Below are 144179 nucleotides of genomic sequence, written 5' to 3'. Positions count from 1 at the left end.
AGAATTTCTCCAAAAATGATCATGGTCATTGAACAGGGATTTATAAAAAACTATATGACCTATCCAAACTTGGATTAATACACCGATACACAAGACTTGTGTCTACTGTTTAAAGTTTAAATGGAGTCTCTAGGTGAAATTATGCCAGAGAAGTAGACATTTTAAAATCTCCAAGTATTGTTCTTTTTCGGTCATTTTTTTTCAGCCGTCACTTCAATGCAAAATTTTGGGCAACTTACGTCGCGAAAAATTCAAATTCCGTAGAGGAAAGTAATAGCACACCGATCCCGATCAAACCGCACGTTTTGATATATAATTAAGGGACGAAATTGCGTCCAGAAGAGGAAGAAGAAAAAATCCACAGTATAACAATAGTGCTCAGTGCGATTGCCCCGTGGCCCTAAATATATAATATTTAATCAAGAAGACATAAGGGATCGATTGGTAGCAAACTTGTCATGATATCTTGTTAATAAGAGGGTGTAATAATGCTCAGACATAGGGAAAAAATAGCATGGTAATTTTCAAAGAGGCCCCTTGACCTCTGACTTTGAGATATCTGCATAAAAGAGGGTTTTATGTGTACCGCAAGTCTGCCCTTTACATACATGCCAATTTAAAGATAATCCCATGTAGCTTTAGGTAAATACCATTGAGTTTGTTTTTGCATGCAGAACAAATGTGTTATTGTATTTGAATATTTCTGCACACTGGGGTATCTTAACAGTCTTGGAATCGCATAAAGTGGCTCTCACCGGAAAGCTGAGACTCTTGTGGATTCAATGAGCCGTATTTATCTATGTGATGATGTCACTCCCCAAAGTAGCCATTTCATTGTATAGAGAGCATTTTTTAAAGTTGACTTCACTGTATGCAATGACCTGCTGTGACCTCTAGGATAATCACAGCCTCATTACCCACAAACTAGACCAAAAATGGCTCTCTGTGGGCCTGAGTTAAAGAAAGAGTGAAAGAGGATTCATAATTGCCCCACTCAACTGTAGCAAGTGGTCAGCATAAGAGATACAGCATAAGAGATGCCAGAGACACTGAAAGGCTGAAAACACTTTATGAGTATCTTGCTATGAGTGTTTTTTGTTTGCAAAGATTTAATGTTAACCCCTAAAACTCCCCAAAACTTGGTGCATAGTCCTGAAAATGAATGTTATTAAGAAATAACTGAGATTTGAAACTAAGTTTTGAGGAATTCAATAAAGAATCTAATACTGTTGTGTTTTGACTTTTTGCAAAAAGCATTTTATTTTGGCAAACAGACATTGGGGGAAGCTACATTACGGTTATAAGAATAAGAAATCGACTCTACAAAAGTTAAGTGTGACAAATGGGCTGGAAATGCTGGCATGACGGCACTGCTGTGGATGGCCTGTTCCACTCATGTGCATCATGATTCATCTCTGGTTCCATTGAATTCCACTCCCAGCCACACAAGTTTTTGAAGAACATGCAACAGGATCTTTCATTCTATCCTGCTTTCCAGTGGTGGGAGTTCTGACATTGTTTGCTGTTTTCCAGCAGTGTTTTTGTGCGCATGTTAGAAAAAAACCCATAATTGACTCACAGAAAACAGATGTGTTTGAATATCAGCCCAAACTAAAAAAAAAAAAAAGTCCACTGTTATTGCTGCAATCGTTACAGCCCAGCAGCTCGGGTTGCAGAGATATTTTTCCTTGCTGTCTTGGCACATAAATAAAGTGTAATCTGAGTCACTATTAATGCATTAATCACTCTGCTGGTATTCTGCGGCTGCACAAAAACAAGGGAGAAAAGAAATCTTCAATTTGGGGGAACAAGAGATCTGCTGTAGTTCAAACTAAGCATCAGATTGGGGAAGAAAGGTGAGACTTTGAAAGTGGTATGGCTGCTTTGTATTTCAGAAACTGCTGACCAATAGGGATTTTCATGCACAACCATCTCTAGGGTTTCCAAAGAATGGTGTATTGGCAGTTTCTAACCATATTCACTCATGATTATGTTGTACATATTAAGCCTAAACTGCCGAGGACATTGTGTTTTATGCGTCCCATGAAATTTAGCCTTTGGCTTCCCAGCCAATGTTGTCAGCAGCAAGGTCATGGAATTATGCCTTGATAAACTCTTGACTCCTAACAGACAGAAGCAGAAAGAGACTGTCTGGACAGACATAACACTGTGTGTTTAAGTACATTTGCCAATGGTGAAAATATCTGAACTTCTTCCATCTGAAATTCTTTCAGTATCTCTTTCCAGTCTGACACACTGGGGGATACACATTGCAAATTTGAACCATGTTCATTGGAATAAATCTCAGATCTCTCCAGACTGGTTTGCACTATTAACAAGGCAACAGTAGACTAAATCAAATAACCAACTTAGATATGCAGAAGTGCATCACTGAACGCACAGCAAGTGCAAGGGCTATAGCTGCAGAAGAAGAAAATCCTGTCAGATAAGAAAGTGAGGCTACAGTTGGTATGGGCTCTCTAACTGGACACAGAAGATTGGAAGAACGTTGCCTGGTCTGAGTCTTTATTTCTGCTGCAACATTCATATAATGGGGTCAGAATTTAGCGTAAAAATATAAAAGCATGGATCACCTGGCCCAATGGTTGTTCTTATTAACAGTGTGTAGCTATTCTTATGAAAAGGTAAAAGTGAAAGGGGAAAAAGTAGGTGCAGCAATCAAATTAACTTTTGTTCACTGACAAAGTGTTAAAAGGTCCCTTATTTGAGAGGGATGGGAGGCAGTTGGCCCAAACAAACCCAGGATTTCAACCTGGCATTTGTGTAACATTGTTAGAAGTAATCCGAAAGTGGGCATTTTTTTTGTCTAACCCTGTGCTTTTCCCCCCAATCTGAGCTGTGACAGCCTGACCAACTGAGCATTGTTTAAACATCACAGCCTACCTGGGTATTGTTGCTGACCATGTCCATCTCTTTACGACCACCAATACCCGTCTTCTAATGGCTACTGCTCCCAGCAGAATAATGTCACAACACTCATATAATCTGATTTCTTGAACATTACAATAAGTTTACTGTACTCAAATGGCCACAATCACCAGTCACCTTTGGGATGTGGTTGAACTGAAGATTGGCATCATGGATGTGCAGACAACAAATCTGCAGCAACTTGCATCTCACCAAAATCTCTGAGTAATGTTTTCACCACCTTGTTGAAAAAATGAAGGCTGTTCTGAAGGCAAATGGGGGTCTAACCCAGTACTAGCCAAGTGTACCTAATAAAGTGGCTGTCAGTAAATCGCCCATTCTGATATTCTGCTTGATTCTGATGTTCTTGTAAGAAAAAGAGCTGTGATGTGAAGTAAGTCGTGTTCCACCTGAGGGGGCGCTGTTGAGTTAGTTACCTGTGAATGACCTGTAATAATAAAGTGCAATAGTCGTTCAGTGAACAGTCAAGTTGAAACACAAGTGCGCTCAGTCTGAGTTCATATGCGCCCATCATTGTTCCACAACATGTCTCCCGTAGCGACCACGCGCTTGCACAAACGTGCACACTCTGTATGAACTATATGAATGTCCTATGTTGCTGCAGACTGCACGCATGTTTCTAAGATCTCTGCAGTTAAGTTGACAACACGCTCTTTCTGAAATGCATTGCAAAATTTAGAAGAAAAAAAAAATAAAAATGGACCCGATAACTTTAACAGCAGGGTAGGAAGAGAGAAAAAAAAACCCGTCTGGCAGCAGTCGATATTAAAAACATGCAGAGGGAGACAAGCTCGGGGCCTTCCAGAGTCAGGAAAAAGACTTCGGAGAGCTGCAGACAGGAGATGGGTATGGCATTTCTATTTTCCCCCAGCCCATTGATTTGTATATGAAAACATAGCGCTTTTATTCTCCCCCCTTCTGGGCTCTGCTTCTGAGTGATCAGCTGATGAAGAGACTAGCAGCTCGCCGCTATGCTGGCTTGCTAATTCTCTCCCCCACAGCTGCAGCCGATCCTGATAGCCAGCCTGCAGATTGCAGTCAGGTAAATATTCTCTCCATGTCTTTTCTTCTTAGGCTCAGGATTCAGCCAGGCTACATCGCATGAGAAAGAGAGGAAGAGATGGATACAAAAAAATGTGTGTGCGCGTTTGAATGTGTGTGTGCGCGTCAGGGTAGGAGAGCGCGCGAGTTTATTCCTGTCTGTCTGTGTGTCCGCGCGCGCGCGTGTATGTGTGTGTGTGTGTGTATGCGTGTGTGTGTGTGTGTGAGGCAGAGCAAGGGGGGAGAGAGGGGTGTGTGTGTGTGTGTAGGTGTGTGTTGTAACAGATGAGAGGGAATCTTTGCCAGATTAGTCAGGAAAGAGGCAGGCTTGTTAGGAGATAGCACAGGCATGGAGCATCACATGCACACACACACACTGACACCCTTCCACTCACACATGTACAGTCAATCAGGCAGCTCTCAGCTGTGTTATACATCTTTGAGGATTACCCTCTATCCCTCCAGTATTCCGCTGGAACGATTGCAGCCCCTTAGAGAGAGCAGCGGGGCTTTTAAAGCCTTCATTTGAGCCGAGCGATGATGAACAGGATTTCTATTGTTACCTCTGTAGTGTTGTTGTCTCCTCTAACTCTGCCATGTATTCTTGGTTCCGATGGACATGCATGCATTTTGTTTTTTTCCCAGCGTTTGTCACCATCTCTACTATTTTTGAGGCTTGGATAACAATCATTATTGTTTTCAGTAAAAATTCTTCCTGTTTTACTCACCAGTGTGTGCAAAAAATTGCAATATTTCAGCATGCTTTCATCTTTGTCCTTGAGAAATACATTTTGTGCATTGACTGCATGCTTTATATATGATTTCAATGTGTACTGCATGAGCCTATTTGATTGATGCATCAGTATTCTGTTCGGATTGGACAGCATGCCTTCTCTATTTCCTCCCTCTTCTCTCCAGCCGGGTTGCTGCTTCTGCTGCTGCTGCTGCGAGAGCTGCTCTTGCTGCATGCATACTCATGTTTCTGGCCTCTAATTGCCTTTGTGGAAAATACAGTGGTTGCAGCAGATATTCGAAAAGGAGCGATGAAAGGGTTGAACACAACTCAGGATAAAGCAGGCACCACCACGCACCTAAAATCGTGTATTTGTCAAATTTTTGTTTGCAAAACCAGAAGTATATGGGTTAAGATTTATCGCATATTACAGCCTCTGTGTTTTGGTATAACATGGCTTCTTCAAATTAATTCATTGTGCATAAAAAAAAAATTCTGCCTCCCCTCGATAATCATCTGACATCAAAGCCTCCAGATAAAATAATCTGTCCTAAATTTGCAGAGACAGCACAGCAGTTGGGTCGCTTCAGTCCATGCAAATTCATATGCTATCGTAATAAATAAATAAACGCTCTTTCATTTGAATACAAAACCATACTCTGTAATTCTGAATGCTTAAACTCCAGCCAGCAGTGCTAATTAGCTGTGAGTGTTTAATTTCAGGGTTTTAGACTCTATAGATGGCTGTCTGAAGTGCTTCAGGTTTCTGTCTTTGTGATAATTGAAAATATATAGTGTCGCAGTGTCTGAGCAACCCAACTGCCACATAAAAGTCAGAGGAAGAGTTTTAAATGTATATTGGTCACATTTCAAGTTGTTATTCTTTTTGTAATGCTGAGGTTTAATATGAACAACAAAGGAAGCAGGCTTTTGTGAAATATTATATACCACAATGTTTCATTGACTTTACTCTCGATGTAAGTTTGAGTTTGTCAGATGTTGCTTCCTCTTTCCGCAGCCTGAAGCAGCAGAAAACGGTTCCCTGGAGGAGATGGAGGAGGACATCAGTCTTAAGAAGCGTAAAAGTGATAATCATGGGGAGAAAGAGCTGCAGACCGGGCAGGAAACCGGCGAAAAGGTCAAGAGGAAGCGAGGACGCCCACCTGCGGAGAAGCTACCTCCAAACCCACCTGAGCTCACGAGAACACTGAGCACGCTGGTAGATATGGTTATCAACTACAAGGACGGGTGAGGGCTCTGAATTGTTTGTGGACTGTGTCATGATATTGTGATGCAACTACATGCATGAACTACGTGGGGGGGAAAAAAATTGGTCTTATCCTATCTCTGCACCTATCTGCTGGCGGGCAGGGTGTTTTTAAGAGGTTAAATATAATGTATTTGTACAGTTTTCAATTGAATATGTGTCACAAAGCACATTTTGGATAACATCACTAAAAAGACAAGTTTTTGGGAGGTTGGGGTTCTATTTAACTCAAAATGTCAGACATTTATCTAATTTAATCTAAAAGTCTTTATGGTGGAATATTGCAATAAGACTCTACAGTGGTGCTTTGAGCTAAATGCTAACCTAAATGCTAAGCATGTTAGCAACCAGCATGTCCTCCTGTCAAAAAGTCAATATACTGTAGTTCGTGTGTACAGGCAGCGAAAAACGAGCTACATTTACAAATGTCATGGTACGCTGTAATGTGGCCGCCACCATCTTGCTGACTTAATAGTGATTGACAGCTAAGTAAAGGACTCCCGCGGTTGGGTGGTGGTTGGGTCAAACAAGCAACAGACTTTCACCTGGAAGAATGGGGTGCGCGTCCTGTGTGAAAACAAAAGTAAACCTACCTTTAAAAAACTCCTGAAGACCCATCTCTTCAGAGAGCATCTTCTCTCCTAGACCACATGATAATTCTACTCCTCAAAGAATTGTCACTAGCACTTATTGATGCACTAATAGCTCTTATTGCACTATACCTTGATTGTTTGCTTTTACTCTTCCTGTAAGTCGCTTTGGATAAAAGTGTCTGCTAAATGACTAAATGTAAAAGTAAACCATTTTTAACTTAAGTTATGTGAATCACGTTTTGAACGTAACCTACGTTTTTTTCGTAAATTGCAGCAGTCACCTGACCCTTGTAACTACTTAATTTCTGGAATTTACATACATTTATTTACTGTTTAAACTGTCTTTTATAACGCCTTACCAGAAGTTTTTTACTCTAAACCTAAGGTCAGTGGTTTTACAACATAAACTGCAGTCATTTTTTTTACAACCGCGGAACATACATGTGTGCAATTTTTAGAACGCGCTGTTGTACTGCGAGCTGCCCCGCGATGCTGTAATATTTCCCCTGAAACGCGATACGTGCCTATGTGCTGTAATTTCTGGTACTGACATGAGACCTCTTCTGCCATTTATATTGGAGGATTTTTTGTAGCAACATTTGCTAAATAAATGTCAATCACATGTCGACCAAACAATTTCCTGATAAATAAGAAAAACGAGATAACATCAACTATCACATCATGCTTCCAGGTTGGGTCGACAGATCAGCAAAGGCTTTGTGCAGCTCCCCTCTAAAAAGGAGGTTCCTGAGTACTACGAGCTGATCCGAAAGCCTGTCGACTTCAGAAGGATCAGGGTAAGTGTCACTGAACACACTCACAACTCACGTACAGATATCACTGTCAGAGGGAGATAAAACTCCAATAGATACATAATACATCAAAAGATACACAAGTCTCCGTTTTAAATATGCAAACACTAAATACTGATTGAGAAAATTATATAAATAGCCAGACAGTGTGGTGCCAAATGGATGATATACTTCTAAATAGTAAACACTGAAACTTTCATGTATTTTTCATAAATATCGTATTATTTATTTGAATTACCCAGTTTTGTTTATCGCAATAAGTATCTTCTGAGTTTAATTATAAATATTACATTTTAAATATATATTATTTAGTTAATCCTGAGAGCATGTTAACCAGATGCTGCCAGATGGTTTGTTCTAAAGTAGAAACTTTTTGGAAAAGAGCAGACACTTTTAAAAAAAATACCTGGCAGGTGATTGGATCAACTATCTGCCTGTCACATAGACTGTATATAAATAATGGATGTGGTCACTGTGACATCTTTGTTTTGTGAAACAGGGAGAGACCATATTTGTACTGGGGAGGCTGGATGTAAAAATAAACGCTAAAATAAGATGTACGTAACTTACCTGAAAATGTGAACAGCCGACTCCTTGGAGTGTCTTTCGGTACAACTGAACACTGATCACAAAATGTTCAAATTAACTTCCATGAACTGAAAACACACAGTGAAAGGGTCAAAGTTCTGAGACGAAAACACAGACAACAACAAACAAATTCACGGCTGTTTAGATGTACACAGTGCCATGGATACACATTGTTTTTGCTGTGCTTCTGTCCTGCCTGATTGACAGCTTGCCATGTAATCTGTTTTCTTATAAATGGGACCATTATTTACATAGTTAACATCATATTGTCTTGGAGAAGACTTGACACCAGTAATTGAGACCATAATGTTTCCACAAGATTTTTTTCTGATGTAATAAATCAAGTGAGAAGTAGTCTCATTTTGTATTGAGATAGATAGGACCGGAGTTCTTTTGCAACCACTGTTGGCGACCTCTGTTGGACTTTTGAAAGAATGCAGGCTTATGGCACTTCTAGGTTTGCTTCACTGCTAAGACTCGAAGGTTGCCGTCTGGTCTGTCACAGTCCAGTGCTGAAGTCACATCACATCATAAGAGCAAAAGTTGTCGGTGCCATTCTTAGCTCTTCCTTCATGAAGAAATTATATCCAGTTCTAATAACTGATGCTACTGTTTCATCTATGTCAACCTATGCAGGAGCTACCGCCATTGTTATTTAAAATGAACAGTCACCTCTTTATGTCAAAATAGAGGTGTGATCTTGTAATGCCACAATTCTCGAGTGATCTTGTGAAATCACAAGAATTTAGCTGCTGTGAAAGGTAAAAAGGATGTGAAGGACTTTTTCAAATTGTCGAATGTCTGAATAATCATGGCCATTATCCAATAGTAGTTAAAACGCTCAATACAACAAATGTCAATCTCATTAAGGGGCTGGAGGAAAAGTCAGAAGATCGCTTGAGTCGTGAGGATTCGTCCTCTGGGAAGCATGAATGCGTGTAGCAAATTTAATGTAAATTCACCCAACAGTTGAGAAATTTCAGTCTGGACCAAAGTGGTAGATGTTGTCATCCATAAAGCCAGCTTGACCCCAGAAAAAGACTCAATTTCTTGACAGAATAGGTAGAAAAAAATAATTTAACAAGCTTGTTAGCTAGAGAAGATTTGCACTCCAAGGTTGAGATTCAGTCGCACATCAAAGGGTTTAAAGAATAGAAAAGATTAAATATTGATCAAATCATCTACTCACTCTCATGTAACCCCAAACCACTAAGATATTCATGTCTACACAACACTGAGGCAGTTTCTCCGTCAAAAAGTTCTTCATAAAATTTGTGTTTTTAATGTTTAAGTTGAGAAAATTAGAATCAGTCTAAAATGTACTTGCAGCAGAGTACAAGTGGTCTTAAATCTGTAGGGTTTTTTTTTAGCAAACATTACTGAAAAAGGAGTAAATAGGGTATTTGTTGGGAACTATTTTCAGTAGCAGATTTATACAATTTGGTGCTAAAGGGAGTATTAATAGCAGCGTGTGTGGGGCTGACTTTAAACTTTTGGTTATGGCCTTAAACAGGATTTCTTGACACTCAGAAAAATACAAAAGGCTTTGTCCATTTACACATTATTATTATTATTATTATTATTATTATTATTATTATTATTATTATTATTATTATATTTACCATGTACTCATCAGCCTAAAGTGACCTCTGCTGTCAAGTTTTGGGACTGAACGTCAGATTTCACATTAAACATAAAATTTGAAGTGGAATTGTTGATCAAATCACTAGATTTAAGATGACGATCTGAAAAAGTTGAGGCTTGACTCGATACTTATAGGTTATAGAATTAGTTGAACATTTTGGGAAACACGTCTACTTACTTTCAGTTCGATGATAAGATTGATACAACTCTCATGTCTGTGTCTTTTAGTTTGAGCGCTGAACGTGGCACTTTTAGGCGACCAAAATGTTACAATTAATTGTTACAATTATTTTTGATGAACGTAAAACACTGTCTTTTTTTCTAAGAACTTTGACCTTTCAAAGTGCTCCCTGGTTGAGACTTTATCGTCTAATCGACTCTAATTAGGACCACCATTTGCAAGTGAAGCATTTGATGTCATTAATTCATAAGGAAGATGTTTAGCTGACTTGGATAATAAATCAAGGGGAAATTATGGCCATTTTCTCATAGACTTCAAAAGCGCTTTAACAAGCCAAAGTTTAGTCAGCTTCAATCGGGTGTTGTAAAATCTTTGTTACGGTTCCCTTGGTCACATGTGAACGATCCAATTGGACTCTGGTGTGGACGTAAAATAACCAGTCCGAGACCACTTGCAAGACGGGGACCGTTTCCAAACAAAATGAAACAAAACGCAGCAAATTGTGGGCTACCTGCACAAGCATTTTGTGAGATGTACACAGAGCAACAGATGCAGCATGACTGGGAAAGGACTGATCAGCTTGACTGACATCTGGGCCGAAAGCCACATACAGGAGATGCTGAATAAAGTCAACAAAAACAATGGTGTTTATAAAATAATTTGAGATTAACCGGAGGAGAAAGGATTTGTGCGCACGGTAGATCATTGCAGAGTCCTCCACCAATAAGAACTTCGAATAAAAATACAAAACAAAGTATATTTCCAGCCCTCCTTCTTACATGCCCCTCCACAAAAAAATAATAATTGTGAAAGCAAACCAGACTACATACAAATTGAACCAAAACTATCCATTTCACTCTGATTCCGACTAATGAACGGATTTGGCTTGTGAAAGCGCCCACAGACAACTTTTGCAACCAGTGGAGTCGCCCCCTTGCTGGCTGGTTCAATGCAGTTCTGTATTGGCTTCACTTTTCAGATTCATAAGTTGGTAGCTGGCCAGCACATAACTCCCCTTCATACTTTTTTACAACTTTTGTACGGATTGAAGATGGGAGACACTGTTACTGTGAAACCTTTCGGGTTTTGGGAATGTGATTTCCCTATCAGAATATCCTCTCTTAGTCTAAGATTTATTGCAATGGTCATATTGATGTTTTCTTTCTGACCCTCTGCTTCACAGGAACGTGTGCGTAATCACAAGTACAGAAGTGTGGGGGATTTGGAGAAGGATATTTTCCTCTTGTGTCACAATGCTCAGACCTATAATCTGGAGGGATCTCAGGTGAAACACCAAGGAAATCTTTTATTTGAACGCAGCAAAAAAAAATTTGCAGCCTTCGCTTGTTGTTGTAGTCGTGAATGTGTCTGGAACCCATGCTGTTTATGTGTATGTGTGTGTCTGTTTATTGCTGCAGATCTATGAGGATTCAATTGTCATTAAGTCTGTTTTCGAGAGCGCGAGACAGCGAATTGTCACGGACGAGGAACAGAAAGAAAAGGTTAGCGCCAGTCACAGCGACAATGGCGGTGGAGCTGAAGACCAATTTGTTCCGTCAGAAGGTGAGGGTTCGAATTATATTTAGAAAAAATACATTTATCAACTTTTGAATTACTGATTCATTCTGTTCTCTGTTTCTGTAATCAGTGAAACCATTACCAGTCCAGCTAAAGAAGGGCAATAAGGAGAGAAGCAGAAACGCCATGACCAAGCGGCTCCACAGTGATTTAGACAGTGATGAGGATCTAGAGGATAACACCACAAAGGATGAGGGTTGAACTGAAGGGCCCTCCATTTTTTTATATTCTGGTTCATGTCTGTTCTCTATCACATCCCCTTTTCATTGGTTTCTTCATTTTCTAAGCAAAACAAAGGAAGCGGGGAGGACCACTCAAAGCAAAGAGAGCCACTTTGGAATAATGCTTTTCTTTTCGATGACTTGTGACACTCATTCAATATGTCTTGCTGCACATAGTGCTTTTCTTTTCATATAGCTGGTCTTTTTGTTATAATTTCCCTTTTATCTGCCTTATTAGTCTCTGTGATAGCTTCTGCAAAATATTATGTAAAACACCAGTTTCACTGACTGTTTTTAATCAATATATTTGATTGTATGAAATGCCTTCATATGTCTTGGAGCATGGTATGTACAGTATATCTCTCCTGAAGCTGGCTCCTCCAGAGTAGCACCCGCTGATGACAATGTTGACGTGTCCAGGGCTTGAGAAACTGAAGCACACAGGGAGGTGTTTTTAAAAGAACAAATGAACACTTTAAAATCTCTGAATGTGATTTTAGAGATGATACATCTTTGTTAAAAAACAAAACAAAAAAAAACTGTGGAAGTACGATGTACTGATGTACCTTTGTCTGTTTCTGATTCTAGATGGAATAAGTTTGGGTCGGATCAAGGGTACTCAAGTTGAACATTTTTATCCCTTGTGCTACAGTATATTATTCACATATTGTACAGTTTGTGTGAAAAGTAAGTAAAATATCTTTTCATCTACTCTCCTGGTTGTTGGAGGGGATGAAAGATATCATTGTTAAGACAATCCCTAGAAACATGTATCACTTAAACACTTGCAAAATAAATTTTACCAAAAGTCCCTCTGCTTGGTGATTATTATCAATATTAATAATATGTTCTTGCACTTATAGTAGTCGTAAAGTCATGTATAATCACTCCAGAACAGGTAGATATTTATTAAATGATTTTTTTTTAAACGTGATTGGGCTGGTTAAAGTTTAAATATAGCAATTGTTCAGTCAAATTCAGCAATTTAACCTCAACATTATGGCAGTAGGGCCACGTATGAGTGGACAACTCTGTGTGGTATGCATTTTTGACAGTGTGCCAATAGGTGGTGCAAGAGGACATTTTAAATATTTTTCTGGCTCCAAGAGTTTTTATCAGCACATATTTATGTAAAAGTATCAGATATCAATTATAGATAGACCAGTTCTTTGCACAATTTATTTACTTTATTCTCTCTATATTAAATGCAATAATTAAAATAAAGAAAATACATGCTTTGCACAGCAATTGCAGATGAAATGTCACACCAAACCCTTTACTGTGACACATTATTCACACAAATGATACACAAAAGACAAGAGAATGAATAAATACCGTATCTAATTTGAGACGGACATTAAAAGACATGAACATCCATAAATTAAACAAGCTGAGATTACCCTTGCTATTTGTGCTCAAGTGTTTAGTTTTTTAAATGACAATCATCTATTTCATAGCTCCTTTTCACGTCATAAGTCGCCCATCTGCTCCATCTCTGGAATGATGCCACCAATCTGTACCCACCCACCCCTCGAAGGCTTCCCATTTACGTCAGTTGGAGAGGCAACATAGAAACAATCTAGTTACATACATTTGACACAACACTGATCAGGGACCATATAAATCATACTGACCAGATGCATCTCTGTCTGGTTTGGTGACTGTTCTCCCTGTTTTAGCTTTTAAGTTCTTATTTTGTAGTAGTTTCTTTCATCACCCTGTAACGGGTGTACTGAGGACCCAAGTGCAGCACACAAAACAGCAGGAGTAGATGATGACTTTTATTCTTAGCAACAGCAACAGATGTGGTACTCACACACAAAAGTTCACAGAAGGGCTGCCATGCCATGAGAAGCAGGGCTGAAAGCAAAGCCACAGATGAAGCAGGTGAGTAGATAAGACCGCAACATGGGATCCAGGAGCGAGCACCACTAAACACACAGGTGGACTCACTCAGTGCCACACACAGCCACAGGAACAGGCAAACAGAAACCAGGAGGTGCAGAGGCAAACTTGTGGTCAGGGACAGAAGGATGAGGCATTTACCGGAGAATCAATAAAGCAGGAGAGTCAGAGACAGGCAGGGTTTGCAACAGGAAATGAGCCCAAAAAGAAACACTGGAAAGTCTTGCATTGTGCAAAGGACAATCCTGCAGTGAATGCAAGTGAGGCAGGAGTTCTATTTCATTCTTACTGACCACCAGAGGCGGTGCTTAAGCACTGGATATATCCATTTCGTCCATGGGCAGGTCGAGTAGTTATACCAACAAAGTCACCTGTGACCCCTGGATGACCCGGGAACATCTATAAGTTCCAGTGTCACCAAAGGATCGGTTCCTTCTATCTTCTCGTGATTGCGGATTGAATGATTTCAGGTCAAACAAATAATCAAATTTTCTATAATTGGCACGTCGCTAGGTGCTTTGTAAATCAAGGGTTGTATTCGTCCACCAGAGGCTGTGACTTGCTGTTTTGGAACAACAACGTCTGCACGGCATAGCTGGCGCTGTTTCCGGGCGTGCTGGCTCATGTGTCCAGTTACTGTCAGCACTCGGCTTGGTGTGGTGAGTACTGCATGTTTGGTGGTGTTTTCGCCTAGTTGTGTATGTGCGTGTGCAAGTAAGTACGTGCGATTGTAGCTTGCTTGCTAGGCTTTGGGTAGCACGGTTGCTAACGCTACTCTCCCCGCTGTGTGCTGCTCTCTCTCGGGCTTCAGTGCTCTCGCTTAAACCTTTTTGCGTGTTCAGTTACTGTCAACACTCGGCCAACGGTGTAAATTTCATGTCAAATTGAAAACCTGGCTGCAAGTCCACTTACGCAGAAATGTTTTGTATGTGTTTGGATGACAAATTAAAAGCAAGGAATCTCCAAATTTACTGCGTGATTTTCTACACAAGCGATATTGTATTTTTTTTTAGTAATTAATAAAGATTAGAATAGATGCAATAACTTCTAATAGCAACACTATGTCTTATTATTACTTAGAAATAATATGCAGTTTAGCCTAGTCTTTATCAGCTCACAATCTATGCTCACAATACATAGTGCTGGAATTATATACACAGTACATTCTGAACCTATTTATTTATTAATTTTTTGTTGCAACCTAAAGTCAACACCCCATAATGACAGAGTAAAACATATACACCTGGATTTCCTGATTTTCTCTGCATGTCGTCTAAAGCTCTGTCAGATTGGATAGAGGCCAGCTGAGGGTCTTTCAAGAGATGTTTGATTGTGTGCAAGCCTGGGCCATTTGACTGTGAGCATCAGATCAGAAGATGAACCTTCAGCCTGGTCTAAAGTCAGTTAAGTCAGTCAAAGTGGTGTAAGGCAGGCACGTATGCATGCTGGATATTTATTATGAAGCACGCACACACAGACCCAAACACCATAATCTTGTCTTTTATTACAGCCGCTTCTATGTTTGAGAGACATTACTGCTTGCTCGGCTTGTCAGTCTTGACAGTTTTTGTCTAGCTGCCGTACATCATATTGTCTCATCATATGATAATAGAGAGACTTCACAGAGGACAACACCAACATATCCAGTAATCATCCTTCATATCTGAAGTTTCAAAGAAAATAAGAAACTAGTATTTAATTGAATCATTTATTTATAGTTTATGTAGAAAATATATTTACAGAGAGAGAGCTACTGACTATTTTTATTTAAAAAAGTAAACTTTTAAGGGCACATATAGCAAATTATACAGTCTTTAGCTAAATGTTTCTAAGTCGCTTGTTATTTTTCATGAAAAAAGTCATCATTGACATTTATTTTTCTTGAAGTGATGAAAAGTACAGTGTAAGGATGTGGAAATCAAAGTCAGTGTCAACTTTATTTTCCATATGTACAAGACACAAGAAAAATAAAAAAAAATAAGGACAAGAGTAGGAGATATATAGAATATACAATAAAACCAACAGAAAAAAACAATAAAATATAAATTGTGCAATATTTAAAATAGAAAAAAATAAACAACACAGGTGGAAAATAGTAAGTATTGTGTATATACAAGTGTATTGCATTGCTAATGTATATTAGGTTAGAAAATACAATATTTGCCTGACTGAATGTGAATTTATCTGAATTCAGATACAAATATTCACGTCTCTGTAATGTGCCTCAGTGCAAGCGTACTGCCTCCACTGTCCATATTTATGGTCATGCAGTCATATATAGGAAGAGTCCTGGTTGTTCAACAATTCTTTGAAGCCTTCCTCAGAGTGCAGGCTGCAGAGAGGGAAAAATACATTTAAATGCTCAAATCTCATCTATTCACTGCCTGGTTGGTCAGCTAGCTTCACATCACATTCTTTTCCTTGCAAAACATTTTGTGAGAACGTTGGATTGCAGCTTTTTACAGTTTTTGAGATGATTCTCTGTGGGATTTGAGTTAATGTAAACATTTCACAGGGAGTTGCTTGAGTCGGTGTTAATATAAAAAAATATATACTGTCGTTTCACTAGAGACTGTTAAAAGATTTTTCTTTTTCTGAACATATAATACAGTCAAATATCAGTATGCAGAAACACGATGAAGAGCTCCTATAAGCAGGGTACAGTGTGGCTGGTGTTACATGGTGCTTTACAAGTCAATGTTGTGCCAGCTCCGGTACATTATTCATGTCATAGCTCTGATATGGCTACAGACTCAAAGAGACAGTGATATACAGCAGTCAGTTTGTGTTTAGTTTCTGTACCAAAAATTCATGAGATGTTTTAATGTTTTAGCCACCATCCTGTAGACTTGATTGACAAGGATAACATAACAGATATTTTACTGAAGTAGTTTTGACAGCAAAACTCCTTTTTGCAGTGCTTTCTGACGACTGAATCACAGTTTTGAAGGTCAGAAGATCCTTAAATGTACAACCTTCAGAGCTTACATCAGTAAAACTATTTGAGTAGATTTCTGTAGCATAGTCAAAGGAATATAACCTGACAGTTTCCTCAGAGACAGGTTTTCAAAATGACAGTTTTGGTCAGTTATGTTTTGGAGAATGTTTGGCAGTGAAGAATGTGTAGATTATAATCAATGGAAGAAACCAAAACAACCATATTATTTATCCAAATTCAGAAATATGTTATTTTAAATATGTTATTGTTCTAAAAATAGAACAATGCAGATGGGGGAAACCAGTGGAATGGAAAAAAAATCAAACAGTTGTGTAAGGAGCCATATCTCACTGGAATAGTACTAAGGATCTATTTTAAAATGTCCTTTGAAGCAAAGATATGTATTCTTTAATTGACTTTCCTTACAGCAAATTATGTTCTGAATATAAATGTAGATTTACTTCCAGTTTCACTAGGGGCCAGAAATGTTTTATTCAGTTAAACAATGAAAGAGTAAAACACAGAGACAATTGATCTGATTGAAATTTCACTCACACATTTTGAGTTATGGCCAAAGACCAGCAAAACCTAGCCTCAGCTGTACTTTGATTTTTAGTAATAATAATAATACATTTTATTTATAGAGCACTTTTCAAAACGCATGTTACAAAGTGCTTTACAAAGACAAATTTAAAACAGACATGAAACAACAGATAAAATAATGTTAGAGAATGACATAGTTCTGTGCAAAAGACAGATCAAGGGAAGTTCATGTAAAATCAGGAAAAGCTTTCCGGTATGTTTTAAGAAGAGTGGGACTGGTCTCCCCTCAAAAACAACAACATAGGTCACTTGTACAGGCAGCAAAATACGACTCACATTTACGTTTCAGACTGTCCTTTGCCACCATCTTACAGATGTAGGAGTAGTGATTTACGGCGATGCAAAGTTTAAAAGGTGGATATCACACTTGGATGGGTTGAACCAGAGCAGGACTGGCCAACTGGCATACCGGGCAAATGCCCGGTGGGAAAACAAAACAAAAACAAAAAAATTAAATTCTTAATTTTTTATTTATTTTTTGGTTGACTGACTGCCCAATGGCCAATAAAACAGGTAGAGGGAGGGCCGAAGGCCAAGGCCCCCATCTCCTTGGCCGCCTCTGCTGTCAATCATCCAGTGGCGTAACAGCCCGACAAGTCTTTTCCGCCAAACATTACATTACATTACATTACATGTCATTTAGCAGACGCTTTTGTCCAAAGCGACTTACAATAATTGCATTCAACCTGATGGTACTAGACATAGACCATAGGAATCGAGTAAGTACTCGATAACTTATAATAACTTTAAGAGCTAACTGTCATTGCTAAGGAGTGCTTTATGTTAAAGAAGAAAAGAAGAGAAAAGAACTTAAGAACTTAAGAACTTTTTTTTTTTTTTAATATATTTATCTGTTAGGTGACCATGACTTAACCGAGGTATTGTTGGAAGAGATAGGTCTTCAGCCTGCGGCGGAAGATGTACAGGCTGTCTGAGGTCCTGATGTCGGTGGGGAGCTCGTTCCACCATTTGGGAGCCAAGACAGAGAAAAGTCTGGAAGTGGTTTTTAGGCGAGTTGACCCACGCAAGGTGGGAGTCGCCAGCTGTTTGGCTGATGCAGAGCGGAGAGGACGGGCAGGAGTGTAGAGTTTGACAAGGTCCTGGATGTAAGTAGGACCTGAACCGTTAGCAGCAGAGTACGCCAGAGCTAGAGTCTTGAAGCGTATCCGCGCAGCCACTGGTAGCCAGTGGAGGGAGCGGAGGAGGGGTGTTGTGTGTGTTGTGTTTGGGAAGATTGAAGACCAATCGAGCAGCTGCATTCTGGATGAGTTGTAGAGGTCGGATGGCTTTGGCAGGCAGACCTGCCATGAGGGAGTTGCAGTAGTCCAGGCGTGAGATGACCAGTGCTTGGACCAGGATCTGGTAGTGGCGGTGATGTTTGTTGAGAGGGACAGTTGGTTGTCAAGAGTTACGCCAAGGTTTTTGGCGGTTTCTGTGGAGGCAACCACTGTGTCCTGGACAGTGATGTGGAAGTCAGTGGTGGGAGAGCCCTTCCCTGGGAGGTAAAGTAGCTCAGTCTTTCCCAGGTTGAGTTTGAGGTGGTGTGAGGACATCCACTGGGAGATGTCGGCCAGACATGCAGAGATACGTGCTGCTGCACGTGTTTCAGACTGGGGAAATGAGAAGATTAGCTGGGTGTCGTCGGCATAGCTATGATAGGAGAAGCCATGCGAGTGGATGAGGGAGCCAAGGGAGTTGGTGTATATCGAGAAGAGAAGCGGACCAAGGACCGAGCCTTGAGGGACCCCGGTGGTGAGTAGACAGGGTTCTGAAACAGAACCCCTCCAAGTTACACGGAAGGTGCGGTCCTTGGTTTTGGTAGACTCATTGGCCAATGGTCCATAAAAAAAAAAAAACAGGTAGAGGGAAGGCCTCCTCCTTGGAGGAGGTTAATTGTTAATTAATCAGTCAGTACAGCCAGAAAATAAAAATGTAAAAGAAACGCATAGAAGTTGCGGAGAAATTAAGAGAAAAACAAACGACAAGCACTTAAGGCAGATGCTGCAAAATCCGCCAAGCTAGCTGAAATGTTGAGTGCTGCAGCAGCCGGACGTTACTCTGCACGGCGAAGCCTGCAGGTGATGGATGTGGCTTTCAGGGAATTAGGAGAGAGAGATGGAAAGATGGCAGCACCCAGCAACATGCGGTAAGAAGCGATAAATGGTTCTCAATCTGGCTCAAATATCATGAAGTCAGTTGTTTACAAACAGTACTGGGTGCGCATGCCAAAAAAGGGGCAAAAGCATATTAAGAGAGGAAAGTTTCTGTTGCCTCCACTATGTGTCACTGATGACAGTTAGTTTGGCCCTTCCAGACTTTTAATGGAGTTTAACAGTTATGGACTTAAACTTAATTACTTAATTGGTTGAAGTTCATTGACTGGCACTGTAACATACTATGCTTGCTGTTGTTACCAGTTAAACATTCTGGTGCCTAGTCATAATTACATGTTGGTCAGTCCTGTTAGTGATGTGAAGCGGATTTTGCTGTTACCTGTGCCAGCATGATCAGTTGTTGATAGATTTGGTGGAGGTAAACAGACTAGCAGTTAGACGTGAAGGTGATGATATTAGTGTGACAGTGTTAAATTTGCTAATAGGACATTTCTGTCTCCGCAGGGTTATTTGCCCACCCAAAGGGATCTTTTTCAATATGTAAACATTTGATTCTTGAACATAAGTAGAGCACCATGTTACAGTGAGCAATGAAGTTTCCACTGTACTTTTACAGTACTGTGTGTTCTTACATATTTTCCTGTCGGCTTATGGGCTTGCTTTGCTGTGCTGCATGATATTGCATGTATATTATCCATTCTGGCTTCCTGTGTTTTGATTGACACTCTGGGATGAGGGCTGTCTTATGTAGCCTACATGTAGTGTAGTGTGGAGTGTGTTATCAGTTGTGGTGGGCCGGTAGGGGCAAAAAATTCCAGGGCTGATTTTTTGTCCTAGTCCAGCCCTGGGTTGAACAAACCATGGACTTTCACCCAGTAGAACGGGGTTCGTGTCCTGTGTGAAAACAAAAATAAATGCCTTTTTTACATAACTTCCATTCTTTACGTAAATTCCGTGGCGTAACACTCATAACTACTTTATTTCCTGAATTTATGTACATTCATTTACTGTTTAAACTGTCTTTTATAACGCCTAACCATGACATTTCTTGCCCTAAACCTAGGTCAGTGGTTTTGTAGCCTAAATTCACCAAAACTGCAGCCCTTTTTTACAACCGTCGACCGTACGTGTATGGATAAGGATTTTTAGAAAGCTACGCTCTGTACCGTGAGCCGTAAATCGCTAATATGTGTAATTTTGACAATTGCTCATATGTGTCGTTATAGTAACTATTCTGTCTTTTAGGTTGGAGATCTTGTTGATTTTAGTCCTAGTTAGTAAAATGTCACATGATAAAATGCTAAACTAAGATGGTGAACATATTGTCTTTGTGAAGATCAAAGCATGCAGACACTGTAGCACCAGATTGGTTAAGCCAAATGAGATGGTCGACTAAAAAATAAAACAATAAATGAGTCTTTGTTTTCCACAGTGATAATATTCTTTTCTGAATTGTTAATCACTTGTTCCCTGCATTTCTAGATTCAAATCCCACATCAATCACCAGAAAGCTCATGAGAATATTCCTCATCAACACACCTCGACGTTCAGCGTCTAATATAAAGTGCCTATCATCTTGCTTAGCCAAAGAACGTTTACTGCAGCACTCCCAAGGTGGAACAAGATAATGAAAACTAAATAAAATCAATTTACAGTATTGAGATATGCTCCTTAACATTTAATGAAGTGCACAGTGTCAGAAGTAAAAAGCTCCTCACAGATGTGAAGAGATTAACAACATGCTTAGCATGGGGCAGCTAAAAGGCGTGGGCTCTTACAGTAAATAGCTTGGGGAAACAAAGCGGCACGTTTATCTCTGTGATGAAAATCGCACATAGAACGACACGTAAACCCAATGGAGGAGCAGAGATGGAGATATTGCTGCAGGTAGACGCACTAATGGCTTTTGGAGATTAGTGGGTCCAGAAGGTGACTTTAATCTGTTGAAAAGACAATCCATTTTCTCCTTACCCACAGGACACAGATTTATTAGATAGTCTATCATGGCCTTCACTAATCATCTGTAATATCAGTTGATCACATTGTTAGCTTTTTTTATTCTCTGTCTTAGTAGGAAAATGTTTACACAAACATTTATCTTCGATTTTATGCTTTATTTGCCAGACAAGATGGATCACTTCGAATTCCTCATCATTTGTATGACTCTATTTTTTTCAAGCAGTCCCTCCCTGAGGATGATTAAAAGAAAACGACTCAGAGTGAGAGACAGAACATTAGAACACATCAGCTATCTTCTAAACTGCAGTGTCAACAAAATACTATTGGAAACAGCAGCTTAATGAATAATGATCGTAATGTAAAAGTCAATAATTCAATTATGATATTTCCTCTGCCAGTCTTGCTGCTTTCTGCTTCACTGGCTACACACAGTGCACTTTTAAATTTTGTGATCTTAATGCTCAATGCTATATGGGAAAAGGTTTTTAGGTCAAGTCAAGTTGATTTATATAGAACATTTCATCTGACAGGCATGGACTTGACATGCTTTAAAATAAAAAGCAGAACAAGAACAGTCACAGGATCAGTGAGGTTTGATGCTTTTTTATTTCACTCATAGTAGAGACAATGGCCCTCATTTATCAAAACGAGCGCAGATCAGAGCGTACATATCGTCTTATGACAGGGTTCACGTGTGATTTATCAAATGATCGTATCTCGCCAATAACAACGTAAGAATGATAGGCTGTTGATAATTGTGGCAGCTCGAAACAAGCATAATTTAAATACCACGCCCTAATATAAACCTGATTCAGATGGCTCGCCCCAAGAGTTTACGACACCGGAGTGCGCAATACGGCCAAAACGATGATCCGGTGTCCAGTAGGATAATGGTAAACAGCAGAAGACAACAACATTTAATAGCCTTGGCTAGTATTCTGTTTAAAGAATTTCACGGTCGCAGGGTGTATTTATTTTAAATTATGTTATAATGATAAATGATATAGCCTAAACATGCTTTGGTTTTTCACCATTAAACAACAAAACGCCACAGAGTTTTATCAGCTCCAGGCATCAATGCATATTGAGAAATTTTTTTTTGCATTAACCATTTCTGCAACACTGAGATGTTGACTTGCAACATTTTTGCCAGAAAAAATGCAGGCATTGTATGTTTTCTTTTTTAATATGATGTTTATGGCTGCCTGTGTTCACCCTCATCCATGCAAGTGTGCACACGCATGATTTAAACAGAAAGATTTTCTTGAAAATGCATGTGTTTGCGAAGTACTACAAATACAAACACTTGGATTACACCACACAAACTGTTGGAATTGCGAAGAGATGTTTTGATACAGCTTCCATTTATTTTAATTCATCATCTAAGTACACTAAGTACAAACTTTTTTTCAGATACCCCCAGTATGGGAAAAACTCTTTCTTCATGAAAACGAGGATGAAGAGGGGAAGTCATTTATATACAAATGGTTATTTTGCATTATTTTGCATTATTATTCTTCCGGTGAGCTTCTTCATAGTTAGATTGGATTGTTTTCCACCTGTTGCACCCTCTGCCTGATGTGCTCAATGAATTTCTCTCCAGTTGATGCAGATACGGTCGATCTCATTTTCCATTGTGTGGTTGCCGGAAACACATTTTGCTTAATGGATGTCCTTGTTACTGTTGCAAGTTTTTATCAATTTTCATTCATAATTTGTACTTGATGGTAGTGTTCATGTTTTCCATTAAGATATCAATGTCCTTTTCTTTTCAAGGTCTTAGTAGGTGATGTAAGTGTGTAGAGATGTTTACAAGGAGACAGAATGACAACAAGTGCATGAGGGGATCCTCTACTTCACAACCCTTCCAGCACAATGCATGGTCCATGCAAACTCTACATTTTCTTTTATTTATTTTTTTATACTTTCTTTTCTTTTCACAACACAAACATGAGGTCATATATAAACTTTCTGTTACATTGAATAATACACATAAGCGTTCACCACAGGGTTATAAACTTTTGTTCACAATCTACAATTTCATCCGTCACACTCTGCATCGGCTAGGTATGTAACCCATTTAGCCCAGTAATCTTTCCCCTTTTCCTTCTGTAATCTCAAAGTGAAAGTTATACGTTCCATACTGTATATGTCATTTATTATATTTTTCCCTAGGTTCAGGGTGGGAGGTTCTCTAAGAAGCCAGCATCTGTGTCAAGTGTATTTTCACTGCATGGCTTTCCACACTTGAAAGGAAGGACTTGATGACTCAGGATTTCACTCTTTCACTTGCTTTATTTTGCAGTTTGAGCAATGCATTTCAGTGCAGGTGAAAAACCTTTAAACACAAGAATAAACAATTGTAAATAAAAGCAATCACCAACAAAAGGTACAGGTAAGTAAAGGCAAGTATATTTCAAACAGGTAAGGTAAACGTATTTTAAACAGGTAAGTATATTTTAGGTAAGTATATTTTAAACAAGTATGTATATTTTAAACATGTATCATTTAAACAAGTATGTATATTTTAAACAAGTATGTATATTTTAAACAAGTATATTTTAAACAAGTATATTTTAAAGAGGTAACCAATAATCAACAAAGTATATAACTTAAATAAATGGGGTAAATTAACCATTGAAGAAACAAATGTAGTTCTAAATTTAACCCACTTAAACATACAGGTTTTCAACATGTTCAACATGTGTACTTTTCAGACAATTTTAACTTATTTTAAATTAAATCAAGCCTTATTTTTATAGCCGATTTCACTGTAGATTTTAACACTTAACAAAAATACTTATGTTTTATCCGTAATTAAATGTTTTACTTTGTATTTTAATAAACAAAATATGCTAGATTTTAACTAAATTAAAAGTTACAAATAACATGGCTTTAAGCAATACTTAAACATACAATTATTTAAGGTAAATAAAGTAATCAGAATATGCACATTTCTACATATTTTAACGAACTGAAACCCAAACAAACAAAATTAAATTTTGCCACAAACAACATGAGCTCACCAGTAGTCCGTTTGAGTCCTTTCCCATGAATCATCAGTCTATTGTTGAACGTTTCTGCTGCCTTCCTCAGCTCTGTTGTGCACCCAACTAAATGTTTGCCGTCGGTCTTTTATCACCTTGGCGCTGATTTGGGATTGTGCTCACCTGCTGGAGCAGCGTACCTGCTGAGGCGCGCCGCGGAGAAACACACGCCGGCGCGCGCATGCAGCAGCACGGCCGCTGTCACACACGCAGCTTCATTTCCAGGCAGATCGCCGCAACACCTCCCACTCGATCTTCCGGGCGTGACCTAGGAAGATCGCACCTCTCAGGCGAGCTGGTCCACCACAACTTGATCCTCCACTGGGAGGAGGACGACAAGACGTCGGACATCTCGGTGCAGTATGGTGCTCTGAAAATCGACAGGCCCGGCCTTGACCTGAGCACGCCCACCTGGGGAGACCTTGACATGGACATCCCGGACAATGCCTTTAGGGTCAGCGTTGACGCTGACAACTCTAGCCAGCCTGAACTGCCCCCTGAGCGCATTTTGGTCACAGAGCCAAACCATATCCCCAATGGCAACATTCCTCTCTGCAGTATGCCACTTGCTTCGGATGAACAGGTTTGGCCCTGCAAGTTGGCTCCAGGACCTCCAAAAGGAGTTGACTTGGGCCTGGATCTCTTGCAGCCTTTTGAAGGGGTAAGTTGTGTAGTCAAATGTCTTGAAATCTCCACATGCTGTGGCCCGACCAAGCAACAGAGTGTTTGGAGTTATGTATTGTATGCAGTCTTCATGGCTCTGGACTCTAGCGTCGATAGGCCTTTCGTTGGCAAGGTTTGCTGCTAGCTTGAGTACTGTTAGAAACTCACTGAATCCAAGGCCTTCTGCTCTACCAAGGCTTTGGAGAGCCTTTTTGGTTACCTTGACAGCAGCTTCGGCTGCGCCGTTTCGGTGAGGTGAATCAGCTGGAAGGATCCTCCACATCCAGTCGGTCCCATTTCTGGCAGCATACTCCTCAAGTGACTGTGTGTTTTGTCGTCTCAGGTAAGTGTACATTTCTTCAAGGACAGGTTTTGCTCCAATAAAGTTTGTACCTGGATCGGACCAGATCTCCTGGGGGTGGCCTCGGACAGACGTGAATCTCTGGTAAGCGAGTAGGAAGCTCTCAGTTGTCAACGTGTTTGCCAGTTCAACATGGATGGCTCGGCTTGCCATGCAGCAGAAGAGTACGCCCCAAACTTTCATGCTTACTCTCCTCTTGACATCATCCTTTACTTGGTACGGTCCGAACAGGTCGACAGATGTAAATTGGAATGGCGCAGCTGGACCCACTCTTTCTTCAGGCAGGTCTCCCATCACTTGCTGGCAGGTTTTTGCTCTTGCCTTCTTGCAATCAACACACTTGTCAACAACTTTTTGGGCTATGATTCTTCCTCTGATGACCCATGCCTTTCTTCGCATCCGCAGTAAAGTTCCTGCCACTCCTTCATGTCCCTGACAGTGTGCTTCCCGGGCTAGGAGGGTGGAAATCCAGGCCTGGAATGGTAGCAGGGGAACAGCTCTGCGGTCATCTTTGAAGGTCTGGATCCTGCCACCACACATCAGGAGTCCACTTGATTGATCTTTATAGACAACCAGTCTGTCAGTTGTTGTGTTTGGGAACTGTACGCCCTCTTGTGCTGCTAGGCATAGGTCTCTGAACACATCTTTTCTTTCATTGACCGTGATGACACCAGATGATGGTACTGCCTCCCACTTTGGACTGCCAATGTTTCGACTGTGTTCAGCAAATTTCTTCCCTGCCCTCCAAATCCATGCAAAGGTCCTGACCAGGCGAGCTAGACTACCGATCCGCTTGATGTCCATCAGGTTTTGGATGGTCGGGCCTGCAGGTGGTCTCCTTTGTTGCGTTTGGTCCTTCCTGTGACTCTGACTTGGGTACTGAGTGGAGTTTTTTGCCTTTTCCTGTGATCTTGTCAAGACCGCAACAAATGCTTTCTTTTGCAGCTTGTTGATGCTGTCCCTGGCTGCGGCTGCAAGATCTTTGGCTGAGTGCATTGGCCATTCATCTGTTGGCAGGCTAAGGAATTTTGGGCCTTCTTGCCACTCTGAGCACTCATCCAGGTCCTGAGCACTGGCTCCTCTGGTAATTGAATCCGCAATGTTTTCTGCGCCAGGAATCCACCACCAGTCTTGACTCTTTGTATTACTTTGAATCTCGCCGATTCTGTTGGCAAAGAATGTTTGATAGCCGTAGCTCTCGCGTTGTATAGCACCAAGAACTGTCTGGCTATCAACAAGATGGTACCATTGGTCAACTTGGATCCGGCTGTGCTGTACAAAGTATTTCTTGAGCCTTGATGCAAACACTGCCCCACACATCTCTGCTTTCACAGCCTCTCCTCTTTGATCTAATGGTGTCAATTTGGCTTTAGATTCTACCAATCTGATGATTGGGCCCTTGTCTGAGTTCCATCTCAAATACATCACAGCTCCATAGGTATGCTCACTTCCATCCGAAAATGTGATTGCAGAGGGTTTCCCTGTGACGCATGGTGGAGTCAGAGCTCTGGTGAACTTGATTTCGCCAAGCCGGACATACTCCTGAAACAGCTTTATTGCATCCTCTCGGAGGCCATCTGAGAGTGCTGAGTCCCATGTTTCTTTCACTGGACAGCCAGTCTTTGCCTCTTGGAATGCCCTCCTTACCAGGATGGCGCCTTTCTGCTTAACCGGGGTTACCAGGCCAAGTGGATCATACAACCCCGATACCTGGCTGAGCAGCTCTCGACGTGTTAGGGGGTTTGGTGTCTGAGCTCTGATCTGCTCCAGGAGGAGATCTTGACCAAGTCGCATCTTTTTCCTTCTCTTTGAGAAGTTGATGCCGACCATGACGTAAAGTTTGTCCTCTTATACCAGGTAGCCCAGCCCAAGTGCTTTGTTGTCATCATCACGCATTTGGTTTGGCAGGATTATGGTCCCTGTTGCCTTCTCCTCCATCCTGTTACTGAACTTCTTCCTCCCACTTTGCCCAGAAAAGACCCAAGGTTTGAGTTCAAACCCTCCAGCTTTCAGGATCTGCTCCACGTTTGCTGCAATGGTTCTCAGTCGGTCAAGGTTGTCATGTGACGTGAGGATGTCATCAACATAGCTGTCCTGGTGGAGTACCTGCTTTTCTTCTTGGAGGTGAGTGAAACGAGGGAGGTTAGCTGTTTCACGCATTGCTAGCTGCGCAATGCACCCTGCTGGCTTGTCTCCAATGTTCACTCTTGTGATGGCATACTCTCCAAGTTCTTCCTCTTCTGAGTCACGCCACAGGAATCTGTGCAGGTGCATCTCTGTGTCTTCTAACCAGACTGAATTATACATTTTTCTTATGTCCCCCAGCACAGCATATCTTCCACCCCTGAATCTGAGGAGGACAGCACGAATCGGGTTGAGGACATCTGGGCCTTTCATCAGCAGGTCATTTAGGCTCACACCTCTGCATTTTTGACTGCTGTTCCACACGAGCCTTACAGGGGTTGTGACAGAGTGGGGGTTAGGAGCGATGAGGTGGCTCACATACCATACCGGTCCAGTCCAGCTGGTGATCACATTGTTTGACAACTTGATGGCAGCTCTTCGATTGACCATGTCATGCACCTGAGCAGCATAGGCAGCCTTCCACTCCGGTTCCTTGGAAAGCTGTTTTTCTGTTCTGAGGAACGTGGCCTCAACTGTTCTTTTGTTGTTTGGTAAGGTGGCAGGATCTTCTAGCCAGGGATACCGAGCATGCCAGTGTGGCTCCCCACTATGCCGGTCCTCTGTGACATAAGTGAGACCTTCACGAACTACTTCGAGCTCCCTCTCCTCAGCCAGAGTTATTTCTTTGCCGCCTGGCTGGCAGTTTCCACAGCGGCATCCCCCACACTTTGGTTCACACGCTGCACCTATGCTGTCCCATCTCCACCACTCCAGGAAGTCCCTCTTAGTGGCTGAAGTCTTTGACTCTTTGACCTGGGTGGTGATTTGACTGCTTGGTGGAGGCTGCTCTGGGGCCCTGTTGATGAGTTCCTCATACTTTACAGCAGCTGCCCTCATTGACCTGGCGAAATGTCACATCCCACAGCACGAGGTCCCCAACAGCTTTGAATCTTTGAGGCACTAGTCTGCCTTCCCTGTGGCTGATGAGCAGGTTGATTTCTTTTGGTCTCACCACCTCTTCCAGTGGCACGTCCGGGAAGAACTTTTGAAGCTGTTTTGGGGTGACATGTCTGTGGATGTCTGCAATGCTGTCGAGCCCATAGCAAACCAGATTGTGTGGTCGCAGAGTGCCTTTGGGGGTCTTTACTCGAATCTTTAGGAGGTACCGCTTCGTCTCCACATGAGCCTTCATTCCTGCCACTCCATGGACGACCAATGTGATTTCTTCACTTCTGAGGTTTAGTCTGCTCGCAGCCCTGTGGGTTATATAATTGGTGTCCGATGCCAAATCAATTAGTGTGCCAATCTTCTGCCCGGCATTAGCTGTCACCTCAAGAAGCATCATTATTACTGGCAGCTCTTGCAGTCCATTTCCCTCAAGGAGACCAGTCTTGTCTTTTACAGATCGAAAGACTCTGGAAGCAGCATTGGAGAAGACATCTCGGCATTGCCTTGCAAGTTCAGGTGAGAGCTTACTGAAGAACTCCTCCTGTTCCTCTGTGTATTTCCTCCTGCCCCTCTCTTCCTCTGGATCAATCCTGCTCCTCTTCTGGATTGCGTTGCTTTTCTTCATCTCAAAGTTGGGACACAGGTAATAATGGTGCATGGGAGTGCTTCTATCCTTGCAGTCTTGGTTCTTGCACAGGAAGCCGGGTTTGCAGGATGAGCAGTCATCATGGACCTCGAGACACTCCTTGCATGCCCCCAACCTCCTTACAGCAGCGTTCTTCACTCCCAGCATCAGCCCCCGGAACTGCCTACAAAAGTAAAGCTTTTTCCTGTGCTTTGGGTCGCCACAGACGACACACCCTGCATGGTCACCACTTGTCTTGGTTGCCTTGGTTCTGCCATGTCTCTGCTCCATTCTTGGCTCTCTCCTGCTTGGCTCCTCCTCCCTTAGTTGCTCGAGCTGCTCATATATGCTTTCTTGCTCTTTAAGGAATGCCAAAAGACTGTCGAATCTGTTCTCTGGAGCCACAGCATTTCTTTTATCAGCAACATAGACAAGCCATTCCTTCTTGAGAGTTTCTGGGAGTTTACTTTCAATGGACTTTGTGACTAGAGGATTCTTGATAGCACCAGTGTCTCCAAGGTCCGTCAGGTCCTGCAGTGCTTTCTCCACAGCTTGAATCAGCTCCACTATTTTTTTCGGCTGGTGACTCCTGACAGCAGGCATTCTCTGTAATTCTTCCACAATTTCAATGGCAATGGAGGTCTGGTTGCCGTAGCGGTTGCTTAGGACACGGAAGATGTCATCAGCTGTGTTGTAAGTGGTGAGTCGCAGGTCCCTCGTGACTTTATCATCAAGACTGTCCAGCAGCTGAACCTTCTTCACCTCCCTTGAGCCGGTTGGCTCCCCCTGCCGTTGGAGTGCTTCCCAGTCTTTTCTCCATCTGTGAAAATCCCGTTTGTTGCCCGTAAACTTGGGGAGGGCTGTGGGTTTTAACCTTATGGCTGGGATGGATGGCTGGGAGTAGGATGGAGTAGGTGTCCATATTTGTCTTTCAGCATCCTCCTCTTTCCTTGCCTGTATGACATCTGCCGTTTTGGAAATCAGCCTGGGGATGTGAAGGTCAAGCTCTCTCAATCGACTTTGACATCCTTGCTTTGCATCCGGAGGCACCCATTGACTCCACCGGCTGTATGCTTCCTTTGCAGTTTTTGCCAGCTCCTTCAGGTGGTTGAGCTTGAACTCATATGCCTCCTGGCTGATGTTTGGTTGAACAGCATCGACACGTTCACACTCCCCTTCTGCCGCCTGTAGTGCTGTAGAAATCTCAACTTTTCCAAAGCTGGCCCACAAAGTCTCCTGGATTAGTCTTTTAGTCTCTCTTAGTTTCAGCTCGCACTCTTTTGCAGTCCTTTCCATTTCGGCTTCTTGCTCCACAGTTAACGCAGCGTCTTCACCTGCATCCAGCTCCGCCTCCAGATCTGCAATTATTGCGGCCTCCAAATCATCATTTGCATCGATAACTTTTTTGGCCTCAGCTGTGAGTTTGCTGTAACTCTCCTTGAGCTCTTCTTCAGACATGTCTGCATATGTTCTTCTTATGCTGTTGGCCAGGCGAGAGAATAGCCTTTTAGCTGTTGTTCTCTCCACTTTAAGTTGCTCCACAGATTTCCCACTTGCTTGGTCAGCCATGGCTACAGGACGTTCACAGAAGTTCCCTGGTGATGATGCCTTAATGCCTCAAGCTTATGGTCTGCGGTTTTTCACTGTCAAGTGTATTTTCACTGCATAGCTTTCCACACTTGAAAGGAAGGACTTGATGACTCAGGATTTCACTCTTTCACTTGCTTTATTTTGCAGTTTGAGCAATGCATTTCAGTGCAGGTGAAAAACCTTTAAACACAAGAATAAACAATTGTAAATAAAAGCAATCACCAACAAAAGGTACAGGTAAGTAAAGGCAAGTATATTTCAAACAGGTAAGGTAAACGTATTTTAAACAGGTAAGTATATTTTAGGTAAGTATATTTTAAACAAGTATGTATATTTTAAACATGTATCATTTAAACAAGTATGTATATTTTAAACAAGTATATATATTTTAAACATGTATATTTTAAACAAGTATGTATATTTTAAACAAGTATGTATATTTTAAACAAGTATATATATTTTAAACAAGTATATTTTAAACAAGTATATTTTAAACATGTATATTTTAAAGAGGTAACCAATAATCGACAAAGTATATAACTTAAATAAATGGGGTAAATAAATGAATAAATATCTGTCCCTGTTATGCAGATCCATTCCCCAAATAAAATGAGACACAAGTGAAGACAATATCAAATCCCAGAATCCTCCTTGTTGTAGCTTGTACTTGGGTCCAGAAAGGTTGCAAGGCAGGGCAGGTCCAAAAAATATGGGTATGGTCTGCCATTAGTTGACCACATTGTCTCCAACATTGGGTCTGATGGCCTGTTTGTTTTGATTTAATTTTGGGGGTTATGAAAAACCTCACCAAGTTCTTCCAACAAAAGCTCCTCCAAGACTATGAGTTTGTGGTCGACATCTGGGTGTGTATTATGGCAGTCCATTCCTCTGGGGAGATTGCAATTTCCAACTCTCTTTACCATTTTTGTTTGATATAATCTGTTGTGTGGGTCTTCATCAATGAAATATTTGAGTACAGATTCCCGATAATTCGTCGGGAGGACTTTGAATCATAAGCTCTCATAAACGTTTGTGTAACCCCAGATTGTTCTTCTGTACCCTGACCTTTCACCTCATTTTGATATTAGTGTTGTAGTGTTGTGTGTGTCTATACCAATCTTGTCTTTCTAGACCATATTTCCAGAGATAGACTGAAAGTCCATTAATTTTCCATCCTTTACTAATGAAGAGTATGATGAAATGACATACCTTATCCACTGTCTATATTTTAAATCTAGGGATGCTGGCTTAAAATCTGTGTCGTATGATGGCCACCTCAGTATTTTTATTTCTTTTTGGATCTGAAATTTCTTCACAAAGTCTAGCCACACATTGAGTGAAAAACAAACCCATTGATTCTGGAGATCAGGTAAGTCCTTAATAACAGAAGGGCAGCCCAATAAATATTGTACAGGCCTACTTGATATTGGTAATTCAACGTCTTTCCAGTTGGCTTCATACTCGGGGTTACACCAAAGAATCAAAGGTCTTAATTGTGCTGCAACATAAAAATCCCTCAAGCATGGTAGGGCCACCCCCCTGGGCAACTCCAATGTATCGTATCTTATTCGTGTTTTTTCCCCTCCCATATAAACCTATGTAGTGACTGAAATAAATATAGTAAACAAGGTAAAATATTCATTGTGTTGGTCATTATTTGGCTGCTGAAGTCAAGAGGGAGTGAGCCGCACCTGTTAAAATTGTCACCTATATTTTTGTTAGCCACTGTATAATTGTCATTGTAGAGGTGAGTTGTATCCTTTATCAGTTTCACTCCCAGATATTTTACTATTTATACTTGTAGAGTTCCATTTAAAATTGTACCTGTTTACAAGATCCTGCGGGGGGTTAAAATTAAAGACCAGAGCTTGGGTTTTCTCTATATTAAGGGTATAACCTGAAAGTGTGCCATACATTGTTAAGAGATCCATGAGTAATGGTACACCTGATGCTGGTGTTTTCAAAGCTACCAGGACATCGTCAGCGTACAGACATATTTTATGATCTGTACCTCCTATTGTGATGCCCTCAAGGGCTGTCTCCTGCCTTATTGGTTAGGCTAATGGTTCGATAAACAAGTTAAAGAGTCCTGGGCTAGCAGGACAGCCCTGGCAACATCCTCGTTGTAGGTGTATAGTCTTGGACAAATATATATATATGTATATATATATATATATTATATATATATATATACCTCTTATTATATATATATATATATATATATATATATATATATACCTCTTATTATATATATATATATATATATATATATAATAAGAGGTGGATTTGAAGAGGTGAGTCATGAGGGACAGGTAGGAGGGAGCCAGGTAATGGAGGGCTTTGTAAGTAATGGTGAAGTAAATGCGCTTATGAGTGAACGAACCTAATGTCACATAAACAGTATAGAATAATATAAAGCTGTAGTGTGAGTAAGTAGCAGAGCAGTCAGACTTTACACTTTAGGGTTTAAATGCTGTCATTAGAATCCATTTGCCAGCAGAAGTCATGCAATAATTACTCAGCCCTAAGTGGTCAGCCCTTTAAAGCTATTATATAGTAAGTATGTAATGATAGGGGTTGGGGGTTAGTGTGGTAGTTCATTTAGGCTTATGGTGCAATTGAAGTTGTGTAGGTTTAAGGCTGCACACCTTTTACAGCAGCAGGCACAGTCCCTTCATGGTGACTGCGGCAAATACTCTGGTAGAGGAAAGTTTCAAATGTTATTTAGTAAAACCTAACAAGCGGGGTTAAAAATGGCTAATTTAGATTCTTGGTCTTGGTGGCAGAGAAAACATTGAAGAGATGCCAGGCGAACCCAGAGTATATGTACAGCAGGAGCTTGATTATTGAATCAGTCTCGGGTGCGCAGGTTGATTAGCAGTAGAAGTGAATAGGGGGAATGTTCCGCCCACTCACACACACACCAACACAGAGAGCACATAAACAGAGGACCAATCATTAAAACTCACTGTTCAAGGACGTTACTCTTTTATTAATTTTCTTTGTTTAGATTAAAGTATCAATCAAAGCGAATCAAAGAAAAATGCCGTGACTGTGTTTATTAAATGTTTTTTGCATATAAAATATATTTCTTACATTGCATATGTGTGCATATAATTCACACTCCCCAATCCCCCACCCACAAACCAAGCAGTAAATTACTTCATAATTAATAGCAGTAAAATGTAATGAAGTCTATTGCAAAAACAGAATCCTTTGTACTCAAAGACAAAAAGAAAAATTAACTTTTCAGCCAAATAGCTCAACCAATTTTGCTAATTTCTTCAGATTTGTTAATCTCTGGATTCCAGAAAAGGGAAATTGGAAATTTAGTTTACTGGAACAGATAGGTGAAGGCTTAAATGCAACACAGTAAATATTTATTCTTGGTTAGGGAAAATAATATATCACAAATCACTGAATCGTTATAGTTGCAGTGGGTTAGTGATTGAGCATGTGTATTTTGTGTGTGTGTGTGTGTGTGTGGTCTGTCTTTTCCTTATCAACCTGAAATAGCCTTCCAAAATGAACAGAGAATTATCATAACTTTCACTCGTCCTCTGCAGCCTTACTACTTCCATGTAAGAATAATAATCACAAACAGATTGTTTCAACAGTCTGTCTTGGAACAGATCTTTTTATTTTTCATTAGTAAACTGTGAGGAAATCTCTTTCTATTTTGCAACAGGCAGCAAAGAACATTGGCAGTAATACATTTTTTTACTCATATTTTTTCAAATACATATGTCAAGGTTTGCAATGAAACAAAAAATGGTGGTTGAATTATACATTACATTTGAAAACATACATATATTCATGTGCATGAAGACAGAACTGTTTACACATGATTGTGTCATTTATCTTACAATACCTTGTGATTTTTCATATTTCCTTAGATCCTCTTGTGGTGATTGATAACTAAGCAAAATGAGCAAAGAACCGAAAATATACACAACCAATATAATGAAAATAATCAGAGGAAATAGATCCAACAAACGCTGAATACAGTGTGTACATTTAATGGCACTTTCAGTGAGGTACTCTTTCCCCTGTCTTTATCCCTGAGGCTGGTTATTTAACTGCTCTCAATAGTGTCATGAAGAGTACTTTCATAACCGACATACATGTAGAACTTGACAATATGATGTGCTGCTCTTTAAGCTTCTGGGAGAAAAAAGTGAAAAAACTAAAATCACAAGTAAATAAAGGGATCGTGCAAAAGTAGCGGGGCAGCATCCAAAAACAGAGGCTACTAGTATACCTGACATCCTCATTAACACTTCATTACATCTAGCAGCAGGTTGTTGGATAAATAAACGTATATAACTCCATATATAATTTGTTCCAACCCTCAAACACGTCCTACATGAGTGATTTTAAAAGTAATGCCCCTACCAGTGGCAGGAGATCAACACATAACTAAACGAAAGGTTGTGCGCCATTGACGTTGTGTAAGGGTTGCAGTCCTGTTGTGTTAGGCAACAAAACTATCTACTTCAGGTTAGAGTAAAATAAAAGTACATGTTTAGGCATTTAAAAAGATAGTTAAAAAAACAACAAAATAACTCAAAGTGATATAGGGAGTTACGTCACATTAGTGAGGTAGTTACATAACTAATGTAGCCCAACTGCCAAAAGTGAGGTAGTTACGTAGATGACATGAAGCATTAAGTAACATAACATTTTAAAATGACATCTTGTTTTACCTTTTGGTTTCACAATGAACACCATTCTCCTCGGTCAAAGTCCAGTGTTTTTATTTTATTTTACCTATTCTCATCCTTTCTGTCTTGCGGTGGACTTTGTCGTTCTTTATACTCTGTATCATCCCTTCCCTGTTTGCTTTTACACCATGGATGTATAAAGAGTGTTGCAGCATTAAATAATGAAGTTGTTCAGTGGTGCATGAAGCCAAAAGTATCATGTATAAAAGTATCGGATCTTCTGCATCTATGGTCTCATTGAACAAGAATACTCGAGACTTCCGCTGGCCAATTCAGTACACTAATTTTAATGGGATTATAATAATTTAATCATGCAATTCTTCTCGACAAATTCTGGTAGTGAAACAAGTCATTTTGCAGGGGTTGTTACGCTCAAAAAGATTCACCCGAGATCAAACATCAAAGGTTTATCTTTTTACAGACCTCCCTTTCCCAGTTTAAGTCTACATCCAATGTCAGCCATTACCATAATTGTTGTCAAAGCCTGGTGCATTTTCTGGTCGCTTGTTATTCTGTCATGAGAGCCAGTTCTGCCAAGGCGTTCTTTATAATTACACAGGCAACAGAGGGCTTCTTACTACAAAGGTATATAGGTTCCATTTAAACAGCGGCACTTTACATATGGGGTCATTTTGTGGGGGAGGACACTCTTACTTGTTTTTAATCATTTTTTCCCATGCCCTTCCTTGGTGCATTTACATCTCAAAGGCAGCAATGTGAAAGATACAAACAAAAGAAGGACCCACTAGTTGTCCACAGAATACCTTTAAGAGTTTGGCTAACCTTAAACCTGATTATAAACTTAAGTTTGACAAATATTGACCACAAAAATTAAATGACATGATTATTTTAGCAAAATAAAATAATGAAAAAAATATAATATACAAAAAATGAAAGGCTCCCATAATGATGATGAAGATAATGACTTAATACAAGGATTTAAATTCAATTTTTTACGATCATGAAGATTACATTTCAAATTTTTTGAGCTGTAGATTTTATTCTCCTTTGTTATCAGCATGAACAAAATGTAATTGCATGTGGGAAAGGGCTCAAACTGGAAATTAACTTCCATTTAACAATGTTTTACAGTCTTCGCAGACCTATTACCTTTTCAATAGTTGGCATAACTAATAACCCCATAATTATAGATTTCCCGTCGCTGTGGCTACTGTAGAGAATATACTGTCTGGTTGACATAGTGTGGAATGAGACAATCTGGCAGTGATTGAAAAGCCCTTTTAATCTTACCGTCTTATATAGTCCGCTTTCCAGGGGCTCTACTTTACCATTTTCCTTTTCAGAATCATAGTAATAAATGCAAATATCTTAGTTATTAGTTTGCTAAAAAAATATCTTCTCCTCTTTTGACCTGGCATTTATTTTAAGCGTAATATAGTGCCTTGTTTTGAAGCAGGAAACAGTAGGGCACATGGAGGGTTTTGAAATGAGCCTGCAACACTCTTCCCTTGCTACTGCTTGTCACAGCCGTTGGGCCAGCGCCTTGAGGCACAACAACATGCACTTTGACTGGAGGAGGCTGACGCAATTCTCATCACAGTGCCTTGCACATCACCCTGGAGAGGTATGCAATTCTAATCACAGAATCTTCAATTGCCAACCATCGTCATTTTTCTATTCTCATTCTTCGTAAAACATTAAAAACAATCGAAGGAGTACTGTTGAGTGCCCTTCAGAATAACAATCAGATCCAGCTGCACCACTGTGCCATTAATTGAATCTCATATTTGATTACCTGTAAACAGAAGTGTTAGTTACTGAGGTGAGCACTAACCATGGCTGTTCTTTGAAAATGGAACTTTGGTGCAGGCTGCAAACCTCCAACTCTCTAGGAAGGTAGCAACATTTACAGTGCCCTTCAAGCTAGCATGAAAACAAATTGCAGTTCCAATTTTCCAACAGAACACATACTCAACATGCATTATGTCTGTCTTCAAAAATGTCTTCAAATCAAGTGTGGACCATACAATATAAAATGAGTGTAAATAAGATGGTGTTTGTCATAAAAAAAATGACTTTCTGTTACCAATAGGTGGTGCTATGACTTATAGTCAACATTGAGACGTAGATTTCCTCAGGCCAAGACTTGTCTCAAAGGGTAAGAAAGTTGATGCAGACAGGACAATGGACAGTCAAGTTACAACAACTTCCTGTTTCATGATCTAAATGCACAAATTGGCCCCCATGCCATGTCAACATCATTCCATGAAACTGACAATTTTAGAGATTGTACTTGCCAAATTTAAGTTTAAAATGTAAGGTTTTTTTTTTTCTTTCTCTGTCTTTATACTTATTTATACTATGTTTGTATGTACTGATTATAGATGCTCAAGGGTCGCATGTATCAAATGCCAAAGGGCCATGACAAAGCATCACAATTGGGTGACCATCGAACAGTCTGGCAATACATGAGTCTCCAGACCCCTCAGATCCCTTGAAAGTGTCCATGCGCTGCACAGTTTCAGTCTGTCTAAATCTGGGACACCTTTTCAAGGTCCTCCATGATCAGGTCCTGTTCTTTGATATGGCCTTTAGCTGCCATGCTCCCTCCTGCCTGATAGCACTTCCCATTCCCTACTAAGACTGATCTGACCCCTGAGCCTGATCTACTGAGGACAGCAGGCTCGACGGGGAGAACAGCGTTCCCTCGGAGCCGATGGGCAAAGGTCTTCTGGCAACCAAACACATCTGAGCACAGCTGGAATTTAAAAGCAGCCTGAAAGCCTCTCCGAAAGTTCTGGTTGAAAAACCCGTAGATGATGGGGTTAACACTGCTGTTGAAGAAGGCCAACCAGTGAGCTAATGGGTACACATAGATGTTAATGACACGATACTGGTGCTCTGTCAGGCTGGCGTAGTCACTCAGCATCATCAGTGTCCACAGAGGGAGCCAGGATAAGATGAAGAGCAGAGCCACAACCAGCAGCATCATTATCACCCGATTCTTCTTTCTGGATGTTGTGTGACGACCCTCAATACTAGATTTGTTGTTCCCACCAGCCTCCTCTGACACACTTCCACTGCCCCTCATCTGAGGAATAGCGCTGTTAGAGAGGGTGAAGCCTATGCGGGCGTACATGACGACAATAAGGCTGAGAGGACCAAGGTAGATGTTAGCAAACAGGACAGTGGTGTAGATTTTCCGCATCTCCTGATTGGGCCAATTTTCCCGACACCAGTAGAACGGGATGGTTTCGTTGTTGCTGCCAAAGACTATTCGGACCCTCTGCTCCTTTGTAACCTGGAGCATGACCCCAGAAGGACACATGATGGACACAGCGAGGACCCATATGATGACAATAATAAGCTTTGAAGTGGAGATGGTCATCTTCTGCTTGAAAGGGTAGACAATGCAGCGGTACCTGACACAAAGGGGATTGGAGGAAATGCGTAAAGAAAAAGTCTTTCACAAGCATACAAGTAATAACCAGCAACACATTTATAACCCTTACCTGTCAACAGCTATTGCAACAAGTGTAAACACAGATGCTGACACAGATATCCCTTGAACCATTCCGCTTAATTTACATACTATGCTACCAAATGGCCATCCTGCAAAAAAAAGAGAAAAAGAGTGTAAAAACATCCAAATTAAGGCCAATAAAGGAATTAGGGGTATATATAAGAGGTCCTCCTTTAACAACACAGCTTTAGCTATTAGAGATAGCTCTATATTTTTGGCTTTTTGAGGGTTTTCTTCATTCTGTAGCTTCCCAGTAGTTACAATTGTTCCTGATGTGTTCAAGTCCAAATTTTCTAATTATATGTGCAAATGTTCCTCAAAATGCCATTTTTCAAAGCCTTTTTCACACACACACACACACACACACACACACACACACACACACACACACATACACACAGACACACAGTGGCCTGTAAAGCATCAGTGAAAAAGGAATTGCAAAACCAAAAACCCCCAGTCCGTAAGGGCATATTGTTCCATACAGAACGGACCGAACAGTTTGGTATTTTACTGTGTACCGTTGCATCCCTATTGGATATGGAGTATAAAGAACAACAAATTCTTTCAAGGGCAGGTGGTAAGGGGGTGTTCTAGGACAAACAAACACAAAACTTTGACCCAGGAGATCTTTGTTTGTGTCCCACATGAAACCAAGGCTGTGTATTTCTTTTTTAGTTTTTTTTTGCACATTACGTCACCTAACTATGTCACTAACTCACTCACTTTTTAAACTAGCTTTTGCTGCTTACCATATAGCTTACATTTTTACTCATCATAAGCAAGTACTTTTGTCACCTAAACCTAATGTAACAGTGACTGTTTCCCAATGTTAACAACTTGTTTAAACTACTAATGAGATTTCTGTCCATATGGTTTGGACAACTTGTTGCCCACGTCATCTGCTAACAGCTGATTCCATTTCAAAAACTTGGAAAAGAACACAGATAAAGTCTGTAAAATAAAACCTGACCTGTGATGATGTTGTCCACCAGTGTGGTTGGCATGCAAAAGATGCCAACCAGCAGGTCGCTGATGGCGAGGTTGAGAATAAACAGGTTGGTGACAGTTCGCATGTTCTTGCTGCGCAGCACGATGAAACACACCACCCCGTTGCCCACCATGCATACCAGGAAGATTAGCAGGTAGGAGACGGTGAACACTGCAGCCACAGATGGCTTGTGGAGGTAAAAGTCAACGTAGGTGATGTTCTGGTGGCTTAAAGGGTTTTCCTGCAATCTTGAGGAATTGGAAAGGTCCAAACCCTCCAAGGTGGTGTTGAGCACTGGATTCTGGGTCATAGTGCTTGTAAGAGCTAGAAAGAAAGAGACAATCAGGTTGGATTACTTATTATGTGCTTGGAATGTTGAGCTCTGAGTTAAATATCCTCTGTTTAAAAAAAAATCAACCAATTACAAAGCAGAACACCATTACATACATCCTCTCAGCGGGAGCTGAAGCCCCCAGACCAGAAGAAGGGATCAATTGATAATTACATATAACAGCAAAACCTCTCTAGAGATCAATAATCCAATTCCTGTGTTTTGATGATTGCAAGTGGGTTGATTCAGTCAAGCACATGTTCGCTCACACTCCTCTCAAACCAACATGCTGAGCAAAATAACCAATCTGTTTTGAGAACAGTGAGAGTGGGGTTGATGGCTCGCTGCTTACATGGTTAAATCAATCATCTGTATTAAGCTGTCTAGGATGGGATGATGTCATTATTGACTCCAGCTATTTTTGTGTGATTATAAAATTGTACACATTTTGAAGGCAAAAACATTGCTTTTTGTGCACTGGTCAATTTTGAAATGTCTTCTTTCAGACTAGTGAAAAAGGAAACATCCAAAATACACATTTAGGTGTTCATTTTACAACAACTTGTCTATTCGCGTCTGTAGATTTATCGTAAATTCACCAAAAGTTTGCATTGGATAATGCATAATTTGCATATTATAATAGAAAAGTCATAAACAAAATGTAATTGTCCTAATGTGGGGAATCAACTGGGAAAGTTTCATATGTGATATGCATTAGTTATTTTTGTTTTTTATCCTATTCACCTGTAGTGTGTTTTCCTACATATCTTTAAAGGTATTTTTTTATAGTATTATTCCACAAATGAGTTTGTTTTTGTCAGGGGGGTTTTGTTGTCATTGTTTGATTTACTTTCCAGTTTAATTTCTATCTATATTATGAAGGTTTTTATTTTTATTTTTGGAGTGATAAAAGAGATATTTAAAATTCCCTCAGTAAAAACCTTTCACTCTTATATGTCATCAGAATAAAACCAAAATTTTTAACCTAGCTTTATCCAATGTTTGCAATTCTTTACTGGAAATGTATGCAAATTAGCACATTTTAACAGATTTAGCATTTAAACACAATATTCCAGAAAGTTGAATGTAAGTAATAAACTGGGGAAGTTTAATGCTGAAAAGTATTATGAGTTGAATTAAATTGAATCTAAATTGTGTTTCTTTATTTGATGCAATCACTCTTTGCAGCTCAAGATCTACTGACTGACGGGCTGTCAAATCAAATTATTTTTGTGTCATAAATGAACTAAAGTAGTGCAGTAGTGCATGACACTAAACAACAAATCCTATAAAATTCATTAATAAAATCATCACCAAGAAAGCTATTCACAAGAATAGGAAATCAAAGAAACAAATCCATACTACACTCAGGAAAAAATCTATTGGATCCATATCGATGGAAAAAAATCTGGAGTCCATTCATCAACACCTTAAACAATGATATCACAGGTCCTTCCTTCCTGCAGACTACACTAATGTACTAATGTACATAAACTGTGCATTAAATATCAACACCTGCAATACATCAATCAGGTTCACTGCTCACTGTGCAATACAAATATTTTTATGTTAATTTGTTTATATTTCTTGATAATATTGCTTATTTCTATTTGCTGTTATTTTATTGATAATTCTATTTTTGCACTTGATAATGCACTTTTTGCTGCTCTTACAGTGAAAAATGTCCCCATTGTGGGACTAATGAAGGAATATCTAATCTAATTCCTGACTAATATTTAATAGCCCCTTTTTGCCGGTTTATCGCCCCAATATACACAATCATTTACACATTACCACATATCCATACCCACAATTGTTAAATAAATCAACTGATATGCATACACACTGTGAGATGACTGTCAGTATTCAGTTCTGTCTATCCATGCATATATATATATATGCATATATATATTTATATATATATATATATATATATATATATATATATATATATATATATACACACACACTCACTCAGATTTACTCTTACTAAAGGAGAATATTTGATAATAGATGCTAGTTATAGTTATTTGCTCAAACAGTCACATTCATTGCAACAATCATTATGCTGTGGCATACACCAAGAAAGAACTGAATATAATCATCTAGTGCACATCTGGAATTCAACCCCTCTGTGGATGAGATAAGTGTGATCAGTGCATTTAAATTATAGATTGCTTTCCTTCCCTCTTTCCTTTCTTTGTTCTGCTGTTCTACTAACAGTTACTTGAATGACTGAGAAGGTGTTGGACCTCAAGGACCAAAAATCAATCCCTAGAGGTCCACAGTATAACTGAGATTCAATATTCGACCGATAAAATATTCAATTGTATTTTTTTTTCTAAGTATCTCCAAGTAATTGCACTTGCTTTCAACAGACATGCTTGGTGGGTAATTTGTTCCTATCGGTCTTCAACAAGTATTTATTTTTCAAAGCAAAAGTCTCAAATCAGTCATATAGTCTTAATATTGTCAAAGTTAACAAACAAAAGTAGATCGTACTGTATATGTATGATTAATTAACCCAGGAGCTAAAAAGGAAAGTGACAATTTCTTCCAGAGATTTATTATCTCGTTTAAAAATAAAGTTACACGAATAAATACATTTATTTTCTTACCTTACAGGATCCAAGTTGTATTCTTCAGTCCAATGAGATGCTAATTATCCAGAAATTAAACTCATACAGAGCGCAGAGCTGCGTGCTCTCATCCCTATGTGAGACTCTGTGCGTCTACCAGGCTGAGACTGCTGTAGAGCTTATAGATGACAGGGAGGAAATGAGATTTACTCGGGAGAGATATGCTGGGCGGTGCAGATGCTGGGAGCAACACGTCTGGAGGCGTTGTGTGAACTGAATGTAATCAATATAGCTGTTGTTATGTGAGTATTTTAACGGACTCTTTGTCAATGAGGGGGCAGAGGTCTGAGATCTGAAGTCACCTGTTACCTTTGACGTCAGTCTGGCAAAAGGTGTCGAGGAATGTCATCGCTCATACGGTTCAGTCATCGGTGCTCAAGCCTGCACTGATCAGGTCTCACGTGTACACAATTCACCCTTCAGCCCTGTGAGGAAAATGTGAAATGAGCACAGAAGTCTCTGCAACCGAATCTTAATTACAGTACAATATTTATTACTTTATTGCTACAGTATTTTCATTAATGCAGGTTGCAGGACACCCCACAAATTAAAGGGTGATGACCAGAAAAAAAATCCACACGATAGTGAAAACATTATTTGTGGCTAATTGCCAGCATGACAGAAAATTGGTGGAGATATGATAGGTTTAAAGGGTGACAAGCAGAGGTGAGAATTAATGAAAGGTCAACATTTGTTGAATGCAGGAACTCATGGCTGATTGTGGAAGATGATACCTGAAAAATGTGGAACAGGTCAAGGATGAGGGTTGATGCCTGATAAGTGGATGGGTGATACTTCACTTGAGGAGAAATTATATAACGAAGGAAGCCTACTAGCGTTGTTGCCGCAAAAAAAAGTTCATTACTGTCAGTGCTCTCAGAAAATTAAAAAACCTCTCAGCTACTTGCTGCAGCGTGTTTAATTGACACATTAAAATACTTTGGCACAAATCCTGTCAACACTTCAAAGAAGTGATAGAGGAATCATACTGTTAGCTAAAGTTTGCCTGAAGTTTGGTACATGGGGGCACTTTAGAAATAGAGCTCTCAGGCTGTATTGAAGTTTATAATAGCTGCCTCGTTAAGTTATGAGACATTTGCTGAAAGCAATATACAAAAAGCAGTTGTCAAGTTGTGATGGCTTAGACTTCGGCATGTGTAACTGTGTAGGGTTTATTTGTCAAAGACATACAAAGGTAATAAGAACCCTGTCAGAAAAATTCTGGTCTGCTCAACTATTTGCATCTCTGCATCTTTCAGCTCTGTTTGTTCAATTAATCAGGCTTATATATTGTTGAGTACTAGTACTAATTAAAAATGTTCCTTCACAGATTCTCTCTCTCTCTCTCTCTCATACACACACACGCACACACACACACACATCCTTGTACTTCTATCCTTGTGAGGACCCTCATTTGAATAATGCACTCCCTAGCCCCTTACCCTAACCTTAGCCATCGCTACTAAATGCCTAACCTAAACATAATTGTAACCTTAACCTCTAAAACCAAGTCTTAACCCTCAAACAGGTCTTTGATGAGGTGATGACTGACAAAAATGTTGGTAAACAAATTGTTACAAAACACACACACACACACACACACACCAAAAATAGTTATTTATTTTAAGCAATTCAGGCAAGTAATTTCATAATTATATTTTATTTTATTTACTCGAATTAGAAATGTTTCTTTGTTCATGTTTGTCCTCCATGAAACAGGGAAAGAGTTACATTATCTAGTTAAAGCTGTGAGTTTAAGATATGGTTATAGATTAATTTTGAATTACTTACAGTGTAATTTGGAATTAAGACAGAATGATCTGAGTATATTTAAATGTAAGTAAAATGAAGTAAAAAACATCCATTGTCCCTTAAGGGATTCAACAATGCCATCCCCCCTCTTCTTCTCCAAGGCTATTGACCAATTATAATTTCTAACAGTGCTTTATTTCTTCCATGGCTGCCTGCATTCATCTCTCCAGGCTAAATTTGTGCTTTATGTCCTACAATATCTGAAAAATGCTGACGTCCCATATGACTTTGCATCTTATTACTATATTTCACCGGACCAACCTCTGCAGGAGTTCAGCTGCTGAATAAAACATTTTTCATCTTATGTTTTCTATATAATCACTAAAAAAAGAACAATTATTTATAAGTATAGTTCTTCAAAAGATCTTTCTAAAATTATCTTTAACCACAACAATGCTGCAGTTGGCTATTTACAAAATGAAACACATTATTATTTGAACTTAATTCATAAATGATAACCAGATTTTCAGTCGAGTGTGACATTAGCATTTGCCCTGCAGGTACCAAACAGATTTCATCAAATAATTAGCACTGTTAAATCCCTCTATGATATTTTCACAACAAATGGAATACATTTTGCCTTGTGCAACACCAATGGACTATTATCTACTTAAATCATGTCATAGAGAAAGTCGTAGGTAATTCATTAGAGGACATGTCCTGTCCTTCGGTGTAAACCCACAACAACAAAAAAAAGAGCAGAGGACAAGAGACGGAATAAATTCCGACACTCAGGAGGATGTTGGGATTTCAAAACATAACTAATTAGCATTCTGCTCTCCTGTTAAAACTTTCACAGCAGCGTTTGAAAAACGTCCTGGCTGAACTCCTGTCAAATTACGGAAACAAGAAAAAGAGTTCATCACCCTGCTGCTAATGAAAAAAACATGCATTAGCCATTCAGTGTCATCTGCTGGGAGAATTTAACAACCTTCTTTACTTCTAAGGTGAAAGACAGCAATTCTGTTGCCCTTATAAATGGCTTTATAAAATTAATCTCAAAGTCAAACCCCTAAATCATCTACCGCCAGCAATTGCCTGCCCTTTTGCACACCTTGCAAAGGAAATAAAATCTGATAAATGAGCTTAATTGGTTCAATAAAATGATGGCTTTGTATCATTGAAAAAGCTATAGCTAATAGTGTATGCCAGCAAGAACTGGGTGTATATTAGACAATAAATGCATACAGTTTCTGTGAGATATTGAACAGTTGAAATATGCAGTGGAAAAGGATGCATTTGGACATATGGCATATTTAACTACATTGTCCCCAGTACTGTTGCCTCACAGAAGGTGAGTCATTACATTGAACCAGCTATCCAACTGTGCCCTTTGTCTGTGGAGTGTGAATTTCCCCCCAGTATCTGCAGGGGTTTCCTCTTTCAGTCCACACACATGCAGCTTTGATAAAGCAGTAACATTGTTGGCTTAATAAAGCTGCTGAAGACATAAATCTATTTTACAGAAAATCCCTTGCTGCTTTAATTAATCCAAACAATTACAAAAAGAGCCAGGTGCATGAGAGGGAGCAGTGTCACTTCTGGTAACAGTAATCAAATTAAAAGTTTGATTATATCCAGAAATACAGTATAAATGAATATCAACAATGAGAGGGTTTTTTGTTCTCTCCCAGGCTCCATCAGTAATGGATTATCCATCCATCTATCCATCCACCTATTCATTTTCATCTGCTAATCCAGAGCAGGGTTGCATTAGCAGCATGCTGAGCAAAGTATTCCTGAAATCCAGCTCTCCAGCAGTGTTTTCCAGTTCCAGCAAGTTATATGTGATATACAATTTCTCTGATGTGTTCTGGGTTTATTTGGGTCTATTACCAGTTGGACGTGCCTGGAAAACCTCTAACAGGAGGCATCCTAATCAGATAGCCAAACCGCATCAACCGGCTCCTTTAGATGTAAAAGAGCAGCGGCTTTAGTGTGCAATATCCCTCTGGATGTTTGATCTTCCCATCCCTTTTCTCAGGCTCGGGGGAGAAGTTCAGACATAATGGTTTAGTCATGGATTATAAAAACTATTTTACCATAGAATCATTAATTAATGACCATTGTGAGTATGAGGGCCACTCACTCTGACTTTTTTATGGAGGAAGTTAGTTACAATTCCAATAAAATAAGCGTAATAGGTCAAAAAGTTAAGCTTTTGGGTACTAAAAAAAAAAACTTAAATAAATGGACGTAGCTGAGGGAGTTAGTAGGCGATGTAACTCGTGAAGAACTAAAGTGAAGTTACAGAAGATTAGATAACAACTTTGACCTTTAGTTTCACACCACGGGTCTATTCACCACCACTCCCAACCTCCATAAGTGGACTTTCTGGTTCTTTATACTATTGGTGTCAACCTGGCGTCATTCATAATTACTACAGCCACTAGAGGGCACCGCAAACGACGAATGTACAAAAACACCTGTGGCCATTTTTTTTGTTTTTGGGCTGCAGGTACTTATTTAGACAGGACAATATGTAAAACTGACATAACTGCAGTAAGAAAAGTATAACATTTACTGTAGTGTTAAAGGGGAAAAAATGGAAATACTCAAGTCAGTACCTTACATTTGTACAGCTACCATCTTAAGTTTAGGGAGGGGGCGACGAAAAAGTTAAATAAATGGACATAACTACTAGAAGTGAGGTAGTTACGTAGGTGACGCAAAGTGTGACGTATCAAAGTAAAGTTACAGAACTTTAGATAACAACTTGACCTTTAGTGTCACACAGGACACAAACACCGGGCTCCTGGGTCAAAATCTCTCGTGTTTGTTTGGCCTATCCACCACCACCACCATACTCTTGGTGTCAAATTGGTGTACTTCATAATTACTACAGCCTCTAGAGGGCCCTGCAAACTACTTATTCAGACAGGAGAATATGGAAAACTGCCATCACATTTAATGTTTGCAAGGGCCTTATGTGCTGACTCAGAGACAAGTTAGCCAGTAACTGCAGTAAAAAGTACGATATATACAGTTGCACTAAAGGAGCAAAAATGGAATTAAATAAGAAGTAAGATATAAGAATAAGAGAATAAGTATCTCACATTTGTACAAATGTAATACATTTAGACTGCCCACACCTCTATATCAATATAGAATATAAACTATAAACTTTAATTACATTTAAACAATTTTGCTGTATAAGCTATAATGCATCAGAGTTAAAATAATGTCCTCATTGTGTTTTCCACAGAAAATGAGGCTCAATTTAGGAGGTGGAATACTACACACTAACTAACTAAAACTCACTGTAAAAACTGGGTTAACAACATGACTCCAGAGTTTAAATAGAACAATAATTACAGGCCTCATGAGTCCAAAAGAAAGATTGTTGCAGTGTGGTTTTCTGCTCCGTTTACCCTCGTTATTAAATTGTCTCTCACTAGTCCCACTCGTCTTATTATTAGCCCCCACGAGAACACATTTTTCACACTCTATTTGCTTGCTTAATTTGGATTGCACATGTATACATGTGGCAGCGCTTTTGTTTTCTTTTATATGTTGTTATGATAGTATAATTACATAGCATTCCTGTCGTCAGAAAGACACTGTGCAACAAAAAAAGCACTATCTTCAGATCTTGAAACATCACACAATACAACCCTTATCTTTTAACATGTTCTTTGTATGAGAGTTAGAACTGAGATTTATTAATTGACACGCAGCACCACTAAGTGCAATATAATTAACTAAAAAATATGGACTTGTTTTATCAACTGTGACACTGCTAATAATAAATCCATGATTGTCTTGGCTGGCAAAGAAAAATATCTTTTTTCAAGAAAATAAAAAAATCTGAAAAGATGGTCTTGTCGACCACCCAGAGGGAAAACACACTAATGAATCGCTCAGACTGAGAAATGACACAGTGAGTGTGGAGAGACATGGTTATGAACCTCGGAGGTCATGTTATGCCTGGGGAATGTATAGTGTGTGTCAGAAGTCAGTGGTTGCACTGTCAGTTTTCTTAGAGTGCTAAAGCTGTTAGAGGAAGATACTGAGCATAACATCTATTTCTACCCTTGGCATAAACTGATTGTTTCTCCAAATTATAGTTTTAACATTTTCCGTTATTCAAGGTCCTGAAAATCTGTGTTATTAGGGCCTCGGGGCAATCGCACCGAGCACTGGTTCCATACAGCAATAGCTGTAGGGACCAGACCAAAAAATGTGATTCCATCTGATCTGTGCTGCATACTGTACAAAACAAAACAAAAAAAGATACATATATGCAAATATATATATATGTATATATATGTGGCAGATTTGGGCCACCTTTGCTTGCAGTAGCCCATGTTGTGTGGCAATCTGCCATAAAAATTGTCTGCTTTATTTGAGTCTATATTTTAATGTTCAAAATCCACACCCCAGTCAACTCTCCCTTGTTAAGCCAATAGGAATATGGCATTCATTGACTTTCTTCTTTAAATACTCAGCAAAAAAAGATAGCTGTGTAATTTACCATACCCTGGACCAGTAGTTCTCAACCTTTTTGAGTCGTGACCCCAAATTTAACATGCATGTTGTCATGCATGCAGAATCTCACAGTTCAGATCATACAAACTCAGTTGATGTGACAAATTTTGGACAAATAATGAAGCAGAGAACAACTAGACTAATGTCTGTGCATTTATATATTTATATATTTTTTTATATTTTATTGTTATATTTAATCTAAGTCCTTTGCTATAAGTTTAAAGGTCCATTCTGACCTCCTGAGTGTGTAACAGTCAGCTTCAAGCCAGAGACTCCTAGGAAAGTAATAACTTGCTACTTTGGAATTTGTCACAAAATTACCCCAAAAAAGATAGCCTGGGTATACCCAGACTGCCTTGCGCGCTCGAATTTAATTTCGAACCTCCAGGCAGTCTGGAAACCACGGGAGTTTCTTAGCCCTGTTTTAGGGATCCAATCACAGAGCGGGGAGGGACGGTGAGACGATGACGCGTACTACTCGGCACTTGGAAGCTTTCCGGATCCGACATGGCTGCTGCAGACGCGAAACTCTCTTTAGCTGAAGACGGTGTTTTAAATAGTTTAGAGCGAAAGTTGAAAGGCGAAAGGTCTCTCGGCGGCTCCGCTGTCCCCCGGCTGGTAGCGAGATCACCAGTAGCGGGCCTATTAGCGCCACACCGGCGGTCTCGGCGGCTCGTTGCGCCGAGCCGGTGAGACCGCTGGTCACTGCCAGTGATCTTGCTCCAAATCGGGGGACAGCGGAGCCGCCGAGAGACCCGCAGCAGCTTGTTTGTTGCCCATAAAATCAGTGGATGTGTGTGGCAGAATGACATGAGGGGGAATAAAGCGTGAAAATAAATAATCTTGCAGAAAGCGAGAACTGGAGAAGCAAAGCAGCAAACAACACTCTCTCACAGACACACACACAACAAACATCCATTTCTGTAGCTCTACTACGTCATCTGGTATAACTGATCTGATTGGCTAAGAGCTACCTACAGACGCTTTGATAGACATTCTAAACTCCCAATAAACAGCTCTGGAGGATCGTAAACCACACCTCCTCTACGGAGAAATAAACGGCAGGTGTCCAGACCTAATCTCCAATGAGATTTGGTCTGGTGTTAGCCAGGCTACAAAAAAGAATCAAATTGACCTCAAAATGTCACAAAATGATAAAATAAGACATAAAAAAGACATAAAATTACCAAAAAATTACATAAAATTACAAAATGACCAGAAAAGACACAAAATTACCTAAAAAAGACAAAATTACCCAAAAAAAGACACAAAATTACCAAAAAAAGACACAAAATTACCCAAAAAAAGAGACACAAAATGAATAAAAAAACACAAAATGACTAAAAAGACTAAAACACATGAACACTTTAACACAGTGGAGACAGAGCTGACTTCCAAAATGATTTGGCGACCCACAGAAATCATCTCGCGACCCCAATTGGGGTCGGGACCCCAAGTTTGAGAATAGCTGCCCTGGACAACAGGCTCCCCGTGGGGGTAGCCACAAGAACATATTGAATTCTTCAGACCACGGGAATGAGAGGTTCGCTCAAACACAATGGCTCTAATTGATATTTATTTATGTGATGGTGACTCTCTAACTGCTCAGTTGTAAAGTAATGGTGTGGGACATGAAAATTGAAAAGGGACATATACCATAGTTAAATCAATCTCTGATGGAAATCAGACATGACATTAATGAAAGTCAGGAACATGGATACCGGAATACAAAGGAGTTTTTGGTCCAAAATACAGAGTACCTTAGAGATCAGCTCAGAGACACTATGAAATGGCTACAACAGCATCACTCAAAACTCTTAAAGATATACATTGGGTTCTGTCCCCCATGGTTGAGATAATTTGCCGGCTGCAGGAAGAAATAACTTCTTGTAGCCTTAAGCTACACAGTGTCTTTGAGGAGGTTACTGCAGTAAAACAACCACTCTACATGATTTTACTTCAATCTAATCCACTTTATTTGTATAGCACATTTAAACAACAAAAAGTCTCCAAAGTGCTGTACATAGAATCAACAATAAAACAAACATTTCCATATAACAATCAGCAATAAATAAAAAGTGTATTACTCTAAAATGATGCTATAAATAAGACAATAAAATCAAACAGATAGTAAAATAAATAAAAGATGTAGTTTGAAGTAGTAAAAGAAAGAAAGATTTGGATGAGGTCCTTGATGTACTATGGGGTCAGTCCATTCAAAGCTTTAAAAACAAACAACAAAATCTTAAGATCAATACGAAAATGAACAGGGAGCCAGTGCAAAGACGCGAGGATTGGGGTATCTACTTACAGATATCGGTCACTTTGTCGGTGCTGGAAGTCAGATATCAGAGAAGGCAAAGAAGCCTCTTTCATAGTGCTGTCCTGCAAATGTCCCGCTATATTGCCGGAAAGATCTGTCCCAGCTTTTCGCCTTAGGGCGTTCATAGTGATCCCACAAAGGCTTGATATTCGTGCCCTCTCACAGTGCAGTCCAGCGTCGTGGAACGAGGTGATCCATGTTTCTGGATCTTGGAACTCCTTCAGATGAAATCATCTAGCAAGTCTACATACCAGGACGTCTCTGAGAACTCCTTCCTGGAATGTTTAATGAGAATTCAATATCAGGATATCTTCGAAAAATACAAGACCTATAACACAGTGCTTTGATATATAAGTGTTGATTGGGCTCAGCTCTGCTAATAATACAAATTAAGAAAAGCAGGGAAATTGCAGCTTCAAAAAGACCCTGGGATTTCATGGGCTCTTTCCCATAGAGTTCCAGAGGTAATGTGTAATCTGTTGTATTTATGGACTATTACACCCATTCGGTTGAGCTTTACAGAAGAGAGGTCACTCACCAACAAAATTATAACCTGGTGGGGAGTACCAGACTACATCCTGTTACCCCGAAATTCCACTGCATGCATAATGGCTGCAGATCCGTCGGCGGAGCCAATACCTACGGTGGCCCTGAAGTGCAAAACACACCAGCAATTCACACAACACGCCAGCAATTCACACAACACACCAGCAATTCACACAACACGCCAGCAATTCACACAACACACCAGCAATTCACACAGCACGCCAGCATTTCACCACAGCACGCCATGTGATGAATTGCTGGTGTGCTGTGGTGAAATGCTGGCGTGCTGTGGTGAAATGCTGGCGTGCTGTGTGAAATGCTGGCGTGCTGTGTGAATTGCTGGCGTGCTGTGGTGAAATGCTGGCGTGCTGTGTGAAATGCTGGCGTGCTGTGTGAATTGCTGGTGTGCTGTGTGAAATGCTGGTGTGTTGTGTGAATTGCTGGCGTGCTGTGTGAATTGCTGGTGTGTTGTGTGAATTGCTGGCATGTTGTGTGAATTGCTGGTGTGTTTTGCACTTCAGGGCCACCGTACAATACGCATTCATTATATCACTGTGTGAGGTTCCACCGACTCCAGATCTGCTGCGTAGTGAGTCCGTCGTCGCACCGCCATTCATCAGCCCTGGCAAAACTTGCGCAGAGCTTCTATTTTTCACAGACGATGGAGCACGGCGCATCAATTCAGCACAGAGCTGAGACCATGTGAACCAGTAACTCTGCCGCTGAGACCATGCGAACCGGCGACTGCCACTGAGCGCGTGACATGATAATAAATGCGCGTGCAGATGTGTTATCGCTCGCGCGACTTTTGACTCAAATATGACGCTATAGTCCACCTCTGCCTGCTCACTGTGGCGGAACTGTCTCCACCAGCAGTTCATTTCAGTTGATTGCTCTGCTCTGATTGGACAACTCCACCTGGCCACCTGGTCTCTTAGCTACCAAAGCCTCCCCCCCTTGACTCATTTGGCTGATGACCAAACAACTGTCTGTGTTTCACAGGAAAGCATCACAGTCAAAACACATGCTGCTGCTGTTTTTCTTCTTATAAAAGGCCTCGTTTAGGAGGAAGAAATGTAGGCTAGAGCATGTTCTGACTTTGCACTTTTGAAATTAAATATCTTTTAGTGTATTTATTTATTTAAAAAGTATTTATTTATTTTCTAAATTATTTATTTAAAAAAACATTTTATTTGGAGCCCATACATGTAATTTTTTTCAATTTTCTCAGATAATTGTACATTAATCATAATTGAGGTAAAAAGTTCAATTCAAATTCATTTTTAGATATAGATTTTTTCCAGAATCGCTCAGCCCAACCACTGATGCAGTTTAGAGATGAAAATAAGGGAGAAGAAAGTGAAAGAGACAACAAATTAAAGCAATTTATTAGTCTTGTGGTACGTGAAGGACAATGTAGGCAACGACATGTAGATACATGCATAGGTTAAGTAGTATCACTGTGTAAAAATAACTGTAAATCCCCCCTATATGAAGCAAGGGGGAATTCCCCCACTTTGAAAAATGAATTTTTCCATGAATATAACACATTTTTTTATTTTTATTTTTGTTATTCCTTGACAGTAAGAAGTTTTTTTCAGTTATATATTATTTATTTATTTAGATAATGTAGACTGGTCTTAAGACAAATATTTATTTTTTGTTTTCCTTGATAGTTAAGACATTAACAAGATTTTATTTATTGTGAACTGTATATTCATATAATTTAAGTTATATTCATGCAATGGATCATTTGCTGATTAATAAAATCCAGTCATTTATTCAGGAAATTTCCAAAACGTTTCTTTAAACAAAGGTTAATAAAACTAAATTACTTAAAAAAGACACAAAATGACAGAAAAAAGACACAAAAAAACTAAGAAAATCACACAAAATGACAGAAAAAAACCTAAATTACTTAAAAAAAGACACAAAATTACACAAAAAAGACACAAAATTACTAAAAGACACAAAATTACCAAAAAAGACACAAAATAACTAAAAAGGACACAAAATTACCAAAAAAAGACACAAAATGACGGGAAAAAAACCTAAATTACTTAAAAAAGACACAAAATGACAGAAAAAAGACACAAAATTACTAAAAAAGACACAAAATAACTAAAAATGTAGGAAATGGTCTGCTACAATATATTTGTGTATGATTGTCAGTGCCAAGGGAAAGAGAGAAAGATGGCCTATATTTTGAATTTTATTGTCCAAGTAGCTGTTACTTTGTTCAGTGACAATAAAGTCCAATCTAATCAATTCTAATGACTGTTGATTGAGGGTGGGTGGTGGCAGCGGGGCTCAATGGGTGCTCAGCACCCCTAAAGCTCTGACCCGAGACTCGCCCCTGTCCAATCTGCCTCAAACTTGTCATGCATGATGATGGTTCATCACTGACCATTTCTACATAACAATATTTAATAAATTCCCGCCCTTTTTGATTAGCCACGCCCCCTTTCATAACAAATAAACTGTCCTAGAAACTTGTATAAGGTGTCAGATTGCTCGGCATAGAGTTCCTGTTTAATTGGTGGTTGATTACCACGCCCCTTTTGATTAGCCACGCCCCCTTTTACTAACTAATGAACCGTTTGTCCTAGAAACTTGTATGAGGTGTCTGTGAACTCAGGACAGAGTCCCTGTTTAACTGCTGATTTAATCAACGAGAATCAAGGGCCAGAGGCAAGCACACAATCAAAATTTCTTTAGAAATGTTCTAGTTTATACATAGAAACATAGGAAAATTTGTCTTCTCCCTCACAATCCTCTGGTAAAGCTGTCAGAGTTATAGTTTGGGCGTAGGACGCACAGATGCGCCACCAACAACAGCCTCATTGGCTCCCATATTAAAAACGCAGGAAGATTTCTTAACAAGGGAGATTTAACAGTTTTTTTAGATCGCTCTAACAAAGCTATTTTTTCATTTTTCTTTAAAAAAACCATATGTAGACGTTCAGGAAGAACTCAGGACGCTCAAAGTGAAGTCGGATCAATGATAGGTATTATGGTTTTGCCAAAAATGCTTTCTGTTCAAGGCCAGAAATTCCAGTCTGTCTACCTCTGCTCTCATTGAGCCGGAACAGGTGCCAGTTAATTCTGTTGATTGCTTTGATTTGATTCCCTTTGATCTTTAATGTGATTAGTTACAGATACACACACACACACATGCACGTAAGCGTGCACACTCCTCACACATGCATACACGTGCTTCAAACACACACGTGCACACACACACACACACACACACACAGATAACTTTATGTGATTTTAATTACACACACACACACACACAGTAACTTTATGCAATTTTCGCTACACACACACACACACACACACACACACATTTTGAGGTTAAAGGGCATAGTTATAAATCTCTGAAGAATCATCGTAGTGTACACACACCGGCAGTAGCCCCCGTGGCCCTTTCAGAATTTCCCCAGAGGAAATTTTCTAGTTACTGATACCATACTGTCTTCAGTTTTCCTCCAGATAGAAGAGGGAGCATTCTGGGCATTGGCAAAAACAGTGCTATGGCATTGGCCTACACAAGACATGATTGATACATGAGTACTACATGAGTGTTTAGTAAGCAGCTTGCATTTGGAAACTACCTTATAAATATTTCAAAGACCCACACCTTGCAAGTTACACCTTAGCTTAGCTTCGAATTAGTTACTTCCTAATGCCTTGCATCACCCTTGGCAAGCAATTGTACGTCCAAGACCATTTCTTTGTAGCCTACAGTTACAACATTCTAGTTGAAAATCAACACCGTTTCTTTTATAAAAAAAAAATAATAATTATCACATCAGCTGGTGTTAGTTATTTCACGAGCCAGACAGTTAATATATCCACTCAGACAGTATTTTGCTTTTGATAACGTTAGTGAGCAAGCAGGCTAAGAAATAAAAGGCTGGTTAAGCTTTCTTTCAAAAGAGAGGAAACAAAATGACGTATTTTTGTAGGCCAAGGTCTATTGAGAATTCGCCTATGGGATTTTGGATCATTGCAGAAAATAAGCTCTGTGGCAAACACGTTTATGTTTACCTGTTTTGTTCAGCAAGATAATCCTCACAAATGAACACCACTTTTATGATGTTTGAAGTAAAAAGCTAACGTTATGCTATAGAGAACTACAATAGTCGCATGACTTGAACCTCACTACCGTTATGCTTCAGACGCTCTCCAACAAGCTAACCAGTGGTTTTGACAAGCTAGTGAAACTGTAGCATAATTTACAATCTGAAAAACCAGACTAAAGGCTGTGAGGCCAACTAGTGAGAGAGTTCCTGTTCGTGTCCGGTGTGATGACTTTTAATGTCCCCGACAACCACTGTAGTCTCATTTAGCCACTTGTTAGCAACCATCTTTTTATGGACACGTAAAAACTTCTTTACTACCGTATTTTATCTCGTACAACAAAATGCAAACATCTCTTCTCTTCACCTTATTTCAGGCATCTAACCACCTACACATTCAAAATCCTCATCAAGTTTGAGAGGTTAGACCTCAGGGTGCTAAAATGCTAACTTAATGGGCTGTTATAGGCCATTAAAAAAAGTTGGGAAAGGTCTCAGTTTTTTACTTTACAATCTGTTTGCACATTGGCAATACATAGCGATTCATAGATGCTTTACATAGAAGCCTAACTTGTCACATTTATTATCTGATTTCCATCACTAATATGACCAGATTGTAAAGTGCTTTGGATAAGACTTGATTATGCAGACACTTTATATGTCATAACATTTATAATGACATGATATTGACAACTCAGTTGGTCAAATCAAATGGCACATAAACAATACTGGCACAACTATAAGTATTGTTCAACATGTGGGATTTCTTAAGTGAAAGTTTTTGTTGCTTCTGTTATTTATTTAAAGGCCACATGAATGACTCAAATTGTTCATTTTCCATTTTCAATATAAATAAAACCAACCTGAGAGGAGTAACTTATTTTGATAAATGTTGCTTATCATGAAAAAAAAAAAAAAAAAAAAGCATTCCAAATGTTAAAATATGTAGATTTTAAATACATTAAAAAATTTAACTAAGTATTCCATTCTGATCAACTAATCTAATCACACCTTTTTGCACAACTGTAATCTGGTCTGATTATAGTTCTTTATTTTTGTGATTTTATTATACAATCTGGATTACATATTATCCAGTATAACCTGACTCTGGTAGAGAAGCAGTAACATTTAAACACCTTTCAGAATAATGTAATTAAATACAACACCACTAGAAAGTAAAGCCACAAAAAAAGTACCATAGAGTTGAATGAACATCCCTCTGACACAAATGTAAGTTTCACAGACGGGAGTATTATACTGCATCATGATAAGGTTTTTGTTACATTTGTTACCAGCAGAGCACTGCTGCCTCTGCAGGTGCCTTTTTGTAAAGAGCCACTACTGCCAGCTTGAGACAAAATACAATGCAGTCTGGAAATTAAACAAAAATATTTACATAGTTAATCTGCTATGCATTTTCTATAATTACGTATGCATGGCAGTATTGAACAGAATGTGATGTTATATGTTTGATTTATTACATTTGAGTTTCAGAGGGTTCAGGAGAAAAGGTCAATCATGTAAACCCATCAGTCATAGCTCATATTCAGTCACATAATCATCACACATAGTATATAATGACATTACCGAGCGCAGATGTCAGAGAAAAACCATTGATGTTCTCTCCCACACCAGAGGAGTTAATTATTACACTTTTTTTTCGCTCTCTTGGCATGACAAGAACACAGCGACTCATAATAATGAGCTAATTAGTTTCATTACAGTCGACCAAAGTCTTGTGATCATGGAAACTATGCAGCCATCCTTTCTTATCTTTGCTGTGAGACTGAGCACGGCTTAAAGCTCCGAGCTTGAATTCATCCCCTTAAAAACACACGTGCACTCCACGTGTCCGCATCTCCTGAACCAGAAAATCACAATTTTTATCACGTACATTATGTCACTGTCAGATTGAAATTGCTGGTATCTGCACGACTCCACAAAAACAATCCGACCTTGCCTGACATGTATGCATATAAAAATGTACAGTCCGATGTAGACACTATGCATTGTTGATCGTGTCGACTGTGCATGTCAGGCTTCACAGTTTCAAGCTCTCTGCTGTATTTGAAATTCCATTCTGAGTGCTGCATGTTCCAAACTCTTGATACTCAAACTCAAATATAGCCACAAGCAGAAATTATTGGGGTCAAAGCAGCTTGCAAGTTTTTTTTATGTTTGCAATTTTTTCTATGTTTGCTTCTTATTTTATTTACAAGAAGCAGAACTTTTGGTTTTCTTAAAAAATAATTAATCATGGTTCTAACTATAGGCTTAGCTCCTTGCAGGTATAAATCTACTTTCATTAACATTTGATGAAGCTTGTGACCTTCAGTGAAGGTGTGTCTTATTTAACTATAGTCTTGTATAACTAAAACAGAACGATGCATCAAATTCTTTCTACCAACCTATGATAAGTGAAGTCTATAGATGTTCAAGTGTTGGGACCTTGGCCCAGCGGTTCCTGACAAGATGCCAAAAACAGGATTTTGAGAATAAAAAATAATTTTAAAAATCTCCACCACAAGAGGAGATGCAGATGACTTGAAAGATTAAAAGGAAAGACTCTAGACTAAGCTGTGCATGATTAAAGCAAACATGTTAACTATGTGACAGCACCATCTTGACAGTGTGTTTGTGTAGTGCTGAGCGTGAAGTCAAATGGATGAGCAAAAACAATCATTAGCAAAGAAATACAAGTTTCTCTTGTTCACAGAAGGCAATCTTTGGTGGGACTTAAATTAGCTCTTCAAAACGTACCACACGCATGAATTGTTACATTTTTGCCCAGTCAAACTTGGCCCCCTTGAGGTCAGTGAGTGTCATTTATTATGCCCGAGTTCGTGGGTGGAATTGGCAACCCACCTGCCAATATTGGTGATTTTTAGAAAACAGAATAATGAGAACACACACAATAGATCTCCAGCTGTGAACGTCACTGCCTGGACCATTAATGATAAGAAACACAACCATGCATTTAAGAATCATTTGGATTGTTTTATTGCCCTCATTTGAAACACTATTCCATAAAAAACAGACATCTGCTTCCTTCTGAGTAACCTATGGTTATCGAGCACATAAGATGCTTGTATAAAATTGGTTTCAGGCTTCAAAAATATTACATTGATTGTGGAATCAGAACCAGAAAGTCAAACAGTCAAGATATACAGATCACAGAGGAAGACAATGTGTTTTTCTGATTTTTGGTTCAAAGTGACTAAAAAGTCTTGTGCTTCACATCTTGACGGCATATTGAAGCGATTGTGGAAGCGTTAATTACTTGCACTACAAATCAGATGAGAAACAGCACTGATTGTGTGTGTCCCTTTCTTCGAGGAATATATGCATTTCAAATCATTGAGATGTGTTACATTCAGATATGCATAAATATCCAAAAATCAACTGAATTTCAACAGAAACAGAATAATTAGTAAGTCATTTGAATAAAACAGGAAAAGGTAAGACTCAAACTGTCACTTAATGGATTTTAGATGATGATACAATGAAGATAGTGTCTCAGCAAAATGTCAATTTTAAACTGAAGCTGTTGCACAAACACATTTTACCCTGCACACTATAGAGCAGTAGTTCTTCCAAGACTGGAAGTCACAACATCGCATTGCCTCACAGTGATTGTTTGTTGATTTGCATTTAAAAAAAAAAAAAAAACACACACAACATAATTTAAAAAAGAAAAAGAATTACTTAAAAGATTGAAAATGTCTCACATCAACAGCGTTTTAAATATGAACACATTCTTAAAAAGGAAAATTCAACTCAAATAGGCTTTTAGGGTTCACAGTCGAGCATGTGAGAACGTTATTCCCCCCCTAACTTCAGGATGTGAATCTTAATGTTATTTTTGCTTTTGGGATGAAAAACCTAAAAAAAAAAACATTTTGGTGGAATCGCCCTTTAAAAACACTGCAAAATCATACACATTTCATATTAACAAATAAAACAAAAATACAATATCTTAAGTGTCACAGAGCAAAAAGGAACTCCAAGTGAAGATTCAGAGATCCTATGCAGTGCCAGTTGAAAAAATAAATCAGTGTTTGATCACAAATAATTGTACAACAAAAGTTTTATAATATGCCTGGCACCTACAGAAATATAAGAGGTAGAGCTACATACAGGTATAATACATCTATATCTCCCTATAACAGGGAAAAGACAGCTGAGTGGATACAGACCACAGAAAGAATATCTTCAAATTTGCACAAATGGGGAAGTCAAATGGTAAAGCCATACTTCAGGTTCAAACAACAAATTAATTTGCCGAGAGTTTAAATATAATAAATATAGGACGAGGAAAAAAAGAACATTTGACATAAAAACAAAACTTCCAGTCTGCATGGTGTTCAGCCATTTACTTCTTACCATACTGAAATAAACATGGTCTTCTTATATGATCTTCTGGATGTGTTTTGAGTACACGCAGCCCTAGACAGACGCTTGATAAATAATTGATATGCCCATAAATACAAAATAATGTCTGCTCATTACTGTGCACAGATTACTTTTTGTAGCCCTTTTGTTCGATATAAATAGAGGATTTCTCATGTGCAGGCTCTTGAATGGCTCCAAATGCAGTACCTCCGCTGTGTTTTAATGTTGAAATTCCAGTAGTTATGACTTAACTTCACAAGGAACATAAAAAAAAATAAAAAAACGAATTCTTTGATGAGAGGCTGGTTATGTTTTTTGGAGAGAAAAAAATGGTGTGGATGCTTTGAAGCCATCTGCATTCTCCAAAATGCATCCTGGGCATTTTTTTACTAAAACATCTTTAGCTGGCCACTTATTATAAATTATTAGCATACACATTCATAAGAAATTAATGTCTCATAAAAACTGCACACAGATGACCTTGACGAGTAGCCCTTTTGTTTTTCCTGCAAGAACTCCTGCAGATGAAGAATGCTTAAAACGTATCCGGTGTCAGCCATCATTAAAATTCAGTACCACCAAAGTGTTTCAATCTTACAACAAATACTTTCACCCATTCTGATTTAAATCCTCAAGCAGGGAATATTTTTTAAAATACTGTTTCAAATCACTACTACAGTACAAAAAAAGAGGATGTTTTGCCATGTGCTGGTTTTTCTGCATCTTTGGATAATTCATTCACAGATCTGTTTCGGAGCCTTTCCTCCAGAAGAAAGCGTTATCTCCAGTGTCCCTGTCTATTCGAATCTGAGGCGAACCTTTCGTGTATGAACCTCTGTCAAGACTGAAAGAGGGAGAGATAAAGAGCGATGTAAATACGGTGTCAAATGACCTTCATTTCAGAGGAAATATGCGGTGCCAGGTAGGTACTCACTCACTCGGCCACTGTAGAGGAATCAAAGTAGTGCTCAGCACGCCGAATGCGGGTCAAGGAAAGTCTTGGATTGATCTCCTGGTGAGGAAAGAAAGAATGTTTAAAAATATTCTCAAAAAACACTGAAAAAAGGATAGGCAGAAAAGAGGAGAAAAGAGGAGAAAAAGAATAGAAGGCAAGCATCGCCAAACTGCTTTTGAGGATTGAGAAGAAAATGAAAAAATCTGGCAGCAGTGTTAAAGAATAGTGAGAAAAGCATATTGATCTGTTGCATTTGTTAGTGCATGCTGGAGAAAATGGCACATGAAGCCTTTTAGAAGCAAAGATTGAGATGCTGTTAAGAGCTATTGCGAAGCAAACCCTGGCTACAGTACTCACTATCCACAGATTTATCGCCCAACATGGGCTCCTGCTCCATCATATCCATAGAGATTTTTATACTGGGCACATTGTCATTGTAGGGGTAGTCAGACTGTGGGAGGATGGAGGGAGAACATTAACACTTCTGGACTTTAAAGATATGGATCTATAGGAGACAATCACATGAAAACAGTGGTGCACTCTATCTGCATGTACATGTAATTATTGAACTTACAAATTCAATTTCACTGTCTATGCTTCCCTTCTTCTTGTTCTTCTTTTTCTTCTCATCCTCTTTCTTCTTCTTGTCTTTCTCTGGGATGACGTCGTCCAGGTAGCTGAGGTCATGCTGTGAGAACACGTAGTCCATCGCCTTTCGAACGGCAACCAAAGCCAAGATCTGCAGAAATAGTTTGATTAGTTTTCGCGCTCTGACAAATTGTGTTGAGCTACATCGAGTGATTGCAGCCATTTCCTCACCATGACAGGGAAGATGATGGCAGCCACGGTGGACTTGAGGATCCAGAGGAGGGCCAAGCACAGGGCCTGGATGAAGGTGAAGAGGTGGATGCGTCTCTGGGGGACGTGGCGCAGGTAGATCAGGTCCGGCTGGTGCTTTGCTGGCATCAGGAGCAGCTGGAGGCGGTCCATGAACTGATACAGGCGGACAGATAAATAAGTCAGTCAGTTAGGTCAGGAGAACAGACAGTTAACAGCGGGTGATAAGGACACACTGTGCTTGGCGCTCTGCCTCCTTGTCTCCTCAGACAATGTCCAGAATACTCTCTACCACTCCCTGATGCTCTGATTAACCAAATGGCATCTTCCAACAACGCGCCCAATTTACAAACCCTCCAATTTGTGCCAGAGACGATTCATGAACGCACTGCCTGCAGGATTCTGCAGACGTCTTCTGTTTCACGTGAGCCAATTATTCCTTGTTACCTAAAGTTATTACTGTGTTTGCTTACTCTAAGTTACAGGATTTAAAATTAGTGATTACAGTACAAAAAGGGACAAACACACCTTGTGCCAACTCAAAAGTTGTCTTATTTACGTTATTTAAGTTGTGAAATTAGGAAATTTCATAGTTCCCAGTTGGAAATTTTAACTCAAACACTCACTGAAGTTGGATTACCAACTCCGTGAGACTCAAGAACACCCCCCCCCCCCCCCCCCCCCCACACTCTAAAATCGAAGCTGGCTGCTTTAGTGAAAGAACTGTCCAACTTCTATCTGTGGACATGTTGCTACTGTGTTTGTTTGCGCAATATACAACAGAAAGCCTTATCAATTGCTGCCAATGCCAAGCCCGGCTAGAGCAGCAGACTTCAGGAGTGAGGTCATTCGCAGCTCCGACTTATAAGGTTAGTTAAGTAAGGTAAGTAACAGAGTGTTAGCTGCGAGTTATTTGATCTGCAAGCCTACATTCAGGTAGGTTTTGTTCAGAGGTGGAGGGTGTGTAAACAGAGTGCTGCCGTCACCGGAGACAGGCGAACGCTTACAGAGTAAATACTTCCTAACCGTAGGCTGGCGGCGTGCTTAACCACAGTGTCCTGTACTTGTAGTAAGTTATGCAACTCTGGTTAGCAGGTACAGTCACTCACCTGGACACCATTGAGAGACGCCACACCCATGTAGAGGAACACACCGTAGAGCACAGGCATGGGGATGAACTGGAGGACACAAAGAAAGAAGGAAAAAAAAGTTATTTAATGTCATATGTGACTGAATTGACTCAAACTGACGTTAGAGCCAAATGACTTTGAGATGCTAATCGCCTTTGAGCTTGCTCCATAGAGGTAAATGTATATTTTTAGCCTCATTGCTGGGTTAAAAAAAAAATAGTCCACAACCAGTTTTTCTAAGAATGCTCTGTCAGTCAAAATGATCAGTCACTTGGCTGTAATTGGTGCATGTTTGACAACTAGTTCCTCAGTATTAGCCATGGAGCTTTGAAACAGTCAGTATAGTTGCTCAGCATTAACCTTTAAGCTTTGAAACAGTCAGTATTTAAGACAGAAGTAGATGCATGGCAGATGTCACTTGAAACTGCATGAACTATATTTTACATCAAACATTTTTGCAAGTCAGGACAGTCTAGAAACAGAATATGTAATCAAAAGGAACAGAAGCACAATATTCAAAATGTCCACAAGGGGGAGTAAGAGCTCCAACATTCTCCTCTCACTGACTTCACATTTTTTGTTTGGCAGCTTAATGTGGGAATGGAAACTCGAGAAGGCACTCAGCTGCAATCGGAGCTTAAGCCCCGATGAACATGCTTATTTCACATCGAATTACCGCAACTATGGGAGTTCCTAATCGGATGAATAAAAGATTTTGAAATTATATTAAATTTAAGAGGGGTGACAGGAGTTTGTCCTAAAAGAGGCGGACAGTAATCCATGTTTCCACGGAAGAATTAAGACGTTGGATCGTTACCTTGAGGATAGGAGCCATGAAGACAGAGAGTCCCGTCAGGAGGAACACAAAGGTACCGGTGACTCTTTGCTCCCTGGAAAAAAGATGAAAAAAAATTAATCAATAGGTCTCACAAGCATGAAAGGCGGGAGATCTGAATCACTGAAAACAATTCACAACATATTTATTTCATGGAAGTTTAATCCAGAGAACTAAATTCACTTGGGATAATCAACAATTGAATTTACTTTTCATTCTTTGGGCTGAATTTTTATCAGCCGTTTATACAAGAAAATGTTAACTCACATGTTAATGTTAAATACATGTTAACTTCATTTTCAACAGGAAAGTTAAGAGTTGTATCTCTTTTCTTTATAAGTTTATTTGACAAGGACCAGGCGTAACAAAATGAATAATAACATCTGATGCATTATACAGAGATATAGCTAAGAGCTCAGGTAAACATGTCTGTAAACATGACATAGTATACTGTTATTTATTCTTTAAAGATTATGCATGTGTGTGTGTGTGTGTGTGTGTGTGTGTGTGTGTGTGTGTGTGTCATATGTATTGAAGTTTTCTGACTTCTTTCTGCATTCTTCCGTTTCTCTCCCTCCTGAAGTGTTTTTTCCTGCTTTTCTTATCGTTATTGCCAATTTATGGTTAACCAGGGAGAATATCAAGAGGAAAGAAGGCTTGTCTACTACTCAAATTTATTTGAGATGACCCACATTATGCATACAATTTTGTCTTTGGATTTCACACACATTATCACAGCCCATTGTCCTATAAAAGCTGCCTACTGGCCACCTGCTCTGAGATTTATTCCACCTGGGAATCTAAAATAAATTTAATTAACTACCTGGCTAACAATACTCTGGGAAAACAGAAAAGAGTGGAAACCTTTCCTCTAGATGTAAGAAACAATTTAATTCTAAAAATGACGTCAACACTGTGTCCAGCAGCTGAGTTAGCTCACCTGACACCCAGGAACTTGGGCTGCTCCCCGGGGGCCGACGTCTGCGTCTCCATCTTCAGAGAGTCGATGTGGGCGATGGAGATGACAGTGGCAGCCACGTACCATGGCAGGCCCATGAAAGAGCAGACGATCATCAATACGGCCACCCAGAACAGATCCAAGTGGTAGCCTGCTCCTTTCTGAGAGCGGAACAATGAGATTTTCACAGTCAACCAAAGTTTAAAGATGACGTGAACAGGTGCTTTTTAAAAAGAGGATTTCTCCATACATCAAAATGATCTCTGTGATATCCTCACTTTTATTTCTGGATGTTCGGGAGAACATAATGAGAATACATAATGACCATAATGAGAAGGTGTTCTACAATATCAACAGATTAGAGCAAAGCTGATATATCAAAAAGATGGTTTTAGTTATTCATCTAGTCATAAATCTTAGTCTTGGGGCTTGGATGAAGACTTGAAAGGTGCCTTGTCCTAACCTTTGACAGAGAGTGCATTATGACTTGTATAGGAGCTATAACTCAACATGTAATGCAATATTCAAGTAAAATACATATAAAAAACATTCTACACATTTGCATTCATTCATTTAAACAAGTGTAACTAAACTTAATTATAAAAAAGTAGGTTAGTGCTGACATTACACTTGAGGAAAGGCATCAAGTATTTTCAAGTCAAAAGGCTCAAGGCTTGTTACTGGAGTCAGTATCAGATAAGACTAAAGACTAAAAACTTCACAACTCTGCATTTAACTGTAAAAATGGAAGCGATTTTGCATTTCTTCACCAGACATTGTCCACCATTTGAAAGGCTTTTAAACAGCATTTAGACAATTGTGCAGAGAGATGTGCATAATGCTTTTTCTGCAAATTGTAACAGTTGTGAAAAATAAACATTTTAAAGTCTTTGGGGAGGGTTTCCCATCCATTCTTGCACTCATAAACTCCTGGCTAAATCCCTTTTTTTTTTGCAGTTTTCTAAACAGTGTTATCCCTCAGGTTCTTCAATATCTTATCCTTGGATTTTCAAAATCAAGAAAACTTTGAGATGGTGCACCAACCTTGAGTTTGTGCTCTTTCCTGTTGACAATCACAGCAGTAATTTGCTGGTCCATAAATATCAGAATGGTGACCAGCAGAGCAGGGAGTGTGGCTGCCAGGTACACCCACCAGGGGTTCCCTCCAAAAGGGGGAATAAACCAGCCCCTTAGTGGATTCGTGGGCTAGACAAAAAGAACAAGACTGTTAAATGAACATGGACCCCAACACATAGAGACAACCGACTAGTGTCTCATTTCTGCATGCACATAGTCCAGATCTCTTGGATAACATCTCCAACCGCACAGAAAAAAACAATTCAAAGTGATTACTCCATTACACTCCAAGAGAGTCTTAGCACTGGACAGAGTCTGAAATTACTGGTGCATTATTGCATGACAGAAATCTGTGAATTAAGACTCTGTGGTCAAACAAAGCTGGCTCTGTACTCGCATCTATAAGTGTTCTCACATCACCTATAATCAAGTTGTTATTCGATGCAGCTACCTGCTCCTCCACCCCATCATTCCTTTACTCCATGACAAGGCGGGGTGGTCTTAATGCCAGCTGAGGAACATTTGAGCTTAGCAATCTCTGTGCCTTAGCTCCATGTATCGCTTACTGGGCACACTACAAAGAAAGCTTTATACTGGGATTTTAAAGAATTTCAGAGGCTGAAACATGGATCATTATCAGTGTAATCAGAGGAAACTGCCCCTGGCTGACCACTGTCATCCGGCTAAAAACAACTCAATCAAATGACGACAATTTTTTTAACTTCTTCCTGTGTGGTACGTACCTTGAATTCACTTGGCACTATGAGCTTTGGAGTGTCCACACCAACAAAGGCATCCACGCCACAGAAGAGAAGAATGGTCAAGATGATCGCAAAGTCACTGATGAGCTTCCTCACCTAGAATGGGAAAACAATTACAGCAGGTTTAATTATTGTTCTTTTTTTCTTTTTGCTTGTGGCAGTATGAAGTTATGACTCAAGTGACATTTACTTTCTGTGTTTGACAAAGAACTACAGCCTGTTAAACTACATGTTTGTAGAGTGTGTGCCTTTGCTTCTCCAAGTGCAGCAAGTCCCATTACATCGGCCATTTATTGTAAGTAAACATAGTTGTTCACCAATTGGAAACTAATAATTGCCAGCAGGCTTTAACCCAGATGCACTTAATTTGAGTGCCTCATCATCGGCAAGACAAAAAGAATTGAAATGGATAGTTGAATGATTCATTTTTGGTGCTCAATATCACAATATGTCCAAAATGCTAGTTTTTTAAAATATATTTTTTATTTAAATGGTGGTTTTGGCCTTTGGCCCAGACTGAAATATCTGAACAGTTATTGGACAGATATTTCCATATTTCATTTGGCCATGAAATTTGTTCCAGACAGTCATGCTCCACTGAGGATGAAATGCAATTACTTGTTGGTTATCACTTCCCTTTTCATCTAGCGCCACCATCAGGTCAAAATTCCAACTTGTCCAATAGTTTTGGTTTATTACAAAACACATGAAATCAGCAGCTGTACTTTGTGCTAAAACACTAAACTACGATGGTACGTAGCATTTAGCTAAAAGAGCCACTGTACTTTAGTACAACCTCATGCACCAAACAAGGCTTTTATCAAGCTGCAACCTCTAGGCCTGAAAAGTGAAGTTGATACTGAAGTGCCTGAAAAGTGAAGTTGATACTGAAGTGCCTTAAATCTGCATTCTTTCTAGTGGCCAGCAGGGGGCAACTTCAAGAGTGCGAAAAAAGTCGGACTGAATAAACTAAAGTCCAATTGAAAAGGAGGATTATTACGGCAGTAACATCATCCTTATGAGTTTATGGTCTCAATAGCTTGTTTCAAGTCTTTAATAAAGCATGATGTTCATTCTGAACACCACAAACATCGGTAATGTCATTGGTCACTGTTTTGGGGTTTGGGTGTAAGACCACAATGCTGCACCATATCCATTGTTGGGTGCTTTTAACTCACTGTGGTGGGGAAGAAGCGGCTCGTCTTGAACTTCTTCAGACCCATGGAGCAGGTGTAGGTCCCGAAGAACAAGATGAGCGACATCAGGGTGATGTCAGGCACAAAGCCACAGGACTCTCCGACCAGCTGCCCTTTGTACTTCACACACTGCTCCATGGTCAGGGACGCCCAGGTGGCGTTTGCTGGCTGCAGAGGAGAGGACAAACAGGTTCCTTTTAACCAACAAGCAACAATATATTTCGTAAATTCTGAAACCATGCTATTAAATGTCACATAAACTAGGAAACTACATACCAGATCGGTACTGTTTGTTGCAGAGATATCAAGGAGGTCCGACGAGTTACCTAGTGAAGACAAACAGTAATCACCAAAATGAGAACCATTACTTGCAGCATTACATTTGCCATTTTGGCTCAGTATCAACATCTCTCTCCTAAACAAACATGCCAAATGAGTCGCGACACCGAAACTGAGAGGGCTGTTGCGAAAGTAAACAGTGGTATCTACAGGCCGACACGTACTAGTATCATTTGTTATCTCCACTGTAAACATGGCTTAAATAAGTTGAAAGCTTTGTTGAACATACAATAGTCACATCATTGCCAAATGAGACAAAATAGGACTGTTCATCTTTCACTGTCTGGTATCACTGGTGATACTGAGATTCTGATGGCGCCCTAGAATGAGGATAGTACACCGTCTGTGTTATTGGATACAGGGAAACTTTTCCTGTAATCTATCTTTACGCAGCCATTCCAGCAATTTCTCTCAATAGTGCAGCAAAAGTTCAGACCACGTACCAGGCATGCAGATGCAGGCATATTGGGTGACGAAGTTGTGATCGAAGTTGGAGTTTATGGGGTTGTGGTGGGCCAGCTTTATCATCTTTTTGAAAGCGTCGTAGATGAAGATGAAGCTGATGAGCGCAGAGAAGCCTTCCTCGGTGAAACGTGTGAAGTACTGCACCAGGAAGCTGGCGTCTGTGGCGACCAGCAGCAGACAGAATACACCCGACCACAGGCCGATCCACAGCCGGAACTCAAGGTAGTCCAACCCGTTGTCTCTAAGGACAGATTTGGCACAGATGGAGGGGTTAATTATGCACAACTGCTTCGCCTTCATGTTTTATTATCAAGCAATGATAATTCCACCAATAATTCACTGTTCTCTCAATCCCCCCCGACTAATCTGAATTTTGTGAAGTTTGTAAATATAAATGTATGCTCTGGAGCCCTTCAAAATAAAACATACATTTTAAAACACCAGTTGTCAACAGGTTTTTTCTCTTAATAAAAATGATTTAGTATTTAGTATTTGTTGTTTAAATTTAGTATTTAGCATTTCTAACAGCTGTAGAGAGACCAACAGCTGTCGCTGACTCGGCAACCCTTCACTCGAGGAATGGAAACATTTGGCGGACACAGACGCCACAAGATTCTTCACTTGCAGTGTAAAATTAAATGAGAGTGAATTATTAATAATGGAACATAATCAGCTTGGTGTTTGGTAATGCAAGAAGACTCTCTGTGGGAGAGGAAGAGAGTACAGTGGAGGGAGGAGGCAGAAGTCAGCATTTAACAACATTTAACACCAGCCAGGTATTGTAGTGTTATTAAGGCTGAAGGCTTTATATTTTGTTGTGAGCACTTTAACACTTCATCCAGCATCTGGTTCCACATCACTGTGTGTGTGTTTTAACGGAGTCAACAGGGGCAGGAAGCTGATGCCCTAAATATGAAAAATTAATCATCTGGCAATTGTAACTACTGGCAGATATACAGTAAGCAGAAAAGGTTCCAGTGAGATATTGGTAAAATAAACAAAGATTAAGACTCAGTTTTAACGCCACAGTATTAAAAACTGGTGATATATGAAACAGGAAGTCCAAGGAATTTATTGGTATGAATCATATTATATATTTTGCTGTGAAAGGGGGCTTAATATTACTCCAAAATTTGGCCACATTTTGGAGCCGGAAAAAAACAGCTTGGCCATTTTCAAAGCTACCCCTTGACCTGTGACCTTGAGATATCTGAATGAAAAAAAAACATAGCACAGTGCTGCTCTGCATGTCATGAGTGACATCAAATTAATCTTCAGGTTTCAAGCTTTCAGATGATGTACACCACTTCTATGTGGCATGCTATCTTCCACGAAACAGCCACTGAAAAAAGACCAAAATAGGTCTATGTGGGTCAGTAAGAGTTAAATGTGAATAATTATTTTATTTATTTATTTGTTTGTTTTTTAAAGAGGCATGTCTAGGAAAGCATCTATGTAAACACACAAACAGAATCGGTCCTTCAGGGATACACAAAAATCTATAAATATCTCACAGGCTCCTGCAGCTGTGTTTGAACTCTGGTTCACCCTTTGATTTCAAAGTGGCTGAGTGAGTTCGATCAGCAGCGACTCACTTGCTGAATGTGAAGAGGAGCCTTTCAAAGACGAGCACGGGGCCTGTGCTGCTGAGGATCGTCAGGGGCTGACCGGACAGCATGCAGAACACTGCTCCTGTCAGTGCCGTACCCAGGAAACTTTCCAACACTCCCTGCACGCATGGAAAAACACACACACAGCTCATGGAACATATAGAGGAAAGGACAAGACAGGGCATGTATATGTTTTGCATTTTCATGAAAATAAATTGTTTAATTTCATCAGTTTTAAGCTTTTTTCCCCCAATGTTTTCCTGCCACTCTCTCTGAGCTTTAAACACATCAATACTCTTATTATGCTTACTCAGCTGGAAGCTTTGTTTTAAGTATACACATGACACAGCTGCAAAGCTGGCCCATCAGGACAGGCCTGTTTAATTTCCAGTTGTGTCAGATTCTTTATCTCTGTAGCTTTAGGCAAAAAAAAAGGAAAAGAAATAGAGTTGATAGAAATACAGTCCAGTTACTCATCTAAGACCTGCGCTGACAAAGGTTAGGTGAGGGCAGGGCAGGGATTCCCTCGGCTGTGTTCAGAGTGGAATTGAAGAGGTGGTGGAGGGGGGAGGGGTCACTGAAATGCAGCCATGACAAAGCTACTGTGGCTGAGTAATCTGGATCTGTGGTTATTTACAGCCTGGGTAAATCTGTGAGGCTGGTGCTCTGCAGGTCTGCTAGCAGGCAGAGAGGCCGAAGCCTGAGCGGGACAGCCCTGCACACTCACAACTACCAAAGGCTGAGGCAGCAGTGTTTGCCATTACAGCACAATTGTGTAACATGCAGTGCTGTCAACAGCAGGTACAACAGATGGATGCAGTATGAGCCCTTGAGCTCCAAATTAGCATGGCTTATCAGCTGAAGGGAACTCTTTGTTGTTCATTAGTTTGTGACTTTCATCTTAAAACAGATGCAACATCAGGCCGATAAGGGGAAACACCACAGGTGAATAGGTTCAATATTTTAACTAATAGATATCAGCATGAAACCTCCCTGGTTGATTGCTTACATTAAAGGCAATAACTTTTTGTATTGCAAGTTTTTTTTAAATGGTATGTATATGCAAATTAGGTAATATTTGATTAAATATGCAACAATTAATGTACATTTCCAAAACAGAATACATAAGATAAAGTAAAATACTCTCAAACCCCATTGTTTAAGAAGAGACTGTTTTTTATTAAAAGATAAATAGATGAATGGTATATGAACAAATCCCTCTATAAAACACCTTGATAAAAATGCTTTTGTATGACAAGTTTTATGGAATTTTAAGTCTAAATATGTAAATGAGGCATTATCTAACTTTTGGTGGATTTAAGAGAAATCTACAGATGCAAATCGACAGTCATCTCAATGTGCATTTTGAATGTTTTATTTCCACTAGTCTGAAAGAAGACATGTTATAAAAACAAAATTGGCCCAAAATGCTCAAAATTTACCAGTGCATAAAAAAAGTCACTTCTGGCTCTGACACATTATGTAGAAGCCGTGAACATGTGCATCAGTACCAGGACTTATGAGTTCTGTGATCTAGTTACTGTCACACTGTTAGACCAAAATGAAGGCTCAGAATTACACCTCTGCAAAACAGAACCAGAATTTGAAGAGAGTTAAAAAGAAAACTTTAACTGGTGATTTAACTCTGGAAATATGTCATCAGGGGTATCTTGGCTTGGGTCTGTATAACAAACTGGGGGTTTGAAAGAAGTGGGTGTACAGAATTCAGGGAGGGTTTCATAAGATGATAATATCCAGATATATTATGGGAAATGCAGTATTAAGCTTGACCCATTCTAGGAACTAAAAGCGTAGGCTCTGGTCCTGCTGTTTCCAGTAGCCATATAAAAAAGGTCAGAGTTCTTCTTTTAGGCACCAGGTCAAATGTTTTCAGCAGTCCTAACAACTGGAAAGTTTCAAGGTTCAAGGTCAACAGGAGACTCATTCCAGCTGTATAGAACAGCGGTGTGCAGATTTACCTTTTAATATGCATCAAAATATCACTCACCCATTGCACAATAAAACAATAAAAAGTGGCTAGTGTGTGTGTGTGTGTGTGTGTGTGTGTGTGATGGGTTACCTGCATGTTCTCTGTAGCATCACCAAGTAAGCCTCCAAATGTGATTGCATTGGTGACCGTGCCCAGATAGATGAACAAGATGGCCGACAGCGACTGGATATGAATTGCATCATAAAAGTCACTGGCAAAAAACGGCAACTTCCGCTTGATATCCAAGACAAGACCTCCACAAAACCTTAAAGACAGAAGCATTCGAGTTCGTAAGAGCAGCATTGAGTCTTGTCAGAACTTTAATAAAAAGATTACTTTGGTTATATTTGAGTGTGTTCCAAATAAAGGAAAACCAAATGTTACACAACAGTGAATTGTTCTCGTCATGTTCGGAATATTTCCACGTTTTGACTTTGACTTTACAAGCCGATCGTCACTGACAACTTATCGCATGCCATCAAGATAATAATCAGGAAGTTAACACCCTACAAGGCACATGTCACCGCTAGTAAGAAGATCATGGCAATGTCACATCATCTTTACTTAGCTTTAGTATCTAAACTAATTAAATTTAAGAAAGAAATTACTTTTTTGTGCGCTGAAGCTCCTCTCCGACCTCATGTCCTCCTCCCCCTCCGGGTCCCGCATCATGAGGAGTGTCGCCATTCATCTGAGGCGCCTCTAATCCAGCATACATGTTCTTCCTTTAAAAACAGAGAGCAAATAGACAGAAGGCCTCGGTTTATTGAAGGCTTGTGGAATTTGACTTTCATTACACAAACAACAAAATAACAGTGGGGTCATCATTGTGCAAATGCATTTTTTAGACTTAAGACGTTTAACAAGAAACACTTATCTTGTTTTCAGTTTTAATATCTGTATATGACATACATTTTCAGACATTTGTGTACTTAGACGTTATGAAAGATTACGCACGATTGTATGCATACTGCAACAGTACACTTTGTAAGGGCAGCTACCATTTAAAAGTTAAAAGAAAAGTTAAACAACTTAGAGCCAAAAAATGTTGATCTCCCCCTGATGGTTGGCTACAATATAGGTCATTAGCCTTGCCCGTGTTAGCAGATGAGACATGGATAAAACAACAAGACAAAGATCTAATCAAATACATTTTTCCCCAAAGAGGGTTCCCAGCATTGTAGGTAGTTGTTGTCAAGCTGATGCAAATTTAAATGTTAATTGTCCTTTTTGCTTTGATTAATTATTTGTATAATACTATATAAAAAAAAGGGGGTCATGACTGACAGCTTTGATTGGCTGGTGTTTTCCAGATCAATACTGAACAGATTCTGGCACCAAATGACGCCACCAGCGCAAGATGTCAGCACCCATATCTCAGATATTTTGGCTTCTTTTTTGTACAGTGGAAGGAAGTTGAGATGCGTTTTTGGTTAGAATACCTTAGCATATGAGCTTAATGCTATAGAGTAGTTTTGCGTTTAAAATCTTTGAATTGTTATTTTTTTTAGCTGTTGTATGATCTATGTTTCAGAACAAGAGAATGAGGTGATGTGGGGAACATTTTTCATGTTGTCATGTTACACATTAGATAGATTTGTAATAGATTTAGGAGCAGTGACTTCATTCATTTGGATTAGGTGGTGTGGATTAGAGCGGACCTCTTGTCTGAGGAGGGCAGAGACTTGGGTGGCTCTATCCTGATGTCAGGGTCCCACTCTCCGGGGGGCAGAACGATGACCTCATCCAGGAACTCCTCGATACCAGCCAGCAGGTCCTGCCTGTCCTTCGCTTTATAGGCAATATCATGGAACACCTGCCAGCAAACAAACAACAAAACGATAAGTGATCTGACGATCACTAATGCAACATTTACTAAAATTGTTGACACATGGCCTGAGAGGAAAACCACAAAATGTGCTAACTCAATTTTTATTGCACGCACACAGAGTGCAACTTGTGAAAAAGCAAATAATACCTGAACTGTTTCACAATGTACACAAAGAATGCTCTGTGGTACTACAGGTCTGATGACTCAAAAACACAAACATCTGATAAGCCTGTGACACCACTCGTCATGACAGAGATGAGAGGGTAAAGTTCAACTTGAGGAAATCCTGGAAAAACATTTCCTATCCTGCAATGTTGACATACGAGATATAGTTGGAAGAGGGAAGGCCTGTGGGAATTTGCAGGCAAGGTGCTCTCAGGGTTAAGAACGTCATGAGCTGTGTGTTAACATTCCCGACAACACAGAGGGGTTAAGTCAGGAGATACTAGAAACACAAAGCTGAAAATATTGGCAAAGCCTGTATTGTATGTACAGTTTTCCTTGCATTTATTCTGCTGACATCAAAACAAATTTGTCTTCCACAACTTAGCTTAACAATTAATCTATAACTTGTTCGCTGCCAACAGGACCAGCCAGGCAAACTGCTGTGATGATTAATACGGCAATATCCAGAGAGCAGAGAGATTTGGCAAGAGGACAAGTACTGTAGGAGGTGTAAGCCTATTTTTCCTCTGGTAGGTCTGTGGTTTTGAGTGGAATAAGCTCTATAAACAGACATCTGCAAATAAATGCAGAATGGGCCAAGATCTTGTGAGCATTCTTGTTTTCTGTTTGTAGTCAGAGTAGTATTGGCCTGTCTTGTTTGAGCAGGCAAACAGTCCATGTGAACGGGAAAAAAAGGTGGAATGCACTGGCCGAAGTGCATTTGCATGATTTGCTATCATCTGACGAGTTAGCTTTCAATACTTTTTTTCTAATCTGCAGTCATCAGTCAGCAAATATCAGTTCATAGAGATTAGCGGCAATGTTAAAGACCTTCAAAAAGTATCAGTAGCTGTGTTTCCATTAAAGTCGAACCAAATTTTGAAGCGAAATTTAAAATTTTTATTCACAACAAAGTGTTTTCACCTCCGCTTTTCTCATGTGAATGCAAAAAAAAGATGCTCAAAGACATCAGTTGATGGGGACACAGGTAATGAAGAGGAAGTGGAAGTCTTGCACAGGCAACACTAGAACTCCTGAAATATTGGCTGTTGCCTCCATCAGCTAAATCTTCAGACCGATAAGTTCCAAGATTGTGAGTGGAAATGTCTTGAAAACTATTTGATAGACTGTCATGAAATTTGGTACTGACATTCATGCATGGATATTTTTTTTTTATTTTTTTATTTTTTTAATTAATGGCAGATTTTTTAGTACAGTTTTTGTTTCAAGTGGCTGTAACTTCCAGTTTTTTAGTTACTCATGTAGGTCCTGTTGACTAAATGGAGAGATAAGAATAGGTATCCTTTAGTTTTTGGGGCTCACAACCTCTAAACCCTTAGTGGGGTGTTTCACTTTCTGGATAAAGGGCCAACTCATTCTAGAAGAGTTCTCAAGATGCAATTATCTCAACCAATCAGGGCTCAATTAGAGCTTAATGAGGATAAGATCTACTGTGTTAGAGGAGCAAGGACAGTTTAAAACAAAAGCAAACTTATTCATTGTTGTAAAACCTGAAGCACAAAATATGGATTTTAGCATGACACCCAAGATAATCTATTAATAGTACAGCTATTTCACATCCCAACCAGACTCTTCTCTCTGCACAAAGTGAAAGTAAACTGAGAAATGTGAAAGTAGCATCATAATAAAGTACCTCGTCTGACATCAGGGTGGCAATGGCTCTTCCAATTTCATGATAGGACTTTGCTTTTCCTTTGGGGCCCAGCAGCACGAAGAGAAATCTATGGAACAAGAAGAGGAGAAGTTAGGGTACAATTCACAAAGTCAGAATCTGAAGTGGCAGATTTTATTGAAAAAATACAGTGATGGTTTTTATTTTTCCACTGATGATGGAGCTATCATGTTTTTTACCTTGTGGGCACGGGGACCTCGGTTAAAGCCCCCAGCATGACGGCCTGCTGCAGACGAACAAACGCCACAAACGGAGTCTCCAGGAAGTCCACCTCTCCAACCAGCACGTTTGATGCCTCTGCATCACGAGGCAACTTCTTCATGAACTTGTTCTTCAGCTGTTCATATAAAAAGAAAAAAAAGATAGATTTTAAATGTCAGGCAGCATTGTAACAGTGAATGAAAGTTATTTGTTACAAGATACAAGAGGGAGCTCATGCACACACAGACTCCCTTCCTGTCAGTACAGTCTTAGTGACATTTTGAATAAATATGGTGATTGAAATGAGATTAAAATGTGGTTGTAACAAGGGGAAGACTGATGTGGTGTTTTTACTGGTAGTGTAGTGCCCGCCCTTTCCTAGAATTATGTGCTGTACAGCCACTTGACTTTATGCCACCTAATAAACTTTACTACAGTGTATGAATTGCATTTAAAGTGTAAGACTAAACTGGCATGCAAAAAGAACTTAATATGTGGATAAAAGGGGGAAAGACAAGCTCAGTTACAGGTAGATAATTAACTAAGGCCTTGGTGTTGCTGTATGTCAAATTTTGACAAATCTGCACTTTCATTAACTGTTGCTGGATTGTAAATCCAGCTGTTACAGTTTAACTGCTTCTGTGAGCTTTTATCTGTGTACAGTGAATCTGTTCACCACAGACAAATTACAGTTCATCATGAGTCATGACGGTGAGAGAAACTGCATGTGTGGATGATAGAAACTCGCGGGAGACAGTGAGCTTTTGTTGCGAGCACAGAGAAGTGAACGAGCCAGGGCTCTTATCTATCAGTGTGTGACGCTCACAAGCTCACGGGCCAACACATGACCCTGCATAGTGTTGCTTTGTGAATGGAGACCTTAAGGATCATCTGTTATTAGGTTGCATAACAGCTGCATATCACTATGCGACAATACAAAGAGGCACAAATAGATTACCTGATCCTTCTCTGGTTTGTCAGAGAAGTCGCTCAGGCTGTTGGAGGTGAGGTTTCTGTGGGCAGTCGTCGGGCTACCTGCACGGAGGTGAGAGACTGTGAGGATCAAAAGAGGCACGGAGGAACTGCACAGCTTCAAATAAACATTTTTGGCAGTGGAGGGAAGATGAGTCCCAGAAAAGAAAGGCACCAGGAAAGTACATGAAGGGAGCCAGAATACTCAGGACCTAGCTAAATGTGGCAAGGCTTAAGCTTTAGGACTAATGCCAGATGGTCATTCATTCAGGAGAGCTGGTATACATGACCGTTTTAGGTCAGCTGCTTCTACGCGTCAGCAGAAACATGCTTAGGCAACTACTGGCAAATGAGTGAGAATGTAAACTTTGGAACTCAGTTTGATATGGGTCATTTACTGACAATGCTGGAGAACAGAGTCTACATCGCATAAGCTGTGTCCAAATAAATATTTAGTTAAAAAGGTGGGTTGTGATTGGTACTTTTCCATAGTAAGTGTACAGTCACCAGAGACCTTTGACAAAAACACTAATTTTCAGATTAAGTATAGGTTATATTAAAATAACTTCTTCATGTTACCTTGCCGCCAGGCAGCCCTGTTTAAATGTATGCATTGGGAACTGAAGCTGCTAATTATGCTCAGTTCAAAGCAACCAGACTGCATTAACAAAAACGTTAATTTACCCTTGTAGAACACGGGAGTTGCTGGTCTACCGCTGCCTCCATCAGTTATTTTGTTTGTGTTATTGTGTGACTTTAGTGTTTTGAAGGATTGAAAGTTTCCCCTGCTAAAAGGGTTTTTTAAGGAGTTTTTCTTTGGCCGATGTGAGGGTCTAAGGACAGAGGATGTCGTACCATGTACAGTCTGTGAAGCCCTTTGAGGCAAATCTGTGATTTGTGATTTTGGGCTATATAAATAAAATTGATTTGATTTGATTTGATACACAGTAACATGAACAAACTGAGCCATCAAGTCTGCAGTAGACTGGTAACTCATGTGTTCCGTTTGGTAAAAAGTAATGTTTTTGTCAATGGAGTCTGGTGGCTTTGAAGAAAGCATAGTTAACGGCTTCAGTTCTGTCTGGCGCCAAGGTAAATCTGTTGAAATATTTGAATGTAGCCTACACTTCAATGGTACCTCATACAAGCCTGCTTTGAATAATCCAAACTATCCCTTAAACTAAATATTTATTTTGCAACAGAAAGCTAAGCAGTCAGTAAATGGCCCATGTCACACTAGTTCCAAAGTTTACATTCTTACTTTAATTAAGTACATTAGGAGTTAATGAGTGAAGCTATTCTTTGTTGTCTCTACACTGACTTGAAGTTAGTAGCGCTGAATAAACACACATAGCTTTTTTTTCCATAACAGACTAAAAGGGGTTTAACTGTGAAGCTCCATGCTGCTAGTTTTACATGTTCCTACTGTGCTGCTTTCAGTGACCTCACTTACAGAGGTATCCCATGCTGGAGCTCCTCATGACCTCACATGGTTCCTCTGGGTCTTGTGGGTTTAAACAAGGCACAGGGTGCTCAAGGGGGTTGCGTGCTATAACACCCCAGACGCAGGAAGTCAGAGACGGCATAGATCCAAAAGAGAGGGAAAAGGAAAACAAGGAAGTAGAGAGAAGCCAAGAGGGAAAAGATTAGGAATAGAAAAATCTGCACCAGTTGTTAGTGTTAGTCAGAAAAGAGACAAATAGAATAAAAGTGTAATTATTTGGGTTAGGATACATTTAAAATAATGAGGCTTTGCATTACCATTCTCCTGGTTGGTAAAAAGCCTACTTGCACTGGAAACGCTCTTTCCAATGTCAGCAAGGGAGCGCAAGTTGGACTTCTTGGTCTGGTGGCGATGCTTTCGTAGCAGCGTGTACATGACCTTCTCCTTCAGGTCCGGCTTCAGCTGACCGGCCTCAATCTGGCTGTCGGTGATCACCTCTGCAAGAGATTAAAGATCAAGATCGAGTCACACTCAGGTTCTTCAGACCCTTCAAGAGCGTTCCATTATTCTGGTTACTTACCGACAACCTGCGGCAGCGTGGTTGCCTCCAGATCCAGCATGATAGTGCCCTTCTCTATGCACGTTTTGAGCTCCATCAAGCTGTGTAAGGACAGCGTGGCCACATGAGGCTTACTCCAGCGCTCACCGCCTTTCTCCACCTTCTCCTCGAACTTGATCCATCTGGACAGGAAAGGGGAAAAAAGACACAAAAGAAGAGTAAGTGTTGAGATGTTTTTTTCCAGGACTGGGCTTGTTCTGCGGCGTTCGACCTTGCCGGAAAACTTGGTGTTCCTGAAAAGGCCAGATGCCAGACTGAGAGAGAAAAAAAAAAAACTATGTACACAAACACGTTCCTGAATATAAAGGTCACTGCACATTAGACATAAAAGTACGTGACAGTGGCTTTATAAGTTTATGAACAAACACAGACTACAAACAAAAGGAGACAAGATGGGTCCTCTTTTCTTTACTAAACAACCAAATGGTGTTTTGTATTAGTCACAGTTCTGAAAACAGAAATAGGGGACGCATAGAAATGAAAAATAAATCACGAGACGTGACAAAGTACACGGCATGTTGGATTGGCGACAGTTTGAATGTGAGAAATGAGACTTTGTTACCCCCTAGGATGAGCTCAGCCTCGAAGGCAAGACTCAGGACAAGGATTCTTTTTAATAATAATGCCTCACATGTCACCGCTACAAAAGAGCCATTCTCCTGAGGCCCGAGGATGGGGTTTCCTCTGGGGATAGAGTGTCCCTCTGGCGTTGGTCCACACGTCTGTGACCAGCCGTCTTACTGGCCACGGAGACACAGTTGACCTCAAGGAGTTCATTTATCTTCTCTTTCATGCTACCGCTGCTTTCCCTTCCCAAAAATATTGCATTACTGTGTCTTTGCCCTACTTGTGTATCCCTCAAATACAGATGAGCCTTTTTGATTACCGTTTTCTCTTACATGGTGAATAAAAGATAAAGACAAACGTGTGACATGGACTTTATATGTGTAAAAGCGACTTTAGACATAAACATGGGGTAACATTTGACAGTTTAACCCCATGAACCCCACAAAGTACTAGCAGTATAAAAAGGCATGTTTTCTTTAAAAAAGAAAGCAAGAAAAAAAAGCCTAAATTGCACCATATATCAAAGTAAAAACAGAGTAAAACAAAAAAGTTATCATCTGATTTTCAAATGTCCGATAGTCCTTGAACAAAGCATGTGTTAAATGTTGCTTCTGTAAGGGATAATAAACAAACCTAAGCATTAAATGTTGATATTTCATCGCAATCACTTTATTATACATGTCCCATTTAAAATTTAACCCAAAATAAAATGTTTGCACTAACCAGATCGTGAAAAAACATTAAATTCTGCACTCCTCAATGTCACTGCAAAACCATGAATGACTCAGCTGAGACCAACTGTTGTGTGGCAAAAATTCAGTGAACTTTAGACTAAACTGCAGGGGGTTTACTGTAACTGTTTGGGGCTCAGAGGGTTAATTATATTCACATTCTGATGCTCCAGAACTAACTGTAACTTTAACATTAAGTCCTGTTCAGGCCATGTGGGAGTTTCTTCCTTTTCCTGCTCTCAGAGGCAGGTACTACAGATCTGAACCAGATAAGAGCAGACTGGGAGTTGACTGGAGTACGGCCTATTTCCCTACACATACAAAACACGATTATTCATAAGTGATTGTGTTCCGCTGACTGCACTGGGATTGTAAAGCAGGAAATGTTGTACTCCACTGCCCATGGCACTTAATATAAAATGGGTGGGGTGTCTGGATTAAAAGAGACATTCAAGCTCAGGGCTCACCTGGCTGTCTCCTTCCACTCCATCTCCTGTCCGTCCACAGCCAGGAGTTCATCCAGCTCCGTGAAGAGCTGAGGAGGTGGGGGACCATCGTCCTCCTCTCCCAGGATAAACCTGATCCTCTCAGCTGGAGAAACTGTGGGGAGAAAGAGAACAAACAAATCAATGGGTATGTAGAGTTTGTTGTTCCAGAGATGGATCCTCACCTTGTGTTTTTTTAAAACATTTAAAAAAAAAAAAGAATAAAAAAGTAACAGGCTTTGCAGTATGATATAAACAGAAACATCCTAAATATTTTTTCATGAAGTCATGTCATCATGTAAACTCCCTGATTACCTAATTGCTCTGACAGAGACATTATTTGTTGGAAATAAACACAAAAGTTGAACACAAGGTGCTTTTCACAGACTTGAATTTGGTTGGTAAAACAGAAAGGACGACTTCAAGTCTGGCTGTGCTATATTTTTGTTTAATCTCCTCTGCAAAAAAAAGTGTCTGGAAGTCAAATACTCACAAATATGTCACTGGAAGAGTAATAATTAATTTCACAAGACAATGATCAACTATTCAGGAAAACAGAGGTACATGAAGCCATGTTAAACAGAAATATATTCACAATGAGACTTTCAAATAGCTGCAGGCAGATTAAATAATCCAAGTCATAAATTTGCAATTTAAAAGACGGAAGTGTGTTTTGGGCAAACAAGGATGCAGATGCACATGGAAATATGCCTGCATTTCCTTTATGCATGTCCATTTCTGGCCATAATGATCTGCAAGGAAGGTTTAATTAGAAAAAAAAAAAAAGATTAAAAAAAAAAAAATCACCTCGACCTGCTTGGATCATGAGAAAAAGGTACAGGTATTTAAGGTATTTAAGCTAGAAGGATTCAGACACAACACACCCTCATAAGGAAGAATTTCCATTTTTACTTCCTGCCGATAAAGATGTGCTAAGATCTGCCAAAACAAAAAAGACTTGTAAATATTAATCACTCACTTGCTAATCCTTCTCTAAAGAAATTCCTTGATAAACTCCCAATGATACAGCAATAAGGGGAGCCCCAGTGGTTTACTGCCTGTATATAATGGGTTATCTATTGTAAGAAGAACCATTTATTCTCGTGAACACTTCTAGGAAAAGTTGTGCAACTGTGATGTGATGACAAAGTGGAGGCTAAGTGGTAAATCACAAGAAGCTATTTATGCAGCTTTCTCTGATACACTGTACCGGTCAAGACTCCACAGGTGGAAACCTCGATAACGTAACAGTGCCTGCAACCTTTTAATCCCAACACCCAAGCTTAATTTAGGATGGTTGCTTTTAAAATAGTACAGTTGGAACGAGGAACTCTAATGTTAAGCTACGTGAAGGTCAAGATCAATTTCTCCGAGTCACTGGAAACAGTGTCTCCTCATCTTGTATATCAGCTTTATTGTGCGACGCACACGTAGACGTCATCCTCCAACAGCCACGAAACACAAACACAAGACATCTTCCAATTGTCGTCATGGCCACAGGGCCTTTCTGCTGTCTGGCGGACTTACAGAACCTGACTTTAAGCACTTATCGACGCCACATGGTGTACACAACACCACTCACCTCTTAAGTCTCACAACTGGTGTTATCAATGAAAACCAGGCCTTTGTTGTGGTTACACACAACTTTTAAGTGGACGGCTCCACAGGGTTTGCCAGAGTCAACAGGATTACGGGGATTTAGATGGAGGGCAAAACAGCGGAAAATCCAGCAAGTGGAGGCCTCTATGCACTGTGTATAGTATGTGCGTGTGTGTGTTTTGAATTGGGACTTTTCTTGTCTGACACATGTCAGCCTGAACGCACACGTCAAACTCTCAGACTGTAATCTCTGACACACCCTCCACAGTACCTTGACATTTTTTTGGCACGCGCTGCTTTTAGAGAACTCATTTGAAAGTTAACATACCCTTATAGCTGTGTTTCCATTCAGCTGTGAAGCAAATGTTGAGCAGACTTTTGAAATTTCGCAGAAAATAAGAACAAATTAAGCCATGTTTCCATCAACTCAACTCATCTTGGCAATCTGTGAGAGCAAAAAACCCCTCTCACCCCCTGCATGACACTGTGGGGTCTTTGAGCAGCTCCTTCAGCAGCAGATTGTTACATCCACGGTGTAAGAAAGAACGCTTCCGCAGGTCATTCATTCCAGCTGCCATAAGACTGTACAACACCAGCACAATCTGAACATTTTTGCATATAATCTGCACTCTGCACATTCTCCACTTAATTTGCACTAAGTTGTATATAGTATATTACTATTGTATATTTTGTATATTGTTAAATGTCTTTTCTTAGATTGTTTTTTTAAATCTTATCTTAAAAATTGTGTGAAATTTTGCGGCTGTAACAAAGAAATTTCCCCATTGTAGGAAGTCAAATCTAAATCTAAAAAAATTCAGGAATTTGGTTCAATTGTGAAAGTTTAATTGATCTTTTATTTGAGCCAATACTGGCCATGTTTCATGCTGTCAAGAGACAAAGTCAAATATATAGATCATCCGTAAAGATGCTGTTAAACATTCCCATTTCTGGAGCTCTTTTTTGACAAAGGCATCAAGGCTTTTTTGCATAGTTGAGGAAGGTTTTTTTTCCAATTCCATAAAGCTTTCTTAATGTGAGCTGTTAAAATGCACATTTAAAAAAAAAAAAAAAAAAAAAAAAAAAAAAAAAAAAAGGTTTATGGGAGAGGGCTCATTACTCAAAAGCCTTTCTCACATAGTCCCTGGAAAGTTACTGAGATAACCTTTCAGGCACCGCTAGTCATTTTCACAAATCACACACAAACTACATTTAAGTCTTGTGCTTTTTCATCCAAACCATGGTAGTGTCAAAATAAATAAGGCAAGAAACAGTCTAACAGACTGTAATGATATATGCTAAGGAGACTAATAGAAAAAGACTAATATGAAAAATCTTTGCAGGGAGTAAGTGACGTAGTTTACTGCCCAACAGGAGAAAAGTGTTTATCCCCACAGTGGCTCTAGCCTCGTCATACAGCAGAGTCTGTCCTCTCACTCAACCATATGAGACTGTTTACAGTTCAGATGTTCTGCAGAGATACCGTCGGATGAGAAAGAAGTCGGAGTCTATGTCTGTTTGTGTGCTACAGGGGGGCATTTAAAATGAACCACGGCTTCAGTTTAAAACCTGCTTCTGTGTCTGGTTTGGTTGCATCCCTCCCCGCCTGCCCCGCCTGCTCATTTACGGTCTGATTCTATGGATGAACCATCAACACTGTTTGCATTTAAAAGAATGTTGCCATGTTTGAATCGTACACACGTAAAATGCTACAGGGCAAATTAAGGGCAGACATTTAAGACCACAAAGATCTAGAAAAGGTCTTTAAAAGGAATAGGTTATCTGTTACTGCTACTGACATTTTGCAATTTATGTATGACGAAATTTCATTTTTCACTGCTACTGTTGAGTTTTACAACCCTGATAATGCCTAATTGAGCAATGAATGAGAATGAGTTGTAAAGCAGTTAAACAAATACTTAATCTAATTGCATTTTAAAGATATGACGGAGAAACATTCCAGTATATTATGCAAGAGATTTGAGGGCTGTAATGTGTGAAAAAGCACCATTATGATGCAGTTTTCCAAACTTTGCACAATCGGGAGTGATCAGATAGAGCCTGCAACATCTAGACAAAGATTAATGTGAGCAAGACTCTTATCATATCACGATAACCTTTGGGTGACTAAGCACACAGGCTGGTTTACACCTGAGGCGTAACAAAGGAGGATTACAGCGTCAGAGGAGGCAGCAGTGTGAGAGGATTACTCAAGTGCTTGTCTGCTGCGTGGAGTCTGTGAACCGATAGCTTAATGTGATGCCGGCATGATTGAGAAAAGGTGTGATCGTAGGTGGGTGAACACATTTAAGGTGCCGAGGACGAGACTCGGACAGTGTTCTTCTCCTTTGACTGTTAAGGTTAATGCAGATGTCTCCAATTTGTGAAAACACACCTATGAGTAAGTGAATGAACAATCATAGATCACAACACCAGCTGCTGAACATTAAAAAAAAAAGGCTAAGATGATAAAACTGGTGTAAATTCCTCATAACACCCCTGAAGCCTGATACTCTGGTTGCACCCTGATCTGTACCACACAGTGTAATGATCAGCCTCATTTCCCAAAAAGCATCCTACGCAACAAATTATACACAACAGCTTCTTTCAGTTTCTCCTCGGCTAATCCGTTGTCCCCATTTTCCCTTAAAAACAATTTTGGCATGCCTTATAGTTTCCTGCTGCACTACCAGTTTACCTTATCTAAAAAGGGTGTTGCTTCAAAACTATGCTCCCAACTGCAAATCACCTCAGGCTTTCTCTCCTGTACATCCACAGAAACAGCATGTTGCATAAGGCTTGCTTGTCTGCACAAGTTGCTAGAATAACTAAAGCTTCTTTATGGGGTCTTTGAATTCTTGGGTGAAGACTCCCCTCTGGCAATGTTTGCATTTTACCATATTTTACTGTTTGATTCAAGCTGATTCAGATATAACTGTATTTACCAGATCAGTGATACAACTTAAAATTGAAGTAGTCTCTGTCTGTCTGTATGTCTGTCATTTGATTTTCACAACAGCTGTTCATCCAGGTGACTCACACTTGGTGGGTGCATTGCTAAGGACCCAAGAAAGTGCAGTGTCAAGTGCAACCTCTTCAGGTCTAACAGAACATATTTATCAGTAGTGCATAGTTGTGTATAGTTTGTTCTCTGTCACGCTCTACATTACAGAACTCAAACATTTCCAGCATTGTACATTGCAACTTTCAGAATTAACTCTTTTGTTTCAGGAATTACCAAATTTGGGATCCCAGATTGTTTTTTCAAGCCTGAAAGCCAGAAGAACTCACCGACCCCAACCTAAAAATTACAGATGGCTGTTTCACACATCAACGGTAACTGATGTAGCAATATACCGTTTATTAGCCAACTTGTGCCTCATTAAAGCACCACCCAACTTCTGTCTGTACACATGTACTGTAAAGTGTTTGTGTGCACAAAATGCAGCATAATGTGTATTTATCAACTGCCATTGTTAACAATGGCTTACCTGGTGTGAACTGGTATTGCTAAAATAATCTTGGTTGGTTTCCCAACGTTGCGTACTGGGATGCAGTCAACATCGGTTTGTTATTATTCCCAGCTCTGACTTCTGAGGTTAAAGTTAGCATGTTTAATCTGTGCATTCTGTTCCAGTTCCCAACCGACACTTTTTTAATTTGCATTAGTTTACCTTTAGCAGCCTTTGGCTATGCACCTGCGGCATTGTCCATACATGTCTCACACACCGAGTTGAGTTAGGGAGGTAAATCCCCACCTTTTCCTATATACAACCCATTCTGAGACCTTAATGGTTACCTCCAGCAGCAGCAAAGCAGACAGCAAACACTCAGCCATTATGCCTGTTTCCAGGCTGTGCCATTTCCAGGTGAATTCCAGCACTGTGATAATTGCATGTCTTGCAAATAGCTTTTAACCAGATTGAAATGTTTGCCACTCTTTTTAATTACCCAGAGATAAAACTGAGAGAGCCCCATACAATTATATGGCTCATTTACTCACAATTGTTAAGGCTTTCCCACCTGTGTAACCACGTTAATAAAAAAAAAAACTGCAGCCTCCTCTTGTACATTGAGGGGGCATACATGGGTTAAACATGACCTATTTCTAAAGACCCTGTCAGTATTATAATTCTTCCGGTTCTAGAAAATGATCTTGGGATTAATGGTTGTTGTAGGGCACTTTCTTAAGCTTCTATGTAAGGAGAGACATCTGGTGTGTCTTCCTACTGCAGGAAGAAGACTCTTGAGGCTGACAGCAATCTTTGTGAGCTTCTTAATGTACATTTTGCATCTTTTTTCCACATTGTGCACAGGCATTTTGGGCTGTAGATCCTGCTTTTCCATTTACATATTTAATTCTAACTTGCTCTTCTCAGTACAGAGGTTGTACCAGGCCCACTTTTTGTAGCAAAATCCACCTGGTTTTTATCCCTTGAGAATCCCCTCTCACAAATCCTCACAAAGTACTGTGTTAATCATCGAGGTGACAGATAATACCCCTCTTGTATTTACCTTACACACTTTAAGCCAATCCGGTAGGTGTCATTTTCAGATTAGTATTCAACGTGTTCCCATTCCCTCGCTCCACTAATTCTGCTGAGTGTAGGTTTCTTCCTGGTGATTTTCTCTATTCTTTTTGCTTTCTTGGCTGCCACCCCACCCTACCTCTGGAAGTACAGAAGCACTGTCATCCTGTGGGCTGTAAGTTTCTACACATTGGATGTTGAATAAAAACTTACTGAGAGGTTTGAGGATATTTGCAGGCGATTCGTCTGCATTGTCCCCATCTGACTTGAATCCTTCGGTGCTGTGGTCGGGCCGTTCCCGCTTCTCCTTGTGGCTAGACTTGCGTCTGTGGCGTCTCCTCCTTTGGTAGCTCTTGGGAACGTGCACGCCAATGTACACAGTGTGGTGACCTGCCACAAACACAACAAAATAGAGGGAATGAAGGTTCAGATTACACTCACAATTCCAAGGAAATCACATAAATCCTGCACCTGGATCACTGCCGGGTTGTGGTGTGAAATCTTATCACAAGTCTACCTTGGTGCATCATTTTTTGGATTCTTTGCTCATTTCACAATCAGGAAGACATACAGCCAGTCAATCAAACTATACAATCAAACAAACTACTTCCTACACAGCAGCGCTTACAGGAAACGATGTCTGAATGTCTCCAGGAAGTAATTAGACAGACAGAAAACTCTTACAAACACTGAGATTAACTGACTGATTTAGTGTTGAAGCAAACCATGTGTTTTTTGATTCAACCATGCATCCCATAAACTGATCTTGTGGGTTTTAATGGTATCTTTTTACACCTCGCAGTGGTCGTTCTTGCTTCCTTGTAGATACCAAAGACCACCTGAGGCGCACACTAAATGACGCACTTCCACCACATTTTAAGGAAGCAAAGGGTCTTGTACACACACAAACAGCTTGACATAAGGCCAAAAGCTCTTACGCTACTCTCTTTGTGTGCTTCTTAAGTGTTGGTTTGTGAAACATGCAAATGTCTCAGTGAATGCATGTGGGCGCCTCAAGAGAAATTCTTTTCTCGTGGCTTCAGCTTGACAGCCAGCACTGGACAGGATGGGAGCGCTTAAAGAAACATCTCCCTGTTCAGAATTGTCACGCTCAAGTGGAAGTAATTCATCTTATGTGTCAAATTCTGCGACAGTGCATTGCACTTTCACCTGCGCAGTGCAGGATGTGGTACATGACATTGATCAGTTAAAGCCCATTATGTGTCATATAAGCGAGATAATGTGCTGGTGTCACTAATCTTACCTTCCACTTCCTCTTCATCACAGACGTGTTTGACGAAGGACGCTCCTCTGTCCAGCACCGCCTCATCCTCCATTCTACAAGACAGAAGAGAGACATTACTCAATATGAATCATCACAAGAAGGAAGAATGGAATATGATTGCAACAAGGGCTGAGCGATGAATAGAACTGTGTTTTCAGTTATGATGTTGGCTTCCAACAGTTAATGAAAACAAGATAACAGATTAAATTATTGTGCTGCATTTAATATATTATATATATAAATATAAGTTTCCAATAGGTTGTGGCAGTATTACAATATATTTGATCCAATTTATTTTTATCTACTTTATTTTTATTCATTATTTTTATATAATTTATTTAAGTCTGTATACATTGGTATTCTAATACATATAAAAATATATTTTTTTATTACATACATTTTTTTGATAATTTATATTATAAGTTCAAGAAAATTCAGTTGTTTTTTTTAAAGAAGTGCATGACGTTTCCAAAGTCAGTGAGTTATTGTGTAAAATTATCATGATCTTTATATATCATAATCATACAGCCCAAGTTGTAACTTTGAGTCTAGAAAAATATTCTGTAACAGTTTCCACACTTTAAATATTCATTTAAATTAAGAAAAAATGTTCAGGCAGTGTCATGTCAACCCTCAGGCCAATAACTGATGTATTTCTTCAAATCCCACTTGTCCGGCCAATAGAGTCAAATTCTGGTTACCATGAAACACAATAAGCAACTTCTGATTCAGCCACTTAATGTTGGCATGACAAGCCTTTGCACCTGCCAACCTCAAATTGTGGCACAACAATGACGGGACAGAAAACACAAGTTACAGTGAGGGCGATACAATAAGAAAAGTCTGAAATCCATCACCTGTCTCACTGTAAGATTTTGAACAAGAACACACGCAGAATGATTTAAAAACACAATGAATAAATGCATGACAAGGCTTGAAGAATCAGTGAGTCAGGCTTGAGCTTTAAGGTGCATTAGCATATCTGATGCTATGGCAATCACCCACGTACTACATGATCAAAATGCCACCTTCCCATCCACCCACAATGCTGCACAAAACATGAATAAATATTTGAAAAACAGCACCTTTTCCTCAGTGTATAATGTTTAAATAAATTAAAGAGAAGGCCATGTTGTAATCAGATCCCCATTTTAAAATTGTCCTTAAAAACAGACTTGCATAAAGCAGCTTTTTAATTGATTCAAATCTGTTTGTATTTTGGTTTTTACTTATTCTATTTTTGTCTGTTTGTTTTAAATGTCACTTTGTTCACCCTGACATTTAAAACTGCCTTGTTAAACTTGCTTTACCTGATTTTATCCCTTTTCTTTCATTGCTTTGCTTTATGCGTGCACAGCTCTTAACTTGCCATAAAAATAAAGTTGTTATTATTGCTTTTATCATGATAAGACCTGGCTAATCAGTCCCTTCTGAATGACCTTCCAGTGCACAAAGACGGCCTTATGTCAGAGACATCTTCCTCAGCTACATGACCCTGCTTTGATCATCAGGTGTCAACCTTCCTGGATGGAAGGAATGCAGCTCCTCCAGTCCAACACACTGTGGACTAATCCAGGAAAGGAAAGGTGGTTTCAGCAAAGCACAATGTCAAAAAACAAACTTTTGCCAAAACGGCTGCAACAAGGAAATAATACACCAAAAGCCTGAGGATAACATTCAGTTATATTCATAATATATTACAAGTCTCACTTTAAAACATAGTTAAGATCAAACTAAATCTATTCTTTCAAATTAACCTCTCGATAAATTACTAGTTTGGCCCATAAAATTATGAAAAATGTTCATCCCAGCTTCTCAAAATCTAAAGTGGTGTCTTTAAATGTCTATTTTGTCAGTCTGAACCCCAAATATATTCAGTTTATTATGATTTAAAATGGAGAAAAACAGGAAATCTCTATTTGAGTGTCTACAAAAAGCATTTTCTCTCATTTTTGCAAGAACTGCTCTGGGACTACAGAAGCGTGTCAGTATCAAATTAGGAACTCAGCTGCCGTTACTAATTGGACCAACCGCTTTATGAGAATTGTTTTGTTAAGCTATAAGAAATAAATATTTGATTTCTGATGTGTATCAAGAATGTCAATAAACATATGAACAGTTTCCATTTGCCACTGAACAATCCCCAACTGGGAGATGACACAACTGGAGAAATGAGGGGATGGGAGCAGTGTACATAAACTGCTAAATAAACACAGTCAGGAAGGATACAACTTGTTCCTCCGATTGCACCGTGAGCTCATCTGAATGTCCCCTGTGGATACACTATCTGGCCTTGAGAGAGATAGAAGCATAACGCTGATAGCAGACGCAATGTTGATGCACCAGCTCCAAGATCAAAACGAGTGATGAGGAGTGGCTGGGCTCGGGGCCAACTTTACAAGCAATACCAATACAGCGATTAGCCTCTGTGCCCTCCTTTTGTTGCCCATTGTTGCTCACAAAAAAAAAAAAAAAAAAAGAGAGAGAGAGAGGGGGAGGTCAAGTTCCCACACAGCAGCATGTGGAGGGCTCTAATGCTATCGGTTAGCTCCTGATTTCTGTTTGTACTTTTCTTTCTCTTCAGCACAGAGCGTTCAGAAAATACCACCAGCTTCAAGGGAGTTACTTTTGACAGACTGTTTTTTTTTGTTGTGAAAAACGCGTTCATCGCCAGTTATCGTAATGCGGCCTTAATTGCTACTGAGAATGTGCTCAGAGTGGAGGAGACACATGCAAAACTATACATGGTGCCGGTCTTGGAAGTAAATGCTGCAGGACGGAGCTGTGGTCCTGGAAAGCTCCTGTCTCTGTGTGTGTGTGTGTGTGTGTGTGTGTGTGCGCACAATGTTTGGGCAGGAATGAATTAAAATAGCTCCACCTGTTTGTCTAATTATGATATGTACCCAAGACTACAGGAAATGTCCATACTAGAGTATCTATAAAACAGCCTTTTTGCAAGAAAAAAGTAGTTTTTTTTTTTATCAATTAGTCAACAACTCAGTGAGGAGGAGACACATTCAAAACTAAATAAAAAAAAACAAAAAAAAACAAAACAGGAGGCGCTATTTTAATGAATTCCCACTCAAACACTGCACACACACATACACACAGGATGTTTCCAGGAACACAGCTCCGTCTTGCAGCATTTACTTCCAAGACAGGTACCATGTGTTGGTGTGTGAGTGCATGGAGGCAGGTCATGTAACACAGTGAAAACCGTTGGCCACACAGGAGAGCAAAGGAAGCTCATATTGCAGCTTTACTGCAGGCTAAAGACAGTCTATGGAGCCACGTTAATCACTCCGCAGTGAGGCCTCGGACAGGGAGACCCTCATGATGAGAAACATACCACAGGTGGCACACAGACACACAGGATGCACGAGAGCAGCTCAGCATTCCTGTCTTATGAATCAAAAAGAGTTGGACTGCCATGTAAAGCAGAAGAACATGTAGAATGATGCGATGTTGGGGGCTGTAGGGTGAAGACCTATAAAAAGGGACAGTTCACCACAATATCTGTGGAGCCATTCCAACAACTCACACCAAAACAATCTAGATCAATAGAGATGTCCCCTTTTCTTGAATATAATTAAACTACAAGGTGCTGTGGTGCTCAAAAACCAGTTACTCAAGAAAACACACTGACCTTGTTGTCAGCAGTTTCATGTAGGAACTATTTTCCTTTCTACTGATCTACACTCTCAAACTGAAAAAGAAGCTACTCAGTTCCTCAGTTTGTGCTTTGTTTTTAATAGGATGGGGGTGGGGGGTGGAGGGTTGGGGATGGGCGGAGGGTGTTTGTTTCTATGTTTTGTTATCTTTTTATTATCATTATTTTATCCTTTCTTTTTTATGTAAAGCGCTTTGTGTTGCATCTCGCTTGTATGAAAAGTGCTATACAAATAAAGTCTGATTGATTGATTGATAGTGCCAGCACGAGATGTAGCATTATTGGTCCACTTTCTTCTGGTGATACGGTTGGGAGATGTAGTTCTGCAGAAAGAAAATTGTTCCTACATAAAACTGCTCACTGTTGATTCCGGTTGAGGCATTGCTGTTGACTTTTTTCAAATGTAAATCTCTGGTGCTTTGAGAGAAGGCAGACATCTCTACGGTCGATATCTCCAACTCACACGAAACAATCTATAGTGATAAAATAGAACTACAGCTAAGAAAAAATATACATTTAATCAAATGTCCAATATTAGCTGATCACAGCTATCAGTATCTATTGGCATCAGCGTGTATGTGGCCCAAAATGCATGACGTTTTTTTAAAGAATCTTTAATGTAGAAAACCATACTTTGGGTGATTTAGAAATGGTGTTTGCAATTTATTTTGTTTTTATTTAAATGGTAAGCAACTGATATAGCACTGTTGTTATTTAGCCATTTATTTGTCTTAATTTCTTAGTTAACTTCTAGAATTGGTTGACAACGTAACAATGTATAATAATGTTTAAAATTCTTTAAGTTACTTGAGTGTCTTGACAGTCATATCAGTGCACAACTGATGCACATCCGTATAGAAAAAGGTCTATTTTTGTTTAATTAAAGTAATAAAAAAAATCTAATATTCGCGCTTTGAGCACCACAAGCTGAGTGCCATGTAGTTCCATTATATTAGAGAGGAGGGAGATATGTCTAGAGCACATATCTCCAACACTCTATAATTCGCAAGGTTGATATATAGCACGACATGCAAGAGGAAAAATATGTATTTACTGGCTGAATGCATATCTTGTGGCTGACCACAGATAAGATCGTTGTCTGCTCATTCACGTCATTGTACACACAGGAAATCTTCTTGATCTTCTTTTTCATTTCCTGGCATGACTTTCTCTGCTCGATTAATAAATACAAATAAATGGAAAGCTGGTTTGAGGGTCAGGGCAACCAGCTGCATTCATCTCGCAAGTTCTCGCTTTCCTCCTGCTCTCGGTGACCTCGTGAGGCTGGATAAACCTGTCCGTGCGTGAGGAGCCGGGATCAGCTGCTCGGGATCAGGGATCATCCCCATCTCTTTACAGAGTGACGCACCCAATCCCACCAGCAGGTTCACCATGAGGGTATGTGCCCCCAGCAGTCAGGGAGTTCAGTGATGATTCAGCAGCCTTAAAGTGATTCTCCACCCCAAAAAAAGTAAACTTTTGAGAGTCAAACACTCAAAGCCTGAGGGCTCAAAAGGTGCCTGTAAAATATTTTCAGTCCCTTCTGACAGGAAGAACAGTCAGCATGAACTCAAATAAGTTTGAATACTGTTAAAATGTAAATAGAAACTTCTGTTTCTTCCTGGTTAATCCACTGTCATTTTTATAGCCACCTTTAGTATAGAGATTGCAAGAGGTTAGCGATACTGAAAAGAGGGATCACTTAGTTTTGTCAGGCTGAAATATAGATATTTTTATTATATTCATAGTGATTCTAAAAGAAAAAGCAGCAAATCCACCCACTGGAGAAGCTTGAATGGGAGTTTTTTCGCTTTAAAATGACAGATTATGCAAGTTTTGGCAGTAGTTCATAGGTTTGCAGATCAAATATGATTTAAATATCCAATTCAAAAGATCAGCGGAGACAAAGGATGCTGGCCTGTTGTATGTGCTCAGGTGATTATGTAATGTTTGATGCAATAAGTGAATTGTAGTGAGCTCCCTGCTTCTCAGGTGCACCTTGACTTTTTGGAATTTCCTCTAGTAGCACTTGAATGCTGCTTTGTGCTCTGCTGAGTGATGTTCTGTGCAATTAGATGTCCACCCATTTCCTTGTCTATTCAACGTTCCAGTTAGTTGGAGGAAGAGTCACGCCAGTAAAAAGGATGGAACAAAAGTAAAAGAACATTTCCTCGTTGCAACAGATTTCACAATCTCTACAAATTAAACAGAAGAACGAGGAACCTATTGATTCAGGTTAGTCTTGGTTTCACCCCTTGCTACTTGGAAGAGGTTGTGGGACTCCAACTAGTAAATATTCTATATAACACACCAGACTGATACTGTAAACCTTATATCTATAACTAACTCACACTGGGTGCACATGAGGTTTTCCATCAGCTGATGAATTCCAGGTGCATGTCAGTAAAAGTGCTTGCAGACAGAAAAGCTGCGTTTCCGTGTTTGATAGTAACCGTAAAGTCTGATTTGTTGCAGCTCTTGCGTCATTGCGCAACGTGGACGCACACCCGTGCCAAAGCCGAATGTGGATTTTTTTGGGGTGTCAGCTTGTAGACCGCATGGCCTGCACACACACACAGCTTTATTCATAAAGTTGCACTGGAGACAACCTCCAGCACTTGGCCTGCGCTCCCTCCGCCTCTCTAATTGAGACTGACAGCTTCTTGGAAAATAGATTACCGGCCGATCGTATCACAGCGGAGCGGCAACATAGCTTATCAAGCCAAGGGTGGAAGTGGTATGAATGAAAATGTAACTTGATAATCGATAATCAAACTGAAGTTTTGACTTAAGTTAAGGCGCAGTGGCAAATTAAACCCAGATGGCCAGATTTACGCACAGAAAATGCTCAAATGACACCAAATAACTCTGATTGCGCCTAAGTTGGTAAATTAAGATTCACCTGGTGACTAATTTGCACTTCTACACCTGGCCAGGAAATGCTCTAACGTATGAAGTGCAAGCTGTAAAAGTTCCCAACATGGTTAGACAGACTTCTGTCAGTACAGAAACAAGTTAACTTACTTCTTTTCGGACGTCATGGTGGCAAACTTCGCCTTTAAAGATGATCAGTCTGGCGTCCAGCAGTCGTTCAAGTTTCTCTTGTAGTCGGTGTTTGAAAAACTACTCTAGCTGTTGCGCTTTTCAAGTGGATACAAAACAAAAACAAGACAAAAGGCTCGGAGCTATCTCGTCGGAATGGTATCTTCGACTCTACTAAACAAATTAAACTCGGAACACACACTCTTCATATCGTGCCGGACTGGTTCAGGTCGTGTCCAGGTGACATCTTGAAGAAAAAGTCTCGTTTTGTCTGGAAGCGTCTGGAGAGACTCTGTGAGCGCAGCGTGTCTCTTTTTCCATATTTAAAGTCATCCCTCCTCCTGCGTGACGCCACCGGGGGGTGGAGGTCACAAAGTTGCTCCTGGGTGGCGCACCGAGCACTTTAACTTGACAAAAGAGTTCTCTATTGTTCACTTTGCGTCTAAAAAAGTGAATTATAATATCACCGGCTCTTTCAGATTATCGGACATGAATTAAACTAGTTTGGTCAACTTTCATGAGTTGGACACTGAACCCAAACAGCTTGGATTACTTCATTTATTATGTTTCATTTCTACAGAGATTACACTTTAAATTATTGTTAATGACTGCACAGCACGTGTATTCACTTTGTACCCTCTTTACACACAAAAATATCAAATATTAACTGAACTTAGCTGCAGCCAGTGCTGATTTCAAACACTTTCACATGTATATATTTTGATCTCTGTAATTATAAGATATTAAAAGTTAAAATTAAGGCACCTATTTCAGGTAGCTTTAATTAAATCCCATTGCAGCTACCAGGTAAAGGTGAGCTCAGCAGTCAGGAATAGCAGGCTGGGCTGCTGTTTGGACACTGGCGACATCTTCTGGTAGAGTTGGAGGAATGAGAACCATTATGGACATTTGTGGACTCTTTATTCAAATGGCAATGCATTTTGCAAAATGTATTTAGAATTTAATATGAAAAGTGGCACAACAATTAATCTTAATTCAGTTTGAAAATTTTGATTACATTTTTTATCGTGTTTTTCTCTTTATTCAATTAGAAATGCATTGCCACTTTATCAGTGGTGGAATGTAATTAAGAACATTAACTTAAGTAATGTACTTTAGTACAATTTTGAGGTTCTTGTACTTTACTTGAGAACTTTCATTTTATTTAACTTTATACTTCTAGTCCACTACATTTTGAGGAAAATACTGTACTGTTTACTCCACTACATTCAGATGACAGCTATAGTTACTTGAGATTTAACATAAAAAACATAAAAAATTTAAGGAATTAGACATTTTTTCCCTTTAAATGAAACCCAATGAGTACTTTTACTTTTGATATTCAAGTTAATTTTGATGCTGATACTTTTACTTCAGTAAGTTTTGACTTTGGACTTTTACTAGTAGAGGAGTGGAGTAAATTCAGTGTGGTATTAGTACTTTTACTGAAGTAAGGGATCTGCTGCACTTTGTCACAAAGTGAATAAAGAAGCTTAAAAAAATAAGCAAAATAAATACAAGTGAACTTTCTAGGGTTTTTTTATTTAGAGGATACAATTTACAAAGGAATGTGAAGACCTTCCACTAAAACACCCTCCAGGCATTTGAAAAGTGGAAAATTCACAGTGGCATGTTACAAGAAATAGTTTCAAGAATAATATGCAATATACCCATAATTACAGAATTGAGGATTTCATTGCCATTTTACATATGGAATCAAATTGCATTTCCATTTTAATAAAAAGGCCAAAAATACTTCCTAAGAGACATGAAGGCCAGTTATGACATTTTATCAAAATAATCACTGCTTGCAAGCTGGTTAAAAATCAATTAACTTGTGCAGAAGCGGTGAGAATTTATAAGTTTATACTTGTAAACCAAGTTTGTCATTTTTTCATGCTTTACCATATTCTGTAAATATGACTTGTTTGTATGATCGTTTTCTTTTAATACATTCAAAATTCATTTCCAAACAAAACATATTCCTATTTTATTTACAGCAGCTACAGTGATAGCAAAAAGCACAACATTCAAAACTTAAACAAGTATTTCAAGTTTATTGTCATTTTGTTCGGACCAATAGAAATGCATTGAAATTTACATACAAAATTATAAATACACCACATACACCAATAAAATTTTTAAAAATACTGCAGGTTAGTCCATGAATGATGATTGTACTTTTTTAGAAAAAATGGAAAAGAGGCATTTCATCCTTAAAAGTGAAACTCAGTCCACCTTTTCTTCATTAGAGCACAGATTTCCATCACAGTGATCTTCACAATGTGCTCAAGAACTCTTTCACCTGAAACAGAAACACCAGTCGAGCTGTTAGCATTTTGTAAGTTCCAACGTCACACCCACCGATAAACACGTTGCTTATGTCACCTGTGTAAAGCATTGTGTGTAAGTGGGAACCTTTCTTGTTTCTGCCCGTTGAGTTGGAGTGAAATCTCTTAAAGTGCCTGTTTACCATCAACATGAAACTGCTTCATAAGCAGTTCTTAAGAGCTCATTTCCATAAGTGAAACCTGGGTGTGTGAAGGTGCATGTGCTTCAGTATCAAACCACTCGCAGAACACATTCTAAATACTGGTTTTCAGACGCTTTATTCCATTGAGTAATGGTGCACAAAAAGGTTTTAAAGTTCAGTCAGTAAAGTTCGTTTGTGCAATAATATCAGCTGCAGCAGGCAGCAGGAGTTTTTTTTGTTGCGATTATAGAAAAAATTACATGGATTTCTTTTTTCATTGTTCTATTTTATATATCATCAGATTATTACTGTATAACTGACCAAGAATGAAGGACTCATTATTATGTTGCAGCTGATGGAGGTGGAGCCATTTATTAATTACTTTACAAGTTGAGTCGTGTTATGTAAAGAAACGTTTGTAATGTCATCTTTTATTCTCACATAACACCTTAATATTTGTAAAGTAACTACAGGTGTCAAAATAAATAAAAGTAGGGAAGTGAAAAGTACTTTGAGAATTACTTGCAGAAATCTACAACACGGATTTCGAAAAAGTTGGTTCATTGTCTAAAACTTGGGTTTTTCTTCAAAATATGAACTCCAAATTTGATGTATGTGGTTCCTATTTACATTTTACATGGTGTCCCAACTTTTTTGGAATCAGGGTTGTACTAAAGTATGATATGCAAATTCTCAAGTTTAAATTTCCCCTCAAAGTCCTTTTGGAGTTTGTGGATGGCCACAAATCCAAAAGCATTATTTGGACATTTTAAACCTTTGACAAGGCTCTTCTGTCACTCACCTTCTCAATCATGTCAGCATTCTTAATTTTATTCCCTTTAAAGTCTTCATTGACATCTATGGTGAGCACCGGCACATCAGTAAGATACTCAAACTCCATGCTGTAGGCCAGAGAAGACAAACACTTAGAGAAGCTTAAGCAACACGAAACACAAGGCTATTTCCTGGATATGAATTGTTAAGTTTCTTCCTTAAATTGATGAAGCTCAGTTTATCTTTGTCAGAAAATCTTTAGCACACAATGGACCAAAGAAAGACCCCATTTCCAGCCTCATCCATCTCTGAAGCACTTTGATGCGAATAGATATAGATCACATGTTTATGAAACCATTTCAGTCTCAGTCGCCCTCAGGCTTTTTTTTTCTTTTTACCTTAATGGTAAATCCAATGGCCAAGACCAGTCAGATAACCTAAACTCTTGCTGGTTATCTTCTCTTTAGTAATACAAAAGCATCCGTTGTCCTCAAAGCAATGCATAGTTTCTGTGCTAATGTGCAATAAAAGTCTGAGTGCATGTCTGGGCTCACTTCATGGTCTTGTGCTGCAGCCAACTCTCGTGCTTGAAGTGGAGTTTTTCCAGATACTCCAGAGGAATGTCTTGCTCTTCTTCTCGGCCCCTCAGGTGCAACCGCTCTAAACATTTCTACACACAACAAAAGGAAAATTATTGATATCTTTGTGCAGTCCATTTCAAGTCTTTTTTAATAGGGAGGGGGGAAAAGAAAATGTTCCATTGCAAAACCATTCAAGTCTGATGGAATTTGAATAATAATAGAGTTAAAGAAGCTGAGGAGAGCAGGGGTTACCTCAGGGGGAGCTCTGAGGTAGATGATACCGTCCAACTCGATGTGCTTGCCAAACTGGCTGTGCAGCCAGCCGTGCCAGTCCTGGTAGATCGACCATTCGGTCTCATTCAGACACTCGCTCTCATACAGGTTGGCTGCAAAGATGTACCTGAGAGACGAGGGCAAATAATGCACAAATATTTTAATGTCTTATTAAACATATTAAAGAACGACCATATCAGCTTTATAGTGACACTGCTGCTGTTGTCTTTAAGAAAAAGCAGCAGCAACAATGATAAACTGATACATACACTGTAAAAGAAACAGTTCAGCAGTCTACTTCCCTGAATGCATCACCTGTAGGGCTAAAACTGCTCAGTGTCTCTTTACTGATTAACCTGCTGAAGGGTTTTTCTGATTAATACTAAAATGTATTTAAAATATCAGAAAAGAGTAAAAAGAAAAAAGGCAATTTCAATTTATTAAAGCATGTGATGTAACTTCCAAATTGCTTGTGTTTTCATAACAGCAACCTGAAACCCCAAAATATTCAATTTTAAATAATACAAAAATGTGAGAAAAAAGTAACAAATTACCACATTAAAGGAATCTGGAACCAGATAATGTTGCATTTTTGCTTAATATTTGACAAAAGATTAGCAGAAATGCTATGAATTATTTTTTTGCAAACTGTTTCAACAAGGGCTGCAAGATTTGGGAAAAATATAGAACCTTTTTTTTTTTTTTTTTAGTTTCAACCATAGGCTTCAACATGAAAATATTTAAACAGCTTGCACGGAAAAGTAACAGTGCTCACAGTGATGGGCTGCCCCTTTAAAGTTTCTAAGTTTACACTAATTGATTTTTATACTTTTGTGTAAGTATACAAATAGTCTTGAAGTACACAAATTAACTGGAATGCCTTTTTCTAATTAAAAATGTAATAATTCTCGTTGTTATTATTACCTGTCGCTGTAGATGGAGCGCTCAAAGAACTGCACAGGATTCTCTGCCTCTCGGAGTTTCCCATTGGCCGACCTGATCTGAGCACGCACCCGGCTGATACAGGCGTAGCTCTGAAAAGTGTACGACCACCTCTCCGGTTTCTCGTACATCATCTGCAGGACGTTCCCTCCACTCCTCTGAGAGGTGGTCAGCTCCTGAGACACAGGGGAAAGTGTGAATTTGTGCATAAAGTTCAAACTTTCCTATGAGTATCAATAAATGTTACAGCAATAATAGCTGAGTGTTTGTGCAAGCATAGCATTGGTAAAGTCTGGTCTTTTTTTAATTTGCAGTGGCTTTATCGAACTGTTCAATTCATAAATATTGTGTCTGCCTTAAAACCATCCCATATTTACAAATTCCACCAATTTACACAGTGTACTTTGAAACAGCCTCACAATCTATCAAAAAAAACAAACTCAGCTTGGGATAAATAAAGTATATCTATCTATCTCTGCAGATCTCAGTTTGTCTCAAGACCAGCAGAGGGCGCTCAACCAAACTGAGGCTGTGCATACAGTGTGTTACAGGGTTGTGGCAGCAGAGAAGCCTTTTGAGGGCTCCTCAACAGTTGTACATACTGATAATACCCCTGTACTATCATTTTACACACTGTGTTCATATACACACTGTGTTCATATACATTCACACTATTATTGTTCCATATTACAGGACTACAGGGTTCATTTAAAAAATATATATACACACATTTCAAAAAGTGTTGCTGAACTATTTGATTTTTTGTCTTATCAGTGATCAGATTTGGTAAGTAAAATTATATTATAAATACCTTAAAAGTAGAGCTGACATGACTAATGATGAACCAATCAACAAAGACATCATCAGCAACAATTTTCATACATTAATTCATTGTTTGGCATTTTCTAAAAGACAAATTGCCAAAAAATAATGTGGTTCCACCTCCTGGAATGTGAATATTTTCTGTTTTCCTTTGTTGTCTGGGTAGTACACCAATTATCTAACTTATTACATTTGTTCAGGAAAAATAAATATTATGCATACTTTTTATTTGGTGCATATTTTGCCATTTCCTAACAGTTTAGGAGACTATAGTTATTTAGAGGAAATAAACGCATTAGTCAGTAATGTCATAATGTTGGTTCTAGCCCCCCATTAAACAATCCTTAATATTGTGTCTATGCATCTGCTATATATTGAAATCTGCATTCACCTAGTGCTGCATATACATTACTAAATGGCTGTTGTTTTCAGTATTCTTGGTCATCATAAGACAGACAATACTATCTTATAATACTATTCAATTGTATTGTACATTTCAAAAACTTAACTCAAATTAATCAACCTGAACTTTTGGCTTATGGCTACACTGACAGTTGCAGTGATGCATGTGTATACTGTATTTAGGGGTATGTAGGGCCACTGAAAATGAGTCTGAGGGTGAGGCTTGGACTGCAGTGAGTGGGAAGTTAGAGATGCTTGCCCCGCTGATGACATGATCATCTGTCCGACGTGAGACCATCTGTTCCTCTGCGTGTGTCTGTGTGTGAGATGCTGATGACCAGTGCAGATATGTGGACAGATGGCAGCTGCACTCTAAATACAGATGAAGCCTCTCCCAGTTATCTTTAAGTGTGCAGTGTATGTTGAATGAGTGTCTATGAGAAGATTGCATGGTCATGCGTAATGAAAGGTATCCTTGTTGGCGAATATGCATTGCACAAACACTCTGTCATTGCCTCCAACTTTGCAACAAACAAGATGCCATTTCATACTGTATGTCAGTGTCAGCTGACTGAACATGCAGCATGACTTCATAATGCAGGAATGCTACAGTATGACAATACCTCAAAGTCGCTGCCTTTTGTTTGGACATTGCACCATCTGGCGATTGGCTCGGGTACCACCTCCCAGTCCGCGCTCTCCTGCTCCAAAAGGCGGACAAACGTAGACTTGCCCGCCGCTGAACACAAAAGGATCCAGAAATTCAAATCCAATCATATTGAATGTGACATTAAACTGCATGCATCATGCAGCCACAGAATATACATTAGAATATAACGTTTTGCTCGATGATTAGAGGAAGCAATTTATGCATGCAAAAGGCGGTAAAATGTTACGTTAAATAAAAAGACAAATAATGAGGCATCGCTGTCTGAAAGCAAGATCCAGCTAATGTAACGCCACCCTGAGTCAACTACGTTAAAGCTTTAAGGAATCTTTTAATATGAACATTAAGAGCTGCACTCACCGATGTTTCCCTCCACAGATATCCGCCGTATCCGCTTCTCCATCGAATCGTTCATCGAGTCGTCCACTGACTCGGAGCACGGCCTCTTTGGAGTAATAAAAGACATGTTTCTTTCTCAGCGAATAAATAAGGGTTTCTTTTTAATTAACGCTGGTGCTGCAGCTGCTGCAGTGGACGCAGGAAAGCCTCCTTGTTGTTTGAAGTTTTCGCGGCAACAAAAGTCAGGAAGCGGCGGTTTACCCTCCCCGGAAGCAGCTGCTGCGGCCCCTCATTTGTCCCCAGAGTCCCCCCCCCCCTGCTCTGTTTGCACGTTGTTGCTCCCAGCGGCGGGAGAAGTAAAAATAGTATAATATACCATACTGTAGAACAAGGATGGGCAACTGGAGGCCCGGGGACCACATACGGCCCGCACCCTAACTTGAAGTGGCCCTCAGTACAACTACATGCATTTGACCATTAAATCTTAAACGTGCAATGTAAAAATGCACAAAATTACTTCTTACAATTAATGTTGGTCTGCTGTTCTTGCACTGAAAAAAGAAAAAGAAATCAGTGTTTTTTTTATTTGCTTCAAACCTTTTGTATTCCTGTCATACATGCATTTGAGCATGAAATATGTTAAGTTACTGCACTGTAAACGATGTAGTAGTAGTGTAGTAGTGTCGATGAAAAATTGTGGCCCTCTCTAGCAAATATTTAAGATGCCCATCCCTGCTGTAGAAGTAGGCTACTCTATTACAGGTAAAATTCTTGCATTAAAAATGTGTATTAGCATTAGCAAACAGACAGTACATATTTATTAATACATAAGCAGTCTAACATGTTGTTGGTTGAGGTGGATCTATTTAATTATTTCATACCAGTGATTATAGAAGTATGGGCCTCATCAATTCGGAGGGGAAGAGAAGGGAAAATGCTTAAAAAATAAAGGTTTAATTATTATTACTTTGTGTATTATTTATATTTATTTATTTATATTTATTAGAAAACAATTTATAATAATAAACATATCAAAATTGCATTTCTGATTCCTATTTTTCTTTTAAGCTATAACAATGCATCAGGTTTTGTATGTAAAAGCAACTAAAGTTGTTCCAGAATACAGTGAAGTAAAAAGTACAATATTTATCTCTGACAGAAGCCATCAGAATTTTCAGGTAAATTGCAATATGGATTAGTGGAAAATGTGTGACAAAGAAAACTTTCTGGATGTATTATTGTGCTACTGCAAAGATGTCCCAGCCTACAGGTTGTATTCTACAGACTTTTGTATTTAAACTGTTCATATTCGTGACTCTAAATTGCCCATAAGTTTGAATGAGAGTGTGATTGTCTATATCTAATTCTCAGCCCAGCGATAGTCTGGCGATCTGTCCAGGGTGTACCCTGCCTCTCGCCCAATGTCAGCTGGGATAGGCTCCAGCCCCCCGCGACCCGAGTGTGGATAAGCGGTTAAGGATAATGAATGAATTAATGTTATTAAGCAACTTTAGCTGTAAGGTCAACTGTAGTGGAATAGAACGTACAATATATCTCTAAAATGTATTGGAGAAGTAGTATAAAGTTGCATAGAAGTACAGGAACCAAAAAACTGTTCATTTTACTACTGCATTTACATAAAAAAAACAGTAGTAGTCGTCTTCCACAGAAAACATACATGTTTTCTGTGGAAGACTACTTCTACTGTGTGGCATTAGTACATACATTTTATCCAGGTAAAAATATAAAATTAGAAGTTAAAGAAGTAAACTTAACAGTAAAAAGTACAATATTACATATGTATTGTATTGGATAGGCAGTATAATGCAAGCATGGAAGCATACAACTCATTCAAAGAGTCAAGACCACCTTTATTTGCCTTGTAAACAGCATAAATCAATTCAGTAGCATTGAAAACCCCTATCAAGCCATTATTTACAAACATTTCATCAATTATTACAGTCAAGGAGGAAAAACTGTAGGCAATATGCTATGTTACGGGCATTTCATAAGGATGAGATGCTTTCAGGATGATGACTGATTTTCTATTACACTTTCTGAAATCTGGTGAGCAGTAACATTCATAATAGTTAGCTAAGGAAGTGGTAAAAGATACTCAACAGTTAAAAACAAACAAGATTTTAATATCCAAATGAGGGAAAGGGGGGGGGGGAAGCAGCCTCTAAAAAGACTTGATGCATTCTTTAAACCAAAAGCCACCACTCCATGCTCGCTGAAAATGTATCTTTAAGACAGGTCTAACCCTCAGTATTTACATGTGTGCATTGAAGTATTACACCTCTCTGACAAAGATATATAAAATGTTCATCTCACTGTTTTAAACCAAACCTGAAAGAGGATTCTATTTCTATCATACACCAGAATTGAAGCACTTAAATTAATATTAGATAAAGTATGAATGAGCCAACCGGTAACCCTTTTTTAGTGTTGTGTCAATTATTGCATAGTAAACTACACTTTGAGATTGGGGAGGGTACATGCATCTGCTGTTTGAAGCACAGCAACAAACAACCGTACAAAAAGCATAAGAAATCTCACTTTGTGCCTCAGCGCCAATTTCAGAGGAGGTTTAAGCAATTCAACATTCATTTGGGGGGAAATACAAGGGAGGAAATCATCAGTCACATGATACAGCTTCTCACAAAGCACGGTCTATGCAGAATAAACATTCAGGCAAAAGAGGTCAGGAAAATTGTTCAAAGTGCTTTATGGCTAGTGAGATAACAAGGGATGCAGCATAGTCCAATTCAAAATGCTTGTTATTTTTTAAACAGCGGAGGTTGTGACTTTTAACACAGGTCTCTACTTCTATTTGAGGACACTTATATACAATTTAAGGTTTTAGATCCCTTGACTTTTCCTAAAAATTTGTTTCTACTTCAAGTTTTGAGGGAAAAACTAGCACACAGGAACATGTCCCTAGAAAACGCTAAAAGGTTCGTTAATTTTTAGTTCCTGCTACGACATGACGATATTCTAGCCTCACTTCTATGTCCTTAAACACATTCATTTATCATTACCTGCAAAGAACACTTGGTAAAGAGACTTCCTAAATAACTGAATTAAGGAGAAGGTTGGTGAAGAGTGTGGTTTTAAAAGAGAAAATACATTTTAAGTACAAATAGAAAAGGGCCATAAGAACCACATAAACTGAAAGGGAGGGGGCGTGGAAAATTTAATGCTATGTCAATCAAGTCATCGCTATATGGCCTTTATCTTCTTACAGCTCTCACTGTTGATATAGGGCGATTATGAGCCATGCTAGGCACTTAGGATTATTTTGTATTGACAGATGTGGGCTCTTACAGATGTAAAAAGTAGCAGACCACATCCCAGATCCTTCTATGTAGATTTGTGTGTAAATGAACTAACTACTGCGGTAAAATTGGCTTAAACGCTGGCTTTAAATCTTGCCATAACACCATCAAAGCCCTCCTATTATACAGCAACGTTGCTTACACACTATTCTTCCCTGCAGGTGAGATTGAAATGGGAATCTAAGAGCAAGGAAATGCCTTGTGTTGCTAGAAATCCAAGTGAAAAAAAAATTAACTGTGCAGAATATTAGAAAACTAATGAGAATATGTCTATATTATCCTAATGTGAGCCATGACTGAACACTGGGGATCTTTCCTTACAATTAAAACCATTTTCTCCAAAATGTTAATCTGTGGTTTGTTCAATTAAGTGTGTAATCCCTGATAGCATTAGTCCTGGTGCCATAAACCTATCAAGACCCTTCCTTCTTCCTGGCCCTATTAAAAACATTTCCCCAAATGGAAATATAGTATATACTGCATACGTACAGCCAGGGTGGGGTGGGTATCTGTGCAAAAACTAGAAGACCAATAAAATAAGGATTACATTGCTGTTTATCTATCCTTGGTTGTCAGTTTTTCAATCAGCTCCTGAAGTGGGACCAGCTCTTTCCTGTCAATGAGGTTGAACTCCTAAAAAAAAAAAGACAAAAAAAGAACCATACACCATTAGATGACGGACATTTTTATAGCAAATATAAAGAATAATTCAGGGAAATACACAAATTCTGTACCTGAACAAAAAAGATGAAGTGTTTGAATGACGTGTTGAGGTGGGCCTCCTCTTGCAGCTGCATCACAGAGTCAAAGTGCTGGTGGTAGATGTGAGCGTAGACCCTGAACAGGCGCTTCAGAATGGTCTTTGCCACTGACATAAAGTTTCGCTTAAAGGGGACACCTTGGGGATAAAAAAAGAGGGCAAAAAAGAAAAGCTGTTTTTCAGATTCTCATCAAGTCAGTAGTCAGCTTAAGCAAGCAACTTGATGGAAACACTTTCAGGTAAAGGGATCCTTAAAAATTGTTATATATATTTTACAATCTGTTCTTGAGAAGATTGACAGATGCATAAAAAGTTCACACAATCAATCACTCACTCTGCGCATGACTTTCTATCATCTATAGGGCCAATCCAAATGTTTCAGAGCATCAAAGCTTCATTCAGTTCAGCAACATTTGAATGCTTCACAGCTTCTCCTGTTTTCTGCTTGTCTATTCATTCAGTTTAAACCTGGTCAGTATTGTCAACTTTCTCGCTAGATTGGGCAAAACTAAGTGACTTATTCTGACCATGGAAAAAGCGAGAAATAAAATATATTGTAATTTATTCCCATGCATGCTGTTTGGAGTGATCAAAATCCATGTGAAGGTTAAAAAAAAAATTAAATAAAAGGTAGATTTAACAATTTCCAAAATTCACAACATGTTTTTGTCTTACGAAACAATCTGTATTTGTTGGTTTATCCTTTTTAAAAACCTGTCATAAAATATGACGACAGACATTAAAAGCTTCATTTGAAAACCTCAATAGCAGCTTCAAATGAAAAAACAAAAAACAAAAAAACATTTGGTAGAGCCCTAACAATCCATTACTACATGTCTGGATGAGCCCATAAACTCAGAGCAATGAAAGCTAATGCAGCTACATTATGTTCTCTGGACTGCAGATGTCCTCACAGGCAGGTCACAGCACGATTTAAGGATTTAAGGGAAGTGCAAACAATCATGAGTGCAACACGGAACCACCTCATAGTAACAACATGTTCATCTGCACTTAGGAAATATTGATGCTGTTACAACAGCACTGCTCTCTACATCTCTCTCTACATGTGTTGTGCAGTTGATCCAGCGAACAGTAAAGAGATCTAGTTGAGAGCTTCTCCCTACAGTGTCCAAAGAGCTACAGCACCTACAGCACAACATCGCATCAATTATTTAAAACAAGCTGGTGACAGACAGGACAAGAAGTCCTTGATTAAAAGCTAACACCTAGGGCTGAACATACAGATTTCCCACTCTTCTAAGAATTTAACCTTAAAGTAAGAGACTTTAAGGTCCTCCTGGTACAAAATGGATACCGGTGATAGATCTAGTAATCTTGGAGAAGAAAGCAGACACTTTCACTATTCACACCTTTAGTCACTTGTTCCTTCCCCTGAGATGTACTGAGGAATAGATGAGACATGTATTTGTGCTGGCTGCCATCCAACTCTATTAAGACTCCACCCTCGACAGCACAAGCCTCTGCTAGTCTGGAGGTCGAGAGCTGTGTATTGGTATGTATGTAAGTTGAGTGTCTGCATCCACCCACGCCACCCACAGATCAGCACCACACCTTGATTATATACTGTATTGATTTTTGTGTGTTTAACTGTTGAAACTAGCAAGAAGCAATCATTCTGCCCCTCATAGCTTGTAATGTTAAGATTTTCCTGTTTATGGAGGGCAAGGTTTTCCCTGCCATTATATGACTTAGGTGCAGCACCTAAGGGTTTTTCCGTTGCACATAAGACATATGAATGTAAAAACAACGTGCATCAGAGCATCTGTATGAGTCGTCCCATTGGATAGGCGTCCCTCTGCTCTTTGTATTTTTGTCTGCGTTCCCTTTGATTCCATCCATCCATCCATCCATCCATCCATCCATCTCATGTAACCAGTGAGTTTGTTATGATTTGGCCAATTATTTTTCATGGTTTTCGTTGCTCTCTCAATTGCTGCAACTGACATAACCACTAAGCTTTAAGCAAATGATTGCACAATGAAGTCAAAATTCTAAAAATGATTAGCTTTGCTGCTGTCAAGTCAGTTGATCTCCCTTTAGGACTAAGGATTTTGTCCCTCGCCAAAGTTGAACTGTTTGTATACATGCATATTTTACATTTTATTACTTTTAAGATATATTTATTTTGCATGGCAGTTGAATTTCACAGAAGAGGTGTTCATGATAATCCGCTTGTGGGTTGCAGAACCTGTTTTCTTTATCATTAGACAGAAGTTGGGTCGAATGATGGGAACACAACTGATAACTGGTCGTTCAGCAGGTGTATGAGAGCTGAGCATTAATAGAAACCAGAGAGAAACACATCAAACCCACACACAGAAAAGTTGGCTATGACAGGAAAGAGAAAAAAGACTTGGAGCATACCGATCTTTGAAGGGAAAAGTGTTTCATCATCGAGCTGGTCTTGCACCCAGGTCATGAGGTAATCAATATACTTGGGAGCAGAGCATTTGATGGGCTTCTTGATGTTGGTTCCATCTGCCCAGTGGTACTCATACCTACAGGAAAGGTAGATGAGAAACATTAGATTTTTAAAAACATTTCTGGATTCCATCATATTGATTCAGCACCGACAACATGTAATATGAAACTAAATGTTATTTCAGTCACCAAAGAAAACATTGAAACTTACAGAAGCCTATTTTAAGCACAGTTTTCTCTTTAAGATATTAGCATATAAAACACTGAGAATACTGAGCAAGAAATCAGGAGGCCAGACTACTGATTAAGGGGTCTTAGGGGTGTATACAGCACACTGACAAATTTGATCCAAAGTTATTTTGTCCCACTGACAACACCCGTATGCTACGCCCTGTGGGGCCTTGATAAAACAAGGAGAGTGGAGCAGAGCTTGTGGGTTGGTTTTACGAGACTACAAACTCAAAGCCAGACAATGAAAAACTTACTTAGGACCAGCAGACATGACTGGACAGCTTTCCTCTGTGCAAAAATCTGTAATGGTGCCATACAGCATGTTGATCTGGTTGAAGAAATCCACAGCTGAAAAAAAAAAAAACAGCAACAAGAACATATTAAAATCAAGCATACGTGAGACCAAACACTTTGTGTGCAAGCATAAACAGCTGGCATCAAGTTTCTCCACAGCCCTTCACCCACCCCACTTCACTGCCCCAGTAGACAAACTGTAGACCAGTGCACTCTCCAGTTATCTGGAACAAATTGTGTTATCGCTCATTCCCAGGGGCATATTGCCAACTTTGGCTTTCCATCAGTTGGACAGATCCATTTAAAGAGTTGGCCACGTTAGTGGTGGTGCTCCGTTTGCTAATCTCACAGGAAAAAAATAGATATTGAGCAGCTGATGGGTGAGGTCCTGTTTAAGAAGACAACAGACTGTTTGCACACTGTTTCTTGCGCTGGTCCTTGCTTTTTCTATCGTCAACATTACCCATTTCTGGCAAAATATCCAGTTTTGGAATGAGTCGCGGCTGCAGCTGGAGAACAATCTTCGGATGTACTGGATCCGCCGAAGGCGCATATCGCGTCATTTCAGGCAGAGGAGACGCGCTATTTTCACCAATGCTGTCCTGCTGATAATGAGACAAGCACCTTACCGATATAGCCCTAATAAAGAAATGAAAGACAAGCAAGAATAGGCTATGGCTCGTTTGGAAGATTTAATTAAATTCTACTTTAAGCTTGGTTTGTGACATGGTGAGATTCTACAGTTATTGAACACAGTGGATGATATTGTTATCAGTATGCATACTCTGAGAAGTATTTTGAAATGTATGGGGTTGTACCGAATTAAACGTGTATATATCAGATAAAATTAATTTCATACCAGTGTTTCCCCTACATTTATTCAGCAGCGGCGCAACACATGTTGGTAGGTCAGACACTATTTGCGCTGCTGCTGAATGAATGTAGGGGAATATATACACAGCACGCAAATTAAGCATTGATGCATTTCGAATAGTTCGTTTAGACCTGAGGTGGTCCAGGTTCGTGTTCTCATCAGAGGGACCGCACCAGAGGTTGGCATTTGGTGTAGATTGTTTTTGACCTGACTGTACAGTTATAGGGGAAACCCTGCAAGGCATGATGATAATTTAAAAAAAATACCTTCAACAGAGTCATAAACAACAACTGTGGCTCAGTTGGTAGAGCGGGTTGCCCCCGATCGGAGGGTTGGTGGTTCGATCCCTGTCCATGGCAGCCTACATGTCGAAGTATCCTTGAACAAGGATACTGAACATACTGAACCCCCCAAAATTGCTCTCGATGCTGCGTTCATAGGTGTGTGAATGAATTCCCAATGGTGGCAGGTGGCACCGTTTAGGGTAGCCTCTGCCACCAGTATGAATGTGTGTGTGAACGGGTGAATGAGGCTGTAGTGTAAAGCGCTTTGAGTGGTCGCAAAGCGGCTAGAAAAGTGCCATAAGTGCACGTCCATTTACCATTTAAATAAGTTTCCTGCTAAATGTGATACCACACATATAATGCTTTCCGGATTTTGAGCTCCAGGTATGAGTTTTACAATGTCAGACATTATCCAATACGAATTGACTCATATATGGGCCATAGTTTGAAATATCCAGACACACTATAAATAATCTCTGGATTATGAGGTATTTGGCGCAGTGATAGCTCTGATCAAGAGTTGAATCTACCATCACTACTGTTCCTGCCATGACAGTAGTTGAAGTAAGATGTGATGCTTGTTCATGATGTGAGGGAGAGCAAAAGTAGAGGTAGCCTCAATACAGATAATTTGCATCTTTTACCGTATTTTCAACTATTGCCCATCCATGTCACTGAGTAAAAATGTAAGACGACTCATAAAATGACACACACAACAACTGTTTGGGAGAATGGGAAAAACATAAATAAATCAGGCCCGTCGCTTCTGCCATGACAGGTACCGAAGTCATCGTCATCATGACAGATGTGGAAGCAATCAGACAGGTGCAGAACATCAGAAAGGCTCAGGTGTTACAAGTGAATTACTCAAGTTGTTCAGTCAAGATACAATGAAAACCACTGGTGGCCTAGTGGTTAAGACGCATACCATATAACCTGACAAGTTTAATTCTGACTGGGGACCTTTTCTGCATGTCCTGATCCTCTCTGTCCCTCTACCATTACTATCCATTTCAAGCAAAACACCAAAAAAGGAATCCTAAAAAACATGAAGGGAACTTCTTCTTGTGACAAGAGATCATGAGGAAAGTCATATAAACTTGATGGTGGGAGAAGTCATTACTCACAGCAATTTAACTTCCTTTTTATTGTGCAAGTCAAAACAGCTCATGTAACACTGACTAACATCCATCCATTTCTACTAACCTTTTATGAAACCGGAGAATATAAGTACTGCAATAATCATAGAGCAAAGCCATCTCCCTGGCCGCTTAACAAAGCAAGAAAATGGGTGAACTTGCTGATACATGAAATTCTACACTGTAAAAATACTGGATTAATTCAGTCCCCCTACTCTGGTTTTGTTGTGCTACATAGGGCACGCATTAAACGAAATCCATCCAATAAACTAATTTAACAATGTACTTCCATATTTTGTCACCTGAATAACACCAGTGTGGAAATGTATCAAAGTACAATTTAAAACATGATAACTTCACGTTCACGTTATTCTGTGGTCAAAGGCCTTTAAATGAAATCTCAGTTCAACTGTTAACATGCTGAGACACTGAACATCTCAAACCCTAAAGGCACTCTAATGTGAGAGGAAATTAAGCTTCCACTGACCAGCCATTTATCTCAATTTAGAGGAAAGTAAACACAGCTCTCACAGCACAGACAATAAAGTCTATTTAACATTCACAGTGGTTTTTCCAGCATGAATGCACATGGTCTTTAGAGGGAATGCCAAGATCTTACACCCTGATAGTTCAACTGATCCCTGATGTGGACTAATTGCGATTTTAAGAGCAGGACTACTGAGAAGCATGCAAATATAAAAACTAAGGACAGTTATACACACACACAAATAGAAAGGTATGTGAAGGAAAAGTCAGGAACCTGAATTTTAAAAGGGTGTGTACAGGATGTGGGGGGAAAAAAGGTAAAACTTGCACTTACTGTTGACTGCGACCCACTCATTTAAGTCTTCACCCTCAGGCAACATGACTGCCATGCGCAGGTTTCCACTTCCCAGTGTAGCCTCTGCATGTTTCAACAGCTCGTACTGATGAGAACCCTCCGGGATATTCTTCTTGGGCTTGAACGTTTTGTTTGAACGGTTTAGACTGTGAGTCACATTATAAAGAGGGGAGACAAACAGTGTCATAAATAAGGAGGTAGCAGATATAATGACAAATTATGAGTTCACTGTGCCCCTAGGTGAGGGACTTTTGCTGACAAAAAAGTCAGGAACTTCTTAAAAAGTTGACAAAAGAGTCGAGCTCTTGTTGATTTGATGTGTTTGGCAGATTCAGGGAGGGGGAACAGAACAGTATGTCTCTGTGTGTATAATGAGGCCATTTGGAGAGGTGCTATATTCAATCCCTCTCACTGCCCCATTAAACAAGAATCCGAGTAATCACACAACATGATAGGTCACACACTAAAACATTTCTTTTAATTAGAGCATTCATTAAACCCAGTCTATATCAGAAAATCAACATTTTGGATTATTTTATGAAAATGTGAAATAGAAACAGAGCAAGAGAAAAGGAAAACTTTTGTTACTGATTGAACAAAATACACAATTTTGGGAGTAAAATGTTGTCCGTGACCACTCTCTCATCTGCTTTTGATCAACGTAGCATTACATCATTAGGAATCAGGTGTAACTAATCAAATGTGTAATGGAAACAAATCAATTCGTGCCTGATGGGAACGGTGGTCGTGAAACATTAAAACGGGGCTTTTTCATGATGGTACTTACATATATGGTACCCTGTAAGGAAAATGTCAGAAGTTTTAATCAATTTCAAACGTTTGAAACTGGGTGTTCCCATAAAATAAGGAGCTTAACATTAAGTAAAAAGTGGCCAACTATTAAAAAATGAATTTCTTGGGTTTTTTGTTTACCTCGAATGTTTTTTCCATTTACCTAAAAACACTGCCATCTTTACAAGAGGGCGTATTTAATATTACCCCTTCACACTGTGATTTAACCCACAAACAGGCTTTTTGTTTCTAGGTAAATATCGACGAAACAATCTTGTTATTTTTATAACATATTGAGTAAGAAATTGGTAAGTACGTTGTGTCACATCGGGGCTAGATTAGCCCGTAGCAACAAAGTATTCACACCAGCAAATATCCAGGCCACACGCAGAGCCCTTCTCAGTAAAAAAATGCGCTGGGGTCAGAACAATATAGTTAAAAGTTTTAAGACAGAACATAACCCCGGTGCACAAAATTTACTCTAGATGCTGATATTAATACATATAAAAACCACCATAGATCTATAAAAAATCTTATTAGACATTCTGAGGCGAGTCCAGCAACTAGCCTTAGCCCGTATTATGCTATTGCTAGCAAGCTAGTTGGATAACGCTAAGACCACTGATAGTTTCCGAATAAAAAGCTTCATGACAAGGCAATAATAAGCATTTATGAAACAAGTATTACTCACAAAAGAAAGCTCATGTTTCCTTGGACTGTAGTAAATCACTCTCTTGGCAAAAGCTAACAAGCAGAGTGTAGGCAGACCAAAAGGGGATTTTTTTCTTTAAAACTCAAGTTCTCACACGTCCTCCGGCTCTTCTCTGGCTTCCTTATATGGTCCCTCTGAAAAATCCCAAATAACTATTGCTGTAGCAGAAATATTTAAGACTATCTACGCGCTGGTATAAAGGAAAATACATTAATTTTATAGAGAAGCTGGTTCACTGGATGCTGCTCTGTACGCTGAGAGGCAGCAGCGTACTGAATGTAATGCTGACTTCTTCATGTGACGCTCAGGGCAGATCAGACACGTTTTGGTAGTATGCTGCTATCTAGTGGAACAACATGATTAGCACTATAGGGGCCGTATTCACAAAAATGTTCTTAAGATAAAATTTAAGAAAATTCCATAGACTGTATATAAATAAGGAAAATTCTTAAGAAAAAAATAGGATGTTCCTAAGAATGTTCTTAAATGCTATTCACCATTTTTTTTCTTAAGAATTGTCGTATGTCTTAGGAACTTCTTAGTTTTCTTACTTAGGACGTTCTTAATTTTTTAACTTAAGATCACTAGATCATTAATTAAGTAGTATCAAATACAACAACGGCCTCAGTGATTTGCTAAGAGAACATTGTAGTGTAATCTAGGAGTAGGCCGATAATAATATTAAGTCTTGCAAGATATGACCAATTACAAATCTGCAAAGCTCTTGCCAGAATTCAAGGGTGTGATGTTTGCGTTTAACGATTGGTAGGTTAATCCTATATAATGTGAAGGTACTTGTTACATAAAACTATCACGATCAATCGCTAGATGTCACTGTTTTACGTTTACTCATATTAAAAACTAACGGACTTGAACACAACAGCGACATCACTAGAGTTTCAGGCAAGCCGTGCTGCCTTTACTGCTGTCGGGAAAATTGGTCATTATAAAGGCTGCGTTCCACACCTCTCATATCCTTCCACCGTTCTCCTTCTTTTTTCACAGCCATTATTCCCCTGACAAAATGCGAGTATGTCCAAACACATTGGGGGTGTAAATAATGAATAGAGTATCCTTATTGTGAACGTGTTTGGCTTTAATTCGTCACGCACTAGGACCGCGCAGCCGTGTGTCAGCTGATGAGGCAGCCAGATATATGCGTCGCCAGTCTGATGGCCCGCAGCATTCTCAGCTGAAAACGGATGTGTCCGCTGTAACAGGCCCATGTCTGAAAACCCAGACAGACGGTCACATTTCACCACAAAGTCAGCTTCACTCGAGTACGTCGGCTAAAGTCGAGACAGGTAAAACTCTATGTGTATGTAAAACGAGCTCATATGTCTACATTATGTCCCGTTAACGTGTTGTTGTCTCGCTAGTGATCCTCTGTGTTATTTCTTTATCCGCAGCAGAGGCAGAGCAAGATGGAGTGTGAGTGGAAGCCAGACGAGCAAGGACTTCAACAGATTTTACAGCTGCTCAAAGAGTCTCAGTCGCCAGATACGTCCACACAGAGATCCGTCCAGCAAGTATCCTTTTCTTATGTCAGACACGGTTTATTATAACACGTGTTTAGTCAGTTGTTAGGGCTTAATAAATGTCACATAGACTCAACAGGCTAGCGGTTGCTAACACTAGCCTGGGTGGTAACCGTTATAAGCAGGTACGCAGGTGTTGACCCGCTGGGACTTTTTGTCTCTAATAAGCTCTACAAAGCAGCGCTGAATTACTAATGTCTGTCCATTTATTACACCAGAGACTGATTTATTATGCCAGGTTAATTACTGTTCGCTACTATACAATGAAACGTAGCATGTAGGTTTAATCCAGCAGTTAATACACCCCTACTTTCATTGTCCTCCAGCAGCAAAATGTAGGTTAACAGCCTATAAATGCAGCACTCCTGTATGTTATCCACAATCTTATCTTCTTACAACACTGAGCAAAGTGCTGCTCAGCTTATAGCTAAACATGATATTCATTTGACACTGATATCGTCACCCTGTTAAAATAATCGCCTAACTCATTTTTTTCAAGTTTTGCAGGAAACACAAAAAACTTCACCAAAAGTGTAACATATGACATTTATTGATCATCTCACTCAAAAAGGATGTAACAAAGGATGGCTATTGGCATAGTAATAACACTGTGTGTAAATTGTGTAACTTAAGAGAAATGAATGACTTTTTGAACATGCCTTTGTGACTTAAGCAAGATATGGTAACATTTTATTTTGAAGGTGTCTACATAAGAGTCACACAAGCCTGTCAGAAACATGACATGACAAGTATCATGAGCATTAATGTTACTTCAAAGTGTCATTAATGTTCATGACACATCCCATGTCATGTTTATGACACGCTCAGTTCACTCTTATGTAGACATCTTCAAAATAAAGTGTTACCATATCTTGCTTAAGTCCCAAAGGTATGTTCAAAAATGGCCTAAGTCACATTTTATTTTGATTTAGGCACATGATCTGATCAACTGAGGATGTAGGCGATTTTACCATAGGTGGCCGGCATCATGAGGAGATGATGTAGGCAAAAAAAACAATTTTGATAAAAAATGACTTAGGTGATTATTTTAACAGTGTGACGATATGAAAAGTAAGAAGTGAGTTTCCAAAGCAAATATTACAATGTTGTGTATTACAGTAATAATATAATGATGGAAAAAGTGTTACTATACATTACAAACATATCCGCAGTCTGGAAAAGGTCAGGGTGTTACACTAAAATATGTACACTAAACTTATAATATATTCAAAGATATGATATATAAGCATTAAAAAGTGCTGGGTTTCTGTTCAAAATGTGCAGACAAGGGGGAAAAGGAGATTTGATCGAAATTCCCTCAAATCTAATCAGAGATTTAAGGATATAATTGAAATCTGAATAAAGTAAATCCTCTGACCAAAATATCTTGATTCACATTAAATACAAATTAAAAATGAAAACCTGGATTTTGCTACATTATTTTCAGCTTTCAATATCACATTTGCTATCACATCTCCCTCCACGGAGAGCTGTAAGGCTTTGTCCACACTCCAACCTAAAAATTAAACACGTTTAACCAGCCTCTTCTACGAGCATTAGACCCAGACATAAAATACAGTTGGGCTTACAAAAGTGGGAACGAAAGCTGTCTGGGCGATGTGTGGTTCAGTAATGAAAGCTGTGTAACATTTAAAGTGCATTATAAATCTGCACTGCTGTCAAATGCAAATGTGCTCCAGCATTTTGTACAAATCGCTACATACTTTTGAGAGAACAATTATTACCCACTGCTCCATGCTGCTGCTCCTTATGTTGCCGGTTGCATGCTGATCCTAAATGAATTGCTTACGTAACGCTTCATATGCCCTGCATCATTAACTCATGGAGCTGCTGTTAAAGCTCCTAAATACACCATCTGTCTGGGGAGGTACAGTATTCTGTCTTGTCATATGACACATTTATAACCCCCCCTACAACCACACACACCCTCTCCCCTCACATACGTTACACTGTCACATTACACCACCACTTGACAACATAAACTTTTGCCCTTTCTACATGTCTTCAGATGAAAGAATCTGTTTCTGCCTTTATTACCATGTGACTGCTTATATGTCCACAACCTTCTACCATAGTTAATGTCAGCACGTTGTCTTCCTCAACCACTTTTCACAGAGACTTGAGCAGCTCAACCAGTATCCAGACTTTAACAACTATTTGATATTTGTTTTGACAAAGTTAAAATCAGAAGGTAAGCCCTCTGTCTGCTTTTTCAGTGTGTCATTTTGCCATATCTGTACCGTGTTCCTAGATAATCTGGACAGTGTGCATGTCCGACATGTCATTTTTATGTAACGGCTCAGTGACAGGTCTGTTTGGCCATGACTCGGGTGACCCGATGGCATCTTTGCCACAGATGATGTGGCACTCGGAATATGGGTCGCTCTAATTTTAAACCTAATTCCTGGCAACACTCAACTCTTGGCTTGACTGTCTGCACAGTAGATGACCGAAATGTTAAGTGGTGTTAAGACATTATGGGATGCTCTTGCACTATCGCTCCTAGTTCAGATGCAACAAGCCACAAATATTTAAAAATGTACAGAACAAAAAGTCCAGATTTTAGTTAGTCACGTAATCACTTTTACTAGGAAATCTACTGTGTAAATAAGTGTTTCATACAAATAGTTGTTGTCATCCATAATTTCTGTATGTATTGACTGTGTTTATGTTCTGCTGCTTGCATGCTGGTTGGAATATAAAAGAACATAAAGGCAAAAAAATCAACTAAAATGTAATATTAGAATATCTTTTATCTGTCTTTTTTCTACCCCCCTCCTAAGATGAACCAACACGGTCCCTGAGTGGGCTGATACTGAAGAACAATGTGAAAGCCCACTATCAGAACTTCCCTAATGGCGTGTCTGATTTCATCAAGAGCGAGTGCCTCCAAAACATCGGAGACTCTTCGCCCCTCATCCGGGCCACTGTGGGTAAGTTACATCCTCTGGGTTTACTCAATGTGATTGCTTCCTTTGAAGACATGAAGTGATTACTCATCATAACTCGCTTGTATATGTCTATAAAAGAAAAATATCCTTGCACTGAATTGTGGCACTATTGAAAGCATTTTTGGGGGGATTATTTATCCTGCGTAGTTCTCTGGTGGTGTAGATTTGTTTATATGCTGACACAACATGCTGTCGCATTAAACGTACGGATGATTACATCAGTTACTTTTGAAATGTCAATTTTTCAGTAGTTGCAGTGGACATGGAAAAAGCAGGTTAAAGGAAACTGAGTCTATTAATGAATTGCTTTTTTTCATCTTCAGACCATAGCTTGTAATAATGGATATTTGTCTGTAAAGCGGGGGTTTGTGGGTACTCGTAGGACATATTTTCATTCAGATATCTTGAGGTCAGAGTTCAAGGGGCCCTTTTGAAAATGGCAATGCCAGTTTTTCCTCACCAAAATGTATCCATGTATCCATCCAATGTACCATGGTTGTAGATTTCTACACTTATTTGCGCAGAGAACCATTAAAGTATCAGCATGTTTATTGCCAGCTTTTGATGGTTCAAATGGTCAAATATAGCATATTTTAGATAAGTCATGGTTGTTGTAAATCTCCTCTGAATGTCTCCCTGTTGTTGTTGTTGTTGCTGCACTCAGCTTTTATGTGTGATTTAACAATACAAAAACATGCTGATATCTACATATGCATAGCCAGTAGCCACCTAGCCATTCAGCCCAACTTAAAGCTATTTATTTGCTATTTTATACTTTGTTTTTGTGACAATGCTAACCTAACGACTGTCTGTATGGAGCATATCCCTACTAATGCATTATAGACTCTAATGTGTTGTTTAATTACAGTCTCAGTTTCAATCACTTGACTGTGCATTGTTAGTAATTTCGTCAAACCGGTGTAAGTAGTAGTAACTCTTCTCAAAACAGGTATCCTCATCACCACCATCGCCTCCAAGGGAGAGCTCCAAAACTGGCCGGAGCTTCTGCCTAAACTCTGCCTGCTGTTGGATTCTGAGGACTACAACACATGTGAGGTGAGGACACACGGGACACACGGGAGATGTAGATGGGATCTGTGGGAATAGATGTCCCCATACCGACATTGGTATTTGTCTGTTGTATGGAAGACCTTAAATATCTTTTTTCCCCACAAGTTTATGCAAAGAGCAAGTTATCTAAGCATGAAATCACTGGATTTGTTACATACTACAGCTTCTCAAAATGCATATTTTTTTTTGCTATTTTTGCATAAATCTGACATGTTCAGCGGCATTTGAAATGGGAAAAATACACTTTCTGACCAAACAAAAGTACCATTATACATTGAAAACTCTACACAGTTTACAACTAAATGGCACATTATTTATTCACCCAGTCTATTCTACCAGGGGACTGTCAGGATTTGTTCACATTAAAATCCTAAAATTAAACATGTTTGACATACTATGAAAGCCCCCCAACCAGCTTAATCTCCAAACATTTAGACTGAATTATGAAAACAGGGGGTCTGGAAAAACATGTTCTATATGCAGGGTGCATACAAAGTCTTGACATTTTTGAAAATGCTACATTTTATTATGTTTTCAAGGTCAGGAATAGGCTTGAATTTGACTTTACTCCTTAAAAAATGCTTGATTTTCAACATTAACATTCAATCAACGTTAATATTTGAAGTGAAACAATCCAATTGCCATATTTGTTGTCTCCTGGATCTCACGGACAAGCTAAACTAGCTTATAGCTAAATTTGTTGATCCCTTATTTTCGCAATTAGCATGCATTAAATAATCATGAACACAATGTACAATGATAGTTCATGTGGTTAAATAAACAGTGTTTATATGTACGAGCTGTAGATTTAAGGCTAAGATCTAAGGCGTTGGGAGTCTGAAAATCTTTTGTTTAGGTACTTTGAAAGTGCTTGAAAAGTGCACTTGGCATTATTCAGATATGATGATGATGTAATTCTTTTAATATTGGGTGCTGGCGTAACATTTGGTTTCCCTAATATTACTTTTTGTCACTGTGTGTGTGTGTGTGTGTGTGTGTGTGTGTGTGTGTGAGAGAGAGAGAGATTAAGTAAATTTGTGTCATACCACACTTGTGCTGTAAGTAGACATGTCTGGGCAAACGGGCGCTTGCCTGTCTGTTTTTTTTTTTTTTATTGTGGAAAAGGGAAGAGAGAGCTGGGTCAGCTATAAAGCAGCATCTGGATAGCATCCTGCTGGCCAGATGAGCTAAAGGCAGTCTCACAGCAGGAGCAGCAGCCACAACTGCAGATTATTCAACATGGAATCATTTATTCTCGTTCTATCTTTTTTTTTTTTTCCCACAGAACCATTATGACCCCATTTCCTGACTTGTCACGCACCACCACCCTGAATACCTTTCATAATATGTACATCAGCAAAAACAACAGTGTTGTTCTGTTTTATGCTGCAGGTTTTTTCTCTGTAGTCCCTCTTTACCCATTTTTTTTGCAAATTTTGAAAAATATCTTTAAGTACTTTGATTGCTTTACATTACTGTACTTACAAAAAGTTCTTGATTGCATTTAGTAGAAGTGCTTGATGTCTTGAATTCTTGATTATGTATGTTAACGCTTCTATAGTTATTACATTGAAATGGTGGAGAAATGCTCGAGTGCAACCACCACTAAAATGACAATACATTAGACGGTAGTGGATGCTGGATCATCTGATCTGTGTAATGGTGCCGCACCCACACTTAGTCTCACATACACTCTCTGGTTGTTAATATGCTGCCTGCTGCATGTGCCTCTGACATCAGCCGCTAAAGGGAAGGTGGATGCATTACATTGGCGAGCTGGCACAAATTAAGCTTCATGTTATACTGTAACATGCTAAGCTGTGTTGAAGGGAATTTGTAATGTATCCCGGCGGGATTATTCATCACCACTTACAGCAGGAACGTTCACTGTACTATCTGAATTTAAAGGAAGAGGTGTGACAGAGAAATGGCTCTCCACGTTGCACCACTGCCGGCCTCTCTTATAAAGCTCATTCAGAAGCTGAGATTTAGGTCAGCTATTTACTGCAGAGGATCTTGAAGTGTATGTGTGTACGAGGCTTAGCGCGGAACAGCGACCAAATGTAGAAACTCCTCATAAGGCTCTCTATGATTTTGAAAAGCAGCTTGGAGGCTGAAAAGCTTCTTAACGTCTGATGTTGAGGATGGTTAAGTTGGTTTTGGATGAAAAAAAGTTGTCTTCTAATCTTTTAATAATAAGGTGCAAAATTTAGATTTTAAAAGCCTTTAGTATTTTCGGCTACTCATTATAAAGTTTGTTGTTTGGCCTGTTTATGTCCAGTATCATTGGGGTAGGGAAGCAAACATATTCTATCATGTCCTATAGATTCCTTTGTGCTGTTACAGTGCTATATTTATGGATATTACAGGGACTGCAGTAGATGTTCTGATAGCATCAAAAAAGTAACCTTTTTGTTCTCTGTATATGGTGGAGTGTTCTTCATTCTACTTTCCTGAAAATTAAATGAAAAATTCTTAATATATTGCCTTGCTCATTGTAAAATCTGTCATGATATAGAAGTTATGATTCATTATACTGTGAGATTCTTGCCAGTACATAGCCCTAATAAATACTCGCAGAGCCTGACACAGACACCAGTGTGGCTATATTCTGCGGTAATGGATGTAGGAAATCCCAGTAATGTTCTTAGCACTAAAATATCGATTCAAACCATTATAGGAGGTGAGGTTATAGATATAAGGGGGAAATAAATAGCAGCTATTCCTGCACAAGACAGGTACTTTGTGAAGCTGAGCTTGTTTTATCGCGTAGGAAGTGGACAATGTTAGATTGTATGTATATATATATATATATATGGAGCTACTATCATGTCAAACAACGTCATTTTTTTAAAATTTATAAACGGAAAGCTTTTTCATACATGTTTCACTACACTGCACCTGCAACCTTGTAGCTTTTGTGTCATGTTGAGTGTTCTGGCTGTTATTCTCAAAGGCTTCACCTTGAGCTACTTTGGTTTGTATTGTACCTCATTAATGCGTTGCTTTGGACAAAAGCCAAATGAATAACTGTAATACCTTACACTGAGTTTACTGCACAATTAGTACTAGTTTGTAGTTCTTGCCTTAACATATTTTAATCAGAAAAGATCAAGCATATGTCTGCAGATGTGCAGCAACCAGAATGAATACCGTCTACAGTGTTAATGTATTAGAGGCATCTCTCCATGTCGTGCCAAACTCATTTTTAAGGTGTTGACTGTTGCCATAGAGACCCTTAAATAATCTACACCGTTACTGCCATCCATACTTTGATATCTATTTTGGGAATATGTTTGGTGGCTGCGAGTGTACGGTTTCAGAGCAGTGTGTACTCTGTAATCTAAGCGCAGTGAAACATGTGTCGATGCATGTTGGCCTTGAGCCATTTGATCAGTCTGCATGTCCTTTTGTGTTGTGCCTTTCCAGTATATGTGTGCAAGGTGATCCTCATCACTCTGTTACTGAATCATCCTCACTGTGAGTGTGCAGCAGTCTCATACTGAGCTCATCTCTGCTGGTGTTAGAGGGTACAGAGGGTTGGATATGTGCTGTAGTTAGGGTATTTTATTGTCTTCTTAATATAATCTTCTGAAGTATTTTTGTTCAACAAACCACATGCATTTATACAATAAAAAAAAAAAAGAACACCATTACCATGTAGGGGTGGGCGATATGGCCCGAAAAGAATATCATAATATTTCAGGGTATTTTTGCAAAAACAATATTCTTGACGATATGACAAAATATCAAAAAATATATAGAAATTTTAAGAGTCTGTATGAATAAAAACCGTGCAACAAAATAAGAATCAACCATAATTCTAAATTGTAGTGTAAAGGGGAAGTCTCAAAATCTCAACAGTTGCCAAATACAAAAAATGTACTCTTGACTCTTCAAGGTAAAATGGAAGTATTAGAAAATAATAAAAAATTATACTGCAAATGTCAGTGGTTGAATGTAACTAAATACATGACTCAAGTACTGTATTTTAGTACAATTATGAGGTACATCTACTTAACTTTATACTTCTACTTCACTACATTTTAAAGGCAAGTATTGTATTTTTCAGTGCCAGCTTTAGTTATTTTTCACATCAACATTTAACATGAAAAACATAATTAATAATTAAAAATTATTAAGTAGTTAAAATCAGCCCTACCTTGACAACATGAAAATGCTGCTCACATAAATGCTTCAAAAATAATTATCTGGCAACAATATATATAGAATTATATACAACAATCTAAGTGGGTCATTCTGCATAACGAGTACTTTTAGTTTAGTTACTTTAAGTACATTTCGATGCTGATACTTTTGTACCTGAATGCAATGATTTGACGTCCCTACGTCAAGAATGTTGCCATTATTGCGATATGCTTTTTTTTTTATCATATAAAAAAAATATACCAGTATTATCGTGAATGATACGATATGGCTCAGTCCTGTTAACATCTCATTGCCTCAGTGGTATCAGCAGTTGCAGCTGAACCATAGGTCTTTTTGGTGCTTTCAGAGTTGTCGGAAGAACCCCCTGTGCCGCCACGCTCCACCCTTCTCTACATGTCTATAAAAAGACAGTAGCAGGTGTGTTGGATGCCGAGTGTAATGTTGGTTGATGTCTTTATATAGGTTTTGCCTGAGAGCAGTTTTACTGTCATGATTAATGGCACCTGAAACAGCACTGCCAAGATCAACTTGATGTTACTCTAGAGAGCAAACGATTACATACGAACGTGCTTTGTCACCTCGTTGCTGGTTTGTACTGTGACATTATTGACATTTGGCAGAGCAGGAGCCTTAAGGAGCTGTTTAGTTGACTAAATGCATCCCTCCCCTTTCTCTGACTGGCTGTCATCTGCATGACTTGCATTCTCGCGTTTAATGACCTTCCATAGCAGGACTTGAAAGGAGGATTACATTTGAGATGCTTCAGCGTCACTGGAATGCTTGAAGGCCACTCCCATTTCTCTGCCCTTCTCTGTTGACACGCGGGCACAGAAACACCTGCATTATGTTTTGACGTCAGTGTGAGCTGTCACTTTCACATGGGATTCATCACAACGGAGCTACATTTCAGTATAGTATATAGTTTGTAGAACCTGAATCTATTATGATTCATTTGAGAGAGAAAAAAGCAAAGCATAACTATTAAAGTATTGTCCTTTTTTGTCTAGACTGGAAAATTTAAAGATCTTGCACGAGGTTTAAGATTATTGATTAATCTGGTTTTTATTTTATGTGCCCAGAAAATAGTGAAAATGACATTCATAGTTTCCCAGAGAGCAGTGTGACATTTTCAGGAATTATATTAGATTTTACCAACAGAAGGAGATAATCAGCATACAGTGATATAAAGTAGAGAAAGAAGCAGATGTTTCAATTTTAGCAGCTGAAACAAGCAATTTAGAACAACAAGGTATTTTTGCTTAAAAAATACTTGATCAACACTCAAAATGTTCTATCAACTGAAACAATAATTTCGGCTAATGTCTCAAGACTATCCAGTCTCATACACATCAAATCCGTTTGCCTTTGTCCGTTTCAATGTGTCAGCAGTACCCTGCAGAGTAAAATTGAGAAACGTGTGTATCATAATCACTTTGTCTCCTCCGGTTTGTGACCTTGACGGTGTCCTCCTCAAACCCTTTGGACTTTAGAAACAGCATGCATTTATTGAACTTCAAAAAACCCCCAATGTTTTTTATATTGGATTTTCTTTAATGTAATCAACTGGGTAAAAGAGATAAATCAAATAAACTACAGAATATATACTGTGTATACGTTTCATTTTACCAGCAGTCGTACAAAATATAACAAATGTGGTATTCTCTTGTCTTTTCCAGTCTCATACACATCAAATCCTTTTGTCTTTGTCTGTTTTTATGTCACCCAAAAAACAGTCCTATTAATTTATCAGTACCCTGCACAGTAAAATTAAGACATGTGTGTATACTAATGAGGGAGATGACTGTGTGTTCACCTTGGTTACACTTTGTCTCCTCCGGTTGGTGACCTTGATGGTGTCCTCCTCCTACCCTCCTTGTCTCATTTCATCCCTTTGGCTCCTCCACATTTTTTGAGCCCGTTCTGTATCTGTCATCTGAAAGGAATGCTGACATGGGAACGGTTTCCATGGAAACCCATTTCAGACACCGTCGGTGTCGGTGCTGTGCTTTTTTTTTTCTTTTTTCTTGTATCTGCTTCTCAGGCTGCATTTTTATGAGACACACTGAAGTCTGCAGCATATTGTGAACAGTGAACACGCATACTAACCATCAGTCAAGCAGCGAGTATTAAGAAAGAGATGCAGAGAGAGAGATGGTGTGTGTGTATGTGTGTGGATAAGTGTGTGACTGCTTGCCAACTGTTTGAAGGTTATTAGAGCAGAAGGGGATGAATCCTATTGAAGATCATGGATGATGAGGTTGAACGCATTTTTGAGCGCACGACTGTTCAAATACTGGAACAAGATCCTCTATATGACCTATCCTTATATAAACACTGTGATATTACATTTGCTCACTGCAGAGCCAGTACAATATGAACACATATTAACAATGTGTTGAGAATGTATTGCAAAAATGTGTGAAGTAAAAATAAACAGAGGAAGGTGAGCAGGAACCTAAATCCATTCCACCTCCACATTCCTTTGTTACAGCTGCAGTGTAACCTGCCTGGAGGTTGGCTGTTAGTGCTGCTCGACTATGACAAAAATCATAAGCACGATCAATTTGGTTAATATGGAGATCACGATATATATATATGATTACTTAGCATTAATTTATTGAACTTCAAAAAAAACATATGAACTTAATATATTTAACTGAAAATAATAATTGAAAAACAAAAATTAGATTAATCAAATAAACTAAATACAATATACCTTGTACATATACATTTGAATAAATAATAATGTAAAAAATATATAGAAATGAAAAAAAATGATAATTTGATCTTTGTTATAGCAAGTGCAATTCCACAACCTACTGAAATCTGCTAAACAAATATTCAACATTTTAGTAAAATATATTTAACATATTCCAGTCAAGCACCACTTTAAAGGGATGGGTGCATTGGATTGATAATGCAAAACAAAAGAAGACCATCATTGTGTAACACAATGTGGCACAAAAATAGTTTTTATCTCAATTATCTTGTTTAAATAAAGTCTGATTTATTTTCCAGCTCTATTGGGTGTCTGGAAAGTAGACATTTTCATCACAATCTCTGTCTTTCTCCTTTTTGTTTTGTCCCTCAGGGAGCGTTTGGAGCCCTGCAGAAGATCTGCGAGGACTCTGCTGAGATCCTGGACAGTGACATTCTGGATCGTCCCCTCAACATCATGATCCCCAAGTTCCTGCAGTTTTTTAAGCACAACAGTCCCAAGATTAGGTATGACATTTTCCAAATGCCCCATTTGTGTTGACTGTAAAGTTTGATTTCAATTGTGCCTACTGTAGGCACCAAGTAGGTTGATAAGAAGTGTCAGATTTTTACACTCAAAGCTTTAATTGAGAGTTCAAATAAAGCTTTAAAAAAACTAGTGAATATGCTTTATGCATTTAGGGGTTAAATCAGTAGTGACAGAGCAGAGAAGAAGACAAAAGCTACATTCATAGCATGCGACACGTGAGAAAAACATGTTTGTTTGGTTCATAAGTGGTGGTTATTGTGTTGCAGGTCTCATGCCATCGCCTGTGTTAATCAGTTCATCATCAGCAGGACTCAGGCTCTCATGCTGCACATCGACCCTTTCATCGAGGCAAGTCTGACTGGAGTGTCTTTGTTGTCTTTGTCTCTGTGACACAAAAATGCACATAAACATACCCTGTCAGGAAGACAAACGGTCTAACCCCAATGAGAAATACTTCTTTCCCTCAGGCCACTATCTCTCACATCACTAAATACAAGTTATTGCACTGACTGCTCACTGACAGTATGTGTGTGCTTTACATTTCAGCTTGTCCCCCTTGTTTTAAATCCCTTCTGAAAATCATGTTGTAACTCCCATGCCAAAAGGTTCAAGGCATGATCAGATTTGACCTTAGATTTTATGTAGTTCTTTTTCTGGCCTTTTAAATATATTTTTTATCATGTACTATGTTGGGCTTTAAAGGACAGAACATTAACTTAAAATAAAATGCTAACCTAATATTTTGCCCGGGGTAACATTTGTAAATAATATTGTAACAAAATACATAGAGTAGTGATGCTTTTAATAGCAACATGTGCCATCTTTAAAATGTCAGGCAGTAATAAAATTGGAAGAGGCAGTTACAGAGCTAAGATGTCTGCACTGGTACCATATGGAAAATATGCTATTGCTGCAAAACATAGGGAAAAATGCACTTAAATGACAGTTCATATTGAAATACAGATTTTTTTTCCAATTAACTGTAGTGCTCAAAATACCATTTGAAAACAAAAATGCAATCTCTCTATCCAGCAATAATGACCTGGTTACTCAAGATAATCCACACACCTTGTTGTGAGCAGCTTCATGCAGGAACTATTTTCAGTAGATTTGGTAAACTTTCCTAATGGTCATGTTCATAACACATTCAAGGACTGTTGGAAATTTGAAAATCTGACAATAAGTTCAATTTTTTCATTCATTCTGGCTATGATAAATGGCATGATTTCGGTAATGACTGTCCCACCTCTGCCATATTTGTTCTGGAACACACATTGTATTTTATTTGCTATTCAATTATTATAATTGTTTGTAGTACTTGCAGTTGTTTCCCACGGTACAAAGAATGCATCTGACTGTGGCGTCTCTCTCCCGTCTGTAGAATCTGTTTGCACTGGCGACAGATGAGGAACCAGAAGTGAGGAAAAATGTGTGCAGAGCTCTAGTCATGTTGCTGGAAGTTCGCCTGGATCGTCTCCTGCCACATATGCATAACATCATAGAGGTGAGTGAGTTCAGGAAGTTAGAGAGAGAGAGAGAGACGGTGAAAGTGAGAGTGGAAGAGTAAAGCTTAGTTAAATACTGTTGTAAAGATGAAGAATGAATATACACATTTCTCAGATCAGACTTTTTTTCTCTTTTTTTAATGGTTTTACTGTATTTATATACAATATTTCAATTTTTTTTCTATTGCCAATAATGTGTGTTGTGCTCCTGCACTGGGTGTCATGTTCCTTATGATAAACATAGACACTGTCAATAAATTTGAGACCATCCTGTATACACTAGGGTGTCATAAATACTTGCTTGTGCAATTAAACTGCAGCTGAGAATAGTCTCCCAACAAACACACTATTTACTCATGTTTGAGTGAAGCAAATAGTCATTCTTATTCCTTAATGATACGCTCCTGATGACACTCTGTTGACAGATGGCTTTTTAGGCTACAAATGTAGTTGCAATAGTTTTTTTAAAATAAAATATTAAGTTTGTAGACAGATAAGTAAAAGCCTTGGGAAAGCTTTGAAAATGCCCAATTTGGACTGTAATGTTTTTTTTTGGGCTTTTTCATGCCTTTAATGGACAGGATAGTTGAAGAGAGACAGGAAACAGGGGGCAGAGAGAGGGGAATGACATGCAGTAAAGGGCCGTCCGATGCGGGACTCGAACCGGGGCCAGCTACAGCGAGGACTATAGCCTCTACACATGGGGCGCCTGCGTAACCCACTACGCTACCGACCACCCTGGACTGTAATGTTTTAAAAGTTAAAAATAGGCTTGAATTTTAAATATACTGATCAAAACATTTAAACAAAAAAATAAGTAAAATAAGTGCCCGTATAAATTGAGGATAAATGATAAAGGATAAGGATAAATTAATCCTGTAAATTATTTTTAGTAACATTTATAGTAACAATTTAGATGTGATGATAAAGGCTTCAAACATAGATTGGTTTTAGTGCCTTGAAAGTGCTTGAAATGTGCTTTAATTTTACTTTTAAAAACCTCTGAATGTACAAAAGATTAAATTTCCCTTTACTTCCATCTCAGTACATGCTGCAGAGGACTCAGGACCAAGATGAAAATGTAGCCTTGGAAGCCTGTGAGTTCTGGCTTACTCTGGCGGAGCAGCCTGTGTGTAAGGAAGTGCTGTGTGGACACCTCTCCCAGTAAGAATACACACGCACACACTCACATGTCCATACAACACAAAAATCAACACTCACAGTGGTAATATTGATAGCTAATGATTCATAGCAACCTTGACAGTAAGTGAGTACAGACCTTGTACCAGGATGATATTCTTCCTCCTCACCTCAGAACAGCTGATTAAGAACCCTGACTGTTGACCTCAGCCGTAACATCCGTCACCGCACTGTCACATTAAACTGCGCCCACAGCAGGAATCACATGTGACTGATTACTTGTGGGCTCTGACATATCCTTGCCCTTTGTTCTCATCATTTTTCCTTTGGCTTCTGCTCCAGGCTCACTCCAGTGCTTGTCAATGGGATGAAGTACTCTGAGATTGACATAATCCTGCTCAAGGTCAGTTTATATAGCCTAATATTTGTACATGTAGGTGGAAAGATGAATGATCCCATGACTCAAGATGACATGTAGTTCGATTAAGTCGTTTGTGTGACTGTGTGATGTACACATACAGGTGCATCTCAATAAATTAGAATATCATGGAAAAGTCCATTTCCAGTAGTTCAAGTCAAATAGTCCACCCAAGAATTGAGTGCATGTAGATGGACTTACTTTTCAGATGCCAACATTTCTGTATTAAACATACTTTTTAAAATTGGTCTTTTGTAATATATATATTTTTTTGAGACACTGAATTTTAGGTCTTCATTAAATGTATTCCATAATCATAATTAGAAGAAGATAAATGAATTAAGACATGAAATGTTTCATTCCGTGTGTAATGGATCTATATAATGTATTATTTCCACTTTTTGAATTGAATTACTGACATAAATAAACTTTTCTATAATATTCTAATATTTTGAGATGCACCTGTACATGCAACTTTTCTTCATTTTAAAGGGACAGTTCAGAATCCATGCAAATTACCGCAGGGAAAGCAGCAAAGTGTATTTTAGCCACCTAAAAAAGAGGCCAACCTAATAACAAAAAAAAGAGTCAGCATCAGCCCTATAGACAGCCCTTTCTGATGGGGAAATGAAGCGTTGCTGCTCTACTGCTGCCTCTATCGTTTCGTTTCTTTGTGTTATTGTGTCTTTGAATCCGAACTAACCTTTTAAAATACTATATATATATATATATATATATAAATATATATATATATAAATTAAAACCAACCAATCAATGCAGCTGCAGACCAGCAACTCCTGTGTTCTGGGAGGTAAAATAACTGTTTTTGTCAAAGGGGGTGGTGGCTTCAAAAAAGGGGCTGTTTGATGACAAGATAAAGCGGTGAAAACATTCTAAATACAGCGTATACCTAAAGTGATATTTTTTCTATGGATAAGTGCCTCAACCCCACCTCATACCCCACAGTTAACATGACTCTATTTCATTCTGTACATTCGTCATCAGGGAGACATTGAAGAAGATGAGGCCATTCCAGACAACGAGCAAGACATCAGACCGCGCTTCCATCGCTCCCGCACAGTTGCCCAGCAGCATGAGGGCGATGGGATCGAGGACGACGAAGATGAGGATGATGAACTGGATGATGACGATGACACTATCTCTGATTGGAACCTGCGTGAGTTCTGTGCCTGTGCAAATGGAGCTGTCTAGGTGTCCCTCCAGCCTCCATATGATTACAAATTCTATCTTTTCATCCCATTCTCTTATCTGAGAGCTAGGAAATATGACAGTGTATTCATCACTTGTCTTTTCTTTGTGTCTACTGTACCTGTGATGTCTGTATGATGTTTGTCTGCACACTTCTATGTTTGTATGTATGTCTCCCTGCTTTTTACCAATCATTAGGTAAGTGTTCAGCTGCTGCGTTGGACGTGTTGGCCAACGTGTTCAGGGATGATCTGCTGCTGCACATTCTGCCGCTACTCAAAGAGCTGCTCTTCCATCCTGAGTGGGTAGTTAAAGAGTCTGGCATCCTCGTGCTTGGGGCTATAGCTGAAGGTAAGAAGGCGAAAAAAGAAAAAGAAGGGGAGAGTGAAGTCTCCACTAGAATTTATAATCAGAAGAAATGACACTGTTCTAATCCCTGTCCCCAGGCTGTATGCAGGGTATGATCCCATACCTGCCTGAGCTCATTCCCCATCTCGTCCAGTGTTTGTCTGACAAGAAGGCCCTGGTGCGTTCCATCACCTGCTGGACACTCAGCCGCTACGCCCACTGGGTTGTCAGCCAGCCCCCAGATACTTACCTGAAGCCTCTAATGACGGAGCTGCTCAAACGTATTCTGGACAGCAACAAGCGTGTGCAGGAGGCTGCTTGCAGGTAGGCAAGAAGTCACGAAAAGTCATGTCATTTTACAGCACATTAGGAACCCTGAACTTCATTTGGACTTGTGCTGCACAGACATTTATCCTCCGGGTGTTGAAATTCATCCAGATTTCTTTGTTGTGAGGTAATATCGACAAATTGCTTGCTATATGATGTTTCCTTCCCTCTCCTGTTTTCAGTGCCTTTGCCACTTTGGAGGAGGAGGCATGTACAGAGCTGGTACCCTACCTGGCATTTATCCTGGACACACTGGTGTTCGCATTCAGCAAGTACCAGCACAAAAATCTGCTCATTCTTTACGACGCCATTGGAACACTTGCAGACTCAGTGGGACATCATCTCAATAAACCGGTATGCAAAACAGAAAGATTGACTCCGTTTCACTTCACATTTGCATGCAACTAATAAAATTAGCACACCCTATTTGCTGTTTCTTCCTCATTTCAATTCTGTAGTAGTGAGTGTACTGTCTGATGTGATAGTATAGACATCATGCCCAAACAGTAAACAAGCATCAACAAATCCCCCATGCATCTGTAATTATCACAACCACTCATTAGTTGCATACTGTGACTGTTTAAAGACTCATTTAATCTTTGTTATTTTTTAGGAATACATCCAGATGTTGATGCCTCCACTGATCCAGAAATGGAACCAGCTAAAAGATGAAGACAAAGATCTCTTCCCTTTATTAGAAGTTAGTGTCTGATTCGAAGTTACTGCCTGTACGAATCATTTAGCAGATAGTGATTCAGTTCTGTGATGATAACTGTGTATGAACAGGCAGCTGACTGTATCTCCCCCCTGTCTGCCTTCCTCAGTGTCTGTCGTCTGTAGCTACTGCCCTGCAGAGCGGTTTTCTGCCATACTGTGAGCCTGTGTACCAGCGCTGCGTTAACCTGGTCCAGAAGACCCTTGCTCAAGCCATGGTGAGTGTGTAGGACCCTTAAATGTATACACACACACACACACACACACACACACACACACTATCTTATCCACTAAAAATTTACTCTTTTCCTGTGTGTATATATAAAAGGAGCATATTTGAGCTGCTTGATCTCTACATTCTTGACCCTACCTCCTACAGCCAGGTTAAATTTTATAATTGAGGGGGGTGTAAATAACCATTACCAACTGCTAAACTTCTTAATTTTTGCTTTTTTCATAGCAGTGAAAAATTCATTTAGAGGGACTTATTTTTGTTATGACAAATAAAAGTCCAACATATATGATAAATATGTCAGATTTCAAGAGATTTTGTTCAGTCAAATTACAGAATAACCCTGACTGGTGTACAGGTTTACCTTTAATCAAAGTGGATGGGACTCGTGTTTTCAGGATTAATAGCTGAATTCATAACTAGAGAACTTAACTTTACATCTCATATTTTAATTATAATTTTATTATCTCCTAAATATTGATGCTAACTTAATCCATATCTTATCTTATTTTCTACCATTCTTCACTGTCCTAGCTTTATCAGTCACAGCCAGACCAGTATGAGGCCCCTGACAAAGACTTCATGATCGTAGCTTTGGATCTTCTCAGTGGACTGGCTGAAGGATTAGGAGGCACCATTGAGGAGCTGGTGGCCCGCAGCAACATCCTCACCCTCATGTACCAGTGCATGCAGGTGAAGAAAGTGAATAACATGCCACTTATCTGATTAACCGATGAAGTCACTTGCATTGTTCACCCTTTGTTGTTCTCTTCAGGACAAAATGCCAGAAGTGCGTCAGAGTTCTTTTGCTCTGCTGGGGGATTTAACCAAGGCTTGTTTCCAACACGTCAAACCATGCATCGGTAGGTCCTGTGCAGTTCACTCTAAAAAAAACAACAACACTTTTTGGCAATAAGTTGTTGGCCAGTTGCTAAGTTGACTCGCTTTCCTTCTTCCAGCTGATTTTATGCCCATACTGGGTACTAATTTAAACCCAGAATTAATATCAGTGTGCAACAATGCTACATGGGCAATTGGAGAGATATCTATACAAATGGGTGAGTGTCTCAATTTCAACAAATTACCAAAATATATCACCATTTTCATGCTATTTTTCACTATCAAAATAAAGTAAACTGTTAACAGATTTCTTTACATTGTTTCTTACTGCATCTACACCCTTAGGGTCTGAAATGCAGCCGTATGTTGCCATGGTGCTGCACCAGCTGGTGGAGATCATTAACAGGCCCAATACTCCAAAGACTCTTCTGGAAAACACAGGTACCACTCGGTGGCAGTGCTGAGCCAGCCAGCCAGGTTGCCACACACAGGGAGGTGCTCACACACACTCAGGTCCATTCAGTCAGCTTTGACCACACTCACTAGGGTGCCTGTCTTGCCCTTTAATCTCTATACAAAAACCCTTCCCAAGCCATGGGCCTTACAGGTTTGGCTGGTTTCACCAAAGTATGCTAAGTATTTAAGATAATGATTTGCAACCTGGCAGTGTGACCGGTAAATGGAGATAAAAGAAAAGGAAACCTTGGTGTAGACTTTTTGAAACTCTTGAATCGAATGTAAGTGCCCAGTCTTGGAAATAACTAATGTGGACTGACTGTGCACCATCAGGTGAGGTAGAAACAGAACAAAATGCAAAACACAGGCAGTGATAGGCGAGTTCATAGCCTCACATAGTTAACTTTTACCGTAAGACAACATACATAACAATAACTACTCATAAATGATTGAGAGAACACCTAAATGGCACTGAGCCTAGAGCTTTAAAATAAGGTTACACTGTGCTCTTGTTTCACCAATTAAATTGGGGGTTATGACTTGATAAATCAAAGAGACTGTCTCATCAAAAAGATGCATTCAAGGGTGAAGTGTAACCTGCCTAAATTAAAGAAAATCTAGGGACTCTGTAGATGTGTTCCTGTTTGTTTGCTGTCAGTTTATTTGTTGCTTTTATTTACTGTTCTTTAAATGTGGATGCATATCTGCCAATAGATGTTAAATGTTGTTAAGAATGGCCAATGTTTGATGCAGGATACGTAATGATTATTAATTAACTGTGTTGATTTTTATAAGAATTTATTAATGTTTGCATCTGACAAATGGACTTTTTCACCTTTTGCATGTTTTCAATGTGTTAATTGAAAACACGACAGTGATACAAAATTACTTCATTAACTACATGAACTAAATTTTAATAGACAGCCATGTAACACCACAGTCAGTGTAAGGGATGGTTTGGATTTTTTGAAGTGGGGTTGTATGAGGTACTAATCCATAGTGTCCCCAGTTTGAAGAAGCAGGTAAAAGTGTCAGCACAGAAGCAAAGCAGTGTACTGCTGTGGACAAGGCTAACCTTAAAATAAACCAATTTCAGTTTAAATCTACAACCATATTTAGAATTTTCAACCCTTTACGCTGACAGCTCTTTTTGACAGGGAACTGAAGCCGTTAAATCCATCTTCAACACCACCAGGTTCCTTTGAAAAATACCCCAGTAATTTAACATTGCAGAACACAGGAGTTACTGATTGACCACTGCCACGATTGGTTGGTTTGGTTGTGTTATTGTGTGACTTTGATACTTTTAAATCGTTAGTTCTGTATCCAAAAAATACAAACAAACTCACTGATTGCAGCAGTGGTAGATCAGCAACTTCTATGTTCTGTGAGGTAAAGTACTGTTTTTGTTTTTTTGTCTGGTGGCTTTGAAGAGACCATAGAAAGTGCTTTCTGACAGCAAGGTAAAGCAGTTAAAATATTCTACATAAAGTGTATAATTAAGCTGAAATATTTTTTATGTGGCTAAAATACATTTTGCTGCTGCCCCTGGCATTAGCAGTACATTGCTTAGCTTCCTAGTTGCTACTCCTGCCTGTTTCTCCAAACTGTACTGCAGGTAACACACTGGCTGTGGATAAGTACCTCATACAACCACACTTTAAAAAAATCCAAACTATCCCTTTAAAGGTGGACGTGGCAGTGTTGTTGGCATTTTGTAGTTTATTTTGATGAGCTTATCCTGCACTGAACTTTATTCTAATGAGCATACCATCTGCTTTCTGCATGTGTCATTGGACTGTTCATAAATGCCTGTTTGTTAATGAGAATGTTGCATAGTTTTGTGTCTCTTAAACTTAGGTCCTCCCTCCTCTCTGCCTCATAAGAACCTGCTGTGCTGGATACTAGTCTCCCTCCATGTAGTTGGCTTGGAGTAATCTGTCATTTCTTTTCAAAAGAACAAAAAAAAAACCTTTCTGTTTGTTATGGAAAATTAACATTTGTGAGTTTAAGGGAGAAATCTCTGAAAGCCCAAGTGAACTGCTCTTGTTTAGGACACTCACATACACATGCTACACCTCAGCTAGCCTGTGTCTTTACATTGAGACCTACATTTTAAATCAAGCTAATGAATTATCAATCGTAACAGATTTTGACTAGCTTTTCGATCCATATGATTTGTGAAAGCAGATGCCATTGTTTGCCTTTTTCTATGAATGTCCTGTCAAAGTTGTCAATGTGTTCTCCCTTAAACGTGTTGTATGTTTTTTTTAGAGTGTCATATTTTACATTCCTCCCCCATGACTGAAGGGGCAGAAATAATCAACACTAGTGAAATCTTCTGTTTATTATCATACACAGATTATGTTGATTTATGTCTCTGAGTTGTTTGTTTTTTCTTTATTTTTCTCCTCCCCCTCCTCATTGCTCATGTCTTGGTTGGCGTTTGGTGGTGTGTAACCGTGATTGCGTTACCTTAGCAATAACAATTGGTCGTCTTGGTTACGTTTGTCCTCAAGAGGTGGCACCCATGCTACAGCAGTTTATAAGACCCTGGTGTGTATTATTCAATCTTTTATTTAATTCATCTCCTCTCTGCTTTCTTCCTCTCTTCTCGTCTGTCTGCTGTTGCTCCCTTTTCTCCCCTGTTGCTCTCCTCTCCTCACTCCTCACTTTCCTTCTCAAAAGAAATCTTTTCAGTTTTTTATTTTTATTTTATTTTTTTCTTATCAGTTTGTAATCATTGCCAACCATGTGACTAACCCTGTCCTCTTTTAGGTCCTACTTGTGATTTGTTTTTGCCTCAGTAGCACCTTCATGTATTATACATTAATTTGTTTAATTTCTAGTTTTTTTGTCATTGTTAACTGTCGCTAACCTAAAAGATGCATGGGATCAGATTTGTCACATGCCTGCTGGTTCAACAACAGAGAAAGGATGCAGTCTTTGCTGCAAAAGAGCATTCCTAAATCCCTTTCTCGTATCGTAGTCACCCAGCTGCATGTGCCTGTCCCAAAAAAAAAAGACCCCAAACCTTCTCTAGTCAATCTTTTAAAAAGTAATGTTATTTTCAAGGTGCTATAGATGAGGTTTTGCTGAACACACTGCTCATAGACAAACGTGAAGTTATAAAAGCTCAAAGATGTTTTGTTAAAAGTAAAACTGTTTAATTTGTTTTTATTTGAATCTGTTTTGTGTGCATGCTTGACTTGTCTCTCAGATCATTATAGACACAGTTTTCTGCTCACATGGATGTATGCATAGAGTCTAATATGTTTCTATTGATAAGGAAGACAAGTATTAATGATAAGAAAACACCTAAACATTACATTTGTGTTAAGGATGGAAATAGGCTATATTTCTCATGAATATAATGTATTAATTCATATAGGTATTGCAGTAGCCATTCATAGTGGCAGTTGTTAGTATATTTATACACAATTGTGAAACTGTTTGTGATATGTCTGATGTTAAATTTAGTCGTCCTTGTTATCAGGTGCACTTCTCTACGAAATATAAGAGACAATGAGGAGAAAGACTCTGCGTTCAGAGGAATTTGCACTATGATCAGTGTAAATCCAGGAGGTGTAGTGCAGGTGAGGTCCAGTAATATGAAGGTAGTGCGGTCATTATGCTATCAGCTGCTGCAGAAGTTGAAATGTTGCCTCACCTCTCTTCTCTGGAACAGGATTTTATATTCTTCTGTGACGCAGTGGCCTCCTGGGTAAATCCAAAGGACGATCTCAGAGACATGTTCTACAAGGTAAAAGCTGTACATGCTTATAATTTGCTGGATTCAATTTAAATTCATGTTACTGGTGAATTACTCTAGTTAAGTGAAATTTAAGGAATATAAGAGTTGGCTTACTTAGGCAGCTTGTCTGCCCCGCAGTGGTGAAATTGAGGAATAGCAGTTGTTACTGCAGATAACCCTGTAACACACACAATCTATTTTAAAAGGCAGCAGTCTGTTACAACTTGCTATCATCTTCTCCTGATGTTTAATTTCAGATCCTTCACGGCTTTAAGAACCAGGTGGGAGAGGACAACTGGAGTCGCTTCTCAGATCAGTTCCCCATGCCACTGAAGGAGCGGCTGGCAACCTTTTACGGGGTGTAACTGTTTCCACAGCAGTGTGCCTCATCACTGGGGTCAGTTTTCTCTCTGATATAATTTGTTTTTGTAGAAAATACATTAACCCTCTGAACCCCAAGCTGTTTCAGGGCTTTTTTTGTTTTGCTGTTTTTACATTTTTCTCACTGTTGCCTTGTATTTCAAGTCCTTTACCTCTAAGGAATCAGCACAATCATGGCTAGAAGTGTGAACAACTTCTTAATGTCTTTTGTGCAGAATAACACCATTATAATGACATAAATTATTTAAAAACAACAACAACAAAAAACACAAGATAATTTCCCAGATAATTATGTTGCCCAGATAATTTCCTTTTTCCTTTTTTTTTCTTTTAATAAAATGGAAATCATACATACAACATTTTTTCTAGGTGGTTTTCACAGTTTCTTTCTATGATAAACGGTGCATTTGTGGCTATATTTTAAAGAAAACATGTTTTGCTGGGGTTCAGAGGGTTAAAAAAACATGCTGATTTCAGTATTTAATATAAGAGAAATGTTGCAGCTCTAACAAGGCCTCTCTTTCTCTGCACAGGTCATTCACTATGGGAGACAATATAGGGAACCTCTTATACCCAGGGAACATGTTACCCTTTACTGGGGGGAAGGGTCTGCCTGCTGAGGGGAGGGAAGGGGTGCGGACCCCTCCCCGACCTGAAGGACGGGGAGGGTGGGAGGTGGTAGCTGCAGTGCTCAGTGCCCCCATGCACAGGCAAGGGGGGAAAGGGACTGCCAGAACAACCTTATCATGGGAGGAAAATTTATGTTATCACATGTCAATCATAAATAATGAAACCGATCACCTTTTTCTCTCCATTTAATCTCCAAACATGTTTATTTCTGTTACCTGAAAATACTGAAAAAGAAATGTAAGCAAAAACTTTTGCAAAACTCTGTAAAGCATTTGCTCTTTAATCTTGGTTAAATGAAGAGTTGGCACATTGAGAGGTGCAGAATATGGTCTTAGGAGCAAATGTGCATTTATTATCATGTCAGCCAGGTAAATGGCATGCAGTAGGTAGTTCTCTATACAACTGGATTCTGCCACTAGAGTAGAAGACTGTTCTTAGTTAAGTTGAAGGTTAATCAAGAGGTATTTTCTCTACATACAAGGGTAGCTTTAAGCTAAGGAATAGCAGCTGAAAGCAGTATAATGAATCCAACTCTGAGGAATATAGGTTTAAAATGCTCCATATCATCAAAAATAAGTTATCACCTATATAGTTTTCAGTTTTTCAGTTTTTCTATTCTTTATCAGGGCAAACGCTGTTAATTATGTCACTGGAGAGCACAAGATTTTCTTTTAAGAGCAGCTTTTCTGGGAATAGGTAGCATGCTTGTATCATTGTGAAAAGCTGTGGAGCATTAGTGGTGTGTGTTGCGTTTGACAGCTGTCATTGCCCTGTGATAAGGTTCTTCTTTGACCTTGTAATTTATCTATTTACAGTACTTTTTGTTTTTGTTTTGTTTCCTCTACCTGAGAATTACGGCAAACAGCTGTAATGTAGCATGACTGGGTTTACACACACACGAATTTAGGAAACGTGTAAAATCTTGGCTGTGATGTAACGTCAGAGTGAATCTCTCGGTTTGGTCTCGTGGCGTGAATTTTGACACATGGACATTGATCAGCAAGATAGAAAAGCTTTAGATGCTTACAATCCTTTATATTGTCTGAGCCTCGTGAAGGAATAATGAAGGCGTATAGGTGATACCACAATGACACGAATCCCGTCTTAGTGATTTTTGTGACTTTGGCTGTCAGAACCATGCAGTCCATCGAATGAATGTTAAATATGTTTCTCAATGTACTGAAGTTTTTCTTCTTGGTTGTTTGGCTTCTTGTGCTAAAAAGCATGATCTTGAGGATGACTGTGTAATGTTTCGGGTGGTTGTGTTTTGTGGGGTACTTTCATCTCTTGCATGTTGGTGGCCCCTCACAGCCCAACACATAGTGGGAAGGGGATAACGGGAGGGAGGGGAGCTTCAATTAAAGGTAAAAAGTACATAGTAACCATTTATGTATTGCAACACTGGGACTTTTTTCACATAAATCTTGCTGGAGTGTTCTCCCTAAAACTTTAACCCCATAGCTGGATGTATAGTTTTTAAAAACTGTGAAACTACAACATTGTCTCTGGTTGTTTTGCGCTGTTATATTTTATAAAGTGTGTTTAAGTTACGGATAGCCTAAATGTATTCCATGATGGGTTGAGATAGGAATTTCTCTTTTTAATTTAGATTTTTTATGCCCTGCCAGTCATTTATCCTCTGCTGGCCAGAGTAATAACTGCAGTATTTTAACCCTTTTGCGATGCACATGACATGCACTTAAACTTTAAATGGCAAGTGCTTGAAATTAATAATGTAGCCAAACCCTTTTGAAATAGTGTTAAGACATGATTAATTAAGTATTGCTGCTAAAAAAAAAAATGTATTTACCTAATGCAATAAGTGTCTCGTTACAACGGGGTTACTAGATTGTGAAAGTGCTTTAGTGTCTTATATAAACTCTCACAATATAAAATATAACTAATCTCTTAGATTTAACATTAATGAGGTGAATACAGGATATAATGCATCATGGAATACAGAGGCAAATGTATGTGCCACATCATTTTGTGTTTTGAAGTGATTTTGTCTGTCACATTCCAGCTGTTTGGCATGCAAAAAAATGGAGTAATCATGGCTTGATGGGGTGTGTGTGTGTGCACGGTCCTGTTATTCTTTCATTGAAAGAGTGTAGGTCTACAAAACACATGCAAAACAATCCCCATTATTACTGTGCTGTATTTCTGACTTGACTGCTGCTATACATTGTAGTTGTGTTTCACTACTTGAATACGTGTTTTCTATGTGTTAACCTCAGGTTGTCTGTGTTCAGTGTTATTTGTTATCATTTTCCCCAATGTGTACGCCTTTATGCATCTCCTCTCAAAGATTAGTAAAACTTTGCCCTTCATGTTTAAAGTGGGTAAACGATGGGTGTTAATTGACATTAATGTTATAGGTGTGCAACACTGCTAGCTGTCAAATGTGATTACAGTTGCAAGGCAAGGGGAGAAGATTAAAATGGTAACTGGCACATACTCCATGTACTTTTTGTCAAAAGTGATTGTTAAAGGACTATGGTAAATATTTAGTGTAATGTGTACACAATGCCTTGAGAGCAAATACTTTGAGGTTTTGTTGGTGTTTTGCAATAGATATACAGTATACTGTATCTAAAGAAACAGGTAACGCCTCATTTAAAAAGTAAAGAAATAGGTTGACAACTCATAAAGATAATGTTATAAACAATTTGCAAATTTAAGTTTGACTTTCTATGAAGCTTTACTGAAAATTTGTATTTTATAAAGCACCCACCAATATTAAGGAATGTCTAGTCGAAGAACTCATGTATTCTCATTTAGCCTTCAAACTTGATTAGACTATTTGCCTTCATCTTTTTTGCTAATAAAAGCAAAAACATCATTTTGATAGACATGGTTTGAATTTTTTTTTAATAAGCTGCTGAATTAAAAAAAAAAGAAGTAATACTTTTGGGGCCACCAAATATTTTGGATCATGCAAAGAATCTATATTGTACTGTAGTAATTTTGTAATATTTGTAAGATGATATAGTGGATGTGACTGGTTACCATTGCTTGAATCTGTACATTGTTCCAATAAATTGTTTACATTATTAAGGGCCTTTGTCTTGTATGTTTCCAAATTTTGTGTGGCATTTTTATCAAAAATTTTAACTTATGAGGAAATGTCTCTGGGCACCAAAAGGAACATACACAAACACTGATTTCTCTTTCTCTAAGGATGGACCCATTAATGGTGCAGCAGTACACTTATTCGATGGAGAAAGCACAGCAAGCTGAAGTTGCTCTGGTTTCTAGTTGTTTGGCTACATGTTGTACCTATCTACAAGGTCCCAATGAGAGCTGAATGTCCTTAATAACACTCAGATTTAATATTGTGTTTTCAATGCTTGAAATGCTTGAAATTTAGGTTATATAGGATGCCAAGTCTACTTACAAACAAAATATTTCTTTAGTTAAAATGTAAAATGTAATGTAAATTATTAAAAGTAAAAGTACTTGTTATATATATTGGATTATACTTTTAATGCATTAGTGTAAGCAGCATTTTATTTTTGTTTAGGTAGTACTAATTCTAACTACTAAGTATACTGTTATATTTAATTTATCATGCATAATCATTTTAAATTGATCACATTTTTCATGTTTATTCTTGACTTGAAAAGTAACTAAAGCTGGCAGCTAAATGTAGTGGAGTAAAAAGTACAATATTTGCCTTTAAAATGTAAATATTTTCGGGGTAGAAGTATCAAGTTACAAATTAAACATGAATGGGGTAGAAGTATCAAGTTACAAATTAAACATGAATGGAAAATACCCAAGTAAAGTACAAGTACCTAAAAATTGTACTTGAGTAAATGTACTTAGTTACGTTCCACCACTGATAATAGATATATATTATATATCTGTTTTAAACAATGTGTTCTAATGTGCAATATCTGAAATACAAAATTCTCTCCTCACCCCTCAGAACAACAACAAAATAACAAAACCCTATGTGCAATATTAACAAAAGCCAGATAGCAGCCATGTAAGTATTTTATGTATATACAGTGTATATAATGTATGTTTTTTTTATGTATGTATGTATATATCTTACATTTATTCTGTTTTAATATTATTTATAAACTCACTTCTGTATTTTGAGCTGCTGTGACAACTAAATTTCCCAATGCGTGATAAATAAAGTCTTATTTTATCTTATATCATGTCATGAGGATTTTAACATGAATGCATTTATAGAATAGGTGTAGAATTGTTTCTGTGCCAGTATTACAGAATACACAGGATTCAGAAAGATAATTTCTATATTTATTTATTTAAATCGTTTCTTGGGTAGATAATGGACAATGCCGTTGCAACATGTCATCACACTGTTAAAATAATCACCATCAAGTCATTTTTTGTCAAAATTGGTTGTTTTTTTTGCCTAAATCATCTCCTCATGACGTTGGCCACCTATGGTAAAGTCACCTACATCCTCGGTTGATCAGATCATGAGATTTTACCCCTTTAAGATCATCACTTCTTTGACAATTTGCCACATTCATAGGCATCAGATAAGAACCCAGCAAAGAAGAGCTAGAGGGAGATTGTTTAGTTTATCAGTGTTTTATTGTTGACACTAATATTGGTAACACTTTACTCTAAGGTGTCTACATAAACATGACATGGGATGTGTCATGAACATTAATGACACTTTGAATTAACATTAATGCTCATGATACTTGTCATGTCATGTTTCTGACAGGCTTGTGTGACTCTTATGTAGACACCTTCAAAATAAAGTTACCATATCTTGCTACAGTCACAAAGGCATGTTCAAAAAAATAATTGCCTAAAATTGCCTAAGTAATTTATTTCTCTTAAGTTACATAATTTACACACAGTGTTTGTTACATTCCTTTTGAGTGAAATGATCAATAAATGTCATATGTTACACTTTTGGTGAAGTTTTTTGTTTCCGGCAAAAAAGAGAAAAAATGAGTTAGGCGATTA

The 144179-nt window shown here is 39.1% G+C and overlaps 6 protein-coding genes across 12 annotated transcripts; 2 read left to right on the top strand and 4 right to left on the bottom strand.

Moving 5' to 3' along the window:
- Positions 1–3431: 3431 nt before the first annotated feature.
- LOC131992969 (probable global transcription activator SNF2L2) lies at positions 3432–12418 on the top strand. 2 transcript variants are annotated; one of them, XM_059358689.1, is made up of 6 exons: positions 3432–3991; positions 5742–5971; positions 7275–7380; positions 10992–11093; positions 11227–11371; positions 11457–12418. In XM_059358689.1, exons 1-6 carry the CDS (start codon positions 3896–3898, stop codon positions 11585–11587), a joined length of 810 nt encoding a protein of 269 aa, XP_059214672.1. In that variant the 5' UTR covers positions 3432–3895; the 3' UTR covers positions 11588–12418. The 2 variants fall into 2 exon arrangements, with proteins under 2 accessions (XP_059214672.1, XP_059214673.1); XM_059358690.1 differs by lacking the exon at positions 3432–3991 and adding an exon at positions 4345–4692.
- A 25150-nt stretch (positions 12419–37568) lies between these two features.
- On the bottom strand, positions 37569–42709 carry LOC131992604 (neuropeptide FF receptor 2-like). The gene is made up of 4 exons (XM_059358224.1): positions 42633–42709; positions 39666–40007; positions 38682–38781; positions 37569–38591 (listed from the first exon to the last, which is right to left on the bottom strand). The coding sequence occupies exons 2-4, from the start codon at positions 39991–39993 to the stop codon at positions 37700–37702; spliced, it is 1320 nt and encodes a 439-aa protein (XP_059214207.1). The 5' UTR covers positions 39994–40007; positions 42633–42709; the 3' UTR covers positions 37569–37699.
- Positions 42710–58886: 16177 nt separating this feature from the next.
- LOC131992279 (electrogenic sodium bicarbonate cotransporter 1-like) lies at positions 58887–95642 on the bottom strand. Of its 3 annotated transcripts, XM_059357796.1 has the most exons (27): positions 95271–95642; positions 88556–88629; positions 87505–87681; positions 81146–81278; positions 79342–79502; positions 79079–79258; positions 78771–78866; positions 77304–77380; positions 76324–76481; positions 76106–76193; positions 74117–74271; positions 73064–73180; positions 72546–72720; positions 70451–70584; positions 68834–69096; positions 68328–68377; positions 68034–68219; positions 66838–66951; positions 66062–66223; positions 65000–65178; positions 64042–64114; positions 63204–63272; positions 62077–62250; positions 61832–61996; positions 61615–61708; positions 61237–61314; positions 58887–61146 (listed from the first exon to the last, which is right to left on the bottom strand). In XM_059357796.1, exons 1-26 carry the CDS (start codon positions 95285–95287, stop codon positions 61271–61273), a joined length of 3315 nt encoding a protein of 1104 aa, XP_059213779.1. In that variant the 5' UTR covers positions 95288–95642; the 3' UTR covers positions 58887–61146; positions 61237–61270. The 3 variants fall into 3 exon arrangements, with proteins under 3 accessions (XP_059213779.1, XP_059213776.1, XP_059213777.1); XM_059357793.1 differs by lacking the exon at positions 78771–78866 and having other exon boundaries at positions 95271–95641; XM_059357794.1 differs by lacking the exon at positions 78771–78866 and having other exon boundaries at positions 61241–61314; positions 95271–95641.
- A 1683-nt stretch (positions 95643–97325) lies between these two features.
- On the bottom strand, positions 97326–102760 carry dck (deoxycytidine kinase). Its single transcript, XM_059358004.1, has 7 exons — positions 102583–102760; positions 102179–102294; positions 100314–100507; positions 99369–99516; positions 99090–99205; positions 98564–98663; positions 97326–97593 (listed from the first exon to the last, which is right to left on the bottom strand). The coding sequence occupies exons 1-7, from the start codon at positions 102686–102688 to the stop codon at positions 97567–97569; spliced, it is 807 nt and encodes a 268-aa protein (XP_059213987.1). The 5' UTR covers positions 102689–102760; the 3' UTR covers positions 97326–97566.
- A 1655-nt stretch (positions 102761–104415) lies between these two features.
- LOC131992393 (MOB kinase activator 1B) lies at positions 104416–114549 on the bottom strand. The gene is made up of 6 exons (XM_059357962.1): positions 114248–114549; positions 112744–112910; positions 109587–109680; positions 109045–109178; positions 106634–106797; positions 104416–106532 (listed from the first exon to the last, which is right to left on the bottom strand). The coding sequence occupies exons 1-6, from the start codon at positions 114259–114261 to the stop codon at positions 106455–106457; spliced, it is 651 nt and encodes a 216-aa protein (XP_059213945.1). The 5' UTR covers positions 114262–114549; the 3' UTR covers positions 104416–106454.
- An 876-nt stretch (positions 114550–115425) lies between these two features.
- tnpo1 (transportin 1) lies at positions 115426–142273 on the top strand. 4 transcript variants are annotated; one of them, XM_059357582.1, is made up of 25 exons: positions 115426–115572; positions 115678–115797; positions 117943–118018; positions 118611–118760; positions 119728–119834; positions 127111–127244; positions 127533–127614; positions 128648–128770; positions 129817–129935; positions 130254–130314; positions 131335–131506; positions 131737–131889; positions 131985–132210; positions 132396–132567; positions 132827–132913; positions 133038–133145; positions 133694–133852; positions 133935–134022; positions 134119–134217; positions 134345–134440; positions 136936–137011; positions 137952–138051; positions 138144–138218; positions 138467–138606; positions 139124–142273. In XM_059357582.1, the coding sequence occupies exons 2-24, from the start codon at positions 115693–115695 to the stop codon at positions 138572–138574; spliced, it is 2676 nt and encodes an 891-aa protein (XP_059213565.1). In that variant the 5' UTR covers positions 115426–115572; positions 115678–115692; the 3' UTR covers positions 138575–138606; positions 139124–142273. The 4 variants fall into 4 exon arrangements, 3 of the variants coding, with proteins under 3 accessions (XP_059213565.1, XP_059213567.1, XP_059213566.1); XM_059357583.1 differs by having other exon boundaries at positions 115448–115572; positions 115648–115797; XR_009396199.1 differs by lacking the exons at positions 136936–137011; positions 138467–138606; positions 139124–142273.
- Positions 142274–144179: the final 1906 nt, after the last annotated feature.

The sequence above is a fragment of the Centropristis striata genome, chromosome 19 (genome assembly GCF_030273125.1).
Source record: "Centropristis striata isolate RG_2023a ecotype Rhode Island chromosome 19, C.striata_1.0, whole genome shotgun sequence".
Taxonomy (NCBI): domain Eukaryota; kingdom Metazoa; phylum Chordata; class Actinopteri; order Perciformes; family Serranidae; genus Centropristis; species Centropristis striata.
The sequence above is the reverse complement of the archived record's forward strand: the minus strand, read 5'-3'. Positions and strand labels throughout refer to the sequence as shown.

Bases quoted from the DNA above. Each gene is read 5' to 3' on its own strand.
- LOC131992969 (XM_059358689.1), top strand. From the start codon at position 3,896: ATGAAGAGACTAGCAGCTCGCCGCTATGCTGGCTTGCTAATTCTCTCC. The intron at 5,972-7,274 runs GTGAGGGCTCTG...TCATGCTTCCAG, and splicing joins GTTATCAACTACAAGGACGG to GTTGGGTCGACAGATCAGCA. The intron at 11,372-11,456 runs GTGAGGGTTCGA...TTCTGTAATCAG, and splicing joins CCAATTTGTTCCGTCAGAAG to TGAAACCATTACCAGTCCAG.
- LOC131992604 (XM_059358224.1), bottom strand. From the start codon at position 39,993: ATGACCCAGAATCCAGTGCTCAACACCACCTTGGAGGGTTTGGACCTT. The intron at 38,782-39,665 runs GTCAGGTTTTAT...TTTTTTTTGCAG, and splicing joins GGTGGACAACATCATCACAG to GATGGCCATTTGGTAGCATA. The intron at 38,592-38,681 runs GTAAGGGTTATA...CCTTTGTGTCAG, and splicing joins GTTGCAATAGCTGTTGACAG to GTACCGCTGCATTGTCTACC.
- LOC131992279 (XM_059357796.1), bottom strand. The intron at 79,503-81,145 runs GTGAGCCCTGAG...TTTCCTGTCCAG, and splicing joins GAGTGGAAGGAGACAGCCAG to ATGGATCAAGTTCGAGGAGA. The intron at 68,378-68,833 runs GTACGTGGTCTG...TGTCTTCACTAG, and splicing joins TGCCTGCATCTGCATGCCTG to GTAACTCGTCGGACCTCCTT.
- dck (XM_059358004.1), bottom strand. From the start codon at position 102,688: ATGTCTTTTATTACTCCAAAGAGGCCGTGCTCCGAGTCAGTGGACGAC. The intron at 99,517-100,313 runs GTAATAATAACA...CTCGTCTCTCAG, and splicing joins CGCTCCATCTACAGCGACAG to GTACATCTTTGCAGCCAACC. The intron at 97,594-98,563 runs GTGAGTGACAGA...TTTCTGTTTCAG, and splicing joins ATGCTGACATGATTGAGAAG to GTGAAAGAGTTCTTGAGCAC.
- LOC131992393 (XM_059357962.1), bottom strand. The intron at 109,179-109,586 runs GTAAGTTTTTCA...CCTTTCCTGTAG, and splicing joins GTCATGTCTGCTGGTCCTAA to GTATGAGTACCACTGGGCAG. The intron at 106,798-109,044 runs GTATGCTCCAAG...TTTATCCCCAAG, and splicing joins ACTTTTCCCTTCAAAGATCG to GTGTCCCCTTTAAGCGAAAC.
- tnpo1 (XM_059357582.1), top strand. From the start codon at position 115,693: ATGGAGTGTGAGTGGAAGCCAGACGAGCAAGGACTTCAACAGATTTTA. The intron at 119,835-127,110 runs GTGAGGACACAC...TTTGTCCCTCAG, and splicing joins AGGACTACAACACATGTGAG to GGAGCGTTTGGAGCCCTGCA. The intron at 134,218-134,344 runs GTGAGTGTCTCA...CTACACCCTTAG, and splicing joins AGAGATATCTATACAAATGG to GGTCTGAAATGCAGCCGTAT.